Source organism: Mustela erminea, chromosome 14, assembly GCF_009829155.1.
Source record: "Mustela erminea isolate mMusErm1 chromosome 14, mMusErm1.Pri, whole genome shotgun sequence".
In the NCBI taxonomy this organism is placed as follows: Eukaryota; Metazoa; Chordata; class Mammalia; order Carnivora; family Mustelidae; genus Mustela; species Mustela erminea.
This window is the reverse complement of record NC_045627.1, coordinates 75,528,226-75,644,040: the sequence shown is the minus strand read 5'-3', so window position 1 is coordinate 75,644,040 and position 115,815 is coordinate 75,528,226. Positions and strand designations below refer to the sequence as shown.

The window sequence follows — 115,815 nt, the reverse complement described above, 5'->3', positions numbered from 1 at the left end:
CTGTTGTTGTTGAGCCATAAGATGCTGTGGGACGCCATGGGCATCCCCACAGCATAGACATGTAGGGGAGCTAACACCCAATGAGACAAAACTTTCACTAAACGAAGACAGGGGCCACAGATACGTTCTTCCCCCTTCCTTCCTGTTGCACATGTTCCCAAGGAGCATGGCTTGGAAGATGGCGCTCAAGCAGTCCGAGGTACCTCGCATCAGTTAGCAGCTACTTTTGACAATGAACCTTCATACTCACTGTCACCCCTCTATTTCCTGCCTCCTTACTTCTGCTCCCTGGGACTACAGTGCTTAATAAAGTCCTTGAATGTAAGCCTTTGCCTCATGTTCTGTTTTCTGGGGACTCCGGGCTAAGACCTATTGTCTGAACCAATCCCGAAGGCCACGCTGTTGTGTGCTCGTGGGCTAAGGCTTGGATGGCTCGAGGTAGTCACCGTGGCAAGGGCGAGGGCTCTACCTGGTGTGCGGTGGGTTGGGACGGGCAAAGGAAAGCTGGCCCGTGGTGCCGGCCAGGCAGACAAGGGCTCTGTGGTGCTTACCCCAGCAGTGAGTGGTCACCGAGTTTCTTACAGGGCCCATTTCCAGTTCACTGGGGTGGTTTCTCTGCATGACTTCTGATACCTAATACCTGCCTTTTAAAAGCAGAAGTGATGGTACAAGTCAAATTCAGCCTCTTCATTCTGGTAATTACGTTTTCAGGAAGGTGAGCCAGAAGCGATCACACACACCTTAGAGAAGTGTTAACGTGGCTTTTACCTTAAATGAAATCTGACTGTGATTCCGCATCCCTCTGAATTGGGGCAGAAGCCTCTCTCCGTCGTTATGGGGCCTGCAGCCAGCCCACTTCCCAGGTCAGGCCTGAGAAGCCTGGTATAGAGCAGAATGTTCTGGGAAGGCTCCAAGTCTTTGTCCTTTGTTGTTCCCGTCCGCTCAAGCTGCCCCGCACCACCTTCCAGAGTGGGAATCTTCCAGAGCCTGGAGTCTCTACCTAGGGTCCCCGTCGTGCTGAGAGAAAAGCCTTGGGCCCCACTCTCTATCCATGGGAACCTCAGACCGCAGCCCCTCTTTCGGGCTTATGTCATGTGAATGCTACTTTCCACTTTTCTTCACTTGCTTTGGAGCCTTCCCCATGGCCCCACAACACAAAGAAACTGCTGACATCTCTCCACCTGGGGACCTCCCAATGTCACCTCAGCTTTTAGACCAGAGGTCCCTAAGTGGTAGCCTACCCAGGTCCTAGACTCTCAGCTGCCCCCGGCCCGGTGTAATTCCCAGCGTCTCACAAAAACATGGACTCTGATGTGTAAATGCAAGTATTTGGCTTCTCTGGCAAAGTCTCAGTATTTGGCAGGGCTGGGTACTGGTTCCCTCATGACAAGACGGCTGGGACTGAGGAGTGGTTGCTGCCTCAGATGGGGTATGTGGCCGCCCACTTGGGAAGGTCCCTAACATGATCTATGACTTCACTTCTGGCTTCCGTAGGCATTTTGGTGAGAGTATTAAATTTGTTTCGTTAATTCAGTAAGTACTTATTGAGCATCTCTTCTGTGTCAGGCCTTGTTCTAGGCACTAGAGATAGAAATGACAAAGACCAGGGATCCTGTTTTGATGGAATTTATATTTTGAAGGAGGAGACAGATAATTTTAAAAAGCAGAGATTCTAATAGGATGTCAGGTGGCAGTTCACTGCGATTAAGAACATAAAACAGGGTAAGGGTCATGGGAGGTAGTTAGCTGAGGAATGGGAACAGGTCAGGTGCCATCTTTTGTAAGCTGTTTCCAGAAGGCTGTTTTAATGCGACACTTAGTGGACACTGAAGACAATGGAGGGGCTAACAAAGCCAGGAGGAGAGGGTTTGTCTTCAAGCTGCCCCACTTCAGGCCCAAGAGGCAAGAGAGTAAACAATCAGAACTTGGAACAGTCCAGGATAACATAGGGGTCAAGACACCGAGTGTTCTAGCATGTTCTTAGTTTTGCATTCTCATGGAAGCTAAATACTAACATCTTGATCAGTTTTCAGCCTCGCTTTAAACCATTAAAACTCTTTTTTTAGATTTATTTATATATTTGAGATAGATGTGAGGGGGAGGGACGAAGGGAGAGAACCTTTAGGCAGACAACCCAGCTGAGTGTGGAGCTTAACACGGGGCGGGGCTGCATCTCAGAACCCTGAGATCATGATCTGAGCCACAACCAAGAATTGGATGCTCAACCGACTGAGCCATCCAGGCGCCCTATGTTGTAAACATTTTTAATAGATAAAGCCAGAATTTCAAATATGGTGTTTACCCTTCCCATGGATTAGATCAATCCTGTTTTATTTCTTATATTTTGGGGGAAGCTGGCCTTTCTACTTTAGTCACAGGCCTCACAGAGTGAGCTTTTCTAAATTGGATTGTTGGATGAGTGTATGGCCTATCTCTTTGTATTCTTTTCTTGGGTTATGATCACAGTTCGTGTTAAACTACTACATGCTGCCTAGTCATACACGAGGATTTGGTCACCCACATAAACATGATGCTGTTGTGAGTTCATTTTTCTATTTAGAGAAGCATGTCAGCTAGAAATACCTCCACCTAATTTCCCGGGCGCATGCGTGCTGTGTGAGTTGCCAAAATAGCCCCTTGAGTAAGTGGCAGCTTTAAAAACCGTCCAGCTACTGACTTCAAACTAGAAGGTCAGCAAAGGAAAGTGGAAGTTGGATTTTGAATGATCAAGGTGCCCACGGTGATTGAACTGTGGTCAGGATTTGGGAAACTTGCACAGCTAGCCTGGGACTTTTCCTTGGATTTCTTGCCTGTTGCCTAGATTTGTCTTCTCTCTTCGGACATCAAGATGAATGTGCAGGCTTGCTCTAGGTGTGGATATGGAGTTTATCCTGCCGAGAAGATCAGCTGTCTAGATCAGGTCAGTGGACATTTCTCGGCCTTTGGAAATAATAACCAATATGGTAGATTTATCTTCTTAACAGAGGTATATATAGGGTTTTTTGAACCATCAAAAGAAGATGTATTTCTCATCTTTCTTCAGTTCTACTCATTTCTATCTCTGTCTTCTATGTTTCTTTGGGAAAAAAGAAAGGTTATTCATTCATTTAACATATTATAGTCATGTTTGTGTCTATGTGTGTGTATATTACCATGTTATCTCTAAGGATCCATTTTTACCTGGAAATATATAAGAATCCTGAGTTTGGAAGAAAAGGTAATTTTGCCACATCTTCTTCTCTATGATTTCTAGATCTGGCATAAAGCATGTTTTCACTGTGAAGTTTGCAAGATGATGCTATCGGTTAATAACTTCGTGAGTCACCAGAAAAAGCCATACTGTCACGCGTAAGTGTTTGGTGCCCGCCTCCACCACTTCTTGAGTTTTATTTATTTTTTAACAAGTAGCCAACCAGAGTTTCCAGTCACACAGCCCAGAGTTAAATTCAAGAAATATCTTCCCCAAAGTTTTCATTTACATAAAATCACTTACGAGCCCTAAGGCAGGATTTTATGCAAAGGACAAAAAGTTGGAATTTTTAAATTTCTGCCAAGTAAAAAGTCAAATCTATCTGCTATAACCACATGTCAAATCATTAGATACTGTGCAGAACAGTGTAATTGCCATAGATATGCCTAAAGAGCTTTAATTCTTTTTCTTTTAAATAATTCCCGAATCCATTTCTATATTTTTTTTTCTTAAAGTTTTTAAGTGGCCATTTCCAGTTAGATTTGGTCTTGAAGTAATATATACTGAATTTATTTGATTTCCTTTTTTTTCCCCTTTAAGACATTGCCTGGAAAGTCATAAACTTAATTATTAAGTTTTATATTTATCAATTTAAAAAAATGATGATACTTTTAGGGATACTCAATCATCTTGGGTAAAAGTACATTTCTTTTTTTTTTTTTTTTAAAGATTTTATTTATTCATTTGACACAGAGAGATCACAAGTAGGCAGAGAGGCAGGCAGAGAGAGAGAGAGGAGGAAGCAGGCTCCCCATGGAGCAGAGAACCCGATGCGGGACTCGATCCCAGGACCCTGAGATCATGACCTGAGCCGAAGGCAGCGGCTTAACCCACTGAGCCACCCAGGCGCCCAAAAGTACATTTCTAATTTTGGTTTATGTCTACTTTTTCTAGCCACAACCCCAAGAACAACACTTTCACAAGTGTCTATCATACTCCATTAAATCTAAACATGAGGAAGTCCTCAGAAGCCATTCATGGGGTAAGTGAATTAATTTTGAACTTCAAAATAGCCTTTAAAGAGAATTTCTTACCTCAGGTTTTTAAGTGCCTGTGTCAAGACTGAACCTGCTCCTGTTTTTCATTTAGAGGTGCAAAGTGCATTTAAGTAACAGATATTGCTCTTTGTCCTACCACAATGTAAGGTAGGACCCAAGATAATCTAGCTTGAATATCTGACGTCTTTGTAATCTCTCTCCGCCAGCTCTGTTCACATTGATGATGGTTTACCCGGCAGGTCCTGTACACAGTAGGTGCCTAATAACCCAAGTTTATATAGCTGGAACACATTACAAGAGCCTTTCTTTACTTTCTCCCATGATTATTTTGATATAGAAAATTAAAAACCTCTAGTTCCACACTCTTAAAATCTCTCTGAATTCAGGAGTGTTTACGATTACTTCTCTTTCCCCTGGGGGCAGGGGTAGGTCAAAGATAATTTGATTTGGAAGTGATGTTAGGATAGACCAGGTAGCTGTGTTGATACACCAACCTCTTTTGAAAAACCAACAATGGGGTCTTGTCAAATAGCTAGGGATGGCTTGGATGCCTGCATTTATTAAGATGATGACTCATTTCACTTCTTTCCCCCTGCCCCACGGAAGCTGCTCTGTGGGATGGAGCTAACAATTTTCTAAAATTAGATCATTGCATAGGAGGTGGAAGTCTGTTAGTGATCTGCCCTCCTCACGTCACCTTGCCTCAGACCGCCTCTCCGGCTGGCCCAGGCCACCAGCCTCCTCAGGAAAACGTGTGTCGGAGGGAGCTTCCCCCACACCTCCTCCAAACAGCTTGTTTTGCTAAGAGCCCTGGATTCATTGTGAGCTTATTATTTTTTTAAAGATGCTTATGTAACGTTTACTGCACAATCATTTAATTCACTTAATACACATGACTGCCCACTAGGGTAAGTACTATTGTTATCTCACTCTGCGGATGAGGAGCCCGAGGTGCCGAGCTGCTTAGACATCACTGATTTCGAAGGATTTGCAAACATTAAGAATTCACAAGCAATCTTACATTACTGAGAGCATTCGTTCTATGGGGATCTTGTTCTCGTCTCTTGATGTCTAAGGGCAGCTACCCCAAACTGCGATGAATACTGAGCGTAGCTCCTACTTAAACAGAGGACCTAACGTGGGGCTCTTCTCCTGGGCTCTTTCTCTATCTTATCTCATTTCTTCTTCACAAGAATCCTCTGTAATATTACCGTCTTACAGCCGAGGAGGCTGAGGCTCAGAGAGGTTAAGTAATCTGCCTGGTTTTACCCAGACACTGGAGTGGGTACAAATCCAGATCTATCGGACTCTAGAACACTTACCCTAAACTGCTCCATTGGCCTATTTCTATGCACATAGCATAAACCATCCAGGAGGAGAAAAGCACTTGTTTATGTTTACGAACATCCAGACGTTTCTACCATTGGGTAGCCAGGATTTTACAGATTCAACACCAGGAGAAGTACTTACACCATCCAAGTACTGTTTGTAGGTATTACACACTCTACAACCAGATCCTGAATGTCTTTACTTTTTCACACTACACTAGCTCCTAACTGGCCTGACCCTACCTTCCAACCATACAATAGGTCGCATAATGTTACCTTTCTTTGAGGTGGTAGTGGATTCATTCTCTTTTTACTGTGTGTGACAGGCCCAAGCTGGAGTGAGAATTGTGCTGGTTCTGGTGCTAGCCACAGACAGTGATGTGAACTTACCGGGACGCGTGTGTGTGCGTGTTTGTTTGCTTCTGTGCAGATATGTGTGCGTGTGTATGCATATGGCTGTGTGTGTATGGGGAGTATATGCATGTGTGGGTGTAGGTGTGAATAGGCATTTACGGACACACATATGTGTGTATGTGGTGCGTGCATATACCCATGTGCGTATGCATGCCCATGTGTGCATATGTATATGTGTGTGGGGTGTGTGTGTGTGTGTGTATGTGTATGTCTCTGTGTATATTTTTGTGTACATGGTATGTGTGTGTATACATGCATATTTGTGTGTGCATGTGTGCGTGTGTGTGTGTATGTGTGTGTTATGCCAAACAATTGGCTGTTGAGAGCACTTTCTCCTTCTTCCCCATCAGGAAAAATTTCAAATGGACAGCTGTGCCCCTTCTAGGCCCTGGGTCTCATAGGCACCTGAGGAAAGGGGATGGATGACTTTTTTGCCAAACTCTTGCATCTCTGAGTTTGCCAATTGAGTAAAAACAAATTCATTGTGCTTGTGCTAAAGGAGGGAACAAAAGGGATGCTTCAGTGATGGTAATGAAGGAGAAAAGGAAAGAGTTTGAGCTGGCATTCAAAGCAGGCGGACATTTTTGTGTTTCCTAAATGTCACCCTTTTAAAAACAAATAAATAAGTCTCTAAGCCAAAATTTCCTGTTTGGTAGGTGTGCATGGAATTTTTAGGAAAATAAAACATCTAGATTCTCTTTTATTCAGTGACGAGACTTGAGCTTTTAATGCTTCTTCCTTACCCTACTAGCGACCCTTACTATTTTCCCCTTCTTCTTACTTCTTCAGAATAATCCAGAAGCTCATGAGAAGTCTCTGGGGAGGCAGGCACTCCCCAATGATGGATTTGTTCCCTGGGTGGAGAACAAGCAAATAAGGCTTTCTATCTATTTTGATCATGCGATTCTGATTCCTTAAGGCAATGGCTCTCTAGGAGGGCAATTTTACTCCTCACGGGACATCTGTGATGTCTGGGGATGTTTTAGAATGTCACAGCTGGCAGGGAGGGGTACTGTGGGCGTCTGATGGGCAGGGAGCAGCTATGCTGCTAAACATTGTGCCATGCCGAGGACAGGACCCAGGAGAAAGACTTAACTGGCCTCCCGTATCAGCAGTGTTGCCACCCAGAAATGCTGCCTTCAGTCTATGTCACGTTTGTGGTAGTTTCTCAAAATCCAGGGGAAGAAGCAGGTAAAGCACTCTTAATTTCTATATTTAAAAATACACATATTGTAGCTGCACTGGGTGGTAGCCAGCCTAGAAATTCGATGAGAGGAAGTGCCTTTTGTGTGGAAAAGGAATTCCTAGATTCTAAGCCTGGCCCTGATTACCTGTTGAATGACTTTGGTAAGGTCATTTCTTTGCCTTCAGTTTCTTCCTTCATCTGTAAAATCCATGATTTCAATTTCCACTTGTAAAAATCGTAGGTTTCTGGGCCCATTTTAGACCTCATTTATTACGATATCTGGGTTGGGTCCTAGGACCTTTTGATTTTTTTCTTTTACGGCGGGTCCTTCTTATGTTGTCTTTAAGAACTCTTGGCCTACACCCAAGGCTCTGAAGATACCATTGCGATGTCAGTTCTGCCCAAATTGATCTACATCTTCACAGTAATTCCAGTGTAAGTCTTGGCATTTTTCGTAGAAATTGACCCACGGATTCTAAAAATGATGTGAACCACACAAAGATTCTAGAATAGCCAAGAAATTCTGAAGAACAAAATGGAAGGACTTCAGTTATGAGATTTCAAGATTTACTACAAAAGGAGTAGTCATGAACTTAGCATAGTATTGCGTAAGAATAGACCAGTTAGTGGAATGCAACCCAAGGTCCAGAAATAGAGCTGTGCCTATGCAGTTACTTGGATTATGACAGATGTGCCACTGCAGTCCAGTGAGGCAAGGACGATCTGGAGTTATTGGATATTTGCATGGAAAAGAATGGACCTGGACCCCTACCTCACACCTGTACACAAAAACTAACTCAAGATGTATTACAGGTCAAGATAGGAAAGGTAAAATTATAAAGCACAGGGGAACATACACATGAGTCTGGGGGAACCAACCTGTTAACCAAGCTCCCCAGCTGATTGTCACACAGACTAAAATTAAGAACCACTACTCTGGTGTCTAGTGTTTTCTGAGGTTACTCTAACATGAATACTGGGTGTCGTGTGATAAGTTCATTGGGACCCTCAGTCTTTTTAATTACACTGCTAGCTAGAGCTTTGCACACTGCAGGGGCTCTGCACGCTTCACCTGGCTGGTGGAGCGAGTGAAGCCACAATGGACAGACAGACCCAGTGTGTGTCGTTGTGCATTTACGAAGCTTTGCCTTTGCGATTTAGAACAATCCCTCTGATTTAACTCTATGTTGTCTATTTTCCTTCTCTTCTCCGATGGAAACATTACTGACCACGTCTCCGTGGTGCAGATTGATGACCAAGATGAGGGCGGACAGTTTAAGTCGGTTTTTCACTGGGACATGAAATCCAGGGATGGAACAGCTGCACCTAACGGGCAGCCCCCGATGAATGAGGTGAGAGGAGACGTGTGACCAGGTTTGGGTAAAAGGGAAGAGAACCACGCACTCTGCAAGTGAGACGCATCATTGAGTATTACTTCTAGAGAAACAGATTAGGCTTTCATTTACCCAGTTTGGGATTCCAGCTGTCTACAGAAGACATCCTGCAGCCAGTCGTGGGGTCATCTCCACTGTGTCTGCTTCCAGCCCAAACTCACTAGTCAGTTTGTCCCTTCTAACTACCATGTTTTTGTCCCTGGGAACAAGCACCCAGGCTGGGAACCACGGCTACCCTTCCTCCCTCTGATAGTTCCCTCAGCTCTGCCCCTTCTCCTGCATTTCACTCTCCCTGCTCTGATCCACATCAGCTCCTGCCTAGACCTTTGTCAGGGCCTCCTGGATGGCCTTCTCCCTTCTGGCTTTGCCTCTGTCCAGCCTGTCCAGTGACGTTGGTCATGCACAGCTTCCTAGATGGCCCTAACTTACTCTTCCTGCCACCTGAGAATTTATGCTCACTAGGGAGAGTCTCATCATTTCAAAAGTCCTCAGCCATTTATTTTTCATTATATACATAATATTTGTGTTTTCCTTCTTGTTAAAAAAAAAAAATCCGAAGTACAAATCTAACCCCTTGTGCACTGTCTCCAATCAGTCCCTCTGGAGAGGGACCTGTATATTCTTTCAGATTTAACTCAATTACAAATATAGATCTCTGTCATCTGTCTCTTAGTACTCCCATTTGAATAGACCACTGCCATGTACTGAGGGGCCTTTGATGAATTATTTAACCATCCTTTTCTTTGGCTTTCTCATCTGTAAACTGAACTTCTGACAGTTCCTGACTTATAGAACAATGGCGAAGGTTAAGATAGTATATAAATGTAAAGACCTTAGAACAATGAAAGGCACAACAAATATTAGCCATTATTTTCACTGAAAATTGCATATGTATATTGCAATTGCATTTACATGTATTATATGCATGCATTATATGTATGCATATGCATACATATTGCATATGTATATTTCTATTGGGATATTTCTATTTTTTCCCCATGAAACAGCATGCCTTGTTTTGCAGCTTATATTTTTCAGTCAACAAATATCTTGGAGATATTTCTGTGTCAGCCTCCTTTTAAGTTATTTTGGATGGATATGTCATGAATGTAACCATTAAGAATGGATGTATTGTGCTCTTCTGTTGATGGGCAGGGTTCTTTCCATTTTTTTTCTCTATTATGGAGTTGCAGTGGACACCTTTGTGTGTGACCTCTTTTGGACACAAATGAGTGTTTCTCTAGAACAGGTAATGGAAAATGAAAGGGCACATGCCTTTTAATTTCCATGGCCACTGTCAAATCGTACTCTGAAATGGCTGTGCATTTGATACTCCTACAGGCAGAGGATGGGAAGACTTATTCCTCCATACTCTCACTGATCCTTGGTATTTCCAGATAAAAGTTTTTGACAATTTTTTATCTTGTCGTTTTAAGTTAAATTTCCCTGATTGCTGGTATGGTTCAGCGTATTTTCGTATATGAACTATCTGTCTTTCCAGATCTCCAAAGCATGGTTCTACCCATCCTGTTCAATTTGCCCTACCTCTAGCCTACTTCGCTCCCATCTCTTCCCCCTGTATTCCAACCAAACTCATCTCCTTATGGTCTTTCACATGAAGCCCATCATTGCCTTCATGCTTTTATTCATGGTAGCTCCCACTCCTGGAATTTATTCAACAAATACTTCTTGAGTCTTATGTGCCAGGCACTGTTCCAGGCTATTAGAATACATCAACAAGCAAAACTGATGGAAATCCCTGCCTTCATGGAACTGATCTTCTAGAATGGATGTCCTTTCTCCTTTTGCCCCTGTTAACTGATCTCAGCCTTGGCGGTCCAGCTCAGTTCCATCTTCCTATCCAGAATGAAGTCCATCACATACAGATCGCTTCTCAATACAGTACACTTAAGCACACAGACATTTTCTAATCATTACTTGTTTCCTGTGTTGGTTTCATGTCCCTATGGAGGCCACAGATATCTTAAATAAGGGACTGTCTTCTCTGTTTTTGGCTTTTCTTTTCCCAGTGTTAATTGCTTATCCCAATATTAGGCACATGACAAGTAGTAGGGTTTTGCGTCATGTCTGAATCATGGTTAAGCTCGTATTGCCTGTCCATAGCAACTCCCCACTGGCTCAGTCTAGGTACAGTGCTGAGCCAAGAAATGCCAAGTTACATTTGAAACCCTTCTAGAACACAAGTGAATCCTACAAAGTAGAACTTTGTAGGATATTGGATTATTTTCTAAGTGAAAAAGTTGAACATTTCTTTTAGCTGAGACCCACCATAGGCCACTAGACGTTTATAGTTTTTAGAGAATTTCTCTTATGTTGACAGTGTATGTGAGCATTGCTAAGAGGGTGGGGTAAGTCTTACCAACCAAATGTGTGGGTATGTGTTTATGCATTTGTGTGTTTCCTTTATAGAGAGCCTATTGGACTGGGTATGGGGAAGGGAATGCTTGGTGCCCAGGAGATCTGCCAGACCCGGAAATCGTAAGGATGGTTGAGGCCCGAAAATCTCTTGGTGAGGTAAGGGCTTTAGAACTTATCCTAAGAATGAGTTTGAAAGTTTTTTTATCTTAATACTGTGGTAAACTACTGGCCTCTCCCCCATAGATTACCATGTCCCAACCCCAGGAACTATGTATCTGTTACATTACTGGCCAAAGGGACACCCCTGATATGATTAAGTTAAGGATCTGGAGATAGGAATGTTACCCAGGATTGATAGGGTGGATGAATGTAATCACAAGGGTCCTTTATAAGGAGGAAGGCAAGATGGCCAGAGTCAGAGACAAGGTGATGTGATAACAGGAGCAGAGGTCAAAGCCATTGGGAACCAGACACTAAGGGATGCAAGTGGTCTCTAGAAAAGGTAAAGAAATGGAGTCTCCTTGAGAGCCCCCAGAAAAGACCAGCCATGATAGCCCATTTTAGACTCCTGCCCCCCAGCATGGTAAGAGAGATTTTATTAGATTTTCATGTAGAGAAAGCAGTTTCATGTAGAGAAAGCAGATTTACACACAGTACCTTCTGGTTCTCTCCACACACCCCGGGCACTTGCCCTTTGAAGAAACCACTTTGGAAACCATTGTTGGTCTTTAGTGACTTAGCCTTTAGCAGATGGAAAGAAAACAGAGACACAAATGCTAGGAGCCATGTCTCAGTAGGAAGACTAATCATCAGCGATATTCAAAAAGTGAGAAGGGAAGCCTAACACTTCACTCTCAATGCTGTAGAACTAATTCTAGCAGACAAGTTATAGAAAAGACTCCCACACATTAACTGCTGCATTATCATACAAGCCTTTGAGTCAAAGGGGTGGTGCTCTCTTTGGGTCCCTTGGGTTGGGCCAGGTTCCACAAAATTTGATATAAGCACTGAAGAGGAATCCCTTTGACCTGGAAAATAGGATTTCTTTAGTGTTGAAGGTGCTATTCAATCACCAATGGAATAACATTTTTGAATTCATTCCAGGTGATTGAAATGGTTCCCAACTACCTTATAAATTCAGTTGCATTGGTTCTGATGATACTCACAGTTACAGTTCATTCATTCTTATCTGGTATCATATTGGTTCTCGTGCTGATATTGACTCTGACCAGCAGGAGTATACAGAAGACTATGAGCAACAGAGAGGCAAGGGGAGCTTTCCAGCCATGATCACGCCTGCTTATCAAAGAGCCAAGAAAGCCAACCAGCTGGCCAGCCAAGTGAGCATCCCAGTGCTTATTCACCATATATTATGCTAATTTTTGTCACTGATGAAACTCTGGGATTCAGATAAAAACCAGTAAGAGAGTCTTGTGGATGGTAGGTGTCATTAGTGTGATATTATGGAGAGAACTGTGCCGTTATGTTTTCCCTCTTCCTTGAGGGAAAGCTCTCTCTCAAGAGTTTATCTTGCCTTGAGAGATCCTCTCTGCCTTGACTGGGTCACATCTATCAAACGGAGAAACGAGCTAACTCCTCCAAAGACTGGACCAAATAATTTCTTGAGGTCAATTTAACATTTTAGATACTGATTCTTGTTAAGTAGATGGCACGTCCTCCTGAGGATTAGAAAACTTGTTGGCTAAGAGCTTGGATTTTAGAGTGAGAGTGCTAGGATTGGAATCCTGGTTCTCTCACTTACTAGCTGTGTGACCATGAGCAAATGATGAAGCTTCTCTATTCCTCAGTGGCTCATTTGAAAAAAATGGGGACAGTAAGAGTCTTGCCTCATGCAATGGTTATAGAGATGAGGTGGGTTAATATTTGTTAATGGTAAGCCATGCCTAGCATTCTCTTGGACTTAACACAGTAGCACTGATGCTTTTTGAAGAGGAGCCTTAGGAAGCCTGTACTAAAGTCTTGGTCATAGGCTTGTGTTGAGTCTAACCTGAATGTATAGCTTCAGGACAGCTGCAAGGAAGGGTCCTCACAAAAGCTGGTGAGTATGACCTTGACTCCATGCTATCTCTTCATCAGGTGGAATACAAGAGAGGGCATGACGAGCGTGTTTCCAGGTTCACCACGGTGGCGGATACCCCTGAGCTGCTACGGGCCAAGGCAGGCGGACAGCTTCAAAGTGATGTAAGAAATGATGGAGGTCTAGAGGCTTTTAAGATTCTCCATTCTTTCCTTCCTTGGAGGTAGAGGGCGGAAGAATGGCGGAGGCCTCTTGGTCCTACGTGGGAGCCAGGGAGACCTTTCTTTTTCTTTTGTTTTTTAAAAGATTTTATTTATTTATTTGACAGAGAGAGATCACAAGTAGGCAGAGAGGCAGGCAGAGAGAGAGGAGGAAGCAGGCTCCCCGCTGAGCAGAGAGCCCAATTCGGGACTCGATCCCAGGACCCTGAGATCATGACCTGAGCTAAAGGCAGAGGCTTAACCCACTGAGCCACCCAGGTGCCCCCAGGGAGAACTTTCTAAGGTCAAGGACAGTCAAGTCCCATAAGTTAGCCAGCACAGACCTTGTGAAATCTCTTCCTTAGAGAGAAAGCTTAGCATCAGTCACAAGTCAGATGTATGTGATTAATCCAAAAAATTTCAATCCTTGTTGCTGCAAATAGAGAATATAACTTCTAAGGGTTTTCTACCATTTACCTTTTCACAGCCCCATTGTTCCTTAACATAACAAGACCAAGGACTTTGTCTTTTTATGAGCAGGAAGCGTAAGCACAAATCCAGGTTTAGCTTAACGAGTGGCTTCTGCTCACTTTGGTTTAAGAAGCCTCTTTTGTCTCCTAGACTTGACTGGTGGCCCTTTGAGGGCAAAAACCTCCTCTCCTCCCTCTGTCTAGCCTTACCACCTGGCCCACAGCATGTGCTTCATGTGTTGAATTCTGCATTGAGTGTCTCCATGTACCAGGCACTGTGCTGGGTTTGGGGGGATAAAAAAGGTAAAGAAGATGCATATGGTACATCAAGCCATAAGCCATTGATGGTGCCATAGGGGCTGTGAGGGACGATGTGAGGGTCTCATGCAAACCCTTGGCAGGGCTTCTCATCAGACAACCTCATACATAGCACGATTGTGGCATGAGATTCCTTTTCTTTTTTCATCTTTCAGGTGAGATACATGGAAGACTATGAACAGCAGAGAGGGAAAGGCAGTTTTCCTGCCATGATCACACCCGCTTATCAGATCGCCAAGAGAGCCAATGAGCTGGCCAGTGATGTGAGTGTCCCTGACAGTGTATTCTTGGTAGGTGAGGAAACAGGAAGTTATCTGTGCCAGGCGACTACAACTTCCTGTCTGCTTTTGTATGCACCATGGTGCAGGGAGTAGCTTTCCTTCATAGTTTTTTTTTTTTTAAGATTTTATTTATATATTTGACAGAGAGCAATCACAAGTAGGCAGAGAAGCAGGCAGAGAGAGAGGAAGGGAATCAGGCTCCCTGCTGAGCAGAGATTCCCAGGACCCTGAGATCATGACCTGAGCCTGAAGGCAGAGGCTTAACCCACTGAGCCACCCAGGCACCCCTCCTTCATAGTTTTTAATGGGTTTTATCAAGACCAAGATCTGGCACTTTGATGTCTAAGACACAATCCCTGGACCCAAGCAGAAAAAGAACATTCCATGAGACGTTTGTTTTTACTCTTCTGGCTTCTGTGCATAGAAGGTGAAACTCACCAGGTTTGTCCTTCCCCTTCCTTTAGGTGAGGTACCATCAACAATATCAAAGGGAAATGAAGGGAATGGCTAGTTCGGCTGCTGGAGCTGCAGGCACAAGGGAATGCATGGATCAATATGGCCAGGTAGGTGATGAAATCACTCCCTGGGAGGATGCCCTTTCTGATGGTCAGTAGCCCACTGGCCTGTCACACAACCGATGGCCCTGGAGTTAGGGGTTGGGTTGTGGTTTATCTAGCCCTGTTTATGAAAGGTGGATTTTCTAAGTCAGAAAGCAAACATAAACAATTACATTGAGCTCAAATTGACCCATGTAAGAAAAGAGTTTCTAAGCACTTTTCTTTTTCTTTTTTATTTTTTTAAAAGATTTTATTTATTTATTTGACAGAGAGAAAGAGATCACAAGTAGGCAGAGAGGCAGGCAGAGAGAGAGGGAAGCAGGCTCCCTGCTGAGCAGAGAGCCTGATGCAGGGCTCGGTCCCAGGACGCTGGGATCATGACCTGAGCCTAAGGCAGAGGCTTTAACCCACTGAGCCACCCAGGCGTCCCTCCTTTTCTTTTTTAAAAATAAAGAACCCCTGTCAAGATGGTGGATTTGTCAAGAGTAAAACATTCTCACCTATTCAATGAAGAATGGTCCCAAGGCCCAAGACTGGCTAATTTTAGCTCACCCCTGTTAAGCACAAAAGGGATCCAAAGGCATGTCTGGAAGAATATTGGGCACTTCACTGAGTAACGAGTCTCATTTCTTAGAAACTACATATCTTATCTAGGTTGTTAGATGAAGCAATTTGATAGAGAATGCAAATCTTTCCCCCAATTTCACTTCTCACATGAACTACCTAGTGATGGGGGTAAAAAGGTTGAGATGATAATTGGAAGCTAATTTTTATTTGCACATCCCTCTGTATTTTCTGGTACTAAACAGGTGTAGGAGAGAAAGGGAATATTATCTTTTCATAGTTGTAAGTAAAGAATACTGGAAGGCTAAGTATGTGTATCAGAAGAATGCACTCAGTGGGCTTAGTTGAGTTTTTAAAAAATTGATTGGAAAGTTGTTTGAATTTTTCATCAGTGGGCAGATTTCTACAACATACATGATTTATTCAACATACATAATTTATGACAGAAACAACTTGTTTCTTTTCTTTTAAGAGTGTCTAGGGAGACACTCACGGAAGACTAAGGATGTATATGAAGATAGGGGTGTGACATCTTTGCAAAAGTCTGTCTGAACAAAAATGTCCAATCTTAAAAGAAAAAGTCCATTTTGCTAAATTCTGTAAGTTCCTTAAATGGCCTCAGTGCTTAGTGTCAATGAAATTATGCTTTTAGGGATTTGATATTTTAAATCTATTGTATAGAAGGCTGAAGTCGACTTTTAAAAATCACTTTAAAAAATATTTGGTTCCTATATTCGGCAGAAAATATTTTGTTCTAAATGTGGCCAGCACGTTCTGGCAGGACATGAACGTGTTTAGACATGTCTGTACCCATCATGGAGACGCAACCTCATAGTGTGGTAGCTGGTTCTCGCTTATTAGGACATGTTGGCTGAAGTTTCCCATCATGCTAATGACAAATCTTAGGATCAAAGTGGGTGTTGTTTGATAGGACCGCCGGCAACTGTCGAGAGGATCAGCCTCGTGTGGCATTTCCTGGTGTGATTTAGCAGGACCCGCCAGGCACGAGGAGGAGGGAGTGAGAGAGAGGCAGACAGACAGTCAGATAAACTATAAATATCTGTAATGTCTAAAATGCCAAACAATTCATTCTTCCTTTTCACGAATAACGTTTTTTTTTTAGGTCAATGGACTATATCATGTAATTGACTTATTGTTTATAACCAGCTAACTCCCCGGCTGGATTGAGTATCTCACTGAAAGATTTACACACCCAACGTGGATACTTATAAGGAGAAGTTAAAATAAAGTTCTAAGCCAGCCCCACCCATACAGCAGAAGGGGCAAAAGGAGATTAACAACGAATTTGGGAGCCTTCATTATTATTTTTTTTTTTAGCTTCCCTTTTTTTACTTGTCGCATTCGTCCCAGAACATTTTGGCAGCCAAACATAAAGGGGCACTCGGGCTGAACAGTTGTCATTACTGGATAAAAGGGAAGCCTGGACTTTCTAATTCGACCCAACTGTTTTATTTTTTAAAAATGTGTGTGCTGGATTCTGACCCTGCTGCGGGGGTAGGGCAGGCCCTTGCCTTGGAGGAGGCCATAGGAAGATGGAGTCATGAGCTTGAGGCAGCACTTGGGTTTCTTCAGACTGATGGGAACATGGAAGAGGAAGCAGCCGGCTCTGCCTGGGGGAGGACTGGGAATGAGGGGGGCGTTTCCCGGAGAGCCGGTAGCGTCAGATGGGGTCTTGAAGTACATCCCATCCGCTCCCAGGAAAGTTTTATGCTACTGACATCACGACAGGTCCATGAGAGAGAAAGTTTTGTTTTGTGGGAGTGGGTGGGTGGTGTGGGGAAGAGGAGGGGGGCTCAGATTTTAATAGTCTGAAAATTCACATTTAGCCCCATTTAGAGCCTCTTAGGGCAATTTGAAATTTCCCCCCGAATTCAAAAAATTCAAATAGTTATAAAATGCTCTTCTTGGCACATGGGAAAACAGTATCTGGGATGTTAATGGGTTTCTCTGCATAGATCTGCAGGCCCAACAAAGGCAGCTTTTGGGATTACTGGAAGGCAGACGGATTTCCCTGGTGTCAGATAGGGGATGAGAACTCCATAATCCATGGGTCTGGGAGACTTGTGGAATGTCTGGATTTATCTAGTGGAAATGTTGATGATGTTAGTTAGCATTTATTTAGTGCCGACTGTGTGCCGGGCACCAGTTAAGTAGACCTGACCACAGAGTCCACAGTCTTAGTCGCCTCATGGTTCTGCTTCTAGGGTGATCCCTGCAATGTCCATGGTGGACGGGCCTCTATAGGAACAGGCTCTAGGAGCGATCATTTCCAACTGCCCACCCTCTGAGGGAGGGGAACATCACTGAGGGACATTTTTGCTTCTCCCAGCAGGGCTACTTGGAGGACTATCAGGAGCACAGAGGAAAAGGCAGCTTCCCCGCCATGATCACCCCCGCTTATCAGAATGCCAAGAAAGCCAACGAACTCGCCAGTGATGTAAGTACCATATTGAGATGACCCGCAGAGCCGCCAAAGCAGAGGAGAAATGAGATTCTGAAGACTATGTTTAACTGAAGCCTACACACAGATCAATTAGCGCTTGATTTCTCTCCAAATTTCTGACACCTTCTTTCAGGCCGTTTGGTCACGTTTACCTGCTTCAAAGGAGTGTGACACCGACAGACGGTGGAATTTACTTTAGGCGAGTTGAAGCAGGTGCGAATGCTGGTCCAGCCAGATAAGCTGGGGTTAGGAGAGGCTTTGCAAGAGAAGCCATCTAGACACCTAGCACTTTGGGGGAATAGCTGATGAAAACAGGTCACGTGACTATCAAACTGGGTATAACCCAGTGGATGAAATGATTTTAATTTGCAGAATGCTGGCCAGCTGGCGGTCCTTGAAAGATAGACTATAATTAAACTCAGTTGAGCGATGTGCCCATGTAGATCCAACACGCCAACTTGAGCTTGGTCTATATATAGTCAGAAGCCGCACATGAATTTCACACCCCCTTTGCCCTTCTCCTTTGCTCTGTGCTCTTCAGTTATTAAACCCATTTGCCCAGGACAGTGTCTTCTTGGCCCAACAGGGGATGTAGAACCTGTGACTCACTTGGCCCCTCGTTTAGCGGGTTAGATGAGAAAAGACGTTGAAACCATGGGCAGACTGGGTTCGGAATTACGCTTTTTGGCATGCTTGTTTCAAGACGTTTCTTCATGCAGAGTTAGAGTATAAAGTACACAAAATGTGAAAAGGGCCAGTAAAACTTTAATACAAAGGGGACTGAGTGGTTTATGGATTTCATGGAGTAAAAAAAAGCCTATGTAGTTGTTTTTTTTTTTCCCTCTTCAGAAAATTCTCTTAAGTAACTATTGACATGAAATGCCGGGTCATTTTGGAGTAATTTCTGTCACGGAGCATGAAAATAACAACTCTGGGCCCTCTTTGTGTGCTTCTTTCAGATAAAATACAGGCAGGACTTCAATAAGATGAAAGGCCCTGCACATTATCACTCCCTCCCAGCCCAAGACAACTTGGTTCTCAAGCGGGCCCAGAGCGTGAACAAGCTTGTGAGCGAGGTGCGTACGGGGCACCGTGGACGGGGCAAGCCCAGCGTGAAAGATTTTGTTCAATGCCGCAGGAGCTGCACACGGTTGCCACTTTCCATGGAACAAATGGGCAGTAAAGAGAGCAACTCACGAGAGAGCCTAGAATCAAACAAATTAAGCAAATTAAGTTTCTCCAAGGGCTCCGAAGTGTCTTCTCAAATTCTCACAGGGCTTCTCACAGAAGTCTCAGGCAGTCAACTTTTAGTTGCAGAATAGTGCCCCAGCCAACCTTTGTAACCATACGTCATACGGAGTGGTAATCAAAGATCAGAAAGTGTTTCCAACATGGAACCTCTCTCATTGTCTTGTTATCGGAGTCCGGTTTCCCAGAAGCTGGGTGTCTCCTCTGAATTCCTGTAGCTTAGAGGCTGGACTGGCCGCCAGACGGTGCGTTTTGTTCAGTCTACTTGGTGATTCAGATTTTTTGAATTGCTGAGACTTTGGCAAGGAAATAACCCCTCGAGCTCCCAAATCCTTATCACGCCCTCCAGTCTTTTCTTTCACAGCACGGAGCCTCATTGGCATCTCCTCTCTAGACCCTCAAGGCATCTGAGTTAACAACCTCTTTCAATGGGAAGAAGGAGGCCTATTAAAAGTTCTCCCATAACAAGTTATCTGCAATTCAGAAGGGGATAGTCAAGTATCCTAAAATATTTTTCTTCCCTGACTTGTAAAGGCCAGTCTTCAGGTCCCCAACTATTCCTTCATCTGTGGCCCTCTAACTGTGGGCTGCTCAGAATCTCCAGGAGTGACATTTTCCTGATCTCAAGCGTTTCGAAGTAATAGATGGGTGCCTAGGTCTTGGAATCTGCATTTTAAACAGATGTTTGAGATGGTTCTGATACTCTAGGCTAGAGGTCAGCCAACCATGATAACCTGAGTGCCAAATCTGACCTGTAGCCTGGTTTTATAAATAAAGTTTTATTGGAACACAGCCACGTCCTGCTTGGTTACATATCATCTCTGGCTATTTTCATACCACAAGAGCAGAGTCAAGTAGTTGCCAAACCTTGCTCTTGATTCACGGAATATTAGGTCTAGATGGGACCTCGGCAATCTTTAGGTCCCGATTTTGTCACAGGCCTAGAGAAGTAACGTGTCTTATTCTGGTTCAGAGAGAATTTTAGGGAGAGAGTTGGAACCAGATCTCTGAAAGTACAGTTTTACCACCCAGGAAAAACTGTTAACATTTTGGCCTTTTTCTAAGTGAAAATATTATAAACAAGTATATGAATATAAAGACATTTATAGGTTAGAATTCAACTCTATTTATAGCTTGGTATACTTTTTTCACTGCTTATCGGATTGTGAGCATTATAATGTCTCTTGCATACTTTAAAAAGCAGGTTTCCACCATATTTCGTAAGATAGGATAACAAATTGTGGGGTTTTGTTTTGTTTTGGTAAGAGGTCACAAGAGAAACTTCCATTTCTTTTTGCCCTTGTGTTTACCCAGTAGGACAAACCAGTTCTTCTCTGTTTGTGGTAATCGGCCTTCCACTGGCTCCTCCAATTAATTACCTGGGACGACTTGGGGCCTTGGAATTCAGTAACTATAACCTCTCATCTTACATCCAGCTACTCAGGGGAGCTCAACTAGCCAACCCAGTTAAAATTAGAAGATGCTCTATGCATCTGTGAGAGGTCTCATTTATTATACTCTTTTGTCAAGTAACTTTTGTGGTTAGATTTTATTGAAATGTACATATGGAGAAATGTACACGCCATTTGTGCATGAAGGGAGAGATTTCTGCAAGTGGACACCTCCATGTAGCTAACACCAGATCAAGAAGCAGAACGTGATTCAGATATACAACCACCCCTGACCCGCAGACACTTTCCCCCAAGAGTAACTGCCGTCCGGATTTCTAAAACCTATTTTGCCACTTTTTGCGCTGTATGATCTGTTACTGGATTTTCTCTTGGAAGGGACCATGTTTCTTTAAATTTCCAGAGCCAAACTAATCATTTACTTATTTATTATTTGAAAGGAACACATATAACTGTTAACTTAGGGTGTCCAATGCCTGGTATTTTTAAACGTTGGGTTGAAAGTTTTCTAAAAATAACCTAGTAAAGTCCTGGGGACATTTTCAAGAGTGGCTTTTGGGCCTGGTTCTATTGTGCGTCTGGTGTTTTGGTTTCCAAGGTGGAATATAAGAAGGACCTGGAAAATAGTAAAGGTCACAGTATCAACTACTGTGAGACGCCTCAATTCAGGAACGTGAGCAAGATCTCAAAATTCACCAGCGATGTGAGTTTTTAACACCTAAGCATTTGTTTGGGCTTTTTTTTTTAATGAGCTAATCTCCAAGTCTCTTAAGAGACAGTCTATGTGAATATATCTGTTTGTCTCAGAGAAGCATGGCATCTTAGGCGCAAATACCTAAGAGTGTTGATTAAGATTGCCTGCAGGGAGTGGTCCACCTGGTGTTAATTCTGTCCTACCATGCACTTGACCTTGAATCCTTAATGGTAGCACCTTTCCTCTCGTGCTCTCCCTGTGTAGCAGTATCGGCTCCTGCTGGTGAATGCTGGAGTGGGAGTCTGGCTGAGCATGCGACATCCCCTCTCAACGCGACTTTGTGCTTCTTGGTTAACGTTTGATATCATCTCACCTGGGGACCCAGATGTGCTTTCCTCATTTTACAGAGGAACAGATGGCATTTGTAAATTTGGAAATTCTCAGCGAAGTTCTGGGGATGTTTCCTTGAGAACATCAAGGACTTATACTAGATGATGTGGTTTTATTTCTGCCTCGTGGCATAGTGTAGTAGAATTTAAGATCACGAGGGACTTAGTAAGGCTCAGGGAGGAATTTCTTTTGGCTAAAAGTAGTGGTGAAGAGCACCAGCCTTGGAGCTGACAGTCCCGGCTCCAGAATTAATGAAGTGTTCGACTTTGGGCATGTTGTTTAAGCCCCCTGGAGCCCCTTTGTCCATGTGTAAAATGGGGATACTAAGTCCTTCCTTCTCATGGAGTTCTTGTGAAGACGAACTGAGCAGAATCGTGTCTGATACGTGGTTATGTATTTGTTTAAATAATCTCAGTGCCTCGAACTTCGTGGCTTCCCGGGGAAGGTGATTTTAATGCAGCTTCATGAGAAGCTACCCAGATTTTCCTATTTATGACTTCTTGGCATCCTGTTTTGGTTTTCCCTTCACTTGGTAAGCTGCATTTGGGACGTGACATCCTTATTTCACATGACTTTAGTAGCCACCAATTTGTGTGTAAAAAAAAAAAAAATCACAGAATTTGGCGAAGCTCAGGTTATATTCTTCATATGATTAGAAACGGAGGTAACAGCATGCAGTGATTTGTGCCAGCCCCCAGCGTGGGGCTTTGTACCCAGTGTCTGCACGACTAGTCTTGTCCATTGGAGAGGCCCTGCTCATGGGAGGTTTTTCACATGGGGAAAATCGGACACATTCCCAAGCAAAAACGTTAAAAAGAAAATTGGGTCTGTTTCCCGCTGCCTGTACTCACCAGATCCTATGTTTGGTTGTGCTTCTGTGCTTGTCTCCCTCCGTCTTCCTGTGCTTGCTTGAAATTCAAGCGGTTTTTTGAAAGGAGGTTTGGCTTCTTTTTTATTCAGTGATACACTGACTACTTAAATAGGTTCTATTTAGTCGTTTTTATTTCCAGTTCGTTGCATTAAGATGAGCAGTTGATCTTCAACAAGTTGGGAAGAGAAGTCTTTTATTGAAAGCTTTGTGTTTCCTTCTAGAATAAATATAAGGAAAATTACCAAAACCACATGAGAGGCCACTATGAAGGAGTTGGTATGGACAGACAGACTCTCCATGCTATGAAGGTTGGCAGCTTGGCCAGCAATGTGAGTCCAGGTTTGAAGGGCCTGTAGGTCTGGGGACCTGTTGGGGTGGAGGGAGGTGAAATTTGAAGAATTCAGCCAACTCTTTTTCAAACTTCCTTTTTAAAAGTCAATGTCCTGTTGTATAAAGACTGACCCATAAAAGCTTCTAAACGTTAGCCAATATAACCAAAGCTAGGTAAAACCCTTGAAATTGTTCAAAAGCTTCAATTTATTTATCTCAGCTTTCTCTGGCTTGAAGAGTACATAGATCTGTTATCTTTGATCCAGTGTGAGAAAAGCATCCTGTTTCTGAGACATAAAGAGAAATGGATGAACATAATCTTACTTGAAATTTCTCAAACTTCTAAAACATTTGTGATTTATTTGGAGTTGGTTGGTGGGTTGGTTGATTGGTTCATTCATTTATTCAACTGTAGTGTTCAGTGAAGACCTCCTATGGGCAAGTACTGGTCAAGGTAGTGGGGTAACAAAATAGATCAGATCCCATAGCACGGCATCTCTTAATCCTTCCTTGGCTTTGTCAGTTCACCTGACAGTTTGTAAATGCCAAATTGTAAATCTTGGAGGTAAAGGGCACTTCAAAGGAACCGATTTCATTAGTAAGACATACAAAGGTCAAATTTCCTCTGCTTGAGAATGTCAAATTTGACCTTTAGGATAAAAATTTAAATACTCTGAAGACTCTTGACTTTTCATTTATTTTCTAGGGGGTTAGCCAAGAAGACCTTTCATCATACACCCACATGCTGGTGTTTCTTTTTAACAAATACTATAAGGAGATCCATAATTAATAAGAAAGATAAAATAAATGTGCTACAGGTGGAAGTTAGCTAATTTTGGATTAATTAGGAAGAATTCAAATTAATTAAGGGCAAAGTATGAACATAATTTAATTTTCCTTGGAGGTGATGAAATGGAATTAATTTTATTTCTCATTACTTTTTTAAAAAATTTCCTATGACATTCAAACAAGGTCAAAATAAAGAAAGTGGGGACTAATTTCTTTTTTCTTTTTCTTTCTTTCTGTGTGTGTGTGTGTTTGTGTGTGTGTGTGTGTTTTAGATTGCCTACAAGGCTGATTATAAACACGATGTTGTGGACTACAACTACCCAGCCACTCTCACTCCTTCCTATCAAACAACAATGAAGCTGGTTCCCTTGAAAGATGTAAGTCCCCCTCCAAGAGCATCTTCTGCTTTATTCCTTGTTAATTCCTCTTGTGGAGTGATTCTTAAGTAGCAAGATGGGAAGAAACAAGTTCTAATAGTTCCTCACAGATGGAAGGGATTGAGAAAGGGAACTCTTCCACTAGGAGAGTCCATTCATGCGTGTGTGGAAACGCTTAGATATTCCATGTAAGGTGGGGACAACTCTTGTTTTCATCCTGAAAATAATCTGAAGTTCAGTTAGAATTTGGTAGAATATGTCTGCCTTTGGGCCCTTTAAATTTATTCTTCCTTAACAATGAAGAATAATCTTTTCTTTCTTTCTTTCTTTCCTCCTATTTGAAGTTTTGGAGTGTGATATGTTGAGGGACTAAAGGAAGTAAAATATAAAAAATAAAATATATAAAAAATGAAATAGTTATAAGTTGAGAGGAAGTAGTAATGTAGACTTAATGTTGACTCAGGAGCACTTGGGAAGGTAGATATATTTCTTCATTATTATAGCAGTGATTTTATTTCTTCACAGTTTGGTTTATCTTGGTGAAATACATATAATTAATTAAATTTATTATTTTCTATTATAGGAATTTTACTATATATGTTTGTTACAGGAAATTTAGAAAATTCTGAAAAACATAAGGAAAAAGATTAAAATCATCTATTTTCTTAAAAAGTAGTTAAGGTGGTTTAGACCTGAGTGCATATCATAGTTATTTGTCAGTGATGATTATCTCTAACCAATTAATAATTTAACAAACAATTCAGCGTATACTTACTAAGTGCCCAGTGCTACTTTCCTTCACATTCCTTTGGGCTCAGCGTGACCCTAGTAACATTGACTTGGGTTTTGCTCTTGGTGAGATGGTCTTCACATTGCTCTCCCTTTTGCTCAGAGTGAGAACAGTGGGGGTCCTGCTGGACATCTTTAGTGTTTAACATGGTTTATAGGACAACAAAGGAAGATCATTGGCAAATGATAGTTTAATGGATGAAATGGGCTTTTCAAATGTATAGTAAAGCAAAGGATGGGAAGTTGAGGGAGACTAAGCCTTGCTTCTTCTTTTCCCAAGAAGTTTGGTTGTGTTGACTTACCACTGCGCTTCATGAAACCCAAGGATACACTTGACTACCTAAGCTACTTCCTTCCCTTTTTGGCTGCATGCATCACCTGGGACTTGAGGACTGAGAGCACCTCATTAGAATGGGAGCTATTCTGTCTGTAGACCTCCATCAACCACGTTCGAGAGCCCAGTGAAAACTAGAGAGATTCTTACAACTTTGTACTCCTGTTGTAACAAGACTTGCTATTATGTTTGTTTGTGTAAGGCTGTGGATCAAACTAAGCACCTGAAATACAGCCTGCTCACCTGGGCAAACCCGATGGAAGAATGAAACCAGCCTGGGTTAGAAGGATTAATTAGAAGCAGAGGGAGATTCTGAACTGAAAGCCCAGGAGCCTGATTGAGGTTGCAGAGGTGTTTAGTTTGGCCACACAGTATTTAAAAAACAATGGTGCCAACATATAGAGATTTGGGGGGTTGATAAAAAAATTCATATGTTCACCAATTCTAGAACAATCTAGAAACTCTGGAAATGACATCCCAAGTTCCCATGTGGTAGCAACTGCCTGGGACTGAGTGACAGGTGCTCTGTCTTACCTTATTCTCCTTGGCCTTCCCTTCCTGGTTCCTATGTGAATTTGAGTTTACCACCGTAGTGTAGGGACTTAAATATTCAGGAAGTTTGGGAAATCCATTACAAGAGCATTTATAGTCTCTCTGTCTGGTGGCTCTAAAGGTGGTCAAATAGCTATGAAATTAAATAAACAGGCATGGGTCTTTAATTAGAGGGCATTCCTTTCAGAGGGATTTTATCAGCACTAATAGCATTAAAATGAGACTCCATCCTTAGCAAAGCGTTCCTTCAGAAAGTAGATGGAAGCACTGGCCAAGGATCTGTGATGTTGCAAGAATGTGATTAATCATGGAAACTGTTAATTATGTCCCGCAGAGGAGAGTAATTGTGCTCTGCAACACTTTAATGCAAAATTATTGGGAAGGAATATGCCTTTTAAAAAATACAGTTTTCGTGACATTTTATCATGCACAATTCTGAACTCTAATGGACTCTTTATTATGAGATGATAATTTCCCCTCTGAGTAAATGCATTAGGATGCCAGTGCACTCTAGTCTCATTAATGGTTGACATTGAAATGACTTTGTATTTCCTACTCTTTCTCTATACCCTATATCTGCAACTGAGAATGAGCAAAACTTCTGTCATTGAACCATTAACCCAAAAACACAAAGTGATGCTGTTCTTTAGCTCTGAATCCAACAAAATACCCCGTGTCCCACTGTCAGGAACACTCTGTTTTTCCTAGATGCTGTCCTAGAAATTAATCTATAAGTCATTTGTTTGTACCCAGAATATATTTCCCTGTCTAAACAGTGGTAGCTTTGGCTACAGGGGACCCCAAGTTCATCTGTAAAATAAAAGTTCCAAGCACACTACACTAGCTTTGGCAAACCAGGTTTAAGTACAGAGGATGAGAGGCAGAGTGCTAGAATTTGAATCCTGACATTAGCTGGGTGACCTTGGGCCAATCACTTCAGTTCCCTGGGCCTCAGTTTTCACATTGTAAGGTAGGGATAGTAAGAGGGTGGTGGCCAGAGGAGCATGGCGGTCAGTGGAGATCTGGGCAGAGATGACAGCAGACAGTGGCGACCCAGCAAAGGCGTGTTATCTTCTTAGGCTTGGAGTAAGCCTAAAGAAGCTGCCCCACGGTGTGGGGTACCAGGTGGGGTCCTGGGCTTCAGGCAAGAAAACAGAGGCATGAAGCTTAGGCGTGAGAGGTTCAATGGTTCGATTGCTGTGAACAAACCAGAGGGTCGCTGATGGATAGGGCCTCACCTGGAGCCTGTAGGTGTGTGTGTGGGGGGGAGTGGTGTCATGTGTCCCCAGGACTGAGTCAGTTTAGGGTCCTGAGAGCAAGGACCCAGCTGAGATACCTACCTAGACAGGGCTGTGTCTGCGTGTGCTCACTCTGCACAGAGTAGACGCTCTGTGACTGTTTGTTTAAGACATGAATGACTGAACAAATGAAGGACAGGGTGGACCACGCCGGCAGAGGTCATTCACCGTCCACAACCTCACCCTCTTACTCTTCACTTGTCTGCATCCTGGCTCCCCTTGTCCCGTGTAGGTCCCTGGGGCTCTCAGCAGCTCCCCTCTACCCATTGCCCTTGCTCCCTGCCCTCAAGCCTCCAACATGCTCTTGTACCTCCCTGCTCAAGTCTCCATTCCCTCTGCAGTGACTCAGAGGAGGTTTGGAGGAAAATAAGATGATTGGATGAATATCTTCTTGTGGGCAAGTGGCTAATAATCCTTGAGTCTCTCAGGCACAAATTGTACTTTCAGATGGGAAAATCCACGAGTCCCCAGTATCTTGAAATGGCGGGAAACCGGAAGTCCCCGCACCAGGCAGTCCTGGAGGCTTCTCTTCTAAACCCACCCACCCTTCTTCCTTCAGGAAGGTACCTAGCTCCCAGCCCTTTTCTCAGGGACTTGGGCAAGGCCAAAGTGAGGGCCAGGCAGGGGCTGGCATACAGGGTGAAGCCATGTTTAGAGCATCGTCACCCAGAGCCTGATGTGCCATTGCCTCCCACTTACCAGATCAGCTGGACTTTTTGTCTCTCTTTCATTTTTCTTTCCTGTTTTAAAAAACTTCTTTTCTTTTGAAGTATAAAACATATATAGAAAAGTACATTAAGTATAGACAGGCAGCTTGAATTATTATAGAGTGACCTTGTGCATGTGTTTTCTTTGGAAGTGCACCTAGGAATAGAATTGTGGAGACTCGGGGTACGTGTGTGTGCCAAAGCGCCATATTGGTTCCCAAAGTGGCTGTGCCAACCCTCACTTCCGCCAGCTGTGTTGTGAGAGTCTCCGCAGCTCCACATCCTTGCCAGCCCTTGGTGTAGTCGGCAGTTTAAATTTTCACTCTTCAGGCGAATGTCGAGGGGTGTCTCATTGCAGTTTTAATATACATTTCTCTGATTCATAATAACAATGTAGATGGGTGCCTGGGTGGCTCAGTCAGTTCTGTGTCTGTCTTGGGCTCAGGTCATGATCCTGGGGTCCTGGGGAAGAGTCCCGCATCGGGCTCTCTGCGCAGTGGGGAGCCTACTTCTCCCTCTGCGTTCCCCCTGCTTGTGCTCTCTCTCTTTCTGTCAAATAAAGAAAATCCTTTAAAAAAAAATAACAACGTGGATGAGCAGCTTTTCCTATGCTTACTGGCAGTTTAGTTGACCTCTTCTATTGTTGACTTGTTCTATCGTCTATAGTTGACCTGTTCAAGTCACCCACTCATCAATGTACTGGGGTTTTTTTTTGTTTTGTTTTTTTGGTTTGTTTGTTTATCTGTGGGCTTGGAGTATCTGTTGGTTTCCAGTTGGAATCTTCAATCCTTCTTTCGTAATAGGAGAATTAATAATAGGAGAATAGAATAGGAGAATTAGCTCTGCTGGGCTTCGGGGTAGGAAACTAAGCAAATCTTAAAGAAAACTGCTGGTGACATCTTCTTGTATCTTTTCTTTCTTTTTTTTTTTTTTTTTAACCAGGTCAATTACAGGCAAAGCATTGACAAGTTGAAGTACAGCTCTGTGACCAACACTCCTCAGATTATCCAAGCGAAAATCAATGCCCAGCAACTGAGTCACGTAAGTCCCCGGCCCTTGCCCAGCCCAGATGTGGGGGACTCAAGTGCTTTGTGGCCCCTGGATACCTGGCTCCCCCAAGGACATGGCATTCATTAACAATAATAGATGTCTTGTGACAACCACGAGGTGACCCCCCTTAATTTAAATTTTTTATTATGGAAAATTCCAAATACATCTAATTGTAGAAAGGATAATGTTCTGAGTCTCCATGTATCCCTCACTCAGCTTCTATCCATCATGGCCAGTCCTGCTTCATTTGTATGGCCCATCCCCTTCTTCCTCCTCTGATATTTTGAAGAAAATCCCAGAGATTAAATAATATAATCTACCAATACTTTAGGGTACCTCTCTAAAAGATTAAAAAAAAAATTAAGCACATTTATACAACTTAATACATCACACCAAAAACTAATAATAATTGTTGGTCTCACCAGTATCCTATTAGCCTTTAACATTCCAGTGATCTCATAAAGTTATAATTCCACAGTTTTACATTTTGTTTGAATCAGGATCTGAATGAAGTCCGTGCTTCTGGCTGGCTGATAGGTCTTTAAGATTCTTTTCATCTTTAAGGTTTCCTGTTTATCTCTCTTCTTTCCTCGCAAGTGGTTTATGGAAGAAGCTGGAGTGTTGATCCTGTTACGTTTCCCATGGTCTGAGCCTTGTGAACTGCATCCCAGTGTGGCCTTCATGTGTCTTCTGGCCTCCAAATGTCTTATAAAATAGTAGTTGGATCTGTAGGTTTGATCAGGTTTAGGTTCAGTTTTGGGACAAGGATGGGATGCTTTGCAGATGATGCTGTATTTATCCACTGGAAGTCACATAATGCCTGATTGACCTTTCTTTAGGTGACTTAAGGTGGCTTTTTCTTTTTCAGTGTGGGCAGCCATGGGATAATTACTCTCTGAGTATCTTCTCTGTATGTAAGCAAGATGTTCAGCACTGCGGCCGTTAAAAACAAACCCCCCCCCCAAAAAAACCCAAAAAACAAAAAACAAGTTCTCTACCCTCTAGCGCTTCATGGAGAATTGGTGAAGTAACCACAGGGAAATCTTTTATAAGCTCACAACCGTGAATGTGCCTTTGAATCGTTTTTCTTTTCATTCGACCTCTTTAATCAGTTCACTTAAACCATTCATAAAACTGCAGACTTCCTTGTCAAATGCCTTTCCTAGAAACTCCTTCTCAGCTATGGACCCAAGTGAAAAATGGGGAAAGTAAAAAAGAGAGCGTTGCTTCCAGAATTCACCTCTGTCTGTCTAGACAACTTGCGCTTACTCTGTGGGTTTATTTTAAATTCAACAGGTGAATTATCGTGCTGACTATGAGAAAAATAAGTTGAATTACACCTTGCCACAGGATGTACCTCAGCTGGTGAAGGCCAAAACCAATGCTGAACTATTTAGTGAGGTGAGCAAGCATCGGAGGTGAGAACATGGTAGAGTTTAACTAACCAACATGAGGAGGAGGGCACCAGGCCCGGCAAGCAGAGGCTATTCTCTTTGTGAGAGACGTTCATCAAAGGCGCCCATCATGTTACGGTTTTGAATTTTGCTGTCTCATGGCATGTGGTTGTTCTCTGGGGATAAACTGATCACAGGAATTGATTTCTTATTCTGTAAACACGTGTTCAAATGCACACACACCATCATCATCATTGTCATTGTCCTGGTGAATTCTGACTGCTGCTTTGCTGTGCAAAGAAAATTTAAGTTTTTTTTTTTTTTAATATTTTTGTTATTTATTTTTTTGAGAGGGAGAGTGAGAGAGAGAGAGAGCACAAGCACTGGGGAGCGGAAGAAGCAGTGTCCCCACTGAGCAGGGAGCCTGAACCGGGGCTCGATCCCAGGACCCTGAGCCCAAGGCAGACGCTTAACCAATGAAGCCACCCAGGTGCCCTGAAAATTTTAGTTTTGAGGTCAATCTTAATCACTAGATTGTTCCTGGAGTCACAAGAGGGCTATCATTAGGCTTTTTGTCCTAGATGGGGGCAGGAGAAGAAAAAAAGGAGCCACCATTTATTAAATGCCTGCTTTATGCTGCCCATTGAGATGGGCACCTTATATATGAAATTATTGAATCATCCTAACCCCTAGCACCTATTTATGGCATAGACACAGTAGCATGGGCTTTGGTATCAGAATGCCCTGAGTCATTGGTACTGCCATTTTTAAGTTGTGTGACCTACGTAAGGTTGTTTGATGTCTCTGAGCCTCACAGGCCTAAAGCAAAGATTGACCGTCGAAGAGTAGAAGGCAATTAGATAGGTGTTGTTACCATGCCAACATCAGTAACTTATGTCTTTACCAGCTCAGTTTCCGTGTCCATGTTCTTTACCCAATTTATCTCCACAGCAACCCTGAGACAGGTAATAGGAGGTTTTATGTTGTTTTTTTGTTTTTTTTTTCCCTTTTTTTCTCCTTTTCCCTTTTTCTTGCAAATGGCAAAGCAAGGCTGAAAGAGGTAATGTGCTTTGCCCAAAGTCTCATGATCAGGAAACAGCACAGCCCGGATAGACATGTGATTCTACTCTTTGTTCTGTCCCATCACCGCTGCCCTGCGTGGCCCCACAGCTCAGGAATCAATGCACTGTCTCAAAAATTGCTATTACCATTTTGACAATAATAGCCGAGATTCTGGTCTGTAAACAGATGAAGAAACCAGCTTTGTTGTTGTTGTTGTTGTTGTTTAGAGAGGGAGAGAGGGGAGGGGCAGAGGGGGAGAGAGAGAGAATCTTAAGCAGGCTCCACGCCCAGCACAGAACTCGGTCTCACCACCCAGAGGTCATGACCTGAGTCAAAGCCAAGAGTTGGAGGCTTAAGCAACTGGGCCACCCAGGTGCCCCTGTTGTTGTTCTTTTAAATGTCTTTTTAACTTTGGGCAGGAATTTGGATCCTGACTCTTAGTCACCTGTGTTTCTGTTTGCCAGGTTAAGTACAAAGAAGGCTGGGAGAAGGCCAAGGGGAAAGGATTTGAGATGAAGCTGGATGCGATTTCTCTGCTGGCCGCCAAAGCCTCTGGAGAGCTTGCTAGCAACGTAGGTTTCCTCTCATTAACTCAGAAATGTATAAGAAATGGTTCCCATAAAAATGTCAGCGGTCCCGCGGAAAAAAATAATGACTGCTTACATTGTAAACATCCCAGGACTTTAATCTTCTTCTGGGTTCGCAAAAGACCCGGGAGGTTGTTTTCAGAATTGTTCCCGTTACCTTGCGAATACCAAAGCCCCTGAGGTGGCACAGTTTCTCTTCTCCTCACCGTAGACTTTCTTCTTTCTCTCAAGATTAAATATAAAGAAGAGTATGAGAAAACGAAAGGCAAAGTCATGGGCACTACAGACTCGAGGCTTCTGCACTCCCTGCAGGTGGCCAAGATGAGCAGTGAGGTAAACTCTTTCCTGTCCCTCAGCCCCTTCCTCAGACTTGTGCTGCTTTGAGTGTCCTTCCGGGGCCAACTTTTCCCGGGACCTTATGGTTGACTTCCACCTACAAATTCTCTCATGTCTTGTGTGAGGAGTTTGTTCACTTTCTTTATTTAGATGAGGTGTTTTGGCCCAAAGGGTGACTGGCATCTATGGCTCAAGGTAAAAAGGTGTCCGTCCACCTGTATTAATTCCGCAGAAGTCTACCAAGCAACTATGATGAGCAAGATCCTGTTAAGACACCAGGGCTATAGGAATGAACAACACATTACAGGTTCCTCCCCAGGGGAGCTTAATCTTATAGGGACAGTCAAACACTAAGCATCCTGCTTGTTGTGGCAATGTCCCCGGTGGGTCCTGTGGCCATGACACACTTGATGTACAAAGTAGTTAGCAAACAACTGGTGCATGGAGACTCCAACCAACCAAAGTGACGCTGCTTGTATACAGCTATAATGGCTGGAGATTAACCCTCTTAGGTGTCACTTACCAAAATGCTTTGGTGGAAGGATAGACTTGGTGTCAGGTCAGGTCTTCCCTGACAATGCTGAGCAGGCCTAAATGACACAGGAGTGTTGAGTTTCTGCTTTACAATTGTCGCTCCAAGTTAGGAGGCCAGCTTATGCTGCTCCCATGGTGCGGCCAGATATAATTACCTGGTGAGTCATTTAGGAGCCATGGTTTGACTAGAATAAGAAAGTTGGCATCTGGGTTGCCATTTTGGATGTGACTATGGAACAAGTCCTATGAAGCGCATAATCATGAAATATACTAAGACATTGAGAATTGGGCTTCTTTTTAGACAGAGAACAAAATGACATTTCTTCTTTGCAGTTGGAGCAGTTGGGACCAAAAAGATTATGTCTTGTCCAAAGCCATCTAGTAGTCAGTGATAAAGGTGGAGGGGTAGTGTTAGAGCCTAGGACTCTTAGTACTGGCACCATACTGCTTCTTCTGTAGCATGCCACCTTTCCCACTACCATTATCACCATCACCATCATTACCATCATCATCATTATTACAACCATCACCACCACCACCACCATCACCACCACCACCATCATCACTATCACCACCCTCAACACCACCACCATCACCACCACCATCACCACACATTCACTAAAATCACTATCATCATTGTCACCACCACCATCATTACCATCACCGTCGCTACCACCATCATCATCACCACCATCTCCACCATCACCATCATTACCATCATCATCACCACCACCATCTCCACCATCACCATCATTATAATCATCATCATCAATACCACCATTACTACCATCACCATCATTACCATCATCATTATTACAACCTTCACCATCACCACCATCACCATCATTACCACCACCATCACCACTACTACCACCATCATTGTCACTATCACCACCACCACCACCATCACTATGACCACCCTCCACACCACCATCATCACCACCACCATCACCACATATTCACTATAATCACTATCATCATTGTCACCATCACTATCACTACCACCATCATCATCACCACCATCTCCATCATCCCCATCATTACCACCATCATCATCACCACCATTACCACCATAACCATTCATTACCACTCATCACTATCACTATCACCACCCCCATCACCATCATCACCATCACTATCACCACCACCACCATTAACACATATTCACAATTATCACCATCACCACTGTTACCACTATTTTCACCATCATCACTATCACCACTGTCATCACCACCATCACCACCATCGTCACCATCATCAACATTTTTACCACCATCATCACTATCATCACTATCACCACCATCGTCATTGTCATCCTCACTGTGAACATTTTTCAGGTGTTTGCTCTATGCCAGTCCTTGTACTAGGTAGATTTCAACTACTATTTTGCTTGCTTATCACAATAGTCCTCTGAGAACATGAGCCCTTAGAGAGGTGATGTAACTTTCCAGAGGTCATCCAGCTGGCAAGGGGTAGACCAGCTTGAATTCAGGCTCATCTGGCTCTGGAGCCCAAGCTTTGTCATTCTGCCTCTTAAAGAGTCTACAGAAACCTTGGATAGAGCCTTCTCCTCCTGGATCAGTCAGATAAAAAGATTTAATATTGGTGAGAGGCATTCCTCCTAGAGACAAAGTAGTGTGGAACCATAGCTCCCCAGCACTGCCCCCTTCTAGACCCAGAAATTGAGTCACACCTTTCTGATAGATGAGTGGCATTGCCAATTCCTCATGAAAGCCCAGGCTTCTTTCCTGTGTTGTAAATCACTTCTGCAAAGGCAGACTTCAAATAATGGCCTTGTTGATAACATTCAAGGTTGAATACAAGAAAGGCTTCGAGGAGAGTAAGACCCACTTTCACCTCCCCATGGATATGGTACACATCAAGCATGCTAAGAAGGCCCAAGCTCTGGCCAGTGACCTGGACTACAGGACAAAGCTGCACGAATACACCGTACTGCCTGAAGACATGAAGACTCAGTGGGCCAAGAAAGCCTATGGGCTCCAGAGTGAGGTGAGCCCCCCTCACTGCCAGTTCTCCTCATGCCACTCCTGCAGTTGAGTACAGGGACATTTTGAGGGTGATTTGGAACCCGTGAATGAGTCTATAATGTAACTCGTAGGAGCAGGAAGAGCTGCCAAGAGGGGCTGGACCCAGGGAGACGGGCAGGGAGGTAGAGCTGTGGATATTAGTCAAGACAGCAGAGGCTAGAGCGTGGAGACCTGGGGCTCCGAGCTACTGCAGAAGTCAAGATGTGCTGGTAATGGTGACGAGCAAAGAGGAAGAAGCCAGTGTTGAAGATGGCAAGTAAATCTTGGAAATTTAGCGGGTTGGTAGATAAGATTTTTGGTGAAAAAGTCTGAAAAGCCTTCTTTGTCGTCGGTGGTGGGGTTTCAGCACTGAGACAGAACATGCTACGAGGTGGGCCCAGTGGCTTCAACCCCAAGGAGAGTGCTGTGTCTGACTATAACAGTGTAGGGGGACAGTTCTTTTAAGAAAACAAAGGCAAGAGTAGGGATTCCCCTAAGTCTCCCGTCACCTTTGGCCCATCTGCCTCCCTGCGTCCCATTACAGCTTGGGTTTTCCCTTGCAGCTGCAGTACAAGGCCGACCTAGCATGGATGAAAGGAGTCGGGTGGCTGACGGAGGGAAGTCTCAATCTGGAACAGGCCAAGAAGGCTGGGGAGCTGGTCAGCGAGGTAACCCGAGCACAGGCCCTGGCTTCTAGTGGCTCTCAGCCCACGAGACCCTGAGAGCCATCTTTCCCTCTGCTTCTCCCTCCCCAAGCCCCGTGCTTGTTTGGGGCCTGACTCAGAGGAGTCCTGCTTCATTTTGGCACCTGACGCTGGGTAGTCTTCCACGCCCTTACCCATCCTGGGGAGGTGTCTGTAAGGAGCCTACTGGTTTACATAGAGTAGCAGTGGCATCCAAAGAAAAATTCGGAAGGGTGGTCCTACTCAGTCGATGGGCACGTGGGGAAATGTGTTTGTCACGGAGGTGCGTGCCATTCCTCCTGAATCAGAGAACCTTATGTTCTGAGGTCAGCGTTCCCATGATGCCGGTGCCTTACACTCACTGCAGATTCCGGGCAAGCTTCTCGAACCTTCCGATCCTCTTCCTCTCGGGTAAAACCGAGAATGTTAGAGCATCCCCGCGGCTCTAAGCCTCTGCTTCTCTTTGCACCATGTAAAGCTGGCTTTGGCAGCTGGCAGAGGAGGACTTTTGAAGGGCATTTCATTTGGAAGTGTGACTATTTCAGGAACTCTGTTTGGGCTCTTCAAAGGGAACTCTTGTTTCAGGATCGGGAGGGCTGAGTCGGCATCTCTCTTGCAAATGGTAATAATAGTGATAATGTAGCTGACCTTCATGGGCCGATAATAATTATGTTGTTATTTGACGGCTTTGAGTGCATTACATACATATGGCTCACAACCGCCCTATGGGAGTAGACACTCTGACTACCCTATCAATATCCTCATTTTCATGAGGAAAGAGATGGAGAGTCACATTTCAAGCAGGCGGCAGAGCTGAGCTCTGTCCCGGTGTGTGTGGTCTGAGGCCCCAGCTCCTGCCCACGAAGTGGTCTTGTATCCCCAAAGCACGTTTTGTAAATTAATCTTACTTTTCCTGCTCATCATTCTCTCAGACACAGACACACTAAGGGTTGGAACATAGAAATAAGGAAGGTAGAGAAAAGTGAACGACACATTAGGGTTCCTCTTACTTTAGCTTCTTTTCCAGCCTGCTCAACTCCAGGTGGAGCAAACAAAGCCCTGTGTGTCTTGGATAAAAGTTTGGGGAGGAGACCCAGCTGGCTGACCTCCATCCTCGGGAGTTCCCATCTCTGCCTGACTTCCTGTGCCTACTAGTTATTAAGCTCCTCGAGGGCCAGGAAGATAGCACCCTTTTCTCCTGTTTTATATTTCTATTGTGCCCTGTACAGGGTGGACTCTTGGCTGCTCAGTTAAGTTCTTACGATTTGACCAAAGGCAGAGTCTGGAATGATGGGGAATTTCCCACCATGGAAGGGTAATGCGACTTCCTTCAATTGTGTGGTGAAGTTTTCCCATTCAACGCACTGGAACGAGAGGGGAGAATAACAAGTCCCTTTGGAATATTGTCTCTAGAATTTCTTTTCTTTTTATTTTTTTAAGATTTTATTTATTTATTTGACAGAGAGAAAGAGATCAGAAGTAGGCAGAGAGGCAGGGAGAGAGAGAGAGGAGGAAGCAGGCTTCCTGCTGAGCAGAGAGCCCAATGCGGGGCTCGATCCCAGGACCCTGAGATCATGACCTGAGCTGAAGGCAGAGGCTTTGACCCACTGAGCCACCCAGGCGCCCCTATAATTTCTTTTTCCTCAAGGGAGGACACTTGGAAGCTTCGATATTCCAAACCCTATTCTGGGCTCAGCTGGTCCCCGTGACCCTCTTGCTGACAGCACCGGGGTTTTGCTCCTCTCGGCTCTCCCCTCCACGTGAAGCTTCAGCTTCAGTCCGCCATGCTCAGCTGCCTCCTTTCCCGTCAACTTTGGCATGTCCGGTGGAAAAGCCAAAGGAGCCAACCTCCGGGAAGGACAAGGAGTCCCTGTGAGGAGACGGAATTAGCACATCTGAAATGTTGCCAGTTACTTTGTGGCTGGGAGGCGGGGACGCCGGGAGGACAAGACCTCAGTGATCTGGAACACGGAGAAACTGTGAGGGTGAATCCCACCAGGCTGCCAGCCTGCTCTGTCCGCGACCCCCAACATGTCCTCTCCCTAGAGCACAGGGGCTCCTCGGATGGTCGCGACAGCACCGCGCGTTCCGGTGACGGCTCCTGTGAACACTCTCGTGCCCCCAGACTGCCCTTACCGAAAGCAGAGCCGCGAAACCTCTGCCCCTCCCCGCGGTGGGGCAGCTGCTATTTTTCGTACCATTGTGGCCAGAGTGGCTCTGGGGATTAAGGGATGTGCCCAAGGCCACGAAGCTGGGAAGAGGCGGAGGCGAGCTTTGGCCTCCGTCTTCCGGGTGGTGAAGTCCCAGTTCCCTCGGTCTCACTTTCCTATGCCAGATCTCGATTTACAAGATGGATGCATCTCGGGGCACAAGGGGGGATATAAGGGTTAGTGGGGGGAGAAGTTCAGGGCCTCGCTCAGGACCAGCAGCTAAGAGAAGCTCCCCAGAGCAGGCTGTGTCAGGTCTGTGGGGTCCCGATGGGGCTGCAGACCCCGCGGGAGGGCTCCTGCCCAGAAGATGGGGGCCTCGCTGAGAACGTGCGTGTGGTCGTGGGCACAATTGTGGGGTGGGGACAGCCATATCTGAATGCCACAGGGTCCCTTTTCTTTGGAAACAGAAAAACTACCGGCAGAGGGTGGATAAGCTGAAGTTCACCAGCATGGCCGACAGCTCCCAGATGGAGCACGCCAGGAGGAGCCAGGAGCTGCAGAGCGGGGTGAGTCCCGGGCTGCCCCAGCCCTGCCGGGCCACTGTGTTGCAGGCTGGGCCCAGGCGCGGTCTAGGAACCGTGAGGTTTCGACAGGCTGGGCCCGGCTTGCCCGGGGGCCTCCAGGCTGTACAATGAAACAACATGTGCCTTATTTACACATCAGTGTTCGGCAGGCGCAGCCGCCCCCCCCCCCCTCCCCCGCCACCACCGAACAGGTGCCGAGCTGCTACAATGGGGCCAGGACCTTACTGGCCTGCCTTCCTAAAGGTCTAAGTACACGTCCCAGAAAAGGTGCCATCAACAGAGCTCAGAGTCAGCAGATAGCCGCGGTGTGGGTGGCTGGGAGGGAGGGAGAGAGAGAGAGAGCAGAGTGTTCAGACGCCCACTGACGCTGACTTTCTTGTCACTGCTCACTTCCCGGGGGTCAGCCCCTGTGAATGCACTGGGATTATTGGGATTGATGGTGGGGGTGCAGGCGGCGGGGTGGGCTTCTAATTTTTCTCCTTTGGGGAGTCTGTGCTCATCCAAGACCTCTGGGGGGTTATTTCCTGCGGCTGTGGGCAGCGTAGATGGGAACAGCTTGGGAAGGTTGATGCCTTCTCATGGCAGAAGTGTGGGGACAGAAAGCCTGGAGGTGTTGGTTCTCAGCTCCTTACTGCCGCTGCTTCTGCTACTGCCCTCCGGCCGGAAGCTGCCTTTATTGGATTCTGCTGGCCAGTGGCTGGTCTGGGCCGTTTTGTAATGGACTGCCTGTGCAAGTCACAGAGACGGCAAGCAGATCTGAAGACGCGTCCGTGATGCCAGCCCACCCCGCACCACCTGCTCCTGACCCAGGGCTCTCTCCCAACAGGTGGCCTATAAGGCAGGAAACGAGCAGTCTGTCCATCAGTACAGCATCAGCAAAGACGAGCCTCTCTTCTTACAGGCCCGAGCCAACGCTGCCAATCTCAGTGAGGTATGGCAAGAGGGAGAGGGCAGCTGTAGCCTCTGCTTGCCCACGTAGCCCTGGGCAACAAAGTCCACCCACCATATTGGGGTGTCAACAGAGGTTCCACACATCTGGGCACTGTAAATAGCCCATCCAGCAGATCTTGATCCTGGCCAGTGTCTTAGGGGGGGAGGGAAAGACCACCTTTCCTAGGACAGAGCTGGTGGGAGTCTTGAACCACTGAGAATATAACAGGGTAGGAGGCAGTGGTGATTGCCAGTCCTAGTTAGAACAGCATTAGTATTGATTAGCATCAGTATTGATAAGCAAGTGAGGCTTCAAGGTGTTCACGCCACACTGCTTGGGTTTGCTCCTTGGGTCTACCACTTACTACATATGTGGCCTTGGGTAAGTTCTTTGCGCTCAGTTGTCCCATTGGTAAAATCAGGGTCATACTAGTTCCTGTCTCATTGGGTTGTCACAGGCTTCAGTGAGTTAATATACAGAAATCCCTGGAAGGAGTATGGACAATGTAGCTATTACTCCTAGACACAAAAGCATGCATGGTCCCAGCTTCTTTCTCTCTGTCTGCTAGGAGAGGCCTTCCTTAGCTCTCACACTCAGCAACCTGGTCCTTGGAGTCCTGGTCCCTGTAATAGGTAGAGGGGAGAATTAGAAGGAGCAACAGAAGCTAAATCAATTCACACACATAGAAAGAGCAGGAGACTGGCAGAGGAAGGAACTTGAAATCTACAGGTGGGGGCAGGACAAGAGCTAGGAGGAGCAAGGACAGACCCAGGGGGACTAGAGACTGGGGGCAGGAAGACAAAGGGAGGTAGTAGCTGTAAATGCAGCAGCAGCTGGTCTGGGGTGTGAGTAGGCGGAGGTGGGGAACAGACCTTCCAGAAATGTTGCTGTGGGTTTCGAAACACTGCACCACTGCCATGTGTTTGAGACCTCCCTGAAGACTCCTAGTATTTTTCAAGGTCTCTGGAGTTTGAATTCTGCTTCTTTTGAGGGAAGCCCTGTGTCAGGAGGCCCTGAGGCAGGAACAAGGAGGTCCGGTGGTATTGCGGGTACCAGTTTGCTGTGGAGGGCCAGTCAGTGTTGGCCTCTGAGAGAGAGCATTACAGAGGCCAGGGAAGCCCTCGCACGGGAAGGTGATCTCTTTCTCCTGCCTCTCCTCAGAAACTGTATAAGAGCAGCTGGGAAAACCAGAAGGCAAAAGGGTTTGAGCTGCGTCTCGACTCCTTGGGCTTCCTGGCAGCCAAAGCCAACAGGGACCTGGCCAGTGAGGTGAGTCGGTGCTCAGTGAAGGCTCTCATTTTCCGTCCGGGAGAGTCAGAGCGTGTCTGCACAGGCTCTTCAGCTGAGTCTCAGGGTCCAATCTGTGAAGTGGGGAGAGAGGTGACGACTTTGCAGTGAGACTGCCACATGATGCCCAGCGCACTGCCTGCCACACGTTGGTTTTTAATGGCTGGAAGCATTAGTAGTAGTAGTAGCAAGACTAGTGATCTAAATGGGTTATTTGACAGATTAACTGATGCCCAGAGACCTTCCAGGACTATCTCAGGACGTTGTGGCTGGTCACTGGCTAAGAGTACAGGCTCTGGTAGCAGGCGGACCTCGCTAAAATCCTCGCTCCGTCCCCTCTCAGTATTGTGACTCTCGGAAGGCTGTGCCACCTTGCGCCTCTCCATTAACTCATCAGGAAATTGGCAGTTGCGAAGCAGTTATGAGGAAAGGAAACGATTTCATGCGTACTGAGTTTCCGTAGTCCAAAGCCATCTGCTGGGAGTCTGATGTGAGCTAAGAAGCCTAAGCCAGAATGTAAGGCCAAGTCCGCTCACTTCATCAAACAGTCTGGCTTCCGAAATAGATGCACACCCATAAATGTACTTGTCTCTATAAATATATGGAGATATCAGCTGAGCGAAACAGTGGTTTGGTGGCGTGGTCGATCTACCTTCTGGCGTAAGCTCCTTCTCTGCTCACCTGGGAAGAGCTCACCAAGCAACCCTGGTCTGCAGACACGCTCTGAGGCCTGGAGTATGTGTGTGTGTGTGGGGGGGGTGGTGTCGCACGCTCACCTCAGAGTGAGGGTTCAGTAAAGACTGCTGTTGTAGCTGGCACAGAGGACAGGAGAGCCCAGGTCTCCTGATCATGTTGAAAAGGTTGCCACATGCTTGTGTCCTGTGACAGTTTTTAAAGCATTTCCACACATATTTTTTTCCTTCTGATCCTTCTTACTCTTGGCCTCACATCTTTTTCCAAGCCGGTGTGCTCACACGTGCTCCCCACTCTCCTGCATATTTCTGTGGGCTCCGGTTGTGTCATCCGAGCTCTTTTCTCTAACGGCAATCATGCTTAGGCTCTTCTGTGTCTTCTTCATTTCATGATCACTTTCTGTTTATGGTGTTTTCACTATTCCCAGGAAGGTATTTAAAGTGACTTTCGAAAGCAGCAGGCCACTTAAAACTAAAGCCAGAATGGGGCGCCTGGGTGGCTCAATGGGTTAAAGCCTCTGCCTTTGGCTTAGGTCATGATCCCAGGGTCCTGGGATCGAGCCCCGCATCGGGCTCTCTGCTCCATGGAGAGCCTGCTTCCTCCTCTCTCTCTGCCTGCCTTTCTGCCTACTGGTGATCTCTGTCTGTCAAATAAATAAAATGTTAAAAAAAACCCAAAAACCAAAAAACAAAACTAAAGCCAGAAAAAACAAGGCTGAAGAGTAGAGATAAGAGACGGAATGTCACCAGGAACTTAGGAAAAGACTGTAGTGCAGCTGAGCCTTCAGTGTAGCTCAGAGCTGACGGGCAGCTGAGGTGAAAAGAGAAATAACGAGTAATATTTTAGTTTACTGTGTGATGATAAGAGGCAAACTCCTTATGACTCTAATTCTAATAACATTCTGTTGTGTGGCTGTGTTTGAACTGTCGTGCCTTCTGTTTGAAAGAGAACAACGGCTTTAGGAGATGCTGAGGCACTCCACTCTCTTCCTCCATTTAGGTGAAGTACAAGGAAGATTACGAGAGGTCCCGGGGGAAGCTCATTGGGGTGAAGGACGCCCGGGGCGATTCACAAATGAGTCACTCGCTGCAAATGTCCAAGCTGCAGAGTGAGCTCGAGTACAAGAAAGGGTTCGAGGACACCAGATCCCAGTGTCACGTCTCCCTGGACATGATCCACCTCGCGCACGCCCGCAAGGCCCAGCATCTAGCTACAGACATCGGCTACAAGACAGCATCTTATCAGTTCACCGCTTTGCCCACAGACATGAAGGTGGAATGGGCCAAGAAGGCGTACGATTTACAGAGTGATGTAAGCTCCGTGTGTGCACGTGTTCACGTGTGCTAGTGCCCCCACCAGTGTTTGCCCAAGCCACCCCAGACAATAGCGGATACATCCAGATTCCTGTTTCTGGATCGCAGGGCGGACCCATCCTCCCTCTCCTAGCGGCTCGACTTTTATTCCAGCTCTGCCCACTTTAGATCCTATACCAGCACCCAGAAAAATCGCAAAGGGACTTTCTTCTCCTGGGTTTGCTCTGCCTACGTTTTCCCTGTTTCCTTTTACTGTGGAGGGGGCAGATGGATGTGTGACCTTCCTAACTGTGGCCTGTTCTGGGACAGCATCTCCCATCCTCTTTCCAACCTTGGCAGTCCCTTTGCAGGGGCAGCACGTTAACCCCCCAGAGCCCCCCTCCCCTTTCTCCCTGTGTGCCCCACCTGGCTGTTCCACACGGGGCTGGGGAGGGCAGTGCTGACATCCCCTTCCTGGTCGAGCTGTTTCCGGATAGATGGGCGATATGCTAGTTTTAGACAAGTGTCCATTTAAATGGCTTTCCATGAAAACGACTCCTTCAATGGTGAGTAAAGAAATGAGACCCCCACCCCACCCCACCCCCCCACCCCGCGCCACACCGAGGTGTAGGAAGGAATCCGGCGCGGTGGGAAGCCTCGGCTGTCTTGTGAAATTCCCTCAAATAGCTCCCCACCTGGGTTCCGTTGTGAATTCTCATTTTCTTCTCCCCTGCTTGTCATTTTAAGCAAGGAACCGGGAAAGCAGACAATGAGGACGCTCCTCTGCCCGAGGTAGACACGCGTCCTTAATGAGGGACCAGGTGGATGGGCCCCGCCCGCTCCACCCCGGGCGCTGCTGGGCGGGGCCTAACGCGCGGGGGCCCGGGGACGCTCCAATTACAGGGGAAATTAATTGACATTTTGGAGCCCTACCTGTGACTGTACAGAAATGGATAAGACAAAAGTGGCATCTAATTTGACTCAGCTGGCACCAAGGCGACATCTGGGCGCCGTTAATAGCCCTTTAAATGTCTGCGCACCAACAATGGCCTGCCTTTTTTTTTTTCCCTCTCTCCTTTGTCAGAACCGATACAGGGCAGATGTGAGGTGGATGAAAGGCGCGGGCTGGGTCGCCACCGGGTCATTAAATGTGGAGCAGGCGAAGAAGGCAGGAGCACTCATTAGCGAGGTGAGATTTCCTGACAGCGTACAACAGGCCTGGCTGCACTAGGCGTGTGGCATTTCTGTATAAAATTAAAATAATTTCCACTCAAAAGGCAAAGAAAAAGGCAAAGCTACATGAAAGGCCTGGAAACCCAGACAAGGGCTGGTAATTAGGGGGAAACTGCATACCAAACACACACCAGTAGGGGCCCACCGAGCCCTGGCAAAAACAAAGTTGGTGACAAATGGTATTAGGAATAGTAACGACAATCAAAAAAGAGCTCAATTGCTACCCACCAACTTACCTTTTTAATGAAGCAACAAGGGAGAGATGAGGAAAAGACCCATTTATTGCACCCAGAAAGCTCTTTCGTGACTTTCTGTGCATTTTCTCCCTCTCCTTCTGCTAAGTGTAAACAGTTTGAATATTCACGTGGAGTGGAGCATGTGACTTGGGTCTCTCCTGATTGGGGAGGGGGGTCTCATTTCTATTTAAATCTCACTCCTGTCTACTTGTAGCCTCCCTGGCTGGACCCGAAGGTGTCACGGCGTGTTAAAAAGAGCCGTCTGCTCATATTTTAGGAGAGTTTCGCTAAACAGATCGTTTAGAGACTAGATCAAGATTTCTCAGTCTCAAGACTATTGACATTTTGAAAACTCTGGCTTGGGGGTAGCGGGGGGCTATCCCGAGTCTTGTGAGGTGTTTGGCAGCACCCCTGGCCTCTACCTTTTCGATGCCAGTATCACCCTCTTCCCGGTTGTGACAACCAAAAATGTCTCCAGACTGTGCCCAAAGGTAGAGAGCCACCAGACTAGACAGGCCAGGGAGTGGTCCTTGCCTCATGTTCACACCGTGGCTGCGCACCCTCCAACAACCCAAGTCCCCCTCTGTTCATGTCTGTTTGCTCAGGAGGCAAGTGAGAATTTTTTTAGTTGCTTTCAGAGTAATCTGGTCTTTCTAGACTTTTCTGGGTCGGGGGGAGACCACAATGACATAGCCCCAGGAAAACCTGTACCCTTAGTTAGTAGTCTCCTGGGACCTTGTTTTGAGAAGACTTTCCTACTAAGTGAGTAGGTAAAACAGAAAGACCCCTCACTTGTTTTTTCAAACACACTTGCCCAGCGTTGATATTTTCCTGGGGGAGGTTATTCTGACATGTCACAGAGTGGGTTCTGAAAGTAGGATCGGTCTGAGTGGCCTAGTTTTTCGGAATCTTAGTCAACACACAAGCCTTAGAAGACCCTGGGAGCTCTGTGGCTACTGTACTACCCTAAGTAATTCAGTCTGATTGAGGAAAGGCCCTTTTAAAAGGATGATTTTGAGAAACTTGCAGGAGCAAACATCTAGGTTTGAGGACTCATGATCCTAAACTCTCACTGGACCCACTCATAAAAGGATATAAAAAATGAATTATACACTCAATTTAGACTTCAAGATGATTCCTTCATGCATCTAAGTCTGGCACCCAAGGGATCTTTCTGGAACTATTTATCCCATGGTGGGCTTAATTTTCCACCTCATTTTGCAAACCTACTCAACAAATGTGCTTATCTTCTACGCTTCACACCAGTTCTCAACTTCAGTCAGGCAAGAAAATCCTTCGGCAACTTTGCCCAATCATCTCATTTCAGTTTGGCACATTTCCAGTTTAGTGTCAAATTGCCTGACCTCTTAATTTTCAGATAGAACGCCACACACTGTTGAAAGAGCCACAAATGTACACACGCCTATCACTTAAAGCAGGAGCTGGCAGACCTTCTTTGTCAAGGACCAAATAGTAAATATTTTCAGCTTTATGGGCCACACGATTTCTCTTGCAGTTCCTCAACTCTGCCATGTGAATGAATGAGCACGGCTGTGTTCCAATAAAACTTTATTTACAAGAACAGGTGAAAAAACAGAGAGGGCTGGATGTTGAACTGTATCTGCTTTAAACAAAACAGGATACAAAAATGGAACCTGATAAATGAGGAAGTGTTTATAAAATAACTATTCAATTTGCGGAAAGATACACTTTATAATTCCATTGAGATAGCAACTGTGCTAGTCTTTTGGAAATGTATTTGGATTAAAAAAAAAACAACAACAGGAATTAAGTGTGACTTTTCGAATCTGAATGGGGTATCTAGATCTTTGCCAGCATTTGAATTCTTTGTAATTCTTTGTTTTTTTTTTTTTCCCCCAGTGTCTTTCAAAATGTGTGATGGCTCCTTTCAATAATAGCGGTCTTCTTTGTGTTATTGTAACATTTTAAAGAATTCTTGCTTGTGTTAACTGGGTCCTAAAGTGATTGAATTATTATATCATTGGCTGTTAAATGCAAGGGTTTTGACTGTGATGATCTCTGCGGTGTCCTTTTGGGGAAGGAAAACGGGATGCTTCAATTGATAAATGTGACTTCCTTCTTGCTTGGGGGACCCAAACTAAGATATGTAAACAACCGTGACACAGTATTTGAAGCCTATAAAAAGAATCCTTCCCTAAGTGTGCATCCCGCAGTATTTTACGGGAATAGCCTAATTTTGCGATGTTTTCTTTGCACCCGCTAGAAATACTTTAATGTTAATTGACATGAGGTTATTCTTAAATTGAAACAAATATTAACCTGAAGGCACCGAGGATATAAAGATGGAGGAAGCCGACTAATAATTATGTTCACAAATTCACTCTAATCTCAAGCAACCTATGATTTTCCCTTTCAAATGGTATGAAAGAGCAGCACAAAATTCACAGCTTTGATCTTTTTCTGCTCAACAGAAGAAGTACCGTCAGCATCCAGGTGCTTTGAAGTTTACCAGTATTAAAGACACTCCGGAGATGGTCCAGGCCAGAATTAGTTATACCCAAGCAGTGGATGTAAGTGATAATATATATACATTATGACTCTAAGAGTGGGCTCTTCTTTCAACACTGCGATTGAAGCCGAGGGGTTCTTGTCTTGCTCCTTCTGTTGTTCTAAGGATGAAGGAACTTCTTGTCCTTTTGCCGAGACACACCTTAGCAGGGGTGCCTCCTCATTAGGATGCAAATGGGGTGTTGATGCCAAGTGGGGCTCCGCCACCCTGCTGTCCCCATGCTCTCCTATCTTCCCATTTGCATGTTTTCAGGAATTGTCTGTGGTGGGGCCTTTTCCCCCTGTCCTTCTTGTTTTGAAGTGTTATTTTCAGAACTGAAACTTTGGGGGCCAAAATTCTCGATAATTGGCAGACTTAGCCCTGCTAGGACTCCTTGGGACCCAAGGGCAGAAATTCTCGCTCTCTGAATTCCCCTAACGACTTTGAAAACGATTTGGGTCTTGTGTACGTAAGACTGACTTTGAAGTCATTTCCCAAATTCCTTTTATAGTGTGGAACTGAGATCTGGCCTTTTGCCCTCATGGCACAGTGTTTTTTGGGGACTAAATTGAGCCACGAGATCCTATAAAAACTCACTTTAGGATATGGATCAACCCCATTTGGCTGATTTTATTGAGACAGGCTCATAGATCCTTATGCAGGGCAGGCACGCCTTAGAAATATCTTCAAACTGTTCAACTTGCCATAAGTAAAATTTACAAAAATTAATGGGAGAGGAGTTTTAAGATTATCTCTCTTGCTTCCCAGTTGAATACATTATTCTGGGGATGCCTTATTCAGCAGGCACTTGGAAATGTCCTCAGTGCCTGTCAGTACATGTTATGGGATGATTTACACACTTACAGGTTTAGGGATTTATAATTTATTGATGAGCAGCCCAGCAGAAGCACCTGAATTCCGAGAAACACAGATGGTCAAACAAGAACTTTTATATGAAGGAAAACAACACCCGCTTCTTCCTTACCCTAACCGACTCTAGGGGGCACTGCTGCGATACGGAGAAACTTGGACACACTAATGAGATTTAGGATGGAAAAGGCTGGTTTAGCAACTCTCTCCGGTGGTCGATGCCAACTTCGTGTGTCGTCTCTACGAGGATGTCATAAGCCCAAATCAGAGTTCTGGGTGGCTAGGACCCCAGACCCACCGAGTGGACATTTATTAGCACAAGAATCCTTGAGATGAGGGGACGGAACAAGGACTGAAGTCGGCCCAGGGCAGACCTCACTTGTGGAAGAGCCATCTCTTATGCTTCTAGATTTCGATGCCCTCTCACGGTTTATAGGGCATAACAGATTTACTAAGGTTTAACTAGATCTCGTTTTCTGCTCACCCACCGTCAGCAGATGCTACAAGTGGAGAGTGTTTGCTGAGAGGCGAGTTTTAGCCTGTCTTGTCCCGAGCTGGGAAGGGGGCTCGGGAGGGGATGAGGAGCACGTCACCGTGCTGGCTGTGAGATCTCGGTAGCGGCACCCAGCATCCTGTCTCTATGGGGAGGGGGCAGCCACCCCACCCTTGTCCCCGGGAGTGCAGCTTGGCTGTTGCCTGCGTGGAGGAGGCTCCCGGGTCTAATACAGAACCTCTCTTCGTCCACAGAGGTTGTACAGGGAACAAGGAGAAAACATAAAGCATCATTACACTCAGACAGCCGACCTCCCTGAAGTCCTGCTGGCCAAGCTGAATGCCATGAATATCAGTGAGGTGAGGCGGATAGAAGGGGTCCTGGTTTTAATTAGGGAGACCAGGGGGCCTGGGCGGGGCACAACAGCCTGGGCTTAGAAGGGCCTGGAGCCTAGTTTAATGCTTTGCTGTCGCCATCTTAAAATGTGTCATATCTCCATTGGCACGGAGCTCTGCAGATTAGGTAGGTTGTCTTGCAGAAGAGTCAAGCCCATTTATGAGAAGGAGACTGGGAAAACTGCCTTAGTATGAAGGGCATTTGTACTGAGTGGCTGAAATATGGAAGCATCAGAATATAGTGCATCCAGTGGCTCTGCCAAGGAGAGACCCTACCCTCCCAGGATCGTGATCAGCAACATCCCCCCGCCCCGTCCTTTGATAGAGACTGTTGAGTTTTCTGTATTTTACGTAAAGAGCTCTGCACACTCAACCTTATACTTGCTGCTTCCTATTCAGAGACATGTGGGTCTTTCTGACTCCAAGGATTCCCCCCCAGGAGGCTCTACCCCCACCATGGTGGACACGAGGCAGAATCCAACTCTTGGTGTTTGCTAAGACACCATGATTTCGAGCTTCAACGGAGGGGGGAGGGGGGTGGATTGGCGGGGGGGGGGGGGTGTGCGGGGAGAAAACCCAACAACAAAGCAGATCCCCATGTCGGTAATGAGAATTTCAGAACCGCCAGATCCCCTGACGTCTTTATTTGTCCACATCTTCCCAACAGACACGTTATAAGGAATCCTGGAGCAAACTTCGGGACGGTGGTTATAAGCTGAGATTGGATGCCATTCCGTTCCAGGCAGCAAAGGCTTCTGGCGAAATCATAAGTGATGTGAGCGTCCACCCCCATTACTGTGTCAATGTTTAATACTAACCAATTTTTACTGCATTTTGCCCCTCACCCCTGCCTTCTTTTGCCTGTGGATACAATCCTCTGCTCTCCCAAATGACTGTGTTAGGGTGTTCGGATAACGACCAGCGAGAAAGAACAGACCAGACAACAAAAAAAAATCCCTGGGCCCGGGTACAAAGCCCAATGCCGGACTGTAACTCCAGACCCCGGGCAGATGAAATGCACCCTCCGCCAGGCACTTTCCTAAAGCAAGTCCGCGGGCAGAGACTGCTAACAATGCACCCACCTTCCTCCAGCGTGGGCCGCCCAAGTGCTAGCATGTCCTGCCACTTCATACCCAGCCCTTTAGTCATTGGGAGTCTTGCATATGAAAGACTGGGCCTTTTGACGACTCCCGCGTTTTCTTTTAACTCACCCAGTCACTGTCAAAAGAACAAAACATTTTCGCCCAATACCCACCTCTCCCATTCCGTGTCCCTTGTCCCCGAGCTGTTACTCTCTCCCGCTCTCTTTCCCTTTAGTACAAATACAAAGAGGCATTTGAGAAAATGAAAGGGCAGATGCTTGGCTCCCGGAGCTTGGAAGACGATCTCAGCCTTGCACATTCAGCGTATGCGAACTCGCTGCAGAGCCAAGTAAGTGGGAGAAAATACGGTGGAGCTGGTCCCCCACCCCCCCGGCTAATGATATCCAGCCGGCTTACGTCCGCGGTCCTTCTGGTTGTGGCCACTGGTTCTGTCCAGACAAACTCTGTGTCGCTGTTAGATCCCTTGGCTCCTCTGGGCTTCCGCTTCTTCCTCCATCAAGAGAGCCTTAGCTCCCTTTGGGACTGGGCATTCTGTGATTTGACCAGTGGCCCCAGATGGGGGCTTGTGGGCTAGATTTGCACAGCAGAAGTACTCTCTTTGGTCTACAGAGTAAATTGATTGCAGACCTTTAAAAATGGAAATTTTCACATAAAAGTTTTAGACTTCTGGCCAGAAGCTGGGCCTGGACCCCTCAAGGCTAGAGTTGAAGTGGGCTGCGGAGAGCTCTGTTGAGAAGGGATCTCTGTTTCCCTGGTCGTGCAGCTCCCCTCCACCCCCCGCCACTTCTTGCTTTACTCCCCGGTGCTACTTGTCTGGCCCCTGGAAACATCCGGGTGTGCAGCCCTTGATTTCGCTCTCCTGGGTGCCGGCACGAGTGTGTACACGCTGTCCCCTTGCACACGTTGTGAGTTGGCTGACGGATCCACTGTCACAGAGGACCAAGCCCTTCTGCATGTTGAGCCTCACTTGACCATCAAACTGACCTAAGAGTGTGGGGTTGGACATGAATTGTCCTTGGCTTTATGCTGGGAGTCGGGGAGGATTTATGGAGATGGGAGCAGGAGGTTAGGGAGGAGTAGCTGGAGCGCTGGGAAGGAAGGAGGAAGTGGAGATTATGCATCAGAGTTCCAAGAAAGTCCGGAGGGAGTTTCATTGATCTTTCAACAGCTTCTCTGAGGACTGCAGTGGAGATCATGGTCTGGAATGGGCCTCTCCTTTTTTCCTTCAGCATGCATGTTGGGCTCTTGGGAGCACCCATCCCTCAGAGCTGGCCCGACTGCTCCTGGCCCCCAGACTTCTTAGGAGGTCTCAACTGATGCTTTGAAGAAGCTCTTCACAAGCTCACCTGAGTAGACAATCCCTGGTGTCAAAAATCTGAACTTGAGAGGGTGACGGGGAGAATCTGGTAGGTGACAGGGAGAAAACCAGGTTAGCCTTGTAGCTTCTTCCCTCTGGAAGACAGGAAGATCTAAAGACACGCGCAAGGGAATCACTGACATTATGTCTGTTTCTTGAACTTTTGTATGGTCTCCAATTGGGGGAGCCATGGGCCTTCATCATCCAAATCAGAATGACCACCAGGAGCTGGGGGTGGTGAGTGTTAGCCCCGGTCCCCACTTCTGAAGCCTGTCCCTGCAGGAAGGGACCACCGGTCTGGCCAGGATTGTCTCCCCTGCCTACCTGGGACAACTGCATTGCCACCACTCTCCCTGATGGTCCTTCTGCAAATGGTGGCTTTGAAACAGGCACTGTTGTTCTGTCTGCCCCTCTAGGTCAATTACAAGAAAGGCTTTGAACTCTCAAAGGCACACTTCCATCTGCCATTGGACATGGTAACCCTGGTGCATGCCAAGAAGGCTCAAGTCCTGGCCAGCGACCAGGACTACAGACACCCGCTCCCCCAGTACACTTCTTTGGCCGAAGACCTGAGGCTCAGCTGTGCCAAGAAAGCTCACAAGTTGCAGAGCGAGGTAAGGAGACCCGGCGTCTCTCTCGGGGCTCCATTAGCTGAAATTTGACCATGATCATGACCATGAAGCTCCTGTTGGCACTTTAGGGGTCTCTGGAGGTGAGAAATCCTAAACCTGGGTTTTCTTTGGAAATACTGCCTGGAGTTCCTGCCCAGCACGATTATACGAATTTAACAGCAGCAGGAAACATTTACTGTTTCTGAGCATTACGTTTTCATGCATGATCTCATTTCTACCTCAAAAGAACCCTAAGTCAATAGTCTTTATCCTATTTTAAGGGTACATTACAGTGAGGTTCAAAGGAACGGAAAATGTAGCTTGCCCTAGGTCACACAACCATCAGTGAGAAGGGGCGGGGCTCGAACTTAAATGGTGTCTGACCAAGATGCCCTCGGTTCACAGGTCTGCATGTTTAAGATTTGCCAATGGCATTGTTTCTGGCCTCAGCTCGGACTGGGGGTTCTTTATGGGGCTCAGTACATTCCTGAGCTGCCCATTTTCTGCGGGAGCCTATGCTCTGTTGGGAGAGGGTGGGTCAGAGCAGACCCACTTCAAGCAGAGGAGAGTGTCCAGCGGAGAGCAGGACCTCGGGCCCCAGAGATCCTTCCTGGGTCCCTGAAGGGAGTTGTAGAGGCCTTGATGGGCCTCCCACATGCATTTCAAGCTCATGCCGCCTGTTTGCTGAAGGAGGTGGCCCGGGAATATTAGGAAGCCTTGAGGATCTCCTTACTCCCAAAGAGAGCCTGGATGTCTCCTCTCAACAGGCAGGGGCATCCTGTTCAGTGCTCGCCTTATTTCCCAGCTTGCTGGGTTTCCCTGGGATGGGGTGTACAACTAACATGCCGGGATTGGAAAGCAAAACACCGTACAAAGACTGCTTCCTGGGCTGGCAGGGGCTGGAAGCGGAGGGGTGCGCCGATGAGGGATGTCTGTCATCCCTTCAAATCTTCCGGCTGCGTGCAGTGTTGATCGGATGACATGAACTGTCAGGAACCCCAGAGCCACTGTAGGAACGAGGGAGCAGCCACGCTCCACTTGGAACCCGTGTGTTGCCTGAGCAGAGTCCTCGCCTGCGCTGTCTCTCATTGTGATAGCAGTTGGAAGACAGCATGCCCGGGGGTGGGGGTGGGGGCAGGGCAAGAAGCGGGGGGGACACCTTGGTGGCTCTGCAGGGGAGTGAATTTGGGGACCCTTTAAACTGTCAGCCCAAATCACTCAGGTGCACACACTCGCGACCCGTGATAGACTCAGACAGGCCTGTGCCCGATGATTCTGGCTTCATTTATTAGTTCTTTCTTAACCCATGATTCGTTAATGCCGCCCTCTGCTGCTGGGTTTTGTTTTAGAAGACCTGTTAAACCATCATTTCCACATTTGCCCCAAGACGACTGACTTCCTAACCACAATCCACTCCGGTGTTTATTTTCTGATAGCCCACAAGAATTAAAAACCCGCCTCCCGTCCCTCTGTAGCTTCTGAGACAAGTGACAGCAGAAAAATCTTTTGTCCTGACCTACGTTTTTATTTCCCCGATGAGCGTTAACCGAGGGGCATCGTGATGTGCCGAGGGGGACCTCTCCGGAGAGACTGGCGTGCCCTGGCGTCCTAATTCTGATGTGGCCCTGCTGTGGGTCCTCGGTTTTTTTCCTTCGCTTCCGTGTTCCTTGAGTTTGGCTTTTCTGATGCCTCGTGTTGTTTCTTACAGAATTTGTACCGGTCAGACCTGAACTTCATGCGAGGCGTTCCCTGTGTCATCCCAGGCACGCTGGAGATCGAAGGGAGAAAGAAAGCGTCCGAACTCATCAGTGAGGTAACCAGGGATCCCGCATGGACCGGTGATGGGAGCCAGTCTGTTTCCATGGCAGAGGTTCCCTCCCGGCACTCAGCTTGCTGCTCCCTGCTAGAGCGAAAGAGATGTCCGGCTTAACAGTGGCCACTCACAGCATGATCTCTCGGCAGGTCCTTCTTCTCACTAGATTCTCCATTCCAAATGGATGTCCTTTAACACAGTTTTGCAAATATCGAGCTGGCTCCTTGGTGAACCCATAAGAATTATTCATCGGCTCCTAAGATCTGCTTTCCTAGGGTACAATGACAAGAAGGCAGGCCTTGGAGACCAACAGGGAGGGAGACTGAAATTCGAGGCCAGCGCTCATTGGCTGTGTGACTTCTAGCCTCTCACCTGCCCTCTCTGTCTCAACTTCTTAATCAGTCAAATGGGGGTACTCCTACCTCCCTCATTTAGTTTTTAGGGGACTAGCACTAACAATCTAGGCAACGGTGCTACTCTGGTGGCCGGGAAATGATGGATAGAAGCTTGCTGATAATTTCGTAGTAAAAATACAGAAGACTAGGATTCTAAGCTCTTTGAGCACGTGAGGAATCTTACTGACACCTGCTAGGGCTCCGGGACTTCCCCTCGCTTACAGATGCGAGGACAGGAGAGCATGTTGGAAGGCACTGGAAGTGTCATGTGGGCTCACACATTGATCAGAAGCTCCGAGAAAATGGAACTGGCCTCACCGTGGGAGTTTAGACTGAACTCTGTGCTTTCTTTTTCCAGTGAAATCTCAAAAGAGAGGGGTTTCTGAACCTGGTGGGTGCGTCAGAATCCTCTTTGGAACTTTAAAAGAAACACAGAGGCCTGGGCCCATGGGCTCCAGGGTGGAATGCGGGCATAATATATATATATATACATATTTAAGCTGCACAGTTGTTTCTGGGATACCCCCAAAGCTGAGCACCTCTGGGTCTCCCGTGAGCAGAGGTTGGAAGCAAAACATGGATGTCAATGGTCACGTTCACAGAGATTGTGAGAGCAGGTGTCCGATTGGGTTCCAGGGGATGGACAAGCAGTTGAAAAGTGAGGTTTTGTGTTTATAGCACTTGTTCCGCTTCTGCTTTTGTGCCTTATCCCGTCATCTTCTTCCCTCAGAGTAAATACCGTCAGCATCCCCAGTCATTCAAGTACACAGCAGTGACAGACACGCCCAGCCTCCTTCATGCAAAACTCAGCAACCAGATTACCAATGAGGTAAAATTGGATGGCTTTAGAATGGGCTTTTGCAAAACTGCTCGATTGTTCAAAATACGCCTGAATATGTGTAGGTCTGGGGCTGGGAGAAAGAACACGTGTTTGCACGAAAGTCTGGAAACAATGCCCTAAACAGAATGTAAACATTTTCCAGAAGGAAGGCAGGCTGAGCTGGAAATCAGGTTTAGTCTCTGGTTCCACGGGCAGTCATGGGCCAGAAGCACCAGCATCTCCTGGGGTCTTGTTAGTAGCACCAACTCGGGCCCCGCCCCAGACCCACGGAATCCACAAGGTCATTGAGCAGGATCCTTGTGGGTTTCCTCTGTGCGCTGACGTTCAGATGTACTGATCTGTCGCTCACCTGTTCTGTCTAGGCGCATACTGGCTAACCGCATGTGTACGTATGTTCGTTCTGATGATCAGCAGAGGGAGGGGGTGTGGTTACCCGGGGTGGTTACCCAAGGGCGGTCATGTGGTGTGTTATGGGTCACTTCTGGAATTTCTGCCTCCTCCCCTCACCTGCTGTGGGCTCACTTCATGGAATCGTCTCTAGCAGAGGGGCACACAGGGGAAGGAATCTCATGGCACCAGAGCATCGTTCCAGCCCCTCTGGCGGCTCTCTTGCAAGTTTGAAATAGAAATTGAGCCTGGCAGAGAATTAAACTTGGCATCGTCCTTAGTTTTAAAAATTCTCCTTCTGACTCTTCTGGAAGTCAGCTGAGACTTGGCTACTTATGCAGTGAGGTTCCACTCTCACCAAAGGAAAAAAGTAAGACAGAGCAGCTTGGGAGAAGAATGCCCCCAAAGGCTTGTGTAGCGACGTTCACCATATTCAGTTCCTCTGGGGTCTTTCCTGCCTGCTGCAGGAGCTGGTGCTGTGGGCTAACAGTGCCTCTTACAGTGGCCTCTGGCCTCAGAGAACTCCCCAGCCACAGACCCATTTCTGAGCAAGAGAATAGGTGTTTCTGGAATAAGCTGAGGCCTTCCAGGGCAACACTGCCGTGAGTTCGTTCATGGGAGGAGCTGGGGCTTTAGGAAAGGATGCGGAACAGGGCTTGGGAGCCTCTCTTCCACCAGCAAGAGCTTCTCCTAAATTTCCCAGATCTTAGTATTTATTGTCTTTATACCATATCCTCAAGGGAAGAGAATAATCAGAAGAACCTTAATGGTGTTCCTAAATGTTTTTTTCTTTCCTCCGCCTATTGCTGAGTAAAGTGTAAGGGAGGAAAAAGAAAAGAAACATCTTTTCTTTCCCCATCTTGGGTTCTCAGTGGGGATACTGTCACAAAAGACAGATTAACAAAAGCATACGAGTTTATTTAATGTAAGTTTTACAGGATATGGGAACCTTTATAAGGAGCTGAAGACCAGAAGAAACAATTAAACTTGAACATTTTTGTACGAGGTTTGATGAAGAGCGGAAAGTCATGGGCAGATGTGATAGAGTTAAGAATGGGAACCCTGAGGAAGGTCTGTTCCCTCAGCTTCCTCTCAGCAGCCCTCCATCTTCGGAGAGAAGGATGCTCGGTGCCTCTGGGTGTAGGGAGGGCGCCTCTCACAGGAGGATCTCATGACCTGCGCCCGGAGAGGAGAGAAGGAAGAGCTCTTCTAACCCCCTGCTGTGTCTCACATTTTCAGCTTGAAGGTTCCATATTCCGGGGTAACCTGTCCTGAACCCCGTTAAAAGCAACTTGCAATTCCTTACACATTCCTTTTATGTCACTCAATTTGACTCATGAAAGACTGTCTTTATTGAAAGAAAGCTCTTCCCCAAGGCAGCAGGTGTATCCACGACCCGGCGAGCGGCCTTCCGGGAACCTATCTCCCACTCGCAAACGAGGGACCTCCAGCATTGCAGAAACCAAAGCCTTGTCTCCTTGCTTGTTTTCTCTTCTCTTTTACCCAGCGCCTCTATAAAGCAGCCGGAGCGGATGAAATGCACCGGTACACCCTGACCCTGGGGCTGCCCGAGCTGGTCCGAGCGAAAGCAAACGCAGCCAATCTGAGTGACGTAAGCCTTTCTTGTTGCCAAGCTTCGAACGGGCTCCGAAGCCACGCATGTCTGTGGCTGGGGTGGCATCTCATAGCGACCCTTCCGGTGTTCCCAGAAACCTAAAAAAAAAAGGTCTTTTCGAGACTCAAAGTATATACACCTTTTCACAAATATGTCGTGCCCAAATGCGTCGGTGCGTACTACAGTGTGTGTGCTAATGAGATGGTCTTCGCAAAAGAGAGAGATTTCACTCATCAGGGATCGATTCTGGAACACGGTATTACAAATGAAAGGGGTAGCCTTTGTTCCCTGAAACATGTCATTTTTTTTTTTTTTTAAGAAGATCTACATGTGTTCCTACTGTAGGCAAAATACCAGGAGTCTTGGCGTAATCTCCGTGCTCAAGGCTACAAGCTGACAATAGACGCGCTCCCCTTCCAGGCGGCTCGCGTCTCTGGAGATCGAGCCAGTGATGTGAGTTGAATGATATGACCTTCCATCTTGCCTAATGTCTGTTAACTTCATGTAGAACAACGTCTAGGGCTGATTTTCCTGAATTAAAGCAAATCTATCACCCTGTGAGACAGGATGTCACCTGCAGAATATATTAGTTAGAAATGAGATTCTTTGACGGAGGGAGGGAAAGAAAGGCTCTGTTAATCAGGGGCTAAATTCAGGCAAAGGTCTCCAGCAGGAGAGAGGTGACGATCTATTTCTAATTGCAGTTCCTGAGCCACAATCACAACCACCCCCAACTCCCCAGCCCCCAGTAACATGTGCACTGCCTAACTTCACCTGGAATTCGAAACAGAACTTGCTCTAGAAACCGTAACACAGCCCTAACGCATCTTCCTCTTGGCTCTCTGTAGTTTCACACGTTGGCGTGAGGAATTGCCAGCTGTGTTTCAGCCACTCTGTCGATAGCGTCCATAGCTTTGGGACATGAAGGTGACTTTCTCTTTCCCACAAACAAATCACAGAAAATGTGGACTTCAAATAAACGGATCCTGTCTTTTGGGTTTCATGTTTTGCCAAGTACGCATGGTTAAAGCGCAAGTTTCTCTTTTACCTTTTTTGATGAATTCCTTTTGGCCACAGGACACGTTTAAGGGAGTGGGGCCTTTACTTTGGTTCTGAGGATCTGGTTCTAATTAGACAGGAAGAACGGAGCGATGTTTTAATTGTTCATCCCCTAGGGAGGAAGCATGCTCTCGGGCCAACCTCACTGTGGTTCTTCTTATAATCATCACGTCCTCACGAAAGACTAGGCGATTTTTCTAGGGTCTGCGGTGAAAACGTGCAAATGGAATGGAAGCAGGCCGAATGCCGGCCCCTGACCGCGGTCCTCCCTTGCAGTTTCTCTACAGACATGACTTTGTGAAGGAGCGAGGCAGGCTGATCGGGGTCCGGAGCGTGAGCGACGACCCCCGGCTCCAGCACTGCTGGCGGGTGGGCCAGCTGCAGAGCGAGCTTCAGTACAGGCGCACGGCGGCCAGCAGCCACGCCCAGTTTCACCTGCCCTTGGACATGGTGCACCTGGTCCACGCCAGGAAGGCCCAGGCCCTCGCCAGCGACCACGACTACAGGACACGGTGCCACGAGTTCACGGCTCTGCCTGAGGACCTGAAGATGTCCTGGGCCAAGAGAGCTCATGCCCTGCAGAGTGAGGTAGGGGCCTTCGGGCTGCGCACCAGCCTTCCCCCTCCCACCAAGACTGGGGGTAATCTCTGCTTCTCCCTTACCCTCCCCACCACATCAGAACCAGGACTTGCTGGGTCTCTGTGTTAGGTCATCTGAGTCGGAATCAATCAATCAAGTTGTTTCTTGATTGATCGATCAATCAATCAATCAAGAAACAGCTGTTTCTTGAGCACCTACTCTGTATCAGGCATCATTCCAGGCCTTGGGGATGCCACAGTCAATAAGAGTAAAAAAACTGCTGTGCTCATGGGGCTTCCACGATATGGGGGGTAGACAGAATGTGAGAAGTAGGATACATAGTATGTCTGATGGTGACCCATGTTGTGGAGACAGACAAAGCAGGGCAGCGGCGTAGGTGTGAAGGTGTGTGTGGACCTGCACATGTGCAATTTAAAATCAGAGGTGGGGTCCGGGCAGTTACCACTGAAAAGGCGACATTTGAGCAAAGACCAAAGTTGATAAGGGAAGGGGATACCACTCCAGCCAACGGAAGAGCAACTCCCAAGGCCAAGTCCCTGAGCGGGAGGAGCCTCAGCTTATTTGAGGCTGGCAAGAAGCAAGTGGGCGAGTGAGGAGGACGTGGCCTGGAGTCGGGTGTGAGAGAGCTCTGGGGCTGGACGCTGCGTGGTGGGGGTGAAGGTCATGACCGGAAAACAGTAGATCCAGTCGTGGCTGATGCGGACTGACTGACTGCCCTTACTGTCCCTCTTGCTCTCATGCCATGAGGCGGGGACAGTTATGACTCATCTTTAACAGATAAGGTCATGCGGGAGATGCCCAGGCAGGACTGGCCGTAGAACCCACGATCTCACCCACCTTGCTCTTGTGGAGGGAGTTCAAGGCAGGGGAGTCATGCTTCCCACAACCCCAGTGTAGACACAGACACAGAAAGGAGAGGTCCTCACCCAGGCAAGGGAACCAAACAGGTTGGTGGGGAGCCCCCCAACGTGTGCCGGAGTCCGTCGCACCCCCCTCCACTCCTCAGCTTCCTCCACTTGGACGTGTTAACGACACAGTGTGGACGTGGTCGACACCTAGGAACCCGCTAACCACCCAGTGTGGGGTGGTCGGCACGTGTGAAGCACGTGTTGTGCAGCAGGTGCTGTGCCACGAGACCGGGCACACATTGTCTCTCTATACCTTGGAGCAGCCCTAGGAGGAAGGAACTCTCATTTTAGAACACAGCCCGTGGGACTGTTGTCACATTAAGCCTTCCCATCCATAACGGGGTTTCTCAACTCCAGCAACCTGGATGTTCTGGGCTGGAGAATTCTTTGCTGTGGGCCCTGCCCCTTGCCTTGCAGCATCCCTGGCCAACTGGTTGGTCTATATGAAGCACCCAGTGTGGTGTCTGGACCACAGAAACAGGCCAGGAAGTGTTAGCTGTTTGGATTGCTCTCTACACCAAGCCTTACAATTCCAGTTGTCTTTAGGGCAACGACTGCTCTTAGGTTGAATGATGTGGCACAGGTAGAATATCATAAACACATAAGAGGGGGTTACTTATGAGTCAGGGCGGTGATGGTTTAAAGATCATCTAATTATTCATCACAGTCTGCTGGAAGAGTAGCATCACAGGGTTCATGAGCAAGTCCAGTGTGGAGTAGGGGGTACTCACGGGGCTCCATGCAGAAGGCATGGTCACCACGGCGCCCGCTGCGTTCTGCTGGAAACGCTTCCACTTGCTAGATGGCCAGACCACCGTCTGCAAGAAGAGCTCATGGCCTCACCCTCTTGTCAGTGGGCTGTTCCTTGGAGACAGGGAGGAGGAGACAAACCTCTGGGGCAGGGCAGATCCAGAGGGAGATACATAGGCCATCTGGGACCGAGCTGGGAGCCCGAAGATGTTGGTCGGAAGCCCCACTTTGTCACTTACGGGCTACGCGTCCTCCAGCTGTCCCTTCACTTTCTAGGCAACAGAAGATCAGAGAGGGTTGATTTGATTGGTGACCTCAGATTTCGGGGTTTGTGGGTAGATGTTTATGAGAAGGTGGTATCCATATATTGTAAGATTTTTTTTTTTTAACTGAGAAAAATGTTACCTCAAGCTACCATTTATATCACTTTTTTTTTTTCTGAAAAGAAAGGATATTTTATCCCTAAAGCCAGTAGGAAGAATAATTTAAAAAGAAGAGTACTTTCCAGGAAATGGTGGTTGGCACCCTTAAACGGATGTTTTACAAGATAGGCTGTGTACTACAATATTGAATGCTGAGAACCTGTTGCTTAACTTTTTAAAATCACCGTATTGTGCTTCATACATGGCTTTCTAGATCTGAAGTTTGATAGTTTGGGAGTGTGGATTCCAAGCTGCTATGAACAGAGGACACCCCATAAAGCCCAGCTGCTTTTGAGGCTTCCATTTTCTTGTGGTTGTTATTGAAAATCTAATTTCATGTGGTTATGTTGCATAGGAAAAGGAACAAAGGCTCCACGTGTGTTCGTTCAATTCAGCAGAGTCTGGGGGAGGAGCAGGACCCCTGGCCAGCAGCTGCTTCTCCTGCCTTCTCCTACCTAAGCCAGAAAGAAAGCTGTGGGTTGGGCCAGAGGGAGCCAAGAGGTGCTCACCTCTCTGGCAAAGGTTTCAGGCCATGATCGCTCAAGCCTTGCCTGTCCTGTGCTTGGCTCTGGAACGTATCTGAGACTGAAAAACACCTGCTGGGACTGTCAAGGAGACAGCCCTGGCCCCACCTTTTACAGCTGCATGACCTTGGGCAGACTCTGTAAGCTCTCTGAGCCTCAGTTCCTCCAGCAGAAACAACAACAATAACAATAGCTAAAATGTGTAGGATGTCTATTCTGAACCTCGCATTTGCTTCAATACTCTGCACGAACTATCTCATTTAGTATCGAAGTATGTGCTGATATGACTCCCATTTTTACAGATGTGGTGACTAGAGCACTATGATTTTAAATAACTTGCCCAGGATCACAGGCTGTCAGGGAAATGACTCGTTCCAGACCTCACCACGAGTCAGAGTGGAAGCTGGGCTCTGGGCTCCAGACTCCTGGTTTGGTGCTCTTTGGCTCCCTCTGGTGGCTGGATTAGGAACCCAGGCTCTCTGGCTCCTTAGGGTTCTGTTAAGGACCTTCTGCCTGGTTCACCCAGAGAACAGCCATCCACGACCCTTCTGAATCTGAACAGTCCCTTGAACACCAAAATTGTCCTGCAGATGTGTATAAGAACCCCACCTTTGCAGGGTGGTGTGAACGTTGCGTGAGGTGATGAGTCTAAGGCAAACTACGGTTGGCAAGAGGGTGATTATAAAGATTTTCATTAATAGGACCCAGATACCTCCTCCCCTGGTCATCTCCTGGGTGCAGTTGTTGACATTGTTAGGAATTGGGGACCCAAAACTGCAGCCTGTGCTCCAAAACGAGGGTGCCAGGAACCCCCCGTAAGAATCTGAAGGTGGCCTCCAGGCCTTAATCTGTGCAAGGGAAAGCAGCAAGACGGCCATCGGGGGAAGCCGGGTGCAGCTGGACAGCGTGAGAGGGTCTCGTATTATCTTAGAATCCTTCTTCAAATCCTTCTTCGGGGAGCTGATTCTTCTCGACTCACCTCCTCTCTCCCCTTCTTTCATCGGGAAGTCCGGGGCAGGCGTGTTGTTTTTAGGGTCTGCGTGAAGAGTCAAACCTGGGCTGGGAGCTGCGCTATCAAGAGACAATCCATTTATAAGAGAGTCTGAGGCCCAGTCAGATCTTTGGGGAACCAGCATCTTGCTTTCTGACTTACCTGCTATTGTACTGCTCAGCTCAACAAAAGGCGAGTTGAAAGCGTGCTCCCCACTTCATCTTGCGTATGAAAGGACCAAGGCCCGGCTGTGAAGAGGCCCTGTAGGATGATTCTCTCTAACTTAGAAATTTATCCAATTTTCTCTGTTCTTTATCAGAGTGGAAGGCAAAAGCTTTGCCGGTGTAGACCGAAAGATCGCGGCATACAAAGCAATCTTACTGACATGGGGTTTTGAGACCTGCTCCTGAACTTGAGTGATGCCTCCCTTCACCAGTTGGAAGGCAGAGTGGAATTTGCACAGGAACATTAACCAGCAGACAGTAGATCAGAAACGGACCCTCTTTGAGGCCAGCTGTGAGGGACGCTGTGAATCCTGAAATGAAAGGAAACTAAAAAGGCCAGAAGACTGGTTTCTGGAGTGATATTTGGCGTTACAGCAGAGCTTATATCTAAATTAGAGAAATGCTATCAACCTCGTTTAGATCCATATTTTAGATTTCCTTGGAGAGTCCTTTTCTATCTTTAAAAATGCCTAATTTCCATAAAGTAGAGAAGAAAAGCATTCCTACAACCGTCTTGTCCTAGGTCATGGTGGGCGGATCGTGGAATGGAAATAAGATTTAACATGTTAGGAGACTCCTGATCAGACCTATTGTCCCACTCACTGCTTAGGATTTTCACCCAGGAATGCTGCTGTAGTTCTAATCTTCTGAGTCCTTAAAATGAAGAAAATGGATGAGACCTAGCCCATCGTTGGGATATAAGCAAATCCCGAGCCAACAGCGGGAAGGGGAGGTAAATCCAGGCACAAAAAAATTAAAATGCCTCTCATGCTGTAGGCCGGTTGTATCTTTAAGTGTGTGTGGTCCTTAGAGTCCTGCTGGCATTGTCTCTGCCCCCTCGCTCCCCCCCACCACCACGAGACAAAACCAGATCCAACGCCTCGAGTGGCCTTTGCTCTCGAGGCCTCTCAGGAGTTCTCACGAGAACAGAAGGGTTGTGATGACCTTCAGCTATCACAGAGATAAACTGAGTCACATTTTGGTAAAGCGATTTGCTCTGAGTCCCAGCAGGTTTGACCCAGGGCTCTGGGCCCTTTGATCACCTGAAGGTGGGTAAAACTGTTCTCTTTAGGCAGGCAGGAAAGCGGAAAGGCAGTCTCCTCGCTGCCAGAAGGGAACAGAATAATCCAGGCTGATGCCTGGGCTTGGGTGTGGGTCTCTACTCTTTTTTTAAGCAGTCATGTGCATCCATTCCCTTGACTTCTAACCCTGCCCATTCACAGGTGGGGCCTGCTTGGATCTTCTGCATGACCCATTATTTAATTTGTGGCAGAGGACATACCCTTGCACGGTTTGACTTAATGATGTGCACAGTGCACTCTGAATGAAGATGTTGACGTGTTACGATGAAGATGAATACAGATGCTATTACCAATCAAGCACCTTGAAATAACCTGATGGTCTCTGGCCCTCTGTTGGTAAAAACCAACGATTTTCTTCCCGCAGTTTCGCTACAAGTCAGACCTGATGGGCATGAAGGGAACGGGATGGCTGACAGTGAGTTCCCCCCAGCTGGAGAGTGCAAGGAAGGCTGGAGAACTCATCAGCGAGGTACCGCTCACCCAACTCTCTCATAAATGCAACCTGGCATTTATTTCCTCCTGAAGAGGGAACCTGTTTATGGGGTGAAAACCCCAAGAGGACCCCATGGCCACTAGACCCCCAGTTTTTTCCTGGCCTTTTGCAACCAAATCACAAGACAGAACAAGGTTTCCCTCCAAATGAGTTCACTTGCTGGGGAGTGAAAGTCATGTTCCATGCTGGGCAATGAGAGACAGATGACGCACTAGAAGATTCCCTGTAGGTACATTAGATGGCTATGAGCTAAGCTGGCTCATTGTTTTCTTGGGGGCAGAATTTGCCATCCACCTACAGGATTTACGCAAAGCGTCGTGTCTGCGGTTATCTGATTTTAGATAACATCACGCACTGCGGAGAGATGGTTACCTTTACCCAACTCCCCACAATATTGCTGGCCTGCAGATTCAGGCCTGGGGATCCCCTCAAGGGTGGCGCTGCGCCCTTCCATCTCTTAGTAACCAAACTTACTTGGACGGGGTCTGCATTGATGCTGAGTCCTTCCCTCTACCTAATCCCCTTCCTGTGATATGCCTTGGAATTGTGCAGGAGCATCAATACTTGTAAAATGCTCCTTATCACAGAGACAGCTTAGAAACCCTGTGAGGTGCCCACCAAGAAGAGAGACTTGTTTTTCAGTAGTGTCATTGGCACATCCGGTACCCAGTGGGTGGAGTGAAGCCGCATTCAGAAAAATACATCGTATTCAACTGTTTTGTGGGAATCTGTGTCTTTCTCTTATAGACCAAATACCGTAAGAAACCAGATAGTATCAAGTTCACCACAGTGGTTGACTCCCCAGACCTGGTTCATGCCAAGAACAGCTACATGCATTGCAATGAGGTGGGTATGTTTTCGCCATCAACCGTAGGTGCCCAGGAGTGGGCAGTGTAGCTCAGTACTCAGTGCTTAAGAGCACGGGCTTGGGATAGATGGAAATGCAAACTTTCTGTCCACTACCTGGGTGATGTAGGGCCAGTTACTTGTTCTCTCCTAACCTCCATTAAGTGAATTAAATGAGAAATAAATAAATAAGCATATGTGAACCTTTTAGCAAGTATGGGGAACGTAGTAGGTCCTCAGTACAGGCCCCTTATTATGGTTTGGTTCATAATCATAACAATATTAATACTGCGTATTATTGATGCTCTTTTACTAACACTAGATGAGATACATCCGAATTATTGATAGATGGTAATGGAATTAAAAGCTGAACATAACCCAGTTAGAAAAAAGAAAGAACAGCTATATTAAAGGCTTCTTTCTGTTTCTGTTCTCTCTGTATGATTTAGCCTCATTTCTTCTCTCCTATATTTATTTTGAAGTATAGGAACTTAAATATTTTTTTCTCTGACCTCGTCGAGGGATTTGATTTTGCACACACAGTGACAAAGCTGACCCCTGGTCACACGGAGTCCAAATATACCGACAGGTTCACGTTCGTGAAGCCCAAACTGAATTTGGAAAAGGATCAGAATATTCAATACTATATTATCCTCTCTAAAAGGAGATGAGACTCTATCCCGTTCTAAAATTCTTTGTAGCTCTTAGATCACTGCTTTAAAAATAGCAACTGAGAGAAAGCTTGAGTTTTAAACTTGTGTCTTCCTGGGACCCAGGTAGACTCTGAAAACTTTAATTTTCTTAAAACATATTAAGGCATTTTAGGATTAATGGTTGTGTCTTTTTATTATTACTATTCATTTATTATTAAGCAATAAGGGCATTAGGACATCTTCATACTAGTAGAAAACTTAATAATACTCAATTGCAAAGAGTCTCAAAAGAGCCCCACACCTTATACTGTTTGTAAAACCACACAGATGAGGCCAACCAGGATGCTGGTTTGGGGCCTATTTGGAGCAGATCTTGATAAATATTTAAATGGGGGCTACTTACCACCAGCCAACCCTCCCTGACTCTCGGCCCACGGGCACGGTGGGTCCGGTGGTGGGTTCTGGAGGGACGTTCTCCCTTGGGCAGGGCTGGGTTCTGCTCTCATGGCACCTGGGTGGGGAGGGGCAGCCTGCTTCTCACCCATAACCTCGGCCACCTGCCTGTTCTGCATTGACCGCAGCCTGTCTCCCCCACAGCGCCTGTACAGGTTGGGGGATGCGGAATCCCTGCACAGGTACACCCCGATCCCCGACCATCCGGATTTCACCCGAGCCCGCCTCAACGCACTGCACCTGAGTGACGTAAGTGGAGCCATGCTTTGTGTGGCGCGCCCCTCCTTCTGCAAATGTGTCTATACCCGCACTGGATTGTATTTGTTGGTGGGGAGAAAAGTCGCAGGAAGGAGAGGACTTGAGACAGGAAGAACCCAGAACCAAGAGGGAGACAGACAGCCCGTGTGACTCTGAGGCACTTTCCTCTCCGGGCCCCAGTTTCCTCAACTGGAAAATGGGATGGAGCTGGGTCAACGATGTCTGCGGCTCCTTCCGGCTTGAAAACTCTGGCTCCGGGCACCATGGGCGAAGGCCGCCGTCTGGGGCTCCCCTGGCCCTGGCAGGTGTAGACCCCTGCTCCGTTTCTTTCCCGGACGCGTCTCCCTGGAGCCGGGTGACTCCGGAGGCCCGGCGGCCCTCTCTCGCCGCGCAATTGTCGTCCATCAGGCACAAACACAAGCGGCCCCTTTGTGCAGGAGGCGGCGGCCTCCACACTTCTGTTCCCCTCAGATGTCTGCCCTTTGCGTGCATAACCAAGATGCTGTTTCCTAAACCCGGGCGTGTTGTTAGCGGGGGTTGGAGGCCCCGGTTGCCACAGAATAGGCCGCCGAGCAGCCAGCGAAGCTGTGATCCGGGGATGACAGGTAGGCGGGCGGCAGAATCAAACGGCAGCGTCAGATCAGAATCACACAGGCTGAGTGTGTTGGCCTGGGGCCGCGCGGGGCCTCCCAGAGTCCAGCCATTCTTCCCTCCCTGGCCTGGCCATTGTGTCCTGGGGCTGCGCGCGGATCAACAGCTGCTCCCGCGCCCCCCAGAGGTGGCTGCCTTGCGGGGGGCGGCGCCGGGCGCCTTCTAGTTAGCGTGTGTATTAGTTTGTGGCGTTTGTAAAGCCCTGTGGGATCCCACGCGGTGAATGCGACGGCGCTTTGTAAATATGAGTTATTATGACCATTTGAGGCTTTTGAGGGATGTGTGAGTGATAATTTTAGAACAGCAGCTCTGGTGGGCTGACCTCCATCTGGGGGAAGCGGGACCTCCCCCTCAGCAGAGCTGGGACAAAACCTCCATGGCGTTCGTGCTCCGAGGATGGGGGAAGGCCCGGCCTCCGCCGGCCGCCGGGATTGGAAGCCCTGAGCCGGGAAAACCGGGGTGAGACTGCTAGTCCCATTGGGGTCCAGCCGAAGGAGGATGGCCACCCTGGGCTGGCGACAGAGCGCCTCTCGGTTCACGAGGGATGCCAGTCTGCAGAGTCCCGGAGCTGAAATGAGCCGCCGGGGCATGTGGGATGTGGGGAACTCATGAACCTCTTTTGAAAGAGCACTTCTTCGGGGGCGTGGAGAATGCACACAATTGGATCAAGTGCTCTGTGAGGAAGATGTGCGGGGAAAGTGACCTTCCTGGGCAAAGAAAGCCATTGAGATGTGTAAGGCAGCCGAAATAACTAAAAATCAAATGACTCTAATGTGTGAGGATGAGGACAAAACTGCGCCCACTGTGATAAAGAAGAGGACGCCCAGGGTTCCAAATCAAAGGGCCTACGGAATCTAAAGGCTCCCAGTGGCAAGGCAGAAACCTCAACAGAATAAAAAAAAAACTCAGGCAGGAAGTGATCACCATCAAGCAAATAGTATACAGGGAGAAGGAGCAGGGGACAGGGAGGGGGCGCCTTGGAGAGAACCCCAATTTCGGCCCCTTGCACTAGGTGAGCCTCCCTTGTGGAGGCTGGAGAGCTGGGGTGCATCAGACGCCAGAGTGGGGTGACGTCAGAGCTTGGTGCTGAGGAAAGTTTGGAGTCCTTGCCTAGCCCAGATCCGGCGTGGAGACCCTTTATAGGAAGGCGCCAGCTGTCCCCTTCCCAGGGGATGCTAAGGGCTTGGACTCTATTTGCTGTATATGCTACTGTTGGTGGGGCCACCGTATCAGGGGGCGGAATGCTAAAGGTGATGCTTGTTCCGTCCTTATCTAAATGTTGCTCTCTGTCTACCTATCATTCCATCCTCCTGCTCCATCCATGGTGACCCAGTAAACTGAATCCTCAGGGCTATGTGTGACCCATCAATTAGGCAATTAGGCCCCTGAACACAGCAGGTATTTGGCTCGTGGTTGGCGGGTTTGGATGTTGGCGTTGGAGAGGATGATGATGGTGAGGGTGATGGAGGGTGAGCTCCATAACAATGTGGCTCCTTCTCCGTGGGCCCCTCTGGTTCCAGGCCCAGTTGTGCAGTGGTGCGAGGCCCTTTGCTTTTTATCTGCCATCCCTCCTTTGCTTAATCCCCTCAATCCCCTGTAGAACATAGCCTCAGCTGTGACCTCTATTTCCAAGTGACAAAAGTAAGGTTCTTCAGGGGCCTCCTGATCTGCTGTGGCTCTCGGAATGAGTGAGCCACTGACACGGTCTGGGGCTGTCACTTTGTCGTCTGCTGCTGTGTCTCACCTGCTGTCCCCCTTCTCTGTGGCCGAATAAAGGACAGCCCTCCGCTGGGATCTCCAGATGGTTCCTTTCATGGAGCCATTCCCTTATCTTAAAAAAAAAAAAATAGTAGCTACATGAAGGCATGGGAGATTTTGATGCTCTCTCCGGTATGTGGGTCTACCTGAGGACCAAGAGGATGTGATTACAGACTCCCGGAGGGTGTGTGAGAACAACTTCAAAAGGGAAAAAATGAAAGAGGAAGATGTGAAATACACGGGTCAGGAACTCGGTCAGGTTCTTGGCAATCAATTTAATTCAGGTGAAGGCTCTTCCTCCCATGCGGGCACCAGGGGGCTACCTGTGGGAGGCGTCATGCTTCATTGTGATGGTGGGACTCAGCTTCAGAAGTAGCCGAGGGGGCCCCCAGGAAGTCATTGGAGCTAACAAACACATGGGTGCCCGGACCCAAGGAATGGAGACCCAAGGAGTTCTCAAGCTTTGAGTTCTGGCATCCAGAAGCTGCAGACCCGAGGCCCTGAAAGTGAATGCAAAGACAGGAAAGAGTAGGACAGGACCTCTGGTACCACCAGGATGTAGTAAATGAGCCAGACTCACAGACCCCAGACCCCCCAGAGCAGGGCCTGATGCTCAGGCCAGGATCTTAGAGCTGAACCCCTCGTGGCCAGCCCCACCAGTCCCAAGAGCTTGGGGAGCTCCTTGGGATGGATGTAGGCCATGGCTCTGTCCTTGGACACCTGCAGGATGGAGGGTATGCATTCATTCCTGCTCGGAGCTAAAAACACACCAAGTATGGGGTTCTCACTCCCTGTTCACTCAGTTTTCTGTTTTCCCCATCTAGAAAGCCTACAGAAGCTCTTGGGAACAGACCCGGGCTGGCGGCTATGACTTCAGGCTGGACGCCATTCCATTCCAGACTGCCCGGGCGTCCAGGGAAATCGCCAGTGACGTAAGACCTTGGGCTCCCTGTCCCTCTGTCACTAATAGGTCTGACTGCTTTTCCCAGTTCTGTTGAAAAGCAAACCACCAGGCACCCAAACCTGGCAAGTATTTCAAATGAAATTAAAAATAGGCCCTTAGTTTCTAGAACCTTAGCCAGAAATTTCAGGTTGGTGAGGACGCTCTTAGAAGTTGACGTGTGGGTCCCTAGAAGTGAACTAACATGTGACTGATGTGTTAATCCACAGTAAAGGGACTTCTAGCTGAAGTGCAGTGTGACAGGGTAGAAAGAGATTGAGCTTTTCCCCAGATTGATTTTGAGTTCCAATCTTGGCTCAGTCACTTGGGACTTGGCCGTGTAGTGTTGGGCAAGTTGCTTACATTCTTCGAAAGCTCACATCTTCATCTGTGAAATGGGGATACAATATTCATCTTCTAGGATCGACGTAGGGCTGAAAACAACATGGTTTCCAGGGCCATGCAAGTAACAAAGTGTTCAAAACATGGCAGCCATTTTATGGAAACGGAAGGTAGATCACGGATCACTCGTGAATAGTTCGCATCTGCCCACAGTCGGTCCAGAAATCGAGAACAAGCGTTCAGAAACATTTTTGGCAACCAGTCGTTGTGACAACCAAGCCTGTGCCCGGGGGACTCGTCTGCGGCAGGGCAGAGGCTGGCTTGGGTGTTACCACGACATACGAATGAGATGCTGTAGAGCCACCTTTGGGTCTTTGGTGGATTGGAAATTCAAAAACCAAAACAAAACGAATCTGATCCTTCCCTATAGATAGTTTGAGGAACCCTAGACAGGGTCCCTGGAGGCTGGGAAGAATCAAAGGAAGAGTGACCACTGAGAGAGTGGGCGTGTTCCTCTTCCTGTTGAGTTATTCGTTACAGCAGCCTTAGTACCTCCAGCTGCCGCTCGCTGGGCAGGAATCTGAATCTCAGCCCCCAGCTCACTGACTCCTCTCCGTGTCCCGTGGGGTGGAGGCTCGTTCTCCCATTTTATCGGGTGAGGAAACGGAGGCTCAGAGAGACTCAGTAACTGGTCTCAGGCCACACAGCTGGAAGGTAGCAGAGGGAGCTCTAGATTCCAGGTCTGCCTGAATCCGAAGCTGTGCTCTTACCCCGTGGTGCGCTTCCTGCTGAGAATCCTGTGGGCTGGCCCGGGAGAGCAGGCAGGCCCCCAGGACCCATCTCTGCTTCTCTGACCTGCAGTTCCGGTATAAAGAGGCCTTCCTACGGGACCGGGGCCTGCAGATTGGTTACCGCAGCGTCAACGACGACCCAAGGATGAGGCATTTCCTCAGCGTTGGCAAACTCCAGAGTGACAATGAGTACAAGAAGGACTTTGCCAAGAGTCGGTCCCAGTTTCACAGCCGCCCGGACCAGCCTGGCTTCATCCAGGCCAGGAGGAGCCAGCAGCTGGCCAGCGACACAGGCTACAGGCAGCCCCTGCCTCAGCCCACCTGCGACCCTGAGCAGCTAGGCCTGAAGCACGCACAGAAGGCCCACCAACTGCAGAGCGATGTGAGCTGTCCCCCATGCCCCCCACTCCCGCCCAGCCAAGCCCCTCCTCCCCTGCCTTGGCCACCACAGAGCATGCCCCATGACCTTCAGGGGGGAGCTGGGCTGAGGTAGAATCTGGGAGACCTAACACTGTAGAGTCAGAAGGACTAATAATTCTAATTTGTGGAGTCTCTACAGTGGACTAGGCTCGCTGCCAAATGCTTCTTCAACCACAGCGTCCTGGAGCTCCCACAGCAACCCGTCCCTGCCCCATTATCCAGATGAGAAACCGCAGGCCTGGAAAGGTTAGGGAACTGACTCAAGATCACCCAGCGAAAGGGGGCAGGCCTGGGATACGAACCCCATTTGGTTTGATGTGAGAGCTCAAGCTCTCAACGGTTCTGCCACATTGTTTCTAAGAGGTCTTAGCCGGTCCCTAACTCTGTCCTTGCACTTCCCCTGGGAGGTAGCTGAAGCCCAGAGAAGGAAAATGGCTTTCCTGAGGCCACGGAGCGAGTCGAGGTGGGAGCTCAGACTTGAACCCTTTCCTCCCCACCTTCGGCCCCCAGTGTCACTCCTGTTGCTTGAGTCAAAAGATGCAAAGCCCGGGGACATGCTGGCCTGGCTCGTAGCACATCGGGCCCTCCGCGCAGCAGCTCTCGGAGGAGTTCGCTCCCCTTGTCCTGGCTTTGCTGACGGCGGCCTATGTTCCACCACCCCAGACCCTGCTGACCTATTTGTCTTGCTTCCCTCCGTCCCCTAAGGTCAAGTACAAATCTGACTTGAACCTGACCAGAGGTATTGGCTGGACACCTCCCGGCTCCTACAAAGTGGAAATGGCCCGGCGGGCGGCAGAACTGGCCAAGGCGAGGGGCCCGAGTCTCCGGGGGGCTTCTGTGAGTAGCCAGCTGCAAACCCACCCCAGCCGGCAAGGCCGTGGGGAAAGGCAGACTCATTGTTTCTTTTCAAACTTTATTTTTGGCCAGAGGTCAGCCAGCTCTGAAGAAGTGAGAAACACAGCTGGGGCAAGGCGCCTAATTTCATGGGTCTGAGATGGCCGGGCGGATGACACCCGGGTTAAACTTCCTGCAGGGTTTTCTCTGAAGTCACGGCCATTAGTTGTGCGGAGACAAACCTACCGGGGCTCCTTCAATCGCGGGCCACGGCAGCCCAGGCTGCGCTCACTGCCGGCTCGTTACATGCGTAGAAAGGGTCAGGGACTCGCTGGCTGCAGCAGTCTGGGTTTTGAACCCTACTTTGTTCTGAAGAAAGACACCACGTCTAAATGAGAGATTGGCTTTGCTTCTTTCTCCTTCTTGCCTCGAGGATCCTTTCTCTTGGGGAGGGGGAGGAGGAGCAGGGTAGGGTAGGGTAGCATCTCTCATCCTGTGGGAGCCGGGCGGAAGCTTCACTCTGACTCAGGGACGTGTGTTTGATTTCCGCAGGGGGGGCCAGAGGCTGTGGGGCCCACGGATAATCAGAGGGGGGACGTGAACCCAGACGCCATGGAGATTCTACATGTCAACAGGAGGAAGGTTCTGTCGTTGTGAGTGAGCTGCGTCCGCCCAGGATTCTTGGAAAAGAGGCTCAGGAGGAAAGGTGCCCACCAGAGACGTGCTTCCGTTCGAGCGAGCTGAAAAAACCGTGCGGCAGCCCTTCCCCGAGCCCCCTTTACTAAAACAACGACTCTCAGAACGCCACAGAGAATCTTGTATTTTTGGTCTCCGGTCTAATCCTGGAAGTGGGTGGCCCGTTCTGTGGCGCACCTTGGGTGTCTGGGATGAGGAATAAAGATGTCAAGGTGACTCCCACTGGCTCCGGTCATTCTGAGATCCCACGTTTGCAAATATCTGAGGTGAAGGCAGTCTGTGATTTTCTAGAAGGTGCCCACGTTTGAAGGGAAGCCAACAAAGTATCTATTGGGTGGGTTCTGGCATTTCTTGGGTTACCCATGAGGCAGCCTGATAAAGCAGTGGATGTGTTGGTCTGGGGTGGCCCCAGGGTGGTCAGCCATTTTCTCTGCTTACATGGCCACTCGGCTATATGGCCTCCTGGGGGCTCCCGGGGCGTCCAGTGCTGCCCATGAGGCCTGGCCTTGTCCAGGTGCTCGGGACAATAGGCTCTCAGGTTCAGAAGACACTTTAGAAGCTACCCTCCTTTTGGATGGTGGCTCTGATCCAACTCAGGAATTTGGTAACTTGGGTGTAGACTCCTGGCTTCTTCCCACATTCCAGGCCCCAGCTCACTATCCCATAGACGTAGTAGGTGCCGTTCTTCTCACAGGTCAGAGGGCCTCCAGAGTCACCCTGAGGGAAAAAAGACACCTGAGTTCAGCTTTATGAATCAGGATACATTCAGAGACACGTTCTGCCTTCCATGAGGAGATGCCAGGGGGCAATGGAGGAAATCGTCCCAGTGGGTTTCTCTGGAAAGTGGTGGCAGGGCTCTTCCAATGCCTCCTAAGACACAAAGCTTTGAAGAGAGAGAAGCGAGTACCACCCTAGGTCCCTGAGTCCACGAGGGGTTGGCAGAGAAGCCACAGGGCTGGACCACAGTGGTCACGCCCCTGCTTCCACACACTTAGTCATGACTCGTAGTCACAGCGAGTTCTCAGGAGCCCCCAACTTCTCATTCCTGCAAGGTCTGGTGGGGGTGGGGATGGTACCCTGCTTGGACAGAGTTCTCCCAGGCCCCACAGGGCACACACAATGTGGGGAGGACGGGGCTCAGAGACAGCATAGTCTAGATTGTCAACACGGTCTATGGGATTAGATCTTCTTAGTTCCAAACCAGGCCCGCTGAAGTGGGCCTCAGTTTCTCACATGGTGGGTTGTGGAGAACAACAGACCTCCCCCCACCCCGCCCCAGCTCCTGTGCAGATTAATGTCTGTCAAGTACATAGAACAGTGCCGAGTTCTGGTTGAGCCCAGCTCACATGGCAGGAGGAAGCTGGTGAGAAGGGACGGCTCTCACCGTGCACCATGGCTTACACTAGCCAGTGAGAGGATTTTTAGTGAATCATCTCTTTGAATCTTAGCCACACCTTAGGATTTTATGCATACGTTATTTCCATATTGTAGATTGGGCACCCGAGATTGGAGAATTATTTCAGTGTAATGTGTACTGAAATGTGTTCCTCCCCCAAAATCCTGATGTTGAAGCCTAACTCCCCAATGTGATGCTATCAGTGGGTAGGGCGTTTGGGAGGAGATGAGGTGAAGTCATCGAGCATGGGATTAGTTCCCTGGGGAAAGAGACCCCACAGGGGTAGCCCCCTGTTTCCTCCATGTGAGGTCACAAGGAGTCAGCTGTTTGTAACCTGGGAGAGGGCGCCCCCTGGAGCCTGACCACGCTGACACCCTGATCTGGACAGCCAGCCTCCAGAACTGGGAGGAATACATCCATGCTATTTAAGTCAATCTGTGGGGATTTACTAGAGCAGCCCGAGCTGACAAAGCAATTCAGTGATGGACAAAAGTCAAAAGAGAAAGATCCAGGATTCAAACCCATGACTGTTTTCCAAAGCCTGCAAGCAAAGCCCTTGGAATACCTAGAGAACAAAATGATCTGTTTCCTTCTCATCTTCCAGGGGGTTCAGACAAATCACACCCATCAGCCCACGACCCTCTTTTGAGTAGGTGGGTATCTGCGGTCCCTTGGGAAGGGACAAACCTGAGAGAGAGTGATGGTGATTTCCCACCCCAGCTCGAGGCCGGCAGATCATTGTTGGGCCCCTTTGTAAGAAGGAGAGCTGAGGTTTGAGTGTGTTCACACTGGGGTTTCCAGGACAGCTGGGGGACTTTTGAGGGAGACAGAAAATTCTAAGCTTAGGTGTTCCTGGGAGTCTAGGAAGGATGTCTCTGGTGAGATATGACCTCTATAGAGAGAGACACGAGGGGGCCTGGTCTCCGACTTGAGGGAAAGGCTTGAGAACCCTTGGCACCAGTCAATGGAACCTGCACCCTCTCCCTGTCCTGCAACCTCTGAGTCACCATGGGCCTCCATGGCTTGCGGTCCCCAAAAGTCCTAGACTGGAGGGAAGGCCAGCAGGCTAAGGAGCCACTCAACCACTTAGTTTGCTACAGCTGAATCCCCACCCCCGTCTTAATGTCGCTCTCACATACACATACACATACACATACACATACACATACACTTACACATACACATACATACGCAAATCCCAATGCTTGGTTAATATTATTGCGAATTCTCGGGGCCTGTCATCTTTCTCCTAGACACTGGTCTCTTGCCTGGGTCCTCATTGGGATTTTCGGCCCTGTTGCCCAGGGCCGAGACCAGAGGCACCGTCTTCACATTTAAACAAAGGGAAGCAAATTCTCGCTCTGCCACTCACCACCTAGGTGAGTGTGAATGAGCCTAGGTGAAAGAGCCAAGATCATTTCTCGAAATATCTGTGATCTGGTGATGATGATATCGCCTTCACCAGGGTCATGAGAATTAAATTAGACAAGGTAGGCCAAGTGGCCACTATAGTCACTGTGCTGGATCTTCCTGGATGGATATGGGTACCAACTTGCCAGAAGACCGGTATCCCTGCCTGAGCCTCAGCTTTACGGCAGGTGGGCCTCTGAACCGTTCTCCCAGCCCTGGGCTCTCAGTCTGGCCTCTGCCCAGCGCAAGCTCCCACCCACGTCTCCTTCTCCAAGTGCCATTGGGAACCTCTGACCTGGCAGGAATCTTTCCCAGGCTTCTGCAGGTTTCCTGCACAAATCATGCTGTCGTCGATCATGTGGTCATAGAGTCGGTGGGAGTTGCACAAGGTGTTGGCAATCAGCTTGACCTTGGCATCCAGGAGATGGCGGGAGCCTTCCCCTGTCGGGTAGAGGAAAGAAGTCACCACTGTGGGGACCCAGGTAACACCTGCCCCACCAGAAGCTAGTATGGATAAGAAGATGGGCCCAGGTTTAAGCTGGGCTTAGGAGTCTCCTCTTTCACGGATGGGAGCTCTTGACCTCCCGGCGTTACCGTGGGTTTTTAGACCTTCCACACTGTGCTTATATCACAGTGGAACAGAGACATTTATTCTCTCTTCTGTCTTCCCAACTAGACCATCGGGTCAGAAGGGCAGGGATAGTGTCTTAAACCACTTTTTAAATTTCCTAGTGGAGGGCTGGCACACAGTACATTCCTAATGACAGGTGCAGTCTCCTGGTTGCTCCGTTAGATTACCCACTTCCCAGAGAAAATCCTCTGGTCTGTTCAGTGTGCTCTGGTCAGCATGGTGATATTGAAAGGTTTAGGTGCACGACAGTGATGATCCCCGTGAAGACTGGTCTCCTGTTAAGCCTAGATCTGATTAACCCAAAATCTTCTTTCCCAAAAGCCTTCTGGCAAATTTGTATATTACATTTCATTTTCTTCATGAATACAAGTCTATTTAAAGTGTTTCTTGCTTTCTATTATTAAGGACAAGATTTTGGGGGGGGGGAATCTATTTTGAGTCTTTGAGAAAGACTTGAAACACACTTCTGAAGTTTATATGTTAGAGAATATAATCTTGTCAGCACGTGAGGAAATTAATCCTGTGGTTACTTTTTTGGATAAGACCACATCCTAGAAACAAATCAATAGCTTGGTTTAAGAAAATTTGTAGAATGCCTACAGTGTGGAGACCCCTGAGCAAAGCACTCCAGGGGAGACAGGTGAACAAGTGCAGACCCCGCCCTCCAGGGGCTGACTTAGTGAATATCTCCATAGAACTCTATCAGCTCCTTTTATCATGATTCCAAACCTAGGAGGTAAGTGTGGTTGTAGAGGAACTAAAACTCAGCTGTCCAAGTGACACAACCAACAACCTAACCCAAATCTGTCTGATGTCAAACCCATCTTGTTTATAATCTATTTTCTTTCCAATCTACCTAGGGAAGGAGAGAGATCTCCGTGGATACAGGATCAATACTTGATGGAGGTCAAGGTAAGGGATGGAGACAGAGAGAAAGATCAAAGAAGGCTCCTTGGAAGTAATGAGATTTAACCAGAGCTTTAGCTTCTTTTGGTAATACATCTTCAACAGAACACTGATTTCAAGTTCAGAAGGGATGTTGAGTTTGACCCCTTTCTTCTCTGGTTAAAGCAACCCACCTTTGTCTCAGGAGGGTGCGTGGCCAGACTCACCAGTTTCTGTCACACCCCAGCCAGAGATGTGACACTCAGTCCCAGAAGGGAAAATGTTATCCGGCAAACATACGGTCTTCACGTATTTGGATTCCAAAGCGCAGTGACCATCCACTGGCTTTAGCTTGAGCAAAGCTAGTAGGGAGGGAGAGAAACAGGAAATGAATGATGATATCTTCTCTATCATTAGCTTCATCTTGATCAGGAGGTAGACATAGCAAAGCCCCACTCCCAGTGCCTAACACATGCCTTGCTCCTTGGCCACTGCATTCTTTTAACTTCTCTTGGGGGAGGAATCACTCTTCAGGCTGAGCATAATATTAAAAAAATTATAGAGAAGTTTGAAATAATTTCTAATCCATTTCTTAAAGAACAAGCTTCAAGAGGGAAAAATAAGATATTGAGGAAAGAGAGAGAGTGGCAGTTCCAGGAATGGAGAATTGGGGTACACGCTGAGCCACCAGCAGCTTAACATCATTGTCTTTACATCCGAGCACCTACCAGATGCCAGATGTACATGGGGACATATGGATGTCATGTCACTGAACACACAGGAAGCTGACTGTTGTACACCAGTGTATTCATTTTACAGAAGAGGAGCTGAGGTTTGGAGGAGTGAAGCCAGCTAGAGAGGGAGGCAGCTGGGATTCAAGGCTGAGTTCTTTGCACAATATAGCCTTGCTAGCACTTCTTCCCCTCATTTATCCATAACATCAACACAGACCCTTAAAACTAAAAGGCCCTGGAATAAATTCTCCACCTTATAGAGTCTGTTAGGGACCAAAAAGATAAAAGCACCTTCCAGGACCAAACCTCAACTTTCCATCAGTCATGAAATCTACCCAAGAACAAGAACCACAGGAGACCTGCCATCAAGGAGACTTGCCAATGTCATTGTGGGGAATCTCTTCTCTTTCATTATAGTGAGTGTACTTGAAGATCTTCTCCACCCCAAATCTTTGCTCATGGAATTCTGTCTTCTTCAGGTCCTGGTCCCCTAACACCACTTTCAGATGTTTGGTCTTTATGCTGCAAGGGAAGGTAAGATGGTCCGGTATTTGAGAGATTGAAGCTGAGCACTGGCTCTGCTCCTAGGTTGCTGGCTGACCTTGGACGAATTACCCAACCTTCTGCAGTCTTGGTATCCTCATCTATAACTGTTATCTTGCTCACGGAACCCTGCTGTGTGGTCCAAATAAGAAAATGTGAGGAAACATGGTCTCTAAACGCAAGCTGTGACGTGTATCCCACATTTCCTGAGAGACCTCCTGTTCCCCCTGGGATTTGCTAAAGAGCAGTCAATGAACTTCTTGAACAACTATTCTCTGTGGAGGTTAATGTTTGCGTGTTTGAGGAATGCCAGAAGAATTCACTTAATGACACTGGATAGGAAGATTTGCAAGGCTGCCGCAAAAACCTGGGCTACATGGGACTAGCCCTGACCATGAACTTGGGGAACTCAGGGGAAGTAGTGCTGGCTTCTTTAGGCCAAACAGGAGTCATGGCTGAAGACACACAAAACCAGGAGGTTCATGGTAATGGCATCTGATAGGAGCATGCCATTGTCTCTGTTCAGGGCAAGACTGGAGAGGTTAAGGAAACAGATCAATCTGGATTCATATCTCATTTACCTACTCACTTTACACGTGACTTTACACAAGGTCCTAAACCTTCCCAAGACCCTGGGAATGAGAATAACAATAAATTTTTTCACTGCACAAATATTTTCTAAGGATGGGCACTGTATGAAGACCAGCACTAGACATTGGGTATATTACAATAAATAAAAGTAAAAATCCTTGTCCTTTCTCAGCTTGTCTTCCAGCAGATTGTGTTCAGGATTAACTGTCATAATGTCCATGGTAAGCATTCTAGACATGGTAGCTCTTTCCCATCTGGTTTTAAGGAGCCATTCTTTTGCTCTTAGGGTTAGATCAGCCCCTCTGGTCCTGCTAGGGTCACCAAAATGCTGATCTGATGGGAAGGGGAGAACACCCCCCAGAGACTCGAGGCTCTCTAGCCTCTGCTTTCAGTAGACACCTACTTGGCACAGTGGGCAGCGGTAAGCACCCAGCAGGGGTGGATCAGCGCTCCCCCACAGAAATGGCCTTGGGGCATGGAGGTGACCAGTGGCAATGAGGTCTGCAGGGATGCCTGCCATGGGTGCTTGCCCGCCGTGCTCTTAAAGCCTCCATAGATCCTCTTGATCTTCTTCTCCGTCATCTCAGTCCTCCCGCATGAGTCAAACCCTGGAAGCTTGGTCAGAGGCTCTGTGGGGCTTCCCTCTGGGTCAGCAATGTCTGTGGGACACAAGAAAGACAAATCACACCACTCACTTTCCTTCCAGGGCCTCATAAGGAGGCTGTCGAAGGTATGACTCCAAGTCTAGCAGCTTAGCTAGCTTCAGAGTTAAGGGACTGTACTGATGCATACCAGGCAGGCAGGTAGTAGGTGCACAATTAATATGTGCACAATTCCTTGTGCAATTCCTTGGATTCCTATGAAGCAAGTCTATAGAATTAATGATAAAGGTGTTGCTTTTTACTTCTTATTCTGACATGTATACAAAAACGTGTGTGAATATATAAATCCATCACTGGAGGAAGGATTACTTGAGTTGATTTTTAAAGAATAGTTGGAGATGGACAAAATCAGACATATGTCAGTATTCTAGACAGAGCTGACCATGGAAGCAAAGGCATAGAATTGAAACTATCCAGGGAGGTAATCCCATCAACCAAGGTGCGAGGGTGCTAGTTCCTGACGTGGTTAGAGAGGTGGGCCAGAGAGGACTGCCAGGAATATTGTGAGGCTGGAATTCTGTCCGTGTCGCATCCTGAGAGGCTATGGAGTCTCAGTCAATATTTGATCACTACTGTATACTGAAGACCTGGGATAGTACTGGGCATATATCGAGAAATCTGCAAGTATTTGCTGAGTACACTGACTGGGAGTCAGGAAACATGGCCTCAGTTTACAAAGGTATCCAGGCATGCTAGGCATCCTGAAAGCAGAGTGGAGGATTGGGCGTTTGGGTTTCCACTGGGATGGCAATTGGTAAGACAGGTATGGTGGGTGGACAGTGTAGAAGAGATGGGGTGCAGGAACATCTATCTATTGACATGCAACCTCACCCTTACTGGGACTTCGGGACAACCGTGGTCTTACCTAGGGCTGAGCAAACTGAGATATCACAGTACTCCCATTTCACCTTTGCACTGTTGACTTTGATGAAACACCATGGCTTTTTATCTCCATCTGGGTTTCTAAAATGAAAACACAAAATAATCCAAGCTTAAGGCTTGGTGAAGCCACTGAACTTCATCAAAGGACCTTTGGATAAGAGAGTACCAAGTTCCTACATTCTTCCAGGGACCACTTTCCATTCCATTTTCCCAAAAGCTTAACAAACCCTGGCACATAGTGTTTTTGGCAAAACTTAACTTGCAGAGAAGAATCCCAATGATGAGAAAATAGTCGACAAGCCTTGTGCCAGATCCATGGGACATATCAAATTGTTTATAGGCAAAGAAATGAGATCCCTGTTGAAGATTCTCCTTGGTCAGGAAAGTGAAATAGCCACAGACACATGGTAAAAGAAGAGCTCCTCTGCCCAGACTTCTAAGTCCTGTGTGTGAGAATTCTCTGAGGAAGCCTACCATGGGCATCACTCTGAAGACCCTTCTAGGAAGGAAACAGCTCAAAGTGAGTGAAAGTGGGAGATAATTTGTATTTCACACAAGGGAAATCCTCTGGCTTAATGGAACAAGTTTAAAGCCATACAAAAAAATTCCTGTCCCTTGTAAGCAGATGATATGCATCCTTGGCCTTGGTTAGAGCAGTGGAGGAAGCCATCTGAGGTGTCTCAAGACAGTAGAAGGGGAAGAAGGTAACTAGTCATCACCATGACTAGAAATGGAGTTATCCTGATGCGGGAAAACCGGAGCATCCTTGTGGCAGAGATTGCAATGCTGACTAGACATTCCATTTTATCTTTTACATTTTTCCCTCAAAGTCAGGCAGGATAAAGCATGACTATTTCTGTCCAATAAAATATATATGCAGAGATGATGCATCCATTCTAGATTCAGGCAGTAAAAAAAATTCATGCCCTGTTTTTGAGTCTCTCCTTGCCTTTCCTGGGTATTCGAGTAACTCTGTGGAGCTAAGATTCTCCCTCACTCTTCATTCCCCAGCCCACATGACACATGCAGCCACAGTGAAAATTAAACCCTGAGGTATTCAAGCCACTAGGATTTGGGAGCTGTTTGTTACAGCAGCAAAACCAGCCTATCCTGTGTAGGCAAACCTTCCCAGAAAGAAAGCTGATGAATTTCAGTGTTCCACTCCCCAATTTCTAAGCTGGCCAAGGAACACTAGGAGCAGGGGAAATGAACAGAGAAACCCTTACACTGACAAGTGCCCAAGACTGCTCATGGAGAAGAATGTTAGTTTTACCTGCAGAAGTTGTGCTCCCCAATCCCATGGGTCTCAGCATCTTCCATAAACATGTTGTAATTCTCCTGCAAGAGGAGGTGGGAGTTCCAGTAAAGGCATGAGTGTTGGTTGACTGTCTTACTCACTTTCCCTCGGTAGGAGTAGCCATCACCAACGTAGCAGTCATCAGGACCTTGGAAAGAGTAGGCAGGGACATGGGAACTGAGAGGGACTAGCATGTTGCTCCTGAAGAGGACCTGGCAGGTGCATCAAGTAGGGAGAGGATCGGGCCTGACTACTGATCACCCTGAGATTCCACCATGAATTCTAGAAAGAGAGTGGCTTGTATATCCCATGTTCAACCCAGCTTAAAAACATGAAACACGGTGGTTGTAGGTAGATGGAAATTAATTCTTTAATTTTGGCTCACACAAGGGCTGGTGGCCTGTGGGTTGAGGCCAAGGGAGGCCCAGGTGTGCTCGATTGTCCTATACTACATCCCAGTTTGTGACTTTATTTACACAGAGCCAGGCGCACCCTATGCCCTTTGGTTGGAAGGCCACGGCAATAGTAGAGTTTGGGAATCTTGACGTGAACTCCATTCTGGGAACAAAACACAAACATAAAAGGATCCCAGAGGCCTCCCTGTGGCCCAGAGTTTCTGTTGAAGAGGCGGTAGAGACCCATACCTATTTCACAGAATCTCCCCTTGAACTGGTCATGGCAGGTACAGGTGAACTTGGTTCTCCGCCTATGCCGGGAGCAGGTGCCACCATTTTGGCAGGGATTTGGCCTGCACGCAGGAGCCGCTGTGAACACAGGAAGTGGGGCCAGGAAGTCTCTTCAGAAGGAATTGTAGCTACATCAGAGATGATGAGGAGATATTGGTGGCACTCTTCTGGTGCCCATTCTTTCATAAAAGTTGGGTTACCACAGGGGAAAGACAGACCCCTGAACTGACACTCTAGTCAATGTACACACGGACCTTAAGAACATAAGCAAACCAGGTTGAGTCAATATCATGGAGGCCATGCAAAGAAGAACACCTAAGCAGATGGGTCACCCAGTAAGGAACAAGGGGTATAGACTGAGCAGGAAACTGGGGGCCAGTCTGGGCTAGGTTGAAACCTGGCTCTGCCCTTCGATGGCTGTGTGGCTGTAAGCAAGTTAGTTAACTTCTCTGAACTTCAATTCCTTCGTCTGTAAAGCTCTTCCTTGTGGCATTTTTGGAAGAATGTAAGAAAAAACGTAAATCCCTTGGGACAATGCCTGACTCAAAGTAGTGACTAAGTACAGATTTAATCCCCTACACAGCCCATTCCAGAAATAGACCAGGCTTACTTCCTGGAGGAAATGAGTTTCAAGATTATTCTTTTTGGATGGGAAGGAACACAGGTTAGTTAATTCCCCCTAGACTCTCGAGGGGTGATGCATTTCATTTTTTTCGAGATTTTATTTTTAAGTAATCTCTACGCCCAACATGGGGCTCAATCTCAGAGGCCCAGAATCAAGAGTCACGCGCTCTACTGACTGAGCCAACCAGGCGCTCTGGGATGATGCATTTTTAAAAAGTCCTAGTTAAAAGGGCCATCTCGGATGCCACTAAAGCATCAGAGGTATCTGGACGTCCACACCATAGTTTGCAGACATCCCAGGAACAAGCCAGAGAGAAAACCTAGCAGAGAAGGGTCCTCCAGCACTTACCTGTGGAACAGTCGGGTCCCCTGTAAGGGTGTTTACAGGCGCAGCGGTAATAGGGAGGACTCTGGGTAATGAGACATTCGCCCCGTTCACATGGGTTGTTCTTGCACTTGTTTTGCACTATGGGAGATCCATAGAGAAGTAAGTGACATGATTGGGGACACATTTTACTTACCGGGGTACCTGCACAATATGATGTTGGGGGGTGGATGGGTGACAGACAGAACGCATGCCCTTGTCTGTGGTCTGGAAACACCACGCTACTCCTGGACAATTTAAAAAACAAAAATCCTTGGGTCATGAATGATTGCATCCCAGTTCCTTCCAGGGCTCATATACTTTTTTTTACTCTGTCTTGATCAAAAAAAAAAAAAAACAAAAAGCAAAAAACAAAAAACTTAATAATTTTTACACCTTCCACAAACAAATAGAACTGCAATGTCAGTTTCTCTACTTTGTAGTTGATTTCATATTCTATTTACAATTTTGTCGTTCTTTGGGGAAGTTGAGGGGTGAACCCAGATATTTTGTTAATACCTGATACCCCAAACCATCCTGATACGTTTATTGAAGGACTTACAGGATTGCAAATGGAAGGAAGGGGTGGAGAGAGCACAGAGAAAACAAGGCAATCATAAAGCCCTATTTAAAGGTCCTCACTGGCCCCCTCACTCCAGTTAGATGGTGGCTAGATGGAACAGAACCATGTTCTCTCCAGGGGCGCACTTAGCCCGTAAGAGTTCTAGTCTCAATATCTCATCACATAGCTTCATGTTATGCCCAGAAGAGGTCACCGAAGTCAGACATTGTAAGGATGGTAGGAAAAAAGAGCCTGGGGATGGGAGCCAGGCACCAGGACGCTAGTTTCTGCTCTTCTAACTACCTGTGTGACCATGAGCAAGTCCCCTGTATCTCTGGGCTCCCTTTCTCTAACTGGATTGGGCCTCATGTGCCTTCAGATTCTTCCCGCTCTCTCATTCGAGAACAGTATTTCTCTGCTATAGTTAGTCTAAACACTCTAAACCACAAGCCCTGAGTGGAGGATACAGCTTGGTCAGAGTCCAGCTCTTATCTCCTCTTAGCCTCAGTGTTCTCATCTGTAGAATGGACATACCGGTCTATCCGACAGGCATGGGGGAGGATTCAATGAGATGCTGCTTGTTATGGTGCCGAGAAGTCCGTCATGGGGGGTACAATATGTGTGGTCATTACCTTTTCCACGGAATCATTCCGCCCTTTCTGGCCCCTAAAGCTGGGGGAGTAATAGCCTCTTGTTCAACTCAGAGGGAAGAGGGAAGCCAGTGAAAGCACACTCACCATTCTGACACCTGTTTCCAGAGAAAGGGGCCGGACAGCTGCAGGTGAAGGTGTCGCCACTGACAAGGCAGTCCCCGCCATGTTCACAGGGGTTTGACAGGCACGGATCTATGAGGGCAGAAGTCAATGATTGCGATTCACAGCAGGTGAGAAGCCCCCTGCTGGCCCATCAGCCTTCAGCCTCCTGCCCGGAATGAGAGGGGGAACGTGTCACCGTTGCCGGTGATTGGGGAAAGGGGGGAACATGAATTCCCCTTAACGAGCAAGGAAAACCGCAGTCACAGGACCAGAGAGAGATTCAGGTTAGTAAGAGGACAGGCGAGAAGGAATCTCATTGAGTTTCTCATTGAGAAACTCCCCTTTTCCACCATCAGTGTTTTTCTCCTCCCAGTCTCGCTGGGAGTGCCACGGGGTCTGCCTCTGATGCTGAAGGCATTTCATAAGCCTGAAGACCTCCCCTACTCCCAGTGCCCGGGGGTGGAGGTCAGGAGTGGGGAAAGAAAACCCACCCCTAATGAAACACAAGCTTTCTGAACATCAGGGAAGAAGACCAAAGGCAAGAGGGTGACAGAAGAATTGGCGGCGAGGAGGAAATGACCCAGTGGCCTTCATCTTCCTTCAACTACTTGTTCAGTTAGATTTTGTCATATTTCATCTGTGCCTTTGGCTTTTCATGGTTGTCTGAATGGATCTTCCCTTGGGGAATTCTTTATCCTTCTGTTCACACACATTGTTCTTTGGTTCAGGAACTAGGATCCCTGGGCCCAGCTCTTGTTTTGATGGTCCCTTCTGATGTTCCCCTGATGCCCTGTATCTTGGCCCTGCCTTCCTGGCCACTTCGCACAGTTACAGTTTTTATTCCAGCGGCTAAGTACGTTCCATTCCTTCTCCTGGCTTCATCACATGGTTTTGCTCGGGCCCCACTTCTCATTTTTCCTTCTGTCCCATTTCTTGGGTTAAGAAGCCATAAAAACAAAAACAAATGTAGAAGCCCACATGTGAGTGCGTGCGCGCACACACACACACACACACACACACACATACACACACAAGAACAATGATGCAAAGCTTCCGAGGAGTGTAAAGAGAAAGAAAAACACAGCCCAAGGGGAAGGTGAGTTTCAATGCCAAATTTGTGAAGCCTACAATCTGATGCTGAATGCCAACCCAGCCTCTTCTGCATAATTAGGACCTTGCTGTATAGCAAAGCTAGGAAGTGATTTTGAACATGACTTTTAAACACTGTGTCTGGAGACCCAGATGATGATACACTGCCTTGCTGTAAGACCCTCGCTGAGTCAACACCACTCCTGGCCTCAGCTGCTTCCTCTGTCACTTGAAGGTAGGAGAAAGAATCTCTAGGAACCCCTACCCCCAGTCCTCCTAGGGTATGATTTGAACTGAAAAAAGCCAGTCTAAGTCATTTACTCGATACCCATTCTCTGACGCCGGTCAGAGAGGAAAGAGAGGTGCTTGTGCACAGTCACACACAAACTCTCTTCTAGCAGTGCTTGTGCACAGTCACACACAAACTCTCTTCTCCCTCCTCCCAGGAGGGCCCCTGAAGAGTGTTGGAACCTACCATCCTCCATGTAGTACCAGTCGGGATTCTCCTGGTAGGCAGGAGCGTTATTGCTGTTCTCTTCCTGGTTGTATTCCTCATAGCTATTCTCGTAGTAGTCAGGGGTCCAATCTGCAGAAGTAGGAAGAGAACGGAAGAAACCCTAATCATTCAACCCAAAGATTTCCAGATCCTGAAGGGGCACCCATGTGTCCTTCTGGCTCCTCAACTGATAGGGTGGGACAGAGGGGGTTAGGTGCTGTGAGTTTTCACTGGGGTGAGTTATGACCCAGCAAGGCAATGTTGGCATTTGTCAGGGTCAAGAGCACCTGCCTGGAAATGAGGAGAAGTCAAGATCTGGCTTTCCACCGACTGTGATGTTGGACAAGTTACTTGTATTCTCGGGGCCTCGGTTTGCTTATCTGTAGACAGCAGGAAGATGATTGGGGTCTAGAAGGTCTCCAAGGTCCTACACAAGATGTACCCATGGTCAGACCCAATGGTGCCTGAGCACCTTGTTGGGCGGTTCTGTGAATTAGCTTTCTCCCTGGGCCTTTATTAGTCACCTTAACTTACGAAGTCAAAGAAACTCATCACTTTCCTCTTGGTCACGGCACCAAACCACTTTCCTTGTATCTCTAGCCTCGTTCCAACAGCTAGGATTTATTGAGCTGTTACTATGCACTGAGCCCTGCACCAAGCACCTGGACTAGGGCAGCTGATCCCCATAGAACCCCTAAATTGCATCAGCTTGATTGCATTCAGCTGGCCTCTTCCACTGCCTCCGTTAATTCACACTTATCCTTGGGGAAAGGGGTCCAACCATCCCCATCACATACCCAGCCTCCTATATGTAGGATTGGCCCAAGGACAACCTAGAGAAGGTTCCTCGATTTTGCCCAGGGAAAGACAAGCAGGGTGTGGCACAGCCCCCGGTTGTCGATCTCATGCTAGTCAGGTCCATCGGGAAGAGCAAGTGCCTGTGTAAGGCTCAGCTCTCTGTCCTCTGGGGACTTAGAGGGTGCTGGTAACTCTGTGGCTAGTGGAGAGAAGTTTGGGATTTGAAGAAAGTTGGACTGACTTTGCTCTCTCTGGCTGGCAGGAGTGTGGCAAGGCGGCCACTTAAAGCTAGAAGGACAAGGTGTGGAGATGCATATGGTAATGAGGCAGGAGCAAATCCAGCTTGCGAGACTTGCAAAGGCGCTCCCACCGAGCCCGCCGGTGGCTCCGAGCGTGGCACTTTACCTCAGCCTGATTATCAACCGCATTATCTCCCTCGTCTCGCAGTCATTCCCTTCTAGTCTTTATCTCTTTGGCTTTTGAAAAATCGACTTTTGCACAATGGCTGTTTTATATTTCCCATTAAAATGGAACGATCTTTTTATTTCCTTTTTGAATACGCCAACTCTGGTTCCTTGCCAAAGTTTCACCTCATTTATCACAGTGTCAAGTCAAGACTCCCTTTGCCTGCTCATTATTTCTTGCGAGCTGCTTTTCCCCACTATGAAAATGCTCCCAGAGGAGGCCACCTTTCCAGGGACGAGGATCTAGGTTGAAGATAAGGCCATTGTCTTCCTGGAGCAAATAAAGTTTCTTTCCATCTAGCACGATAAAGCGGAGAAAGAGAGTGAGAAAGTGGAGGGGGGGAGAGAAAAACCATTTTTCAGAGTTTGACATGAAAGATTTCAAACTGACATTTGGGAGAGACAATGGGCTGGTAATGAGCTGATTACATCACTTATTTATTTCTTTCTTGGTTTAGAGAATTTATTTTTGTTTTTCCAACAGGTGTGTGTAGATAAGTGCCTCCAGAGTGCTCCTGTAATTTCTCCTGTCCCGCCCCCGGGCTGAAGGTCGGCTGGGCTAATCTCAGCTCGGCCATTAAGAATCATTCCCTTCGCAGATATTTGGAAATGGGGAAGGTTTTTACATAAGTGGAATTGTGTGACTTTTCTGGGTGGTGGGGGATGGCTGAAATGTCTGCCGGTGTATTTTAGCTGGACTCCAGCCTTGTTAACAAGATCTGCTCAGCCTTCAGTGACGCTGAAGAGGAAATGAGACAAGTAGGCTTGGAGTCATACTTCTCCTAAACAAAGCAAAAAGTCCCTGCTCTTCCCCAGGGGGCCCAGGGCCCTTGGTTAAGATGGAGAGAAGCAACAGAGGCTCAGTGGCCCCATGCCACCAGAAGCCAGCCAGTTGGAGTTCTGTGCGAGAAAAGGCACTGAGATCCTCCTGCCCCATGTTTTCAGAGTGCTGTATAGAAGCATGCCCTCTGTGGCAGGGGTTCTCCACCTCCAAACTTACAGTTTATTTTGTCTTTTTTATGCTGTTGGCACTTAATCCCACTGTCTACATAAGGAAAGGGTGTTGTGCACCTACGATGGGCCAATATGACACCAGGTTCAGGAAGGCACTGGGAATAATGGAGAGATATACAGAAAAGAGTGGGATGCGGCCTCCAGCACAAGAGTTTCTGGGCCAGGGTGAATGGGGGAGGAAAGCCAGCCAAGAAGGGAGATGAACAGGGAATGGAGAGGCAGGGGAGCTAAATATGGCCAAGTCTAGGTGAGGTCGCTTCACATTCTACGTTGGCAAGTTCAGGAAGTATGAGCCAGTCTGATGGGAGAAGATGGTCCCGACTCCCCACCCTTCCCTGTCGCCTCATCTTTGGCAGTGAGACTTTATAGCTCCTCCTACCAAGAGATGGAGTTGATTTCCCCCAACCCTTGGGTGTAAACTGCCCTTGGGACTTGTGCTAGAAGGACAATGTGCCTGTTCCAAGCTTGGGTCTCTAAAGTCTGGCGTACTTCCTTTCTCTTTCTTTTCTCTTGGGCCTCTGTGACTGCCCTGTGGTACAAGTCTGGCCTATTCTATAGAGAATGTGTGGGCAACAGAAGGTCCAGCACTTCCAGTCAAGGCCTCCAATGTATAAGAGCCCAGCTGATCCATCAGCTAACTGCAGACACAAGAGGAGGCCCGGCCAACATCAGCCGAGCCTGGTCTAGACCAGAGGAACTTCCTGGCTGAACCCTGTCCAAATTGCCAACCCAAAGAATTGACACATTATTCTTATTCTAGGAAGAATACTCATGGTTAAAGGCACTAAGTTTAGGGTAGTATACTCTGTAGTAATAATGAATGAACACACAGGGATTGATTGATCCTGGGTTGCCAGTGGGATAAGAATTTTAGAAACTCCAGCATTCCTCAGCAGCCTTGTAGAATGTTAGGTTTCATGGCTGGCGCTCAGATGGTTTATTATTCAACTTTGTCTATCTGTTTGTTCCCTCCAAGTAGGCAGTTAGTGTCTTAAGAGCGAGGGCCTTGTCTTTTCCTCAGACCCAGCACAGAGCCCTATATGCAGTTAATGGTTGTGTTCTGCAAGTGAGTTTTTCCCTCTGTGGTGGGACCTCCCTTCCTTCTGACTGGCCAGCACACAGCAGGCACGGAGCTTGGCCAGCAAAGCTGGGATCTGCTTGGAGCAGAGGAAAACAGGGAACTTAGGAGAGAGACTATGTGAGATCCGGGTCAGAGGTATTTGGTGAAGAAGATGCCTGATGGGCTCTGTAGAGTCTAGAAATTTGTCCAAGTGCTTTCCTGCCTGCTTTCCTGGCCCCCTCCTCTGCCACCCACAGGTTACAGCCTGCCATGGAATTTGCTTTCCTTGCTGGACTGGACAAAAACACTCCAGGACTGAATACAGATTTTTGGAGGCATTCTCTAGACGGTAGAAAAGGAGACTGCTTCAGGTGAAGGATGGAGCAGCTGTTGGGAGCATCTCATACTAGGCATCAAAAGAAATCCTTGTGGATCTGTCTAGTTATCAGAGTCTGTTTCTAGAACCTTCCAGGAAGGATGGTGAGAGCATCCTGAACTTCCTCAAATCATCCTGATAACTGGTTATTCTCTATGTCCTGGACACTATACTAAATAAATGTGGTGTCGGAGACAGGTAGGCCAGGTCTACCTCATGCCAAATCTGGTTTGCTTTTCTACTGGCCCTCCTGGGCCTCTTGTGGGTTTGTGTTTCAGGAAACTCCAAGGGTTTCAGCTTCCAGGAAGTAGCACACGTCGAGAAATCTTTTTTAGCACATGCTCCAAGTCCCTCGACCGGGATTACCGTGGTCTGGACCCAGGGTCTCTCGGAAAAAGCTTTGCGTTGGTGTGATGGGGACTCTGCAGCTGCTTGGTTAAGGAGCTTGCCAGATGTGCGGAACGGAATAAAAATCTCCGGAATGCTGTCCCTGTTGGCGTCATCCATCACCGTGGCACAGACGGGTCCTCCGAGGGCCTCCCCCAAGCCCCAGCCCTGTTGGCCCGTATTTGACGCTTCCCATCCAGCTGACAGGGCAAGCTCAGCCGAGACCCTCACTGGCAGGCGGCAGGACAGCTGATGGATGGGCTTAGCTTGTGTTGCTGGGCAGAGCCCAGCCAGCTTTGAAGAGGCATTTCCGCAGGCCCGTTGGCTGTCACGGCACCTGCTTTGGGGAGATGAGCGGAGTCTTTGCTGTTTGATGGCCCCCTCCTCTTCCACCCACGGGGGACTGTGGCCCAGGCACCTTCTGCTCCCGCCAAACCCTCGCCATGTGCTGTGTCCAGCAAGACCAGCTACAGAAGCCGCTTGCCTGTGGACACTGGCATGGTGTTTCCTTGGCCACGCCGCTCTCTAAAGCCAGCTGGGATCTGACAAATTCCATCAAAGCACCACCCCCATGTGCAATTAGAGCAGACACTAACAGGAGCATTTTTAAAACCTAACCTGCTCTGTAGAAAGGCCCAGCTACACATCTCACCCCACTCCCTAGCCAAAGGTCGACCGAGCACCTCGAGACGGACTTGGGAGCCCGGGGATGGTGGGCTCCAGCGTCCCTTCAACTACTCACCAAACTGACAGAAGCTATTGACAGAGTTCTTCTAGAGCCTAGAATTTCACAAGGTTAAATCCAACACTCTCCACTCCCTCCTAAGCAGTCTGTGTTTAAAGCTGGCTAGTGATGGAGAACTTACTACCTCCCAAGGGCCCAAGAGCCCATTCAGATTTTTTTGATGACTTTGATGGTGAGGAAGTTCTCCTGTTTGCAGACCAAATCTGATCCTATTGCTTCTAATCTCTTTCATTAAAGCTAAAAGCCTTGTGAACACAGAGACTGATTCCTCCCTTTACTGTGATCCATGTTTAGTGGGGCCACTGCTTCCAGTTGTTCACGTTGTTCACTGCACAACTTCAGTGCCAGATTGTCAGAAACTCATGGTCACTGTAGATGTCTTCCACAATTTTCTGGAAGATGGCAATACCGTGTCTTGGGGTAAAGATACCTCTTAATTCTCAAAGTTGACCTCGTGGACTAGGGGCGGGTCTGCTTTTCAAATCCTTGAAGAGAATGAGGTTTCTGGACTCCTCTATGCTCCCCACCCACTGTGTGACCCCACAGTTCTGGAGCTCCATCTGTCTGACACCTGGTAGCTGAGTGGTGTGTGTTGAAGGCCACGGAGGGGGCAGCTCTCCCTGTCCCCTTGGCTTTGGACCCCCCGAACTCCACATGTGGATGCTGATGTGGGCAGCTGGGGGAGCCCCCCCCTCCCCGGAAACACAATTCCTCCAAGGACTAAATTATATGTTGTTGAGTTGGACAGTCTCCTTTGCACTGGAGAAAGACATAGACACTTTCAAAAGCCACATGCCATGCTCAATTCCACAAACATCCCCTGAGCATAATGAGTGGACAAAGATCAGACATCATCTATCTTGAGCCAGCCACGGCTTTGCTGCTGTCACATGGATTTTGACCAAGTTGTCCCCACCTTGACTCCAAATAAGCCCTTGACCCAAAGTTCAGACATGACTGCCATCTCCATGTGCTGTCTCCCTGGCTATGGTCCTCTGTGGGGTGACCAGCACAGGTCACCACCAGTGGCAATGCCAGTCTCCGCCCTGATGGGAGTTTTGCGTAGCATTTTCTCCCTTCGGTCTTGGAGCAGAGAAGGGAGACTTGGACCCAGAGTCAAAGACCAAGATTGGATGATGGCAGAAGGAGCAGCTATGCTTGGCTTGGGCACATCTGAGGGCACTGGGCAGTGGGTCATTGTTGGGGGTGCTGGTGGGAGGCCGCCACAGGGGCAGGTCAGCCTGGGGACTGCCTGCGTGGCACAGCACAGAGGACCTGGCTCCCCACCCAAGGGGTGGAGTGAGTTGGGGTCCAGGGTGGGCCTGCAGGGGGCCAGTAAGTGCCCAGTGCCACGCTGGCTTTGCATTGGCCTTTTCATCTCATCGCATCTCTAATGGTCTGTGTGACCTGTAGCCTCTCCTCCCAGGGCCTCGATTCCTCTCTCTGTAAAATGAAGAGATTTCACTGTACCAGCAATTTTTCCCTTGGGGTCCTGACGGGGGACCGGGGGTATCCATGGGCAACTCAGAATTGAATAAAGCATGGTGTTTGTGCACAGAGACAAAAATATTGGGAGTGCATTTTTCTGGGAAATTTCTCGAAAGGGGTCTACAACACATCTGAATCATTTGAACCCTGAGCTTGTGACAGCACTTACATGCGTGGGCCTGCTTTCTTCCATCCCAGAACCAGCCTGTAGTTTGTGAGGAGCCCCAGGGCGATCCACACACTCACCTGGGTCCGGGTCTAGGAGTAAAGACATCAGGGAGAACTGAAAAAAACAAAACAAAACAAAGATAAACCCACACAGGGCTGAGCTAGGTCAAGTCAGCTGACTGGCTGGATGCCTCCCTGACTTATGGGGCTCGTGCTCACCTGCTCTCCTGCTGGAACCTGGCTGCCCAGGTATGGACAATCTGTCCATGATAGGGATTAGCATGGATTGAGCATCTCCTGTCTGCCTGATTGTGCGTTGCTGCATCTCATTCTTATAAGAGCCGTCTGAAGAGGCTTTTGTCTGCCCATTGACAGATGAGAAATTTGAGGCTCAGAGGTCACACAGTTGTGATAGAATTCAGATTCACACTCAAGTCTAGGTGATGGTCTTGGTTGACAGCTCCTTGGACTGGGGATGGACACATGCTTAAAACTCTCCAGTGGCTTCCCATTGTTCTTAGAATAAAATACAAACACCAGCCACAACTTATAAACCTCCTTCCATACCCTTCCCTTCCACTGACACTTACTAATCTCCAGCCACATGTGGGTTCCAACTAGCACTAGCCAAGCTCCCCTCACCCCAGGGCCTTTGCACTTGCTCTTCCTCCTGCTTGGAAAGCTGTCTCCATGACCATCAAGGTTCCAGCTTAAATGCCATCTTCTCAAGGAGGACTTCCCCAACTCCCCTATGGGTATGACCCCTCCCTCATTGTTTCATCACTATGTCCATTCATTTGCTCCACAGTTCTTATTGCGACACATAGTTTACATCTGTTTATCTGCACGCTATCTGTTTCTCACATTGCCTCTGTCCTCCAGAAAGGCAAAGACCTTGTCTGTTTCATCACTGATGTATTACCCCATACTGAGCATAGCGCTTGGCGCACGGCAATCCTCAAAGAGTTTTTGCTGAATAAATAAATAGTGTTATGAACAGTTCCTTCTAGAATGCAGTACTTACCGGAAAAAGAAAGCATTACTCATTTAATAGCTGGAACGTTTACTTTTACTTAATTCAAGGGTCAGCAAACTAAGGCCCCTGGGGCCAAACCCGGAAATGTGGCTTTACAAATTGAATTTGATTGGGACGCAGCCATGCTCGTTTTTAAGTATTCTTTGAAACCTCTTTTGTGCTATACCGTCGAAGTCGTGACAGAGACCAGACAGCCTCAAAGATTTCCTATCTGGCACTTTACAAAGTTTGCTGCCCTCCTATTTAAAAAAAGAAGTTTCTAGCCCCTGACAGGTCTCCCTTTGGGTCTTAGCCACCAAAAAGTTGTGGTCAATGTGGTCATCCCTTTGGGTCTTAGCCACCAAAAAGCTGTGGTCAATGTGGTCATCTTCCCAGTACCCACATCAACCTTCCTCTCCCCGCAGTTTGATTTTCTGTTTGATTTTCTGTTTTACTGTCAGCCTCTTTAACCATTTTGGGAATTAGGCAGATGGACAATAAATTAGAAAAGACAGGAAAAAGAAAGAATGCGTCCTGATGGGAGGTACCGAGCATACAGCATCAACATGTGGGATTCTTGACAAAAATGCTTATCCTGTGTCTGTCCATGAGGAATACGACAGGTGCAGACAGTGGCCATTTCAACAAAACAACCAGCTTCGACCCTACAAAAATGTCAGTGTGTGTCATAAAGACTAAGAAGTTGGGAAGGCTGTTTTTGTTTTTGTTTTTTTAAATGAAACTAAAGAGACCTGACAACCCAATGCAGGGAGTGATCCTTGATTTAAAAAAGAAAAAAAGTTATAAAAGACATTATTGGGGTAACCGGGAAACCCAAATATAAACTCATATTAAAGAATATTAGTGTATCAATGTGGAACTTCTCGAGAATGATAATGGCATTGGGAATATATCTGTATTCACGCTCAGTGTGTTGTTCCTTCCACCCTCTGTAGACTGGACAACATCTACCACACACAGCTGAGGAGGGGGGTAGGTGCAGAGCGCTGAGGACGTTTGCTCTCTGGACGATGCCTGTCCCTGTTTAATTGCCTCGCGGCCACCTGGCTTGGTTTCTGCAAAGAATGAGACAAAGGCTGGGCATTTTGTTTGGGAAGGGGGTTCCGAATGGGGAGCCTGACAGAGGAAGGCTGAGTTCGGGTCTCAGGGGGTATTCCCAGACCCCAGGTCTTGGGGTCTTGAACGGGGAGCATCTGATGCTGACCCCTCCAGGCTTGAGGGGCAGGGTGGTGCCAAAAGAGGGGTATGAGACAGCCCCAGATGCCAACGTTACCCCTCCTGCCAATTCGGCCTTGATCCTGTCCCTTACCCCACCTCAGCTTCCCTCCATGGAGCTTATCCGGAGCTTGTCTACCCATTATTTGCCCAGCCCAGAGGCGGTACCACCTGAATTCTCCCATATAAACTGCCATGCCTGTTCACTGTCGGCCCCGAGAAGTGGGCAGGACAGGAGGGAGGACTTGGAGGAACAGATTTCCTCTGCACCCAGTGCGGAAAAGGCCCTCTGACACCTGTGCCTGGGCCAGAGCCCCAGATCGCGGCTCTGACCCGGACCAGGAGGCCTGGCCAGATGCTGCGCCGCCCACAGCCAGCAGGTGGCAGACGTGCCCTTTCCAGGAGCAAGTGCGGGCGCTCTGAGGGTTCCCGAACAAAAAGAAAGGGGGACCTTTCTGGGCTGGGGGCCCTGAGGATCCCACTGGGTCTCGCAGAGTCGGAAGCTGCTGCAGTTCAGCTGTGCAGCCTCGGCTGTGTGTCAGGGGGTGCCAGGGATCCGGAGCCGGCCCACTCGTTTTGTGAATCACTGGGTCCTCCAGCAGAGGCCGCAGTGAAACGCAGAAACGGGGTGCCCTGGCACAGGCTGGGTAACTGGGGCTCCAGGTGGGAAAGGCCGGGCCAGTGGTCATTGTTTACGCCGGACGTCTGGATCCTGAAACTAACCTGGGTGGCGGGGCCAGGGGACTGGGTGGGCACAATATTTGCCTCTTTTCATCCCATGGTGGCATTCCATTTTTCCACGGTGGCGGGGAAATGAAACAGCTCCTAATCCTGGGACTGGAAATCCAAGGAGGAAGACCCCGAAAGCAAAAGGATTAAGAAGAAAGAGGAGACAACTGTCGTCTCAGTCGACGTGTGCTGACAGCTGACAGTGTGCCAAGTGACGGATGCGCGTTTGGTCTCACTTGCTGTACACAAACCTTGGTCATTGAGGTTCTATAATTATGCCCATTTTAGAGGCGAGCAAACAGATGGGCAGAGATTAAGCTGCCCAGAGGAGCTCGGCTGGCCCACTGTGCAGCCAGGATAGAACGGGGCCGGCCAGCCGTCAGGGTCCTCGGTCTTAATCTCCATTACGACGGGGGATGAGGGCGCCATGGCAAGCATTTGCTGGGAAGGAAGAATGAAGAAGAAAACAGAAGAGCTACCTAAGTCGGAGAGAGGCAGGGCATGGAACTGGGTGATGAGATCAGACCCCTGTCCTGTCCCAGGAAAGGCCTGTTCAGACTAGCCCAGGCCTGGCAGGACACAGAGAGGGCCAGCGGGCACCAGTGACAGCTGCTGAAGGTACAAAAGTCAGCTCCAGCCTCGCCGGTCCACTGTGGCTAATGCAGCTCAACGCACATCTCCACCCAGATTGGGGGGCCTGCTAGCCACGGCCAGCTTCTTCCACCACTTGTATTCCTCGTCTCAAAAGGGCTAAAATAGCAACTTCTAGTGTCTTCTAGGCTAAGGTTGGTTAGTGGGAAAGATAAAGAGGGCAGAGAAAAAGATATTGTCTCTGAGTCTTACTGATTTACGGTGTAGTCTCCTTGGGGGTGAGGAGCATTGAAGTTTAATCTGCTTTGTCCTCTCTTTAATCTAGTTTAATCTTTTTCTAGACTATTTCAATTCTGGTTCTTCCCCTACCTTTCAGAACTCTAGATCTTCTAGAAAACAAACCAAAAGGCAGAAGCCAAAACCCTGAGTCAATGAATTCCAAGCTTGGAAAGCAGAAGATGGGATATGGGGAGCTAGACCTGTCCCTTGGGGCCAGAAGCTTGGCTTGGTGTGAACAAACAACAGAGAAACCTTTCCCCGGGTAGGTAAAAAATGGGGACCCTGATCCCACCATCCCTTCCTCTTGGATGTTCTACCACAACCTGGTGGTAGATCAATGAGGAAGAATTGCATTTGTCCCGGGGACAGCTGTGTGGGATAGAAGTCTGCCCTGTGGCCTGGTGAAGCTGCAGCCTTGGGACTGGAAAGTGAGCCAGAGGCAGGAGTGCGCAGTTCAGCAGGCCAGTCCTCACTGTTGGACAAAGAGCTCAAGGTCAGGGTGAGAGGTGGCAGTGACAGAGGACAGAGGTTGTTAGGATTCCGGTCACCATCCCAACTATTGCCCCATACCTTCCCCACACTGGGACTCCTGCTCCAGACAAGCGAAGTGATGAAATTAACAGTTGTGCAAAGCCACTTACACCTTTTCCCAAAAAAAAAAAAAAAAGGAATAAAATACGCATAACCCAGTACTTTTTAACTTGAACCGTTTGTAAATGGGCTATTCAGAAACATTAGCCACATTTCCGTTGTGCCTAACGGTCTCTGCTCTCTTTACCCAAAACTTTCTCATCATCCCCAGCAGAAAGTCTGTAGTCATTAGACAACAACGCTTTCCTCCCTGCCCACAGCCCACCTGTGTTGTCTTTTCTGTCTCTAGATTTGCCTACTCGAGGTACTGCGTTATGTGTGGAATCCCAGTGTCTGTCCTTGTGACTGGATTTGTTTCACGAGGTATAATGTTCTCGAGGTTCGTGTTGGTAGCGTATATCCAAATTTCATTCCTTCAAAGGCAGAGTCGGATCCATTGTATATCCATTTGGTTTATCCCTTCGTGTGTTGAGGAACACGACTTTAATCGGAAGCCCCCGGCAAGGAGGCAAGGCTCTAAGACAGAGGGAACATAGGGAGGCCAAAGAAGAAAGCCCTGTCTAGTTGTGTGGGTGGGTGGTTTCCTTCTTGGGAGCCTGGGCGAAGCCGGACCATAGTGACCAGCAAGGAGCGGGTCTAGAGCCTTCTTGTAAGGAGTAGGAAGCTAAGGCCCGGGGTGTTGGAGTGTGAAGTATCCCTTTAAGGACCTGAGCTGACTGGGGCAGGGGAGGGACTCAAGACCTGACCGCCTTTTTCTGAAGTCAGTCTCCTGTGCCTGGCTTGGAGGCGCTCTGTACAGCTTCTCTGCTTTCAAGCTCAGAGCTGTAGAGCCCACCGAGACCCCCACCCTGGTAAGTAGGGGCTGGACTGACTGTAGCTTCACGTGACAAGCAGAGAGGGGGTGGGGTGGAGGGGGGAGTTCCATGACAGTTGTCATTCTTGGCTGGAGAGCTGGATGGAAATTCAGATTCCGGGGCTCGATCTGCAGGCGTCTTATGTCTCTGGGTCTGGAGTAAGCCTAGAACATGAATTTCAAACCAGTACCCAGGTGACTTTACCCTCAGCCTCACTTTGATTGTATCTGCCTTAGGCATGAAGCTCCTGGCCAAGGAAACTGGGGGCTGATATTTGCTCCTATGCAAGGCATTGGAATCCCTCTGTGCCTCAGTTTTCCCAATTGTAAAACTAAAAATTTCCTTGCCTTGATGTTTTATTCAAGGGGATGCGGTTGCTCCCGGGGAGTGTAGTTTCAAGGAATTGGGGAGGATTGAAGGTTAGAGAGTAAGGTCATTCGGGATGGGGAGATTGCATAAAAACACTCCTTTCTAGATGTGATATGCAGTTGGAAGGCCGTTGGAAAGGCAAATGAACAAATAAAACAAAAGAGTAGGATGGGGCTGAGGCCGGCCATAGGAGCATAACCCCTCAAGTTAACCTGGGCCAGCTGGCCTCAGCAAATAGCTCAGGGGCTCAGAAAAGGAGCTTCCCCCTGATGGGAACCCAGTCCAGCCCCAAAGCTGTGTCTTCTAGGCGGGACCCAGGGATCCCCAGGCTGATGATGTGGGCGGTGCTTGGCCAGGGCGTGGCAGCCAACACAGCAGGAGGCTGTCACTCCCTTCCCAATTTTACTGTCAACCCTTAGAAAGCCATCCCAAAGAAAAACTCGCTGGAGCAGGTAAGTCTCTACCCCCACCCCCACCCCCCCCCCGCTCCGTGCTAGTCCCCTCTTCCCACAAGGAGAAAGCAGGCTTGAGGCTCTGACCATCTATGTGACAAGTGTAGCCAGTAAGAATTCAATGACATCATTTTCTGTGATTTTTGTTTTTCCATTTATAGTAGTGACAATTTCCTCTGAAAATAAATCTATCGAGATAGAGAAAAGGTAAGTATGTGTAAGGAACATATTAAGAAACGGGCTTGGGCTTTAACAAGATTTCATTCATGAGTAAAGTCTGAAAACACTGAACTGATTGGTTAGCCATCTGGCAAGCCTCGATGCTTCTGGGGTTAGAAAGAAAAACTTTAGGGACTGTGGAAGTTGCCTCCAGGTGGGAGTAACTTTGTCGCCTGCTGGAAGCTGGAGTCTGAGACCACTGCGTCTTTTGACGCCTTCCACACCACACTGAATGTTCTCCTTTGTTCTTGGGTAGCCCCTGACCTGGCCAGCCTCTAGCACAGGGGTCGTGAGCTTGGAACTGGGATTGGGCAGACTTGGGTTTGAATCCGAACTCTGTAACCGCGCCCCGCCCCCTGCCCAGCCCCAGGCTGCCGTCTACAGCAGATCATTGAACTTTTCTATAGCTTAGTTTCTTATTTGTCCAATGAGGGTGACATGGTCCCTAACTTGTGGGGCTATTGGGAAAGTTTAATGAGATCATAAGCAGTAGGCACATGATAGCTGATACACGGTAGAGACTTAGTAAACTTAATAAATGGTTGCCACTATGATTATGATTATTAGCCTCTGTTGTCTATGAGTTTGAGTTTCTTTCTTTTTTTCTTTTTCTTTTTTCCCCCTTCCTTCCTTGCTTCCTTCTCTTTCTTCTTCCTTCCTACCTTCTTTCTTCCTTTCTTTCTCTCTTGTGGGCATGACTGAGGAGGGTTCCCTAAGCATAAACTCTTTCTGGGATATGTTTGTTGGGTCAGAGGCACTTCACACCAACCCCCCAACCCCCACCCCTTCATTTTTCCTGGGATCCTTGCCAGGTCCTAAGCCAGAAAACCTTGTTATATTAATTATGAAGAAAAGCATGTTTTATTTAAAATCCCGGCTGCCGAATATTCTGCCATGCTGTTTCTCTGTGACAGCAGCATGGCTTTTGCATTTAGGGAACCCTAATGAATTTCAAATATAAATATATCTGTGCTTATCTACACATGCGATTTCCTGCGACCTGATTTCCCTAAATACCAGTGCACACCGCCAAAGCTAATGAGTTGAAATTGTGCTTTGGATCAGTCAAAAAAAAAAAAAAAGTATGAGAAGTCGCAGTGAAATTCAGTCACTGTCTTTTCTATAAGACTCTGTGTGGGTTCCAGCAAGAGAGAGGGATGTCCCTCCTGGGTTTGAAAGAGACTTGAACATTCTGGAACACTGAAGCTTAGAAAGGGGTGGCCTGTATCTTCCCATCAAAGGCCTGGTTTAGTCCTGGGGGACGTGCAGGTTTGGATGCTCAAATGAATCAGACATTGAGCCCAGTTATGTGACCATCCAAAACTGATTCCAATTCTTCAACATCCACACTGTTTCTGCGTCATAACAGACACACAGGGCTCCCTCTTGTTTCTTTCTCTCTCTCCAAGCTAGAACCCATCAGATAATGAACATCTGTCAAGCAAAAAGGTGTCAACAGTAGAAAGTGGTAAGGCCTATGGACTCGGGAGCTTGAGTTTCCTCTAAAAATGAGAGCAATAGCCCCTCATCTAGTTGGTGCCAAGCAAGAATGTGAGCCCCATGTTACTAAAATGTTTTCAAGAGAAGCTCGGAATTTATATTTCTATGTAAAATGTTCTGATTTGCAAATGTCACCTAGCAATTGAAAGGAAATTAAAATACTCTTAGGCTGACCTTCTACCCACCAAATAAAACTCAGGCTGTGAGCAGAGTGTACCCCAAGTTGCCAATCTGTAGACTCCAGCCTGTTCAAAAATTTCTGCGGTGCTCTGCCTGGGAGGAGGATCGAGTTCTGGAGTTCTTAGGTCTCAACGCTAAGGTTTAAAATATCCAGAAGTGGGAGCAAACACACTGGGGAGAGGAAGAGCCTTTGTCGTCTGTCCTCTCTGGGGATGGGCTGAGCTAAGTAGGGCAGGCCTGAAGAAGCCTTGTCCTCTGGCTTCTGACCCTGGAAGAGGTGAAATTCCACTATGACCAAGACCAGAGGCACCCCCAAATCACCCAAGAAGCAGAGCAAGAAGAGATTTCTGAACCCTGGATGGCGGTGCCCATGCTTCACGGAGTTGAGCGGGCTTCCTGTAATGGAGGAGGAGTTGGGCAGATCTGGGCCTCAATCCTGGCTGGGAAGTTAGTTGAACAACTTTGGGTCTGATTCTCACCCATCAAATGGGGACAACCCTACAAGGCTGTGCTGGTGACAGATGTTCATTAAGGAAAACCAAATGTAGCTCCAGCCAGGAAGAAGCCATGGCTGCCTCTCTGGTGTTGACGGCCATCACGTTTGACCTATACATCTTTGGATCATGGGTATCTGAATAAAAATCTAAGTTAGATGAGCTCATAGAGAAAACATTATAAGGTTTGCTGCATGACCTAAATTCAAGGGAGAGTGTCCACACATCCTTCCAAAGGATAGTGATCACAGGCCTTGTGAATGCTTTTCTCTAAGTTCCAGAAGCACGTGGAGCCATTATACCCCAACCAGTACACAGACTCCCAGTTTAAGAGATTCCTGTTCCCACACAAAGGACCATGCCCCTGAAGCTCTGTGGACAGAAGAAATCTCATCTTTAACCGGGATCCAGGCAAAAGACTTGATCCAGACAGTGGACAGCAGCCCATAGTCTAGAGCTCAGCTCTGCCACTTCCCAGGGGTATGACTTGAGGCTAAGCTGTCCTTCATCTCACCAGTAAAATGGGAGCAATAAAGGTACCTTCTTCTCTGGGTGTTTCCCGAGATGAACTAAGCCACGGGAAACACAGAGCCCAGCTCACAGGACTTCTCATTAAATGATAGCAGTTGGTTATTATTTTTAGCTATGTGGGGTAGGAGACGCTCCCCAGCCCATCTGGCTGCGTGGCTTCCTCCCCGCAATGATCTCCCAAACTCTCCAAAGCATCTGAGCAAATTGGCCACTTTCCTCTGGATGTCTGTGGCCTGGCCCGTGGAACGCAAGCCGCCTTCCCAACCACCTGTCTGGCACACATCTGGGGTAAGAAAACATTCCAAAGCCCTGAATCCTCTCTCTGGAACTGACTAAGCTCATTGCCTGAAGGCTATCTCTCATATTTTCTCTTTTATCCATTATTGACTTATAATTTCATTGCTAACCCTAAAAATTCACTGGGGCTTACAAAAAAGGGATTTTGGGGGACCATCATCGTTTTGTGAATTTCAAACAGACTGCATCAGCCCTCTCCTTGCCTGCAAACTTTAGGCTCTATTTCTTTCTGATGTATACTTTCTCTGGGCCCCATGTGCACCTCTGATAATTTCCACCTCTTCTTCTAGACCTGTGCAATTTCTGCTGGGCCTCTGCCCCAGACATCCAACAAGCAATCAAATGAGGTGAGGGCTTGAAGATTTGTAAATTGCAACCCCAGTGCACATATACAAGTCATCACTGTGAAAGAGAACTCTCTCAGAGGTGAGACACCTGACAGGTTAATATGGGGCTAAGGTAAGTGTCTGAGGACAGTTTGCCAAAAGGGAAGGAGAGGCTCTTGTTTTTGAAGTATCGATCAGAAAACCTAAAACTGAACCTGCTTCCTACAGGAAAAACTCTACGGAGTAAAATGGGAGATAAAATGCAAAGGTATTTCATAAGATAAAGAGAGTATGACTTTTAATTCGGTTCCTGTCCCCTCTTCCTTCTCTACCCACCAACACCCTGCCCCGACGCACAGCCCAAAGGAGCGCATTCTTTGATTTTTACAGAGAAGTTGTATTCATTCTGGAAATTTTGAGGGAAAAGAGCTAACATTTATTGAAAGGCAATGCATAGCCTCATTCAATCAGCCGTGGCCCTCCCCAGATCAGTAAGAGATTATCACTTGGTTTGCAGTAGAAGAAACTGAGGTTCCGAGAGATTATGTTGCCTGCCCAATATCCCACAGCTAGAACGTAGCAAAGCTGCGACTCAAGGCACTGGCTCCCAGACCCACACTCTTGCCTAAACCACATCCAGGAGGGAACGCCAGAAGGCCCTGCTTCTGTTGATGGCCCCTCTCCTGCGCCCATAGAGATCCAGTCAGTACTTCAGGATCACAATGGCACATAGCAGGACCCAACGTCTCCTCTACCCCTCTGCTCCCAAATGCCTAGAGCCCCAGGCAAGACCATTGGATGGCATTTCCTTTCCCTCCTCACCACTACCTCCCTTGGGTCTCTTCTTCCCCTTCCTGCCCCATCTACTAGGGTCCTGTGAAAAGAGAGAAACAATATTACCCACGTTTCTCCAAAACGAATTCGTCTAAATAAACCTATGGCTGGCATCGTATGCAACCGACAAGATTTTCCTCTAGAGCCAAATCACAGGGGATCTTACCATCATGTTGCCTGAAATGGCCAGAAAATTGTGTCAGTCTGTCAATAGGTACTAGGAGAGTCAATGGCTTTCAAAGGCATCTCAAAGGGTTCTCCAAGATCCACCCCAGATCACAGCCCATTATCTTAGCTGATTTTCTCACTCAGTCCCTTTAGTTGGAAGGTGCTCACAGAGACTCTCCTTCAAGAGGGCTCAAGTCAGTTGCATGGCCCAGTGGAATGGACTGCTCAACAGCAGCAACCAACGTCCCAGGTGTGCATTGACGTTTAGAATCAAGCCATATACAACATGGCAACACCAGCCCTTCACAACTGACGTTTCTAGTCACTCCTGGCCCTTTGGTCCTCTTCATAACCTCAGTCTCTCCACTACAGATATTTGAAAGCAACACTTACCCCGATGGCTGTCTTCCCTGCTAGAACCATTAACAGCAGAATATGGAGAAGAGACATGCTGGCAAACATCTACGCAGTCTAAGAACCCTTGCGTGGCCCGACGCACAATTTCTTTTGTTGTCTGTGCCTTTGGGAGGGAAATGTCAGTCTCTAGGGATTCAGGAACACATGAAGAGGATGCCAATTATTAACTAGGCATCAAATACTGTTTAATGTTTAATGTTTTGCAAACCAACTATCTTGATTAAACAAATGGTAACTTTGCAGCTAGGCTGAGTCACAGGGGTGGTTTCTTTTCTGGGGAGAAAGTCTCCAAAGAAAGTGGCAGAGTTCAAGAGCCCTGGCCCCTGCGTGCACCCCGGGGGCCTCTGAGGGTTCACTGCAGAAGGTCCGAGAGTTAACTACCATCCTAGTGGCAGGATGAAAGCCCCGGCTCGGGTAAGGCTTCTGCTATAGGCCTTGGCCATTGCTGATTCAGACAGAATGTTAACAGAGTTCTGATTCATCAAATCTCAAACAGAATTAAGGCATGGATGGGCTCCTAATAACATCACACTTTCTATTCATGAAAGATAAAGGATGCAAAACTGCTATTGACAAACATTGATTCTGGGCCCTTTGAAGCACTGCCCATGGTTGCTTGTTGGCTTCAAAAGTTTTCTTTTAAATCTCATTACATAAGGTTTTTACTTTTTAATTATTTTTTTTTCCCCTTTCATTGGAGTCTTTCTTTGATCAAGAGGGTGAAGAAACCACGATGCTCTCAATCGGCCCCGTTGTTCCCTCTGTTCCTTATTTAGCTACGCTGGGTTTCAGGGACGACTATATAAGGCAACGTTACCCATGAAGCGTGGGTTCTCAGGAACACAATTGATTTCTTTAATAGGCATCATCTTGAGCTCTTGTAATCACCTGATTGCCCGCAGTAATCTATGGAAGGGTTCCAGGAATCCTCCCGCCTGAGTTCTGAATCCAAGTTCTGAAACCTCGTTGCCAGCCGAGGCAGGTGCTCCCCTGGCCCTTCTGCTCACTCATCCGCTGTAACATATTTGTCACACGTGCTCGGACAGCTGCATGGCTGCTTCCAGCTTTGGAAGCCAAGTTGCTAACCAAGGAAGGCCCATAGGTACCAGCCCAGGAGAAGGCCAAACTCAAGGCCTTGGCCACCAGATGTCCTTGGAGGACAGACCAAGTCACACCATTTTACCTCCTAAATAAGTCCAAATTTGTCTTCTTTTCTCTACTTATTTGTCTCCAGCTATTTTAGGCAGCCTTCAACTCACTCGTGGTCAGCATCCACCTGACCTCTAGGACAGTGGAAAGTTTTTTTTTGGAAAGTTCTCCTTCTGGAAAGTTCTTTTTCTGGAAAGTTCTTCTCTGGACTCACCCTATTCTTCCCCTAATCTTTACTCCATGCTAACTCTTTTCTTAACTCCAACCCTAATCACTCTTTAGCAAGTTTACTTAGTTAACGCACCTAGTTCATGTATCTTTCTGGTCTCAACACAGACATGACTTCCTCAGAAGCCCTGTGTGTGCTTTTCCTTCCTAGCCCATAGCAAGGTCGCCCTTCTGTGCCTGCATTGCTGTGTCATTAATCCTCGTTCCCCACTGTCCCCACCAGACTGAAAGCTCCTGAGGGCAGGCATTCTGTTTTGTTTGCCATTGAATTCTTAGCATAGATGCCTGGCACTTGCCTGGCCCACGGTAGGTGTTCAATAAATGTATCTTAAATGAAAAACAACTCTGTTAAAATGACAGTTGGATACCTTATAACCAGGACCCCTAAAATAGCAGCGCTAACTGGATATGAAAAACTAAGGTATTTGTGAAATTTTAAACACACTCCAACCTGTGCTTGAAGACTTACATTAATATCCGTCAAATATGCCCCAGTGATCCACCAGGAGCAGAGCACTGGCGACGCAGGGACAGAGCTGGCAGACACGAACTTGGCTCTTGAGGAACAGACGTTCTGTCTGGAGACAGGGACAATGAAAAAGTGAGCAAGTTCATTTTAGTTAGTGATTGGTATGAAAAAGGAAGGGAACAAGGTGATGGACAAGACATCCTTGTGGGTGGGAAGTTTCTGTACACTGGGAGGCGGTGAAGGTGGCCATGCTTGCAGAGCAGGTCACCAGTGTAGTGCTGGGGACACCGTTGATGGCAACCTGACCACAGAGCAATGGCCAAGGAGGCAGAGAACTGGGGAGTGTTTGCTGTTTTCCAGATTTAAGCTGGGGACTTCCCAGCACCTGTACGGTCGGTAAAAAGTACAAAGAGACATTTTCACCAAAGTCAAATCCCTGTATCACTCATGTGACTGGGGCGTCTCTTTCCCCCCCACCAGCCTCGTGTGACTTTGTGGACAGAGTCTCAGAAAACAAACCAGCATCTTTTCTTCCTGTGTCGACAGGAAGTGACCTCAGTCCTTTTAATCCAGATTAATTTCCCTGCCATGTCATCTTCCCTTTATCTCAAGCAAAAAACAGTTTTGCTCTTTGTGTAACAGCTGCAGGCTTCCCACACACGGTCTCTTATGTCCCTACAGTCTTGGCATCACAACAACATGAAACTGAATAGATTTCTGCACAGAGCCCTAAAGGAGCGCAGTCTCTAAACGATGCGTAGTCCTTTTAATTTAGGAAGGAAAAAGGGGGAGCTTATCATGTACTATGTCTTTATCTGGGGAGTTGGACTAGTTCTACCTGGGACCTCTATTCTTTTGAATTCACACACAGAGCCTTCAGCCCTCATTCCGGTGTGGGTGTCAGGAGCGATCAAGTTCGTCTGCTCTGTTCGAGTTCTGGGCGACATTTTCTCATGAGCTGGGTTACACATCCCGCTGGAGAGAGCTCCTGTGCTGCCTTGGGTGGGCTTGGGACTCTGGTTGTCTATGGGCTGATTCTTCCACCCTAAGAAAAGGCTTCCTCAGAATGCCCTTGCCAGAGACCCTCTCTTTGGTGTCCTGGACTCTGGGTGGTTTTTATTCTGGAGCCACCGGTTGGGCACTACTTTTTCATGTTTATTCATGTTGAAGTCATGACAGTCTTCCTACTGGGCCTTCAGCACAGGGAAGCAGAGAGAGGAATGCCTATGAACAGCATTCGGGACTCAAAACAGACCTGGAAGAGTCCCCACTCTGCCGTAGCCCTGCTATAGGACACTGTGGACATCATTTATTCTCCCTGGGCCTCAGTTTCCTCGTCTGTAAAGTGGGGATAACAGTTCCCATTCCATAGCATTACTGAGAGGTGAACATGAGAGCATGGAGGTGTCTGAGGGCAGCAGCTCGCATAGACGAGACATTGCTGAACGCACTGCCTTTGATGTCAGTCAAGTCTTTTTACGGGATGGTACTTCCTGAGCCCCCAGACCCTCAGAGATGAAAGGGCCCTATGTTCAGTGAATCTAATATCCAACCCAGGGAAGGAATGAGCCCCTTCTTGGGGGGAAACCTTTATCTCATTTGTTCTCTCTAGGATAGGGGTCAGCAAACTTTTCCTGAAAGGACCAGATAACAAAAATTTTAGTTTTTTTTTCCTGGCCATCCATTTCTGTTACGTCCCCTCGATCCTGCTGCTGAGAATGCTTACACCAGTGAACGTGGCTGTGTCCCAATAAAACAGTATTTACTAACACAGGGTCACAACGGATGCCAGAGTGGTTCAGTCTGTGAAGCGTCTGGCTCTTGGTTTCGGCTCAAGTCATGATCTCAGGGCCATAAGACGGAGCCCTGCGTCAGGTGTCCATGCTCAGCAGGAAGTCTGCTTGAGATTCTCTCTCCCTCTCCTTCTGTCCTTCACTCTGCTCACACTCTGGCTCTCTAAAATAAATTAACTTAAAAAAAAAAAAAAAAAGAAGAAGAAGAAGGCCATGGCTTGTGAAGCTCTGACCCAATAGGAAGAGACAGGATGCAGCCAGAAGATTACACAACTTGCAGGGCCCCTGTGGAGACACCGGAAACCAGGGGAGGGGCCTGGACCGATGTGATGTCACTGCCCTCCAAGTGTTCTCTGAGAAGTTATGTCCCCTGCTCCAGAATCATCAGAACTTTGCAGGGTGTGGGGACTAATGATGGTTGCTCATTCATTCCACAAGAATTTATGGGGCACCAATAATGTGCCAGGACCAAGACAGGCCAGGTGCCAGCCTCATGAAGTTACATTCTCATAATGACCCTCACTCAGAGTCCACATTTAATGGACTTCCATAGGTTCTCTCTCTTTTTTTTTAAGGTTTTATTTATTTATTTATTTAGAAACTGTGTGTGAGCAGGGGGAGGGGCAGAGAGAGAGGGAAAGAGAGAATCTCAAGTTGAGGACAGAGCCTGATGCAGGGCTTGATCTCAGGACCCAGAAACCATGAACCAAGCTGAAACCAAGAGTCAGATGCTCAACTGACTAAGCCATCCAGGTGCCTCTTCCATTAAATTCTTAAAGTCATCTCTAATCAGGGGAGAAGACATCCTGCAAGGAAGTGCCATTATTCCTTCCCTTTATTCAAGGCCCCTCACTGATCTGTAAATTTCCAGGGGTGTGTCCTCCTTTGGGGTAGGGAGGGAAGGGAGACGGGGAGATGCCTTGTTAACTTGGCATGGGGTGAGTAAACTTTCCCCGTGCTGCCCCAAATCTCCCCAGGATGTTCATGTCCATGGTAAACTCGTTGGTAATGCCCACCCAATTTTCTTACCTAAGAGATACTAGAGGACCATCACCCTGCAGTGTTTGTAAAAGAAAACCAACATTTATGGAGCAGCTTCTGTGTGCCAGGTGCCTTTATAACCCTAAGCTCATATATTCTTAATAACTACCCCACAAGATGATCTGACCCATTTTATAGTTAAAGACACTCAGAGAGGTTCAATAAATTGCCCAAGGTCACCCAGCTTGAGACAGAGCCAGGTTGGAGGCTCCTTCCACTCTACTGCTTGAACCCCAGGGTCTTGGGGTGGCAGCTTCGCCATTTACTCCAAGCCACCTAAGAACTCGTGGAAGAAAACAACATGTCTGAAAGCAAAGATTATCTATTGCCTGGCCAATTTCCACATTCTCTCCATCCTGGATAGTACATATTCTTAGGAGTGGCCATGTGCCCAGTAGGTAGTACAGAAGGTCTTCTGTACTTCTGTACTTCCTCCTCCAGCAGCAGCCACTATTATTTTAGGCTGAGTTTTCTGGGAAGTAGATGGAGATGTTGAGATTTATGGACAGGAAGTTTATTGGGGAGTGCTTTTAGGATCAATGCCCACAGGGGAATGAGAGGAGCAGGACAAGTAGAAGAAGTTGGGCTGAAGTATAGTCATAACAGAGCCCAACCCCTGGAAAGTTCTAGAGCTGAGCTGACCCTCAGTGTTGTCCTGCCATGAGCCATGGGGTAGGCCCTTGTACTGGGATCATCCTGTCAAAAAGGAGTTATATAATACCTTTTATTTTATTTTTTCCATTTGATCTAATCTTTATTCTGATGCTTTATTTTATTTTTTCATTATCTTCAGTTAGCCAGCATATCGTACATTATTGGTTTTTGATGTAGTGTTCAATGATTCATTTGTTGCATATAACACCCAATGTCACTGGACATGGGCTATCCCCACAGAAAGAACACAAGTTTGGTCAAGGGAATTCTGGGTAAGGGTAATTCTCCAAAAGGAACTCAGCTGAGTACCTTCAGGAGCCAACACCAGGCAGCTGAGAGAAAGAGGGCCTCATCTCTGAAGAGGGATCCGGTGGAACACCAGAGTATCCACTCCAACTATTGACTGGAAATTTACTTCAGATCGCTTAGTTGGAAAATCCAAGTCAGGAAACCTGAATGGCTCAGTCAAGTTGTGGATGAGCCTCCCCAGTCTACACTTGGTCTAATTCAAGATGGCTGGAGCCACAAACATGGCCAGGCCGATTCAGGTCTATGGAACAATTGCAGATGTTTAATTGGGGCAATCAATATCAAGCAGAAAACCAGACTGCTATTATGGAAATCATAAATGCTACACAGTTAATAAGCCAAGCTACAAATTTATAGCTAAGCTCCCTGTTGGCCACTGATAAAAGAAAACCCTGATCATTTGGCACGATTTTCATTATACTTAAGTCAGTTTTCCAGGAAAAATAAAGGTTTTTTTTTCCCCCTTTTTGGTCAATTCCAGGTTAATTTTGATTAAAAGGAAAAAAAAACCTTCTGATCTGATGAGCACAGGTTGGAGTTGGGTAAACAGGGTGGAGAATTCCACTGACACGCTGACAGTCTCTAGCCAAAATGAACCCTGATCTTTGGTCATCGGTGGTTGTGGGCTCCTGTGATCTACGAGGTTTGGAAAGATACAAGAACCATTTGTGCAGCACAACTGTGGGACTTCCAAGTACAGCACAGCCCAATATGAATTAAATACCTCAGGATCTTCACACAACAATTGATCTGCCCATTTGTCGTGCTTTCCTTTCTTTAATCTTCCAGCAGGGCTTCAATCTTCCCTCTCATATTTTAAATTTCCTCTGTTCCGTGGTTGTCTGTGGCAGGGAGTGTATTTTTTTTTTCCCTCCGATCTCTCCCATCCCATCAATCAGTTCTGCAAAAACACGAGTCCGCCCCCTTGGATCTTCAGACTCACAAAGAGCTATCACCTGGCTGTGTGATGCTTCTTGTTCTAAGTGCACCTTTGATTTATTAAACATTTTTGAATAAAATTCTGCATACGTTTTGCATGTGGGGAAGGCCTCCACTCCCCACTTCAGGAGAGTAGAAAACCTGAAAGAGAGGAGGGATCTTGAGAGTTGGGTGTCCCTTTCTGTCTAGACTTGTCGGCTTTCTGAATAGAATGTGCTGTTTTCAAAAGCCTTTTTCCCTTTTGGGGGTGGCAGACCTCAGAACACCCTTCAAAAATGTACTTCTAGATGCAGCCTGATGTTGACATCTTTTCTGAGTGTGTCTGCTTGCCAGCTTTGTGTGGTGGTGGCAAGAGCCAGTGGCAAAACCACACACTTGCTGTGTGATCTTAGCAAATTTCTTAATCTCTCTGAGCCTGTTTTAAATAATTTTATGAGGTGAGTTAAATGTGATGATATAGGTGAAGGAGTTAGAAGTAGAAACAACATACACACACACACACACACACACACACACACACACAGGTGTAGGATTTGTCCCTTTGAATCATGCATTCTCTTGCTCATTTTCAAAGCCCATCTTAGGGGCTGGTGTTCACACATAGGAACGGTGGAGCTAGGGAGTTCAGGGTTTGGATCCAGTGCCTCCATTTTCTAGCTAAATGATCGAGGACCCGTCATTCAGACTATGGGTTATCCAACCCACGGGGACCTAGGAGGCCAACTGAATTTGTTAATATGCATGAAGATCTTTGAACAGTACCTTTCATGGGGTAAGTACTCAATAAATGTAGCCATTACTTTCCCGGGCTGCCTAAAAGCAAGACTTTCAGCCATCACAAAGAAATGTACATATTGCAAGGCAAGATTATTAATGTATTTTATGTAACATCTTAATGTTTTATGAGGCTGGCATTCTTCATTGGATCCCTCCATTGGATTATATCTACCTAAGGAAATCACAATAAAACTGTTACACATCTGAATTCATTTCTAGAAAAAAAAAAAAAGAATCATGTACTTTCCTAAAGCCAAGCACATTTTGTGATTGGATTTGGGGCTTTGTGATCACAACGAGGTCAACAGACCACAGAGGACTACGGATCTCTTTCTAGACAGAATTTCTTCCAGCCTTTCTCAGGAAACCAGTTTTCCCGTATGTTCTTCACAGAGGTCTTGTTCCAACATTTACACTGGAGATGGCACCAGATCCCGAGGGACACACTTATATGGAGAGCTGTCAGAAGTTTCCAAGGTTTTTGAGGGATCATTGGTTCACTGGTGATATTTGAATCAACTAGTCAATTCCTGGTTTTACACACATACGTGTGGTGTGTGCTGCAGCTGGCCTGTGCCAGCTCTCATGAGCTGACTGTGACATCTCTTCTCAAGTCTACATTTGGTAGCATCACACTGGTAGCTTGAAATCAGCCACATGGAGATATTGATATCACAGAAATTGGCAAATGCTACAGATGAGCCCCCCCCCAATGGAAATGAGAAACAGAGAGATCAAGTGAATTTCTCCGTGCTACACAGCTCAGTGGCTTAGGAGAGAAATGGTTGAGCAGACATTTTTAGAAGATGTAAGGCTTGAACTGGACTTTTAAGGGAATGTGAATAACATAGAATAGAATAGAATAGAATAGAATAGAATAGAATAGAATAGAATAATGGCTTTCAAATATCCATGCTCAAATTACCGGGAAGCTATTAATATGGCAAAGGGACTTTGCAATTGTAGGTAAGTGTATGGACCTTGAAATGGCAACTATCTTGGCTTATCTGGGTGGGCCCAATTTCTCAAAGAAATGAGTCCTTAAAAGCAGAGAACTTTTCCGGGCTGGGGCAAAGGGAGGAGACAGAAGAAAAGAAAAAGAAGAAATTCCAAGTCCTAGAGGGTCTAGACTTTGAGTATGGGAGAGGAGGGCATGTGCCAAGAATGTGGGTGGCCCCAGCACCTGAGGAATGGCCGGAGAGGTTAATCAGCCTGCCGTCTGTCCAACTGCTAGTCCACGAACTAGCCAGAAGGTGGACCAAGGTAGTCAGACTGTAGAGCCCTTGCTCACCAAGGCCAAGTGCCTCCCCAGAAGTGGGGGCTGGCTCAAGCCTTGCTGTAATCAGCCCCCATGACCCTGCCAGGCCCCGCAGGCCGACACCAGCCCATGCTGGGCCCTCACCAGCGACACGTGTACCTACAGCTCCAAGGAGGGATATGCTGCCTCGAAATTCTGCAGCAGTTCAAGTTTTGACAGATACCACTCGCCCGAGAAAGGTTCTTTGGCTTTGATGGGAGGCAACCCATCCACACAGTTCCGGGAGATGGCTTTGCTCTGAACAGATGACTCAATATCAAGGACAGGGAAAAAACGGAGGGGTGGAGGGAGGGGAGAGGAAGAGAGAGGGGGCGAGGCGAGAGGAGAGAGTCAGGATTTCACAGAGCCCAGCCCCAAGGAGACACTCTCTGATGACCAGGGGAAAGGCTTTGAAAGTGGAGGGGCTGGGCCTCAAACCCGGTCCCTGAAAGTGGGGGTGGATCCCGGCAGAAATCACATGGGGACCCCTGCTGTGGAGCCAGGGAGACCAGGAAAGAGTTCAGGTGATAAAAAAAAAAAAAAAATGTTAATAGAGGACTGAAATGCATCTGGCTGGAATTCCAGGCTTCAGGTCCCGCGCCTGCAGTCCCGGGAAGAACGCTTTCCCGCTGCTGCTTCTCTCGCCGGCTGGACCCCACTGGCCCCGGGCGAGGATGCACAGACCCCGCGCACCTTCTGTCGTCTGTGGCGCGGGAGTCACTCTGTGAAATGTGGCCCAGCAGGCCCCCTGGTTTGAACGGCTCTTCTGTTAGAGCCTTCCTTTCTCCCCGATCCTGGAACCATTTGTTAGTCACAGATGTGCCACCTGGAGAGAAGAGGGACCCCTTTCCCCAAGAAAGATGGGGTGTCCATGGCTCTAGTTAGGATAGAGGAGTCCTTATGTTCTCAGCTTGTTCTTCAGAAAGGACATTTTGAAGCACAAACGTGGGGTCGTGTCTCTTTTCTGCTAAAAGCTTTGAGTGCCTTCCTGTTGTGTTCCTACTGATAACGGAACTCTTGACTTAGTCAACCAAGCCTGCGAAGTCTGGCCCTTGCCTCTGGCCACCTCGCCTTGGACCATTCTCCGCTTTGCCTGACAAGCTCCAGCTGAAGGGCCTCCTCTCAGTTCCCAAAGACACCCTGTTCCCCATTACTGCCACAGGGCCTTTGCACGTGCTCTTTCTTCTTCTTGGTCCTTCCTTCAGGCTGCTCTTTGCATGCCTGGCTCCTTTGCCTCCTGCAGTCTCAGCTTAAGTGCCTAGTGGCATTTCTTTTCAGAGAAGAGAATGTCTGTTATTTTCTATCTTGATATTCTTTAAGGCACTTCTACATCATGTAGTTAATCTATTTATTTGCTCTCCCTTTTAAAGTCCTCTTAAGCCCCTTTCCCAGAACTCAGGGACCTTGTCTGTCTTTATGCACCTCTGTTCTCAGTGTCTAAGCACAGGATGGTTGCCCAGTGACTATCTGTTGCATCCGTGAGCGGCTGAAGAAGGACAGGAGGCAGAGAAGCCGAAGTGAGAACCGTTGCAGGGGGAATGAGAACTGTCCCCGGGGGTGCCTGTTCCGGGGGCATTGTTCCTGGGGTTGCCTGTTCCTGGGGGTGACTGTTTCTGGGGGGGACTCTTCCTGGGAATGACTGTACCTGGGGATAACTGTTCCTAGGGGTAACTGTGCCTGGGGGGTGGGTGAGTCTTCCTGGAGGTGACTTATCTGGGAGTGACTGAATCTGGGCGTGACCATTCCTGGGAATCACTGTACTTGGGGGTGACTGTATCTGGGGGTGGCTCTTTCTGGAGGTGATGGTATCTGGAGGCGACTGTGTCTGGGGGTGGCTGTTCCTGGGAGGATGATTGTATCTGGGGATGACTGTTCCCAGGGGTGACCAATCCTGGGAATGACTGTTCCTGGGATGGCTGCTCCTGGAGTAGGTAGGAACACGGAGTCAACAATCAGGAGCTGGCTGGTAAAGAGGGAAGATAAAGGAAGGGAAGACTAATGCAGGCAAGAAGCAGCCACCTATGTTGATTTGCTTCCAGGATTTTCTGTTTCCAGCCTTTCTCTTGGCATCTGAAAGTCCAGTGGCAGATGTGCATGTAGGCAAAAGTGGGGCAAACCTTGATTCTTTCATTTTATTTAGGCCGGTTTCTGGGGCTGGGGACACGAGCTCCTCCTATGTTTTACTCTCTCCTTCTTTTTGCTTATCTATGGGACAGCCATGAACCTGGACGTGCTGAATTCCTCCCACATCCAAGCAAAGTTTTCAACTACGTTGACATTGCGTGGGTGAAGGTAAGGTGAGAGAGATGACGAAAGCCAGGAAAGAGAGACACTACAATCAGTACACACACACACACACACACACACACACACAGATGTACGTAAACAGTAGGCATTCTAAAATAGCACAAATGCATGCATTACGCAGACAAAGGTGACCAACAGAGGAAGTCAGATGAGCTTTACTTCTACAAAGAAGGAAGAAAGATAAGCGCTGAGTATTCCTGAGCGAGCTGAGTCCTCATCTCTCCAAGCACAAGAGCGATAGAGAAAATGCACCATCAATAAAGCACAAAGTAGTAGAAGCAGAAGATTTGGAGACATGGAGGTGACCACCAAAGGAACTAAAGAAAGAAGCCATGTTAAAAATTAAGAAGTTGCCTCTGGGCTTGACAGAGGAGGGTGGTTTTTTATTAGATGCCATTGAATGCTATTATTTTTTTAAACACATGTACATATGATTTTGATATAACTTAAAAAAATGTTGGTGGTTTTGATAAATATTTTAAAATATTTTATATTTCCTAAAATATGCATCCATTTAATTATTTATCCCCAAAATGGCAGCAGGGAAAAGGCAATAGGTTAAAAAGAACACGTGGGAGCCACAAAAAGCCTGGAGAACAGAGTAAGAGTGTGGAGCTCTCCATCACTGTATCTGTCCCCAGACTCCCCAGGCAGGTGGCACGGACTGTTGGTGCTTCTCATAGGTTCCCCCATCCTGCCCACTCTCCTGGGAATATCTTAGATCCTGGAAAGGCATGCAAGCCCAACACCCCTCCTTACCACCCAACTGTGGGTGGAGAAAACCAGTTACAGAGAAGATCAAGGGACCCTGAGCCCAGTCAGTAAGCAACACTTAAAACTCATGTCTCTGAAGTTCCCAAATCCCTTTCAGGGAGATGTCCCTCCTTGTGATCACAGACCTTGGAGGAGTGAGGACAGGGAGCTGGCATCTTTCTGGGGACACCTTCCCCATGTGGCCTCTATTTGTGGGTCTCCCCTCCCTGTGGACCCACCAAGACCTGCAGACCTCACCCCCCTTTCCCTGTGTCCATGCAGGCCTCCTGGACCGGACTGAAATCAACTGGCATTTCTCGAAATTCAGCAAGCAGCTGAGAACACCGCAGCTTTTCCTTCAGCCAGGAGCCTTCTCACGCCCTTCTGACAGTTCCTCTCTTCCTCTTCTTTCTCGACTTTTAACAGAACTGGGCCTATCACTCTGTGGCCCTTGGAGCCCCTGTCCCCGCCCGCACCCCCTCTGCAGGGTCTTGCTGTGCTCTGGCTCCTCACATCCCTGCCCCTGCCAGTGGGGGCAGGCAGACCCCCCCCCCCAGATGCCCAGTGTCACCTTCCTAGGTGTGATCATGAACTCATGGGACTGTTATTTTAAGTCACCGTCACCTCTAAAGGAGTGCCATCCCCTTGGAAACTCTGAGCTCTCCTGGATGACCAACGAATTCCAGTCAGGCCACATGAATCACGTTGGGACACAGCCCAACATCAGCCCCTCTGATGGCCACCTTTGGTCTTCAAGCACAGACTGGGAGGAGTCCTTTGGACCCAAAGTCTGCCTCTCCCAACCAGACTGAGATCTTGGGCTTAGAAACCACGTTTGACGCAAGAGAGGGGTTGGCTTTCTTGGGCACATGTTCAGGTCCTTTGCAGGCAGACTGGAAGCAAGCCTGGCCTGTCCTGCTGCCCAGTCTTTGAAGAACCCAACACTCTGTCTTTAACGGTGTAAAGGCAGGCAGGCTGGTGGTGCCCAGGCCGAGAAGGAAGGACGGGCTGGAGGTTTGACAGAACGTGTGAGTCTCACCCATGCAGCCACTCCTGCTTCCCTGGATTGTCCCAAGGAAACTTTCACCCTCTATTTG

General features: G+C 47.6%; 2 protein-coding genes across 7 annotated transcripts; one reads left to right on the top strand and one right to left on the bottom strand.

Annotated features, from left to right (window-relative positions):
* The first annotated feature begins 2,673 nt into the window (after positions 1-2,673).
* Positions 2,674-72,029, top strand: NRAP (nebulin related anchoring protein). 6 transcript variants are annotated; one of them, XM_032313281.1, is made up of 42 exons: positions 2,674-2,920; positions 3,254-3,348; positions 4,145-4,232; positions 8,424-8,528; positions 11,001-11,105; positions 12,185-12,289; positions 13,047-13,151; positions 14,131-14,238; positions 14,721-14,819; positions 17,731-17,835; positions 18,801-18,917; positions 21,097-21,201; positions 22,675-22,782; positions 23,845-23,949; positions 28,572-28,670; positions 29,976-30,080; positions 31,600-31,707; positions 31,954-32,055; positions 34,405-34,602; positions 35,183-35,287; positions 37,920-38,018; positions 38,863-38,967; positions 40,129-40,236; positions 41,947-42,258; positions 43,324-43,428; positions 46,162-46,260; positions 47,856-47,960; positions 48,664-48,771; positions 49,314-49,427; positions 50,873-51,070; positions 52,776-52,880; positions 54,006-54,104; positions 56,011-56,115; positions 56,464-56,571; positions 57,454-57,765; positions 63,043-63,147; positions 63,919-64,017; positions 65,268-65,372; positions 68,615-68,722; positions 69,934-70,245; positions 70,989-71,120; positions 71,670-72,029. In XM_032313281.1, the coding sequence occupies exons 1-42, from the start codon at positions 2,849-2,851 to the stop codon at positions 71,772-71,774; spliced, it is 5,187 nt and encodes a 1,728-aa protein (XP_032169172.1). In that variant the 5' UTR covers positions 2,674-2,848; the 3' UTR covers positions 71,775-72,029. The 6 variants fall into 6 exon arrangements, with proteins under 6 accessions (XP_032169172.1, XP_032169170.1, XP_032169171.1 ...); XM_032313279.1 differs by having other exon boundaries at positions 17,728-17,835; XM_032313280.1 differs by having other exon boundaries at positions 12,182-12,289.
* HABP2 (hyaluronan binding protein 2) lies at positions 71,183-103,133 on the bottom strand. Its single transcript, XM_032313284.1, has 13 exons — positions 102,979-103,133; positions 91,999-92,035; positions 85,400-85,510; positions 83,818-83,925; positions 82,504-82,620; positions 81,489-81,608; positions 80,821-80,992; positions 79,531-79,628; positions 78,407-78,662; positions 77,249-77,391; positions 76,363-76,497; positions 74,915-75,060; positions 71,183-72,530 (listed from the first exon to the last, which is right to left on the bottom strand). Exons 1-13 carry the CDS (start codon positions 103,045-103,047, stop codon positions 72,366-72,368), a joined length of 1,677 nt encoding a protein of 558 aa, XP_032169175.1. The 5' UTR covers positions 103,048-103,133; the 3' UTR covers positions 71,183-72,365.
* Positions 103,134-115,815: the final 12,682 nt, after the last annotated feature.

Coding starts and splice junctions, on each gene's coding strand:
- NRAP (XM_032313277.1), top strand. CDS start 2,849: ATGAATGTGCAGGCTTGCTCTAGGTGTGGATATGGAGTTTATCCTGCC. Junction 28,671..29,975: donor ATGCCCAGCAACTGAGTCAC/GTAAGTCCCCGG, acceptor TAAATTCAACAG/GTGAATTATCGTGCTGACTA. Junction 42,259..43,323: donor CGTACGATTTACAGAGTGAT/GTAAGCTCCGTG, acceptor CTCCTTTGTCAG/AACCGATACAGGGCAGATGT.
- HABP2 (XM_032313284.1), bottom strand. CDS start 103,047: ATGTTTGCCAGCATGTCTCTTCTCCATATTCTGCTGTTAATGGTTCTA. Junction 79,629..80,820: donor GGGGAGCACAACTTCTGCAG/GTAAAACTAACA, acceptor TTTTCATTTTAG/AAACCCAGATGGAGATAAAA. Junction 78,663..79,530: donor CTCAGTTTGCTCAGCCCTAG/GTAAGACCACGG, acceptor TGTGTCCCACAG/ACATTGCTGACCCAGAGGGA.